The sequence below is a fragment of the Schistocerca cancellata genome, chromosome 8 (assembly GCF_023864275.1).
Source record: "Schistocerca cancellata isolate TAMUIC-IGC-003103 chromosome 8, iqSchCanc2.1, whole genome shotgun sequence".
NCBI classification, from domain to species: Eukaryota; Metazoa; Arthropoda; class Insecta; order Orthoptera; family Acrididae; genus Schistocerca; species Schistocerca cancellata.
Genome location: NC_064633.1, coordinates 24,445,538 through 24,567,433, shown reverse-complemented (window position 1 = coordinate 24,567,433; position 121,896 = coordinate 24,445,538). Strand labels below are relative to the sequence as shown.

Here is a 121,896-nt window from a genome sequence, read left to right as displayed (position 1 = left end):
CGTTGCAAAGACGACTTGAAGATTTTCAGGGACTCTTACAAGAATTAGAAATTGACACGGACAGTCGCGGGATGCGCAAACAGGAAAACAATCATTACAGGTCACATCCGTCACAATTCCGTGACGACAGAAAGAATAACTGGACACGACAAGGCTATTCTTACAACGCAAATCGTGACCAAAACAGACACCACCCATATGACAACCATTGACAGAGTAATAATAATTACAGGGAAAGATCACCTCTCCACGGTAATGACTATGACAGAGACAATCAGAAAAACGCAATATGGGAACCAAAATAATTTTTATCAAGGGAGACAGAACAATTTCATACGCAACTGCCCAGTGTGCAGTTACGACTCAGGGAAAAGTTCTCCACCACGTGACTGACAAGAAAGAAATTACAGAAACTAGAGACATGACGACAGACGATATAATCTTAACAACAGACCAGAATTTAATCAGAATTGGCGGGATTCAAACAGGGCAGGGCCCTATCGACAAGATGAATTTGTAGAAGTTAGGTCTCCAAATCCCAGTAACGACGCGCGACAACAAAGATAACAGACAATGACTCGCAACGCAGGCGGCCACGTGTGCAGGCTGGCTCAGAGAAAAATAACATAGAAGCTAACCTTGAGAAAAATTGCAGTATTCTTTACCGATGTATACCACATGATAATTGCATTGAAGCTGAAGCTCGGCGTACTAGGAAGAGTAAAGGATTGCACCACATTTCACATGTAAAATCGTTTATTGGGAGATAATCTGCCTTTTAACTTAATCTTTGCTATAAAATTTTACACTTCACTTTACTAGTACGTATTGTCACACTTAGAAACTGTTAACATACAACAATGTTTTAAAGTTAACTATCCAGTCAAGAACATAGGGAACTTTTTTAGACAGTAATTACGAATGCATTTTTGTAGTGAACAGACGACATGGTGTTACTGAGTGTAGATTCTTCCTTGTTCATTGCACGATTACGTAACGACTATAAGGTTTACATACTTAGAAAATATACTGGTACTGCTAATGAGATTTTAATGCAACATTTTGGTTTACTTGAAAATACATTCTGGATTTGAAGTACTTTCTGAGAGACACCAGTGGTTAGTTTATTTGACAGCTACACGATTATATCATGATGCTACTAATGAGTGACACAATTTATATTATTGTTTTTGCGCTGTATCTGTTTTATATCTGCACAGTTTTTCTGAATTCTTCTGGAAAGTAAAACATGTTTTAGTAGTAACTTTTGTCGTATATGTACAATGAGACAGACTTTTATGTAGCACAACAATAAATTACAGTATAGTACTTTCTTGATCAAGGTAATGTACGTAATAACTACAATATCTATACGCATAACATTCCACTATTGTTTATTTTATTATGAGGTAAGTACATTGACTGCTACAGAACTTTGCTTACGGACAACGATAATTACGACACTTGGCACATTTTTACCGTTAAGTAATGACAGAAATGATCTTATAGCTAGACACACAGTTTAGTGCTACAGGACACGCATTTGAGTGATTAATTTTTGTACTTAGAACATTTATTTTTAAAGATTTTTGAATTACAAAGATACAAAGAAGGTTTTTGGTTGATACATTTCAGTCCATTGCTGTAATCTGTAATACCTGAGGGTATAATTACGTTTATCCTCAGGGAGTACACGCCTTCTTTGTGTACTAAGCCTATGGCAAGCGCTAGGAGCCCTAGCTTATCTGGTATTTGCTTATACAACTTTACAAATCGGTACCATATTTCTCTAACACAGAATTACACAGCTATCTGATCATTTAACTGAGAGAGAGACAAATATTTTTTTTACTACACCAGTGACACATATTTACGCAATTATACAGTTGGATATCTTCACAGTTATGAAATAGTATTTTGTCTGTACTTTGTGAACTGTTCTTATTTTTTCGGAACCATTGTGATACTATGAGAGCTTCGAATGTTGTATCTGGTAAGGAATCATGATTTTTAAAGTACGTTTGAGGTACATGACTTTATTGAAAGTTTTGAAATTATTGAAAAAAGCTACGATGATGATGTTATTACGACGACGATGTGTATTATGCTGTTGAGGTATGTTTATGTTCAATAAGCTGATGCTATATAAGGAATTTGATTATGCTACATATTTATTATGATGAAATATTGAAGAAGTGTCGACAAATATGTATACATGTAATAAGGTAAGGAATAATTAATAGAAGTTAGGGACTCTGGTTTGTGAAAAAGGATGTTGGAAACCAAGAATCGTACCTTAAGAGTTATGACATGTGTGTCCATGTGTGAATGTATCACAACACTGCTATTCATGAGATTTCGTTTCTACGCATTTTTACTGTAATTTTTCGACTTGTGAATTTTTTTAATATGAGACTGTCGCTGTAGCGGAAATATTTCGGTAAGAAAGCTAAGTGACCTTGATGTAATGCGCCGTAAGCTTCCAGCTATGCTACAGTCGCCTGGGAAAAAAGCCATGCCTTTCAGAGGTTGGTTGGTTTGGGGAAGGAGACCAGACAGCTAGGTCATCGGTCTCATCGCATTAGGGAAGGAAGTCGGCTGTGCCCTTTCAAAGAAACCATCCCGGCATTTGCCTGGAGCGATATAGGGAAATCACGGAAAACCTAAATCAGGATGGCCGGACGGAGGTGCCTTTCAGAGGCACAACAAAAAGAGGAGAGGCCATTAACCTCGCTTTTGACATGTCTTTGTAGAAAGCATCGTAAATACAATACGCTCATACTTGAAGACATATGATTACACTTTGGAGCTCGTAATTTCTGATATTTACTGAAATGCCTAATGAAATGATGAGAAACATTTTACATCTATTGTCTTGCTAGCTGAGAGATTTTTTACTACCTTATGAAATGCCATATGGCTAGTGAATGACGTTTCATGCCTTGCTTTATGTATATATTTCCTCATTTTGTTTAATATTTAGTTTCTAGCTGCACTACAGCATTGATTAAAATGAAATTTAATATACGTACTAATAGAAAAGTTTTCTGTCTACAGATCCAGAAAAGAATGATTTTATGATCTACTTTCTTAAAAAAGGGAGCACAAATAAACTATGCCTATCAGTAGTTAGTGCCTTCAGTAGTTAGAATCTTTTACTTATCTGGCAGTATTGGCCCACAATGTATTGCAGTAGTTTGAATAACGAAGATTTCTGTGAGGTAAGTGATTCATGAAAGGTATATGTTATTGTTAGTCAGGGCTATTCTTTCGTAGTTTGTAGGGATTATTAGAAGTCAGGTTGCGTTGCGCTAAAAAAAAAAAAAAAAAAAAAAAAAAAAAAGTGTTGTGTGTCAGCTTGATGTTGATCAGAATAAGTAAAGAGAGAAATATCTGAGTATGTTCAGTTTTGCTTAGCTGTTTGAAAATCTAATAACGTAAGAGGTTTACCAGCACTGTCATTCTTAATTTTTATAAGGGGATGTTTCATGCTTTGTGCTCAAACTGTTATTTTTTCCCCTTCTCTACTGCAGAGCTCCTCGGCAATAATGGCAGTATCTGCTTTGGTCAACACGTTTAAGTCATCTGAAAATCCTACTGTTTTTGTGCTTGATGTGTAATCCAAATTGAACAAAGAATTATACTGCATATTCCAAAAACCTGGGCCACAGCAAGATTCTTGCTGGCACGCTTTTGGCACTGTTTCTAGTTTGTTGCTGTTAAAGGCCAACACCGCTGTTCTATCACTGAAATATTTTTTGCTAGATTATATAAGTTGCTAGGACATTCAACTTCTAATAGTGCTTTAAGGATGCTGGGCTACCAAGCTGAGTCAAAAGCTCCCTGAATATCAAGACTGACCATTGTTATATACCGTCCTTGCGGAATGCTTCTCCTCTATGAAGTTCTTAACAGCCAACAATTCATCGACTGTCCCTTTTTGTGGTGTAAATCCATACTGATTGTTATTTAGGAGATTCTTGGAGAAGGCATGCTGCCTAATTCTGTTAACTGATAGGTTTTCCAGTTTTTCCCCCTACATACAAAAAACTGTAACGACAAAATTTAGACACTTCCATGCTGGTTTTTCTTTTTTTTTAACCGGTTTGAGAACTGATACTATTTTAAATCTCTTCAATACCTCAGAAAGTAACTGTTCTTTAGGCGACTATTATATAAAGCTGGGAAAAAGGCTGTATAATTGACGAAGGATCTTGCTAGTAACATCATTTTCATCAGGAGTCGCGTTTTCAGGCAAATTCCTTATTATTTCCTCTATTTTTGTCTGTGTGAAAGTTACATCAATCTACTACTGCTCTGTTGAGTTGTACCGTTTGAGATCTTAGTAGTTTATGGTATTCCATGTCTTGGGTTTGATCGTCCTCAGGAACAAAATATTCGAACAAACAGGTGTCAGTTTCGGTTAAGTCCGTTGTTGTTGTGTTATCACTTTTCCTTAGCGTTGTTATGGGTGTGTTATTTCTAATTTTTCTTGGTGAGATTCAATAGACTGCGTTCCGAGGGTTATTTTTTGAGGTCAGTCTGCAATATTGCTTCCAGTTTTTCTTTTTTTTCTGTATAGCTGTGCTTCATTCCTTCTTCTGTTTAAAATATGTTGCCTTCGTAGCTCCCCAGCTGTTTGCTGTTCTTTGATAAATTCGCCTTAACGTGTGCATTGCAGTTAATTCAGATGTCCACCAGGGGATAAATTTTCTCTCATTTCTGTGCTTATTGAATCCTGCCTAGTCGCTAAATGTGGGCTGCCTGGGCAATCACCTTTCTCGGATAGCTAGACAACAATTCAATCAAACCGTATTATAATGAGTTTTATTACAAAAAAGTAATTGACACTACTTAACTTTGACTAGTACACAGAAGTGTAGCAAGCAAAAGGCGACTGACAAAATAAGCAAGATTCCTCAGTATAACATGTCCAAGATTGAGCTACATAGAATTTACGAGCAAAGTAATGAGCTTTGACACTTCGATCTAGCCTTCAAGCTGCTATAGTACTGGCCCTTCGCATGTCGGCACGATGCTTATCTTCTCTTCGCATAGAGGCCACTGCTGTCGGGTTTTAGTCCTGGAGAGGGGTAGGTCAGCGAGCAATTGGCTGACGTCTTCTCCACAGCCCTCTCTGCTCTCTCATTCCTGGCCGGAATTCCGGAGCTTGACTTTACGCCGTATCAGTACTTCAGCTGGGTTTATATCTTGAATGCTTTACTGCATGAAGTGTCTAAAATTTCTTCAGATTCTGTGATAAGAGTTCCATTATTTGTTTCCGCTAGAACTTTTGCTGCCAAGTCTTGGTCTGATTCTTCTAAGCTGTGTTAAGTCTGTGTTTGGTAAATATTTTTCCATTCTTCCAACAAGTATCTATCAAAGTCTCACAGGTTTTCATCTGTAAGAACAATTTTTTTTTCATCTTGAATTATGCTTCCATCATATGCCTTTTGGCACGCTGAACGGGGCAGCTCTTTTCTTCGCCACACGTCCATTGGCTTCGCATCGGCAGTAGATAACAGGTGGCCATAGTTCAATCAATATTGCTCTTTTCTTTACTATTTTCAGAAGCTGGTCCATGATTCCCCTCGTTCAGTAGGTACAGATTAGTGAAAGCCAGGAATTTTCATACCTCTCTTACTCTGGAGTTTGTTACTGTATCATGCATGCCACATGCTACACCTTGCATTGCTGTCATAGCAATTACTAAAACAACTCCTTTATTATAGGCTATCATGTCGAGGGGCATGAAAGGGAAGCAGCGGTTGGGAAGGGAGTGAGACAGGGTTGCAGCCTCTCCCCGATGTTATTCAATCTGTATATTGAGCAAGCAGTAAAGGAAACAAAAGAGAAATTCGGAGTAGGTATTAAAGTCCGTGGAGAAGAAATAAAAACGTTGAGGTTCGCCGATGACATTGTAATTCTGTCAGAGACAGCAAAGGACTTGGAAGAGCAGTTGAACGGAATGGACAGTGACTTGAAAGGAGGATATCAGACGAACATCAACAAAAGCAAAACGAGGATAATGGAATGTAGTCGAAGTAAATCGGGTAATGCTGAGGGAATTAGATTAGGAAATAAGACACTTAAAGCAGTAAAGGAGTTTTGCTATTTGGGGAGCAAAATAACTGATGATGGTCGAAGTACAGAGGATATAAAATGTATACTGGCAATGGCAAGGAAAGCGTTTCTGAAGAAAAGAAATTTGTTAACATCGAGTATAGATTTAAGTGTCAGGAAGTCGTTTCTGAAAGTATTTGTATGGAGTGTAGCCATGTATGGAAGCGAAACATGGACGATAAATAGTGTGGACAAGAAGAGAATAGAAGCTTTCGAAATGTGGTGCTACAGAAGAACGCTGAAGATTAGATGGGTAGATCACATAACTAATGAGGAGGTATTGAATAGGATTGGGGAGAAGAGAAGTTTGTGGCACAACTTGACAAGAAGAAGGGACCGGTTGGTAGGACATGTTCTGAGGCATCAAGGGATCGCAAATTTAGTATTGGAGGGCAGCGTGGAGGGTAAAAATCATAGGGGGAGACCAAGAGATGAATACACTAAGCAGATTCAGAAGGATGTAGGTTGCAGTAGGTACTGGAAGATGATGAAGCTTGCACAGGATAGAGTAGCATGGAGAGCTGCATCAAACCAGTCTCAGGACTGAAGACTACAACAACAACAGTCCGTGCAGTAGGTACAGATTAGTGAAAGCCAGGAATTTTCACACCTCTCTTACTCTGGAGTTTGTTACTGTATCATGCATGCCACATGCTACACCTTGCATTGCTGTCATAGCAATTACTAAAACAACTCCTTTATTATAGGCTATCATGTCGAGGGGCATGAAAGGGAAGCAGCGGTTGGGAAGGGAGTGAGACAGGGTTGCAGCCTCTCCCCGATGTTATTCAATCTGTATATTCAGTAAGCAGTAAAGGAAACAAAAGAAAAATTCGGAGTAGGTATTAAAGTCCATGAAAGAAGAAATAAAAACATTGAGGTTCGCCGATGACATTGTAATTCTGTCAGAGACAGCAAAGGACTTGGAAGAGCAGTTGAACGGAATGGACAGTGACTTGAAAGGAGGATATCAGAAGAACATCAACAAAAGCAAAACGAGGATAATGGAATGACGTCGAAGTAAGTTGGGTGATGCTGAGGGAATTAGATTAGGAAATGAGACACTTAAAGTAGTAAAGGAGTTTTGCTATTTGGGGAGCAAAATAACTGATGATGGTCGAAGTAGAGAGGATATAAAATGTAGACTGGCAATGGCAAGGAAAGCGTTTCTGAACAAGAGAAATTTGTTAACATAGAGTATAGATTTAAGTGTCAGGAAGTCGTTTCTGAAAGTATTTGTATGGGGTGTAGTCATGTATGGAAGTGAAACATGGATGATGAATAGTTTGGACCAGAAGACAATAGAAGCTTTCGAAATGTGGTGTTACAGAAGAATGCTGAAGATTAGATGGGTAGATCATATAACTAATGAGGAGGTATTGAATAGAATTGGAGAGAAGAGGAGTTTGTGGCACAACTTGACAAGAAGAAGGGACCGGTTGGTAGGACATGTTCTGAGACATCAAGGGATCACAAATTTAGCATTGGAGGGCAGCGTGGAGGGTAAAAATCGTAGAGGGAGACCAAGAGATGAATACACTAAGCAGATTCAGAGGGATGTAGGTTGCAGTAAGTACTGGGAGATGAAGAAGCTTGCACAGGATAGATTAGCATGGAGAGCTGCATCAATCCGTCTCAGGACTGAAGACAACAACAACAACAACATCACGTCGTCAATTTTTCTCAGGTCATCTTTGATGGGTTTTGGGATATCCACGTACATGCTTGATACGAGAAAATGGAAATTCCTACAAATACTGCACCTTCGTCGGACAGGTGGCTGATCATTACCGAATCAGTGTCTTTGTTGGTTATCAGTATTGAGGCCCTTTTCCTTGTGTCCCCTGCGGTAAACATCTTGTAAGCTCTAGTGATACCACCTTCGTTTTGTTGATATCAATGTGGTTCCTGTATCAGTCTGTTAACGCACAATAAGTTGCATTAAGGTCACTGTTGCAGCTCAGGAGCGCTGAAGATTTATTTGTGTGCACTTGATTTGTTTTTGAAGAGACTTAGGTGTCTGGCTTGTACTTCATTTTCCATTAGTGATAATTAGTGTTCTATTTATGTCGGGTGTATCCACACCATTGCATTGTTCTTGCTCGAATTGTTCTTGGTCGAACATTGATCGTCGTTTCTTTTTTAATCCCACTTAACTGTCGTTGTAGGTGACGCCGTTCGTCATCTGCTTTGGTTTTTGTAAGTTGTTTATCAATTAATTGTTGCAAAGCTACAGAATCTTTAGTGAACTGTTTTGCAACCGAAAGTATTATTTGCTGATTTCTTGTCGTTTTCAAAAAGGCTTTGAATTCTTTTGAAGACATGAGGTAATCTTTATGGATGTCTTCCGCCAGTGGCGCACATCTCATAGAGGAGTATGGTACTGACGAACCACATTCGGTTTCCATATCGATCATGTCATCGCTTGGTTGTGTAGCACCCGATGCTGGTAATATGTCAGTAGTACTGCTGTTCCTCGTGCTGTGTGAGCTTTAACGTTACGCCTCCGGTCTTGCTAAATTCACATGGCTCCTTAGTTTCCATAGAAAGGACTGACATTTCATTTGACAGATTTTTAATCTGGCGTTTATTAGAAGAAATATTGTCGGTAGCGGCTGCTGTCTAAGAGCACAAGACCACGTGAAGGCCCTAACTTTTGACACCTTGCGGATTTATTGGTCGTTTTTCATCGAATGCTGTTAAACGGGCAAATACATACGGATTTGATTATCAAAGTGCACGCCCTTGCCATTCAATTACTACAGTAGTTTACCTCAGTGCCGCTAGGTGGTAGCACACTGCAGCAGACTTTTATCTACGTTCGCCAAAATCCCGCTAGGTGGTAGCACACTCCACAGATATACGAATTCATGCACTATATACTAAAATTAGATCGGAAATCAGTATGTTTTGTACTTTGTGGGATTATGAATGAGACGTGGTACGTAAAGTTTTAGATTTTATCACGGAGCAATCCATGTAAGGCGCTGAGAACCATAAAGCACATCATCGTCTATCGTGAGACTAGCATTTATTCGTGCTTCTGACATCTATTGATCTGTTCCGTAGGCCCACAGGGTCCATATGTTTGAACATTCACGAATAGGTGTCTCACTGGTTTCTCTGAGATTCACTTAAATAGGGAGGAGGGAGGGGGTCAAAGACTTCTTTTGACACTTATGACTGTCAGTGCCTCACACACATTCTAACCAAGTTACCTTGCTGGTAGATAGTACTTACATGAGAGCATCCCTGAACTCATGAGCCGGGTGAAATATGTCTGACACGCCCTTACATACGTTCCCGTTTAGACATTTTGTTAACTATTATAGCATCACTAGTTAATGGAAATACATTAGGAAAGACAACTCGCGTACTCGCACTTCTAAAACGCCTTACTGGCGTCATTATCTCTTTAACACACAAATTAGTAATTACCCTCTTCCACGACTAATCGATCTACATTTTCAACAATTCTTGTAAAAATACAAATGTTGCTTCCAGATATGAGAGAGAAGTGGGTAATATTGATGCAAGAAGTTACGTCGCTTAGAGTTTTTTCATAATCATATATTGGGGATATTGTCGATGATAACAGCTCTTTCTGGTGAGATTACAGTATGGGTAGAAACAGAACACTGTTGTTTTGCTGGAGCAGACGATGTTTGTTGAGACGAATCAGCCCTGGAAGCTTCAATAAGGCGCCCATTTCCGCGCACTTTCTTGGCTTCAGTGTTGACAACTCACTATATCGACACGTTGTATTCATTTAAGGAGCGCGCCTTGCGGACGAAGCTGCACTATATAACTCGATTACACGGGAGCTGTATACTCTGAACAAAACGAATTAGACAGTAGTGACTCTTGTTAATTAGACTATAACAAAATCAAGTACAACAACTGTAACAGTTGCTATAAACCACAGTTTGAAAGACTTTTGCAATAGCAGACAGACACACGTGTCTACGTTCATTGCTAGACAAATATACTCTCATATATAATTGCTTCTGGAGATTTCATTCCACACTACACTACGTCCTAGTATGAGCTGGCTAAGTTAAATATGAAGTTCTTGAATCAGTACTGGTCTGATTGTCACTTGAGATATTTCATATTTTAACACCAAATGGAGGAATGGACATTGTTGTTGAACAAAGAAAGAAATGTTGTACCGTTTTTTATAAGATTTATATCTACCGTGTTTTTGTTCGTTTGGTCGGTTTTCCCTTCCTCCCTGTAATACATAACATAAATATTTTATTGCTCGAGCCTCATTCATTGTAATCAACATGCAAGCTGAAATGGCTGAAGAACTCCATCACCCAGCACACAAGATTTGTCCAAGCACTGAAGTTATCATGAAAGAAATTGATGACGTTCAGGAGGCTAATTTAAGTGACCAGATACCATATTCCAAATAGAATTCTGGCTATAAATATTTATTGACTGTAATTGATGTGTACGCCAGATAAATATGGGACGCTGCTTTGAAGACTAAAACTGGTACTGAGGTTGCAGATGTACAAAAAGATAAAAGATATTGAATCACATACGAACCAGCAATCATATGTACAACAGTCATTTGAACAAGATAATGCCGAAAGATGAAATTTATCATTAGTCGTTACTGAAAGCTCCAGTTTTGGAGGGATTCAATAGAATTCTTAGAGGTATGATGTTTAAATATTTCACTGCACAGGAGTCTTTCAAATGGACTGATATGCTGCAAGAAATAGTAAGTCTGTGCAGTGACAGATAACATAGAACAATTAATATGAGACCTCTAGTGAAAAGTAACAGCATTTTACCTACTGTGTGTAATATTACTAAGATGAAAAGTCCATGAAAAGCTAAATTCATAATCGACAGTTTCTTTAGAATTAGCAATCATAAAACAATATTAACGGTTCAGAAAAAAAACCGAAGCACATCTCTGCTGGAAGTTGACTTGTCGAGACCTGTAGCAGCTGGCTTCTACAGCAAAGATCTACAGAAGACCAAATATTGTTCCACATATCAAACCGGAAATATGATATGAAGAAAAGGAAATACATTTTCCACAAAATGGCTTATTTCTGATATGGCACACAATTCCTGGGTTACTTTATAACACAGGCCTGTGTAAGGACTTTTATGCACGCAGACAATCTCACGCAGACGTTACACAGTACGTGATTATATCCTGCGTTTCTGTTAAGTCAGCAAGGTCACAGACAGTTTGAGACTTGACGAAATTGTGTGTGTTCCGCTGACAAAGCATTCAGCTGCTCTTCTTTCCTCCACTTGCCATAGCTTTCAACAGGCACATGCGGACATTGCCAGGGTACATATAGATTGTTTCATTTATGCAACTGAGGTCATTTAAAAAGGTGGATAACATGGTGGGGATACATTCTGCTCGGCTGGTAAAGTAGTGGGCTGTGGAGAGAGGTGGTGGGGAGGGGGGAGGGGAAGGGAGGGAGAGGGAGGGGGAAGGGATGCGATTACGCAACCCATTTAAGGTCAAGGTTACAGTCAGGAGGCATTGCTTCTGCCCTCTAATGTAGGCAACCCATAGGAGACGAGGTACTGGCAGAAGCAAAGCTGTGAGGATGGTGCGTGAGTCGTGCTTGCATCGCTCAGATGGTAGAGCACTTGCCCGCATAAGACAAAGATCTCGAGTTCGTGTCTCGGTCCAGCACACAGTTTTAATCTGCCAGAGGCAGAGTGCACACTCCAATACAGAGTGAAAATCTCATTCCCATTGAAGTCTTACTTAGTCTCCCTGTGTAAAAAACTAGGTGTCAGTAGCTTTGTTATTCTGATCCTGGAATGGGTCATGAGTTCATCACAATAACAAGATTTATGATTGGTTTAAGGGTGTAGGAATATGGCAGTGGTGAGTGAGCCCACTGTCACAAATTTATTTAACATAAAGAATTTACATGAGACACACGCTGGTAAGCTGAGCATATTTCAATTTTGCAACGAAGCACTTGTGAACTCTGAAAGAAAATAAAAGAAAGAAAGGAAGTCCTCCGCACCAAGAAGGAGTCATCCGAATGGGACGGAAATCGGTAGATGTGATGTAGATGTGCAGATAAACAAATAATTATTCGTCTTGCCATTGATGGATAGATTTGTTGGATGTCCTACTGAGGGATACACTGCCAAAACCTGTCCAATTTGCACATTAGATCGTCAAAATCTCGAGCTGGTTGGAGAGCCCTGTCCGTAATGTACCAAGCGTTCTCAACTGGGGAGAGATCTGGCGACCTTTCTGGCCAAGGTACGTTGATATTAAGTACAAACATGGTTTGTCTATTGCTCATTGTGACCTGTAATATTCGATTCTCATGAAGTGTACGTAGGTGACGAGGCATTGTTAAATCAGTTGAATATTGTGCACCCTTACTGCTACATTTGTCATTGTACTGAAGAAAAGGCCGAAAGTATGGAGATGCCGAACAAGGGCGAAGGTGAGTCGATCGTGGATATATCGTCCTCGTCGCAAGATCAGAATGCGCCCTCGTCTGGGTACGAGATGTAAGGGGCTACTGCGTTTCCCACTTCCATTCAGTGGATCAAAAAAACTGATAAATACATTAAAGTGACATTTAATTATGCCGTTAAGGACAAGTTTGAAACTTACGCCAGAAACTTTACTACCTTCTCTTATTATAAGTTTAATGATGAAATGCAGTTTTTCAGTAATATGTATGACAAAGAAATAATCAATAAGGTTAATGTGTATGTGTATAGGACTAATGTACATACTAGAAGATTTACTAACGACAATCAAGTTGCGAAGAAATTCTTTGAAGGACAAGGGCCAATAAAAATAAACTTGAGTAAATTTAGTAATAAGCTACTTATCTTTCCGCTATAGGAACTTCTTTGGACAGGTGTAACTTGGAAGTTGATATAATGATAGAAACCAATATGTATTACAATATACTCGAAATCAAAACAGTCCATTGAGTCCAAGAATATCACTAATTGGGCAGAGCTAGAGAATTTATGTGATACAAACAAGATATTGTTAGAAGGCACAAATCGTTTTTATTGTGGAGCTGAAATTGCCGGATCTAAACCGAAGAAGAGTGATAACGATATAGTCAGAAGCGAAATATGAAGATTTTAGATTGGTTGGTTGGTTCGGGTGAGTGACCCGCGAGGTCATCGGTGCCATCGGATTAAGGAAGGATGGGGAAGGAAGTCCGCCGAGCTCTTTCACAAGAACCATCCGGGCATTTACCTGAAGCGTAAGGGAAATCACGGGAAACCTAAATCAGGATGGCCAGGTAAGGGTTTGAGCTGTCGTCCTCCCTGACGTGAGTTCATTGTGCTAAACAGTGCCGGCCGGAGTGGCCGAGCGGTTAAAGGCGCTACAGTCTGGAACCGCACGACCGCTACGGTCACAGGTTCGAATCTTGCCTCGGGCATGGATGTGTGTGATGTCCTTAGGTTAGTTAGGTTTAAGTAGTTATAAGTTCTAGGGGACTTTTGACCACAGCAGTTGAGTTCCATAGTGCTTAGAGCCATTTGAACCATTTTTGCTAAACACTGTACCACCTCGCGCGGTGAAGATTTTACGTGAACTACAAAAATATGCATGACTCTTTTAAGAGGAAAGCAGAAGTTACATCGCCGCGCGGAATGACCGCAGTGTTTGAGGCGCCATGTCACGGATTGCGCGGCTCCTACCGCCGGAGGTTCGAGTCCTCCCTCGTGCATGGGTGTGTGTGTTGTTCTTAGCATAAGTTAGTTTAAGTAATGTGTAAGTCTAGGGACCGACGACCTCAGCAGTTTGGTACCTTAGGAATTCAGAAACATTTGAACATTTTGAAAGGTACATCCTAAATAAAGATTTTTTTAATGCAGCATATTTCTCCGTGGCTGTTGATTTATTCCAACTGTAACATTAAACGTGCTGAATTAGTATGCTATTTCTCGTTAAGACGAAATTTGAGCCAGATTAGGTGGAGACTTACTCGAAAGGTTTACAAAAAAATGGTTCAAATGGCTCTGAGCACTACGGGACTTAACAGCTCTGGTCATCAGTCCCCTAGAACTTAGAGCTACTTAAACCTAACTAACCTAAGGACATCACACACATCCATGCCCGAGGCAGGATTCGAACCTGCGACCGTAGCAGTCAAGCGTTTCCGGACTGAGCGCCTAGAACCGCTCGGCCACCACGGCAGGCGAAAGATTTACATTTCAAATATATTTTACTGCCTAGGACAATACTTGATGCTGAATTCAGTGGATGTTCGTAACCAGACATTCGACATCACCTCACAAACGATTCGCTTTCGGCCGGCCGCTGTGGCCGAGCGGTTCAAATGGTTCAAATGGCTCTGAGCACTATGGGACTTAACACCTGAGGTCATGAGTCCCCTAGAACTTATAATTACACACACTGTTATACACGCTGTAAACTGAGTTATTGTCCATCTGTGCTCCGAATGGTAGTATTTTGACATGAATCTATATTGAACGATGCATTCAATTTGTGTCTAATGATATTCTCGCGGTTTTGCGACAGCAGTCTAAACCAAATGGGCTATTGTGGCTGGCGTCGATATTAGTCAGATTTTCAAAATAAAATAGTAGAATTAACACATCGGAATTTTTCAGTTTATTGTCTGGATGATTACCACCTCACTGAGAAAACCCGAAACTGACAATTGGGAGACAGGTCTAATACAACACTGGCAGTTGCGTGAAGCGAGATTACGTCTCGTTAATGTGTTCCAGGGATCGTAGGACGTTATTGGTCTCACTTGGTGGTTTTTCCTCGAAAAGAAATATTGTCTGCTATGCCGCTCTTTTTCATGTTGCTATCTCACGTTGTCTGCAATTCTGAAACTGTCAGCAGGGACCACTTTAAAGCAGTCCTGCATATATTCTGTTACGGCACTTTCGTTGTATATCTCGCTACGTGAACTTGTAAAGAATTCCACCACAGTTACGTCAACGATTCAGATAAGAGAGTTGTTGGAAATTACTGTTTAAAGACGGACCGAGGAGGCACACAGCGGTAAAAGCGGAATGGCTCTCTGGTTGGGAACTGCGACACTCGTGGTGCTTCTGCAAGTCCACAGCAGCAGGCTGCAGCAAGACTACGAATACGACAGCTACGACAAGACGGTGAGAAACCTTCAGCAATATTTATAGGGGGCAGCACGCGATTTTCTTGACAATTTTTGCACACCCCTACGGTTGGGACGCCATCAATTTCTTTCTCTATCCACATTTTCTTCTACACTTCGCATATTAGCAAGGCGCATTGCAGGGGTACTTTGCGTACTACCACAGAGTTTTTGGCCCATTCTGTTCGATGGACGGAGAGGAGAATCATTATTGCTTACTGGCCTCTGTGTGAACAGTTGGTCGGCTACATCTGTCAACCACAGTACAGAATACGGAGGACGGTACTTCGGAACACTGTTAGTCACTAAGCTCCAATCTCTCTCATTTTGCCCTTACGGTACTCATGCGAAATGAACAATGGAGGCAGTTGAATCGTCATGTAATCTGTCGCAGGTGTTATCTCTCCCAGTTTCCTCACTGTTGCTCCGCTGAAAATTTTTCTTTTCCCCTTCAAGAATTTACAATTAAACTCTGTCGCATTCTCGTACTGGTCGAGTCCACTGGAAGCATATCCAACAGCGCCTCTCCGTATTGCTGTGATCACATCTCCTGATCTATGGATTTATGTGTAATCTGGTTATCTGCATATTTCGGGGGCCGTAATGGTGATCTTTCGCTATGATGCGGAGTGATTAGACTTTGAAATCATAGTAACCCTTTCTGAGTGGAAAATTTGACAAAGCATTCACATATTTGTCTTAAACTAATCTGTCTTCTTTCTTTACGTTGAGTATATTTAACAGTGCTCAGTCAGTCTCTCTCTCTCTCTCTCTCTCTCTCTCTCTCTCTCTCTCTCACACACACACACACACACATACACACACACACACACAATATTATTACACACTCAGAGATTCTTCCTTACACTAGATCGAATTGTCAACGAATTATGATTTCAGTTTGTGTTTGAAGTTAATTTTGTTGTCTATTAAATTTTTTACGTCACTGTCCAAGTGCTCGATGACTTCGGTGATTGAACATCTTATTCGTTTCAGAGCCACGCTAAGACTGTATCGTTTCTATTTTCGGTATTGTTTTTATGAGTGCAACTATTGTTTTTGAATAGTGATTGGGTGTGAAAAACTACATATGTGAGTAAAAATACTCTGAGTCTGTTATAATAAAATAAAAGAGATCAGAGCTCGCATGGAAAGATTAAAGTGTTCGTTTTTCTCGCGCTTGTGGAACAGTAGAGAAATAGTGTGGAAGAGATTCGATAAACCCTCTGCCAGGCACAAAAGTGTCAACTACAAAGTAGCCATCTAGAAGTAGTAATGAAGATGTATTGTCAGTATTTCCATTTGTTTAATGTGCCATCTGCAAGAGATTCTGAAGCAGACTCCACACACTAACAGCCGGCCGCGGTGGTCTAGCGGTTCTGGCGCTGCAGTCCGGAACCGCGGGACTGCTACGGTCGCAGGTTCGAATCCTGCCTCGGGCATGGGTGTCTGTGATGTTCTTAGGTTAGTTAGGTTTAAGTAGTTCTAAGTTCTAGGGGACTTATGACCTAAGATGTTGAGTCCTATGGTGCTCAGAGCCATCCACACACTAACACACTTGCGAGTCTCAAACACTTTCTTCCACAGTGACGAGTTGTCCCACAATATGGTGTCATAAGGCATTAGTGAACAAAAATATGAAAAGTAGTCAACTTTTTGGCATTTTCGTCTCCAAAATCTGATACCAGTGAAGCAAAAGTTGCAGAGCTTACCCGTTTAAGAACATCTGTAAGGTGTGACTTCAGTTCAGACTGCAAGTTTCTAATTTTCTGCTTCATTTATTTTTTATTAATTTACTCCAATACATTGTTTCTAATGGTCGGGGTAGGCATATTTTTCCATTTAAAGTTCATTACGTGAGACAACTTACATGTATTAACTACCATGTCTATGGAGCCTAACTGTGCTGTTTGCTGCCTCCATTAAAGATTGCGTCCTATTCTGCTAAAAGCATCAAGAATGATAGTCGGACTATCGGACAAAAACAGTATCAAGTAGTTCGGAAACTCGCACACCCGTAAAGGACTCAAAACGAAGACAAATATCTCAAATCATTCAGTTTAATATCCTCTATTACCTCTGTAATTTGATTTTGACCGTCAAGGCTTGTGTAGGACATCCTGGATAGGAGTTTATGGGGTGGGGAGAGGGTTGGGGGCAGGCAGCCGAGGAGTAGAAGTCATATTAAATTTGTGAAAGGGGTAGGAATGGAAGCTAAGCACAATTTCTTACAAAATGAAGCTCGACGCTATTGCAAATCTGTGTTCATTGATCAACAATCATACTAATGCTAACAAAAACTACCTACTACCTACACTGTATGATCAAAATTATCTGGACACCCCCACAAATATACATTTTTCATATTAGGTCCATTGTCCTGCCACCTACCGCCTGGTGCTCCATATCAGCGACCTCAGTAGTCATTAGACATCGTGAGAGAGCAGAATGGAGCGCTCCCCATAACTCACCTACTTCGAACGTGGTCAGGTGGTTGGGTGTCACTTATGTTATACGTCTGTACGCGAGGTTTCCACACTCCTAAACATCCCTAGGTCCGCTGTTTCCGCTGTGATAGTGAAGTGGAAACGTGAAAGGATACGTACAGCACAAAAGCGTACAGGCCGACCTCGTCTGTTTACTGACGGAGACCGCCGGCGGTTGAAGAGGGTCGTAATGTGTAACAGGCAGACATATATCCAGAACATCACACAGGAATTCCAAGCTGCATAAAGATCCACTGCAAGCACTATGTCAGTCAGGCGGGAGGCGAGAAAACTTTGATTTCATAATCGAGCCGTTAATGCCAAACGACGCCTCGTTTGGTGTAAGGAGCGAAACAATGGACGATTGAACAGTGGAAAAACTTTGTGTGGAGTGACGAATCACGGTACACAATGTGGCACCTTCTTGCTTCCCACTGTTGAAGAGCAATTCGGGGATGGCGATTGCATCTTCCAACACGATCGAGCACCTGTTCATAATGCACGGCCTGTGGCGGAGTGGTTACACGACAATAACGTCCCTGTAATGGACTGGCCTGAGTCCTGACCTGGATCGTACAGAACTCCTTTGGGATGCTTTGGAACGCCCACTTCGTGCCAGGCCTCACCGACCGACATCGATACCTCTCCTCAGTGCAGCAATCCGTGAAGAATGTGCTGCCATTTCTAAGAAACCTTCCAGCACCTGATTGAACGTATGCCCACGAGACTTGAAGCTCTCAACAACGCTAAGGTTGGCCAACACCATATTGAATTCCAGTATTACCGATGGAGGGCGCCACGAGCTTGTAAGTCGTTTTTAGCCAGGTGTCCGGACATTTTTGATCACATAGTGTATAGTGTTCTTAACAGACACTGTACAAGTGGTATGGGATTAGAACGTATTATTTTCTGTCAGAAACGAAATATTCGGCTACGTGCAAATGCTTTACTCACAATCTAATTGTTTTTGACATCAGCTGGAAACAAGAGGAAAGAAAAGCATTCAGAACTGATCGTACAATGATGCTGGAAGAATTTAGAACGTAGATTCACTTCAACTTTTCAAATAGCTAGGCGAAATGCGACGAATGACGAAGCAGTTTTGAGACTTCATCGATGACGACTTTGGCTGCACTTTACACAGGTTCAGATACATTACATATTCTGACTTTCTTCTCACTGGTACTTAATTCACATATCGGTCTACTTGGCGGTGCACGATGTGAATTACTTTTTCGGATATCATAATATTTTTTCCTGCATAAAATATACTCGATAGTAATTTTTGTATTTTTTCCTCCGATTTATGCTGTCTTTAACTGGCCTTAACGAGTTCATGCACGAGAGAAACAATACATTGTTGAAACAGCTGCCTAAAAATTTTTACAAGTAGATTATCATTCTCAGGATTAATTTCATGTCTGGTCATCTTCAACTATGATTAGTTTTCGTTGGGGATTCTGTTTCCTTTCGAATGTTCCTTCTAAACCATTTTTGGTTGAAAGTTCCCTGTCGTTGGATTAGACTGTCTTACTTTTTTCTACATCTACCCTCTTCAGCATATTGCACCTAACCTTTCAAATCTACAACGGGCAGTGGCTACATATAACATTGTTCCTAAGTTCAATCATAAACAAGAGATGAGAGCATATTTCCTGAACAGAATGTCGAAAATGTTATAGAACTGATCAGCATTATTCAAATATAAGATGTTTGGTATTCAGCTGTGTCCAAAACGTGTAATTAGAAAGCATCTGGAATCTAAGGGACACAATTAATCAAGAAAATTGAAGGTAATAAAACCGGAAGATGTTAGCACATACAGCGACAGCAGAAACTTTTAAATTAAAAAGAAACATGGGAGTGTACAGATAAAATTATAGATGAATTTAGAAAGAGATAGCTAATACTCTATAGGCGCGTCCCAACCACCAGATCGAAAAAAAAACCTTAATCATGTTAGTACCGCAGCTGACAAATTTTAATGATTAATGAAAGTTACGCAAGGTGTATAATTCCACATTTATTGTGCTATGACCTGTTGTTTCGTTATTGGAACCTCTTCCAGTTGCCGAGTTGTGCTGAAGTCATGATGTAAGCGGCGAGATTGTCGTGCGTAATGTTAAAGACCGGTACAAGTCACAATGACCACAAAGATTCTGTCCAGACTGCCTGGGCAGTTTACTGTACTTATACGCAGCATGCTGTGCCTGCTCGCCATACTTCCACTAGGCGGTCGGCAGAAGTTTAGAGGACATTGTTTCTGGATTTGGACTAACATCACATACGACAAGCAGACCATTTACAACAATATTTCCGCGTAATTTGGCAACCTGAAGATGTTCTAAGAAAAAAACCGGTCATAGCACAATAAATCTGTAATTATACATCTGAAATGGTTTTCATTAATCATTATGACAAGAAAAAATTGTACAACTTCTCAAAAATTAAAAGGCATACCCAGTTGGCTTAGGCAAGCCCATGCGACATGCTAGAAATTGGTATAAGTAATCAAGAAATTAAAAACACAATAAAATACAAATATATAAATAAAATTGAGAACTGAGTTGTTTCCAAGACAAAACAGTTCCAAAATGACAGTGAACAGGATGTGCAGCAGCAGAGAGGAAAGAAAAATGGATGGGTATTGGAGTGAATGTGAAGCTAACTTAGCATCTTAAACGTGATACCTAAGTATCGTGTAATGAAAGCAGTGAGAGAAAACGATAAATTCCTTCCAATATAACGGAGCAATGAATGGGTTGCTGAAGTGCGTCCCACGATTCAAGGAACATAGGAACGGCGACGCGTTCTGTTTGGCCAGACGCGATTCCTCTGTTTGGTACGAAGAGGAATTTTCCTTCCTGATTGAGTCGTTCATTCGGAAATCAAGGATTTTGCCGAACTGGCTGTTCTCACCTACCTATTCGGACAGCAGATTGAACACTCCAACATCTCACAGGGACCTGAAATATGCTGCTAGTTCGTAGGCCGTAGTAATTGAACACAACAGATTACATGTCGAAATAACAAGCTGTCGCTACATCCCAAGAGGCGTTTGATACCGTGCCCTGAGAAACACCAACGTTTTTAGCCACAGTCTCCTACTTGTCATAAAAATTCCAATATTTTGTTCAGTACAAAGAGCTCCACTTCTAGTTTCTGTCTTTCCTCCCAGGAAGTAATCGATAAGCCATTATACACGTTCATTCGTAAATCTGAGCAGCTTTCATCAATTTCTTCTTTGTGAAGGAAACAACATCACCAAGTCTTCAATAAGTAACATCTGTGGTGAAACCACAGTTGAGGCGATTTAAGAGACTGCGACTCACATTCTGTGAGTCGCCGTTTCCTTTTAGTGACACCAAAGACGAGTCGCATTTCTGCCGGTGGAGGAGACGGGTCACCTTTGAAGTCGAGGCGCACGTAACGCTTGGCTCGGGACACAGAGGTTTATTGTTACTCAACCGAGCTAAGCATTATAAAATGCGAGTTTCAAGCCGCCGCTCACTTTTATTGACACTACACACAGCGTTTTACTACTCCTACCTGCAACGAATGCTCCGTAATAGTTAGTCCCACTTTTAACTCTGATCTACTGTGGAATCTTCGAACAAAAGAAACATTGTCCTGCAGTTGGAAGAAAGCACAGGAATACCCATTTACGACGAGGGTAGCAATATTGATCCATAAAACTATACAGTACATATCCTGGACATCCATTTGTTGCAGAAATTAAGAACATAATATGAACTTAAAGTTAATGAGGGTTGTCGAACACAATGAACAAAATTTGGGCGTAACATTGCAGAGCGATATGAAGTGGGACAAGCATGTAATGGCAGTTGTGGGGAAGGCGCATAGTCGTCTTCGGTTCATTGGTAGAATTTTGGGAAGATGTGGTTCATCTGTAAAGGAGACTGCTTATAAAACACTAATACTACCTATTCTTGAGTACTGCTCTACCGTTTGGGATCCCTATCAGGTCGGATTGAGGGAGGACATAGAAGCAATTCAGAGGCGGGCTGCTAGATTTGTTACTGGTAGGTTTGATCATCACGCGAGTGTTACGAAAATACTTCAGGAGGCTGACTGCAGTACAATTTTACTGCCGCCAACTTATATTTCGCGGAAGGACCACAAAGATAAGAGAGATTAGGGCTAATACAGAGGCATATAAGCAGCAGTTTTTCCCTCGTTCTGTATGGGAGTGGAATAGGGAGAGAAGCTGCTAGTTGTGGTACGAGGTACCCTCCACCACGCACCGTATGGTGGATTGCGGAGTATGTATGTAGACGTAGATGTAGACCTTCTCTATATCGATTAGCATGAATTGGCACACTTATCATGTGAAACCCGACTCGCAGTTTTGTAACTTGGCTTGCTGAAAACCACAATCAGGGCAGTCAGGTAGGTACAATGGAACTCGCTGAGATGCGCCGACACTTTGAAACCATACATCTAGAATGCATAGACATCAATCAAGAATTTTTTTCTATGCAAGAAATAACAGTTATTAAGATAAACGGTAAATCATCGAGTAGAACAGAAGTGATATCTGGCGTTGCGCAAGGTAGTGTAATCGGCCCTCTGCTGTTCCTGATTTGTATAAATGATCTAGGTGATAATCTGAGCAGCTCCCTTAGATTGTCTACAGATGATGCTGTAATTTACCGTCTAGTAAAATCATCAGACGATCAATTCCAATTACAAAATGATCTAGAGAGAATTTCTGTATGGTGCGAAAAGTGACAATTGGCACTAAACAAAGAAAAGTGCGAGGTCATCCACAAGGGTACTAAAAGAAATCCGATAAATTTTGGGTATACGATAAATCGCACAAATCTAAGGGCTGTCAGTTCGACTAAATACCTAGGAATTACAATTACGAGCAACTTGAATTGGAAAGACCTCATATATAATATTGTGGGGAAGGCGAAACAAAGACTGCGCTTTGTTGGCAGAACACTTAGAACATGCGGCAAACCCACTAAAGACACAGCCTATGTTACACTTGTCCTTCCTCTGCTGGAATATTGCTGCGCGGTGTGGAATCCTTACCAGGTAGGATTGACGGAGGACATCGAAAAAGTGGAAACAAGGGCAGCCCGTTTCGTGTTATCGCGCAATAGGGGTGACAGTGTTACTGATATGATGCGCGAGTTGGGGTGGCAGTCACTGAAACAAAAGCGGTTTTCTTTGCGGCGAGGTCTATTTACGAAATTTCAATCACCAACTTTCTCTTCCGAATGCGAAAATATTTTGTTGACACCCACCTACGTAAGGAGAAATGATCATCGTAGTAAAATAAGAGAAATCAGACTTCGAACGGAAAGATTTAGGTGTTCCTTTTTCCCACTCGAGAGTGGAATGGTAGAGAAGTACTATGAAAATGGTTCGATGAACCCTCTGTCAGGCACTTAAGTGTGAATTGCAGAATAATCATGTAGATGTAGATGTAGAAGCCGAATAACTATAAAGTATGCGACTCAAACTGCTAATGAAAGAGCTGTGGAGGCATCGTATTTTACCAGCTATTGCCATTGCACAAGCAGGCGAAGCGCCGACTGTCGCTTTCGAACGACACTGTCACGCGTCTAATTAGCCATCGCACAGGATGTATCAAACAAGAACTGTTTGATCGCCTTCAAGACAGCAATTTCGTCTCGCAAATCTATCAATCGACTGATGCTGCTGGGCTGAGTATGTAACACCCCACCCGTCACTTATCTGGTTTTGGCGTGTGTTCGCCCCAGCTAATTGACTAACAGACCAACAGAGAGTGCAAAACTGCCGCAATATCGGATAACGTAAAGAAAGTAATAAGGCCCTGTGACTCCTGATTGAACTGCGGTGGCAGTGTTGACATTAATTGATTTACAATTGATCACTTTTAATTAAAAAGGGGTGCACATTTATGTTATATTCAGCTATTGAACACCAGATGCAAATGTTGAACATAAAATTAATTAAGAAAATGACTTGGGATTTGAAGTACTTGATTGAAAACAGATGCAGTCGATTAGCACAAATTTATTTTAACTCCCGACCTTCAATCATCACATTACAAGACTCTCCTATCAGGCAGTGGTAATAAATTGTGTTTGCGTGGAGTAAAGCGCGATAACTCAAAAGTAATTCCTATCGACTGACCCAGGTGTAATGCGAAGTGTGTTGCCAACGTGATCCAACAAATTAATCAGTGGCAGGAGCGGGCGCAATATCACCGAATACAGTGTGGCGGAGCGGTGTCGTTGTGTGGACGTCGGCCAACCTCGTGGTGTTGCAAGGCTGCGCTCGTCTATTCACTCCTTGCACTTGCTCAGTACACAGTGGAACCAGAATTTCCTGTCTCCAAGCTCAATCGTTCCATTTGCTAAGTCCTGAACTGCAGAGATGCTCACTCTTTCTCAGGTAAGCTGAGTAAAGAACGCCACATCCGCACTCTAGGCAAGCTGGGAACGGAAGACCACTACGGAGACTTCTCCCAGTCCACTCTTTGCCTCGGTTTCCCCTACAGCAAAATCACTTACGCCAATTGCAGCGCATGTCGCGTTAATTATGCGTCGCTTCCCAGCGTCAACCAATGCCTGCTCTGGGAAGTGAACAAATTCCCGCAAAATTTCCCTTCTTCTCAACTTCTGCTATTTAGCTCCTCCCAGGCCATCCATCAAGGTTAGCATCTGCACAAAACACCAATTTTTCCGGGATTCTGACTCCCAGGAGAGTACTTCAGATTCCTTGGTCCTATGTTCCCATCAGAGGCCGGCGTATTTCATTCTGTCGCTCTTCACCTGATTTACTTCAGACTCTGCAGACCGTGAATTCAGCGTGAAGTTGCTATACTCATGAACATGCGTATTTTGGCCTCTGTTGACCGCTCCACTGTAGCTTTGCGCAGCTTTCTCGCATGTTTCACTGAAAACGGAATGACGGACATTTATCAACAGGCGTGCAAGTTCTCCGTCTGCTTCCCAGTACACCAGCATGGGGTCAACCACCCCCTCTCACTGTCACTCATCTTAAGGCAGCTGGAGGCTATGCCCCGTTACTGCTTTCTCAAGAGTTTGAGCCGCCCTAAGCTGCCTATTGTCGCTTCCCTTCGCCGCTCCCCAGCCGCGCGCCGTGGTCAACTCTGAATACTTCCCTGAGATGAACTAGCCTCTAGTAAATCGACGCGTTTCCACAAAGTTTTCATGTCGTGTGAATTACTTTAAAACCATCACCCAACATTAATTATTCCATACTATACCCTCTACAAGATGCATTGTGCCTTGTTAGTCATTTTTGTTCAGCCCTACTGTTCGCTCAACGTGAGTTAGGTGATCTTTAACGACTTCATGTAAGGGGCATAGTTCTTGCCATCTTACAAGTACCTGTACAATATCCATACAGGCATTCACTCGAAGAAGACTTGTTTATGTGTGCATCACTGCCAACTTCACCGACGTGACAAAAGTCATGGAATACTTCCTACAATCGTGTCGGATATACTTATGCCTGGATAGTGCAGCAGCTCAACGTGGCATGGACTCAACAAGTATTTGAACGTCCCATGCAAAAATTCGGAGCCATTCTGGCTCTGTAGCCGTCAAGAACTGCTATAGTGTTGCCGGTATATGATATTGTGCATGAACTGATCTCTCGATTATATCCCACAAACGCTTGATGGGATTCATTTCCGCGATCTGTGTGGCCAAGTCCTTCGCTTGATCTGTCCAGAAAGTGATTCAAACCAATCGCAAACAACTGTGGCCCAGTGACTTGGCACGTTGTTATCCATTAAAAAATTCCACTGTTCTTTCGGAACGTGAAGTCCATGAATGGCTACAGATGGTCTCCAGTCGGCCGAAAATAACCGAGGACCCAGTCCATTCCACGTAACGATAACTCACACCATTATGGAGCCGCCACCAGTTTGCACAGTGCAGTGTTGGGGTCCATGGCCTCGTAGGATCTACGACACACTCGAACCCCACCATGAGTTCTTACCAACTGCAATCGGAACTCATATGACCAGTCCACAGCTGTCCAGCCATCTAGAGTCCAGCCGATTTGGTCACGAGACAAGATGAGGTGCTGCAAGCGATGTCGTGCAGTTAGCTAAGGCGCTCGAGCCGGTCACCTGCTGCCGTAATCCTTTAACGCCAGATTTCGCCGGACTGTCCTAACGGATACTTTCGTCGTGCGTCCCATGTCGATTTCTGCGGTTATTTCACGCTGTGTTGCTTGTCTGTTAACGATGACAACACAGCACAAACGCCGCTGCTATCAGACGATAAGTCAAGACCGTTGGCTACTGCGTTATCCGTGGTGAGAGGTAATGCATGAAATCTGGTATTCTTGCCACACCCTTGACTCCCTTGTCTCCGAATATTGAATTCCCTAACGATTTCCGAAATGGAAGGCCCATGCGTCTAGCTCCAACTACCATTCCGCGTTCAAAGTCCATTAATTCCCGTTGCGCGTCCATAATCACGTCGGGAACCTTTTCACATGAATCACCTGAGTACAAATGAAGCTCCATCATTACACACTGCCCTTTTATATCTAGTGTACGCGAAACTACTGCCATGAGTATGTAAACTCCCCCTCACTTATCGACCTTAATGACAGCGAAAAATTAAACCGCGTGTACCTAATGGAAATTTGGGAAAAAGCAATCGTCACCGAAGTTAATTTGTCGGTAAAGAGGGAGGAAAGGGTTACATCTAAATGACAGGAAAAATGCTAATGAAACAGGTGGAAATTAATTTTGAAAAGGGGTAAAGTTAATAAAGAAAGTAAATGTGCGGCCGTTACGTTAACAATTGACTAGCGTTAATTAGATATTTGAGATTTGGGGGAAATTACGGTCGCCAGTCCTAAGGACAATTACTATAGTAACTGAAAAAGAAAGGTTATTACACATATAATTAGCACTAGAAGTGTGGCAACTGAAGGTTGACACGTGTAGTGTGAAAACTGAAAGTTTGTCAGAAGTAATAAATTTCGCTACACTCTGACTTAATTTAGCAAAAGAATTAATAAAACAGGAAAATCGAAAGTTAATTTAGTGACTGAAGTTAATAGTGAGCTTTCTTTCTGAAGCACATCGAAATTCAGTAAAACACGGTTAGTGTTGGACTACGTCAACAATCATTTGAAAAGCTACTTGAATCTACGCAATTTAGAAATAAGAGATTTAACTTTGAACTTGAATTAAATGATTCTGAACAATTAACAATAGTAAAATTTAGTACGTACCAAGCTGAGCTGCAGTCACAGGTAAGCTAAAATATGGTAACAAAACTCGCACTCTTTATTTGTGCTTGCGTATTCTACACTCCTGGAAATTGAAATAAGAACACCGTGAATTCATTGTCCCAGGAAGGGGAAACTTTATTGACACATTCCTGGGGTCAGATACATCACATGATCACACTGACAGAACCACAGGAACATAGACACAGGCAACAGAGCATGCACAATGTCGGCACTAGTACAGTGTATATCCACCTTTCGCAGCAATGCAGGCTGCTATTCTCCCATGGAGACGATCGTAGAGATGCTGGATGTAGTCCTGTTGAACGGCTTACCATGCCATTTCCACCTGGCGCCTCAGTTGGACCAGCGTTCGTGCTGGACGTGCAGACCGCGTGAGACGACGCTTCATCCAGTCCCAAACATGCTCAATGGGGGACAGATCCGGAGATCTTGCTGGCCAGGGTAGTTGACTTACACCTTCTAGAGCACGTTAGGTGGCACGGGATACATGCGGACGTGCATTGTCCTGTTGGAACAGCAAGTTCCCTTGCCGGTCTAGGAATGGTAGAACGATGGGTTCGATGACGGTTTGGATGTACCGTGCACTATCCAGTGTCCCCTCGACGATCACCAGTGGTGTACGGCCAGTGTAGGAGATCGCTCCCCACACCATGATGCCGGGTGTTGGCCCTGTGTGCCTCGGTCGTATGCAGTCCTGATTGTGGCGCTCACCTGCACGGCGCCAAACACGCAAACGACCATCATTGGCACCAAGGCAGAAGCGACTCTCATCGCTGAAGACGACACGTCTCCATTCGTCCCTCCATTCACGCCTGTCGCGACACCACTGGAGGCGGGCTGCACGATGTTGGGGCGTGAGCGGAAGACGGCCTAACGGTGTGCGGGACCGTAGCCCAGCTTCATGGAGACGGTTGCGAATGGTCCTCGCCGATACCCCAGGAGCAACAGTGTCCCTAATTTGCTGGGAAGTGGCGGTGCGGTCCCCTACGGCACTGCGTAGGATCCTACGGTCTTGGCGTGCATCCGTGCGTCGCTGCGGTCCGGTCCCAGGTCGACGGGCACGTGCACCTTCCGCCGACCACTGGCGACAACATCGATGTACTGTGGAGACCTCACGCCCCACGTGTCGAGCAATTCGGCGGTACGTCCACCCGGCCTCCCGCATGCCCACTATACGCCCTCGCTCAAAGTCCGTCAACTGCACATACGGGTCACGTCCACGCTGTCGCGGCATGCTATCAGTGTTAAAGACTGCGATGGAGCTCCGTATGCCACGGCAAACTGGCTGACACTGACGGCGGCGGTGCACAAATGCTGCGCAGCTAGCGCCATTCGACGGCCAACACCGCGGTTCCTGGTGTGTCCGCTGTGCCGTGCGTGTGATCATTGCTTGTACAGCCCTCTCGCAGTGTCCGGAGCAAGTATGGTGGGTCTGATACATCGGTGTCAATGTATTCTTTTTTCCATTTCCAGGAGTGTAATATTGTAGCCAACTATGAATGTCTTAACTGAACTTTGAAATTAAAGCAGTGAAAACGAATTAGCTATATTACTTTAATGCTGGCGTTTGAATTTCAACGACACTCGGGTGCATTTCGGAAAAGGAAGGGACCCTGCTTTGTAATGCAATTGGGACAATGAGCAACAAAGGTTCACGCTAAGTTGCTGTAATTATAGTTACGAAAATGGTACAGTTTGAAAAGCTGAGGTCTGCCATACAGTTCTAAAACTTTACGTGCTCCCAGTCTTCCTTGTTGGTTGATTGAAGGTTTGACGCCGTCGATCGAGGAGGTGGCGACAGTCACTCATTGTCGGCCGTCGCTGTTGCAGAAGCTGGATGTTGGCGCGCCTTCTTCTCGACACGGTCACCAGGCGAAACGGGCTCTTGATGTGCGCCAGCTAATGCTTCCCGTCCGCGACACCATGTCAGAAACTATCATCGCGAGTCGAGTGCAATTACATGCTGCCAAACCCCGAAAGCGCGGCAACTCGCGGGAGCTTCACACAACGCACCTGCTCCACTCGCTACTCCAGCCAGACTCCCTCTCTCTGCCCGCACTCCACGCGACAGAGTTAACACTACCAAAGATCCTACACACTTTGATTCTTCACACGACCTATCGATGTAATCGTTCGATAGCAGTTTTCCCTAAGCAAGACCCAGCGTAAAAATACAAATAATATTTACGAAACAAACCAATTATACATCGACATAAATGCATAAATATATATATATACAAATAGTAAAACAATTAGAATATACGAAGACACAGAAATGTTATATATTCAGGCAACAAAAATAAGGAAAACAAATTTATAGTACAATAAATGGAAATAGGAGGATATGCATTTCCGGCGTTACAAGTATATGTGTATATCGCTATCCTATGACCTTTGTCACCTCAGTGTAACACTACCGGAAAAGAAATTTTAACACAAGTAACCATCTTTTTCAATAAACCGTCTCAATTGGAACGATTGTATTGATGTTCGTACAGATGGGGCCAAAGCAATAACCGGTAAAACTGCATCACCTATAAAGCGCCAGACTGTAGTTGCAGCGATGGTATTCTATACAAACAAGCAGACAATGAAGAAGATACCGCCGAACCTGAAACAGATAGTTCATGAAGCAGTCAAAATAATCAGTTACGTTAAATCGATAAATCAGTACATCTTTTGAGACGCATTTTCCTGAAGATCAGAATGCAAAACTAAAAATGAACTCATTGGTTCAAAATACTTTTGTAAAGAATATGAGAAATCAGAAAACATGCTAAACGAAAATATGAATCCTTTTCAGAAATGAGATCGCATTCAAATATGGGAGGACGACGGTTCAGTCCCGCGTCCGGCCACCCTGATTTAGGTTTTCCATGATTTCCCTAAGTCGCTCCAGGCAAATGCCGGGATGGTTCCTTTGAAAGGGCACGGCCGACTTCCTTCCCCGTCCTTCCCTAGTCCGATGAGACCGATGACCTCGCTGTCTGGTCTGTTCCCCAAACAACCCAACCCCCACCCCTCAATTATGGGATTATTCTTCTGAACAATGCCACTTCATGATTTTATGGTGAAGGGCCCGTGATGAACATCCACAATTTTCCACACAGCCTGACCGTTCTCCCCTTCCCAACAACGTATTTGTGTGAAACGGGATTCTCAGCATATGCAGCTACAAAGACAAAAGACCGCAGTCGACTGGTTGCTGAACCTGGAATGCGTCTTTAAGTGACTTCTGTCACGCCTCGCGTCAGTCTGTGGTTGGAAAATAAAAAACAATTTTAAGAAAACTTCATACCTGGCATCAAATGGAAACAATTTTCTTAGTTCAAGGTGAAATCGATACAGTGTTATTTTGTGTATTGTATTTTTGTGTGTTGCTTTGTATATTTTTGTAGAAGTCAGCCGTGTATAAAACACCTATTTTTGTACTATGTTCATTAAATTATTATTGTTAAAGAACGAACGTAAAACCAGTTTTTGTTTATTTTAGGACTCCGTAAAATATTTAATACGTCAAAAGAATTCCGTCGCCAAAACAGTTTGCGAACCGCTATTCTAGAGCATTTAATCAAGAATAAATTTCCACTCTGCGGCTATCTCTTGGAACTGGCAGCACTGCAGTTCCTGTCCGTGCAACGAACTGCGCGAACCACCATCGTACATGAACGCACTACATCACTCCAGGAGAAAAGTAGCTTTAGAATTCTTTCCAGAATGAATTTTCACTCTGCAGTGGAGTGCTTGCCCGCCAAGGCAAAGGTCCCACGTTCGACTTCCGGTCTCGCGCACAGTTTTAATCTGCCAAGAAGTTTAAGAGCGTTTACGTTTCTTGTGCCGCAATTTGGTCACGAGTGCTGGACTAACTACAGCATCATCTCTATCCTTATAATCGGAAGATACTTGTTCTTCTATGCTGCAGTTCTCACTCCTTAGTAGATTGACATTTAAAATGTCTGCAGTTCGTTCTCTAAAACCCTGCATCTCTCAGTCGTAAGTGCTGTTTTGCCTGTCATGTCTGCTGCTCCGTTTGCAGCGACGCTGCAGTAACCTTATAGCCAAAACGTTATACGTTAGTTTCTGAATCCTAGTTGTGAGCTTTAACAGCAGGTTAGTGATGTCATATACCACAGTATGGTTATTTCATCCACTGTAGTGGTACTTCAGTACTTCAAGCGCGTTATCTGGAGTCATAGAGGAAAACAGTCTGGTCATCTAGCTTATTCTCGGCGCATAGAAGCGCTAAACTGTCATAATCTTAGGCCCTCAGGAGGCATGAATTTCTTTCACCTGTGGTAGCTGTTATCGCAGATAGAGCAGCTAAATCCGTCTTTGTTTTTCGAAGCATCTGTGCAGACGAACCTTACATTTCTGTGTTTGCAAAGAGAGTCTTCGCAGAGGTAATCGTTTGGCTGTTCATTGCCGAAGCCTAGGTCTAACACAATTAGTAATTGTCATGTCCTTCTACAGAAAAATTCCTTTGTACAAAAGACTAGTTTTCATATGATCTGCCGGCCGGAGTAGCCGTGCGGTTCTAGGGGCTACAGTCTGGAACCAAAGAGACCGCTACGGTCGCAGGTTCGAATCCTGCCTCGGGCATGTATGTGTGTGACGTCCTTAGGTTAGTTAGGTTTAAGTAGTTCTAAGTTCTAGGGGACTGATGACCTCAGACGTAGAGTCCCATAGTGCTCAGAGCCATTTTTTTCATATGTTCTACAACATGATCAGGAAGGTTTTTTTTGATTCAGCATCTCCACATGTAGAAGCCCCTCACCTTACGAATGATTTCATATACTCAATATTGTACAAGCCGTGATCGTTTTAGTAAACACTTAGCACTTAAGTATTTGCTACGAAGGCACAGAGGTAGCTCGTTCGCTTCAAGTAAGGGGTCCTTAACTGGAGCATATTTCACTGGTCCCGGACTCACATTTATGTAGTTTTCTTAGACATGTGTCCGGACCTCACCAAAAGCAGTGGCATGTCTAGTCTGTATTCGTCCTTACTGATGCACATTGTAACTTTAGTCCAAATGCACATCTCTTTCACACTATTACCCATGACTGAAAAATGTATGACACTATAATGTTTCTGCATTTTTTGGGTCACTGAAAAATTTGTTTTTCTCTGTGGAGATCGTTACACTTGTTTAATTGGTTATCTTTTCGCGGCTAGATTTTTCAGATACTGCAGCAAAGCCGTTTGATAGTAACAACCAGTTTACTTCACAACATTATTTCCTTGTTTCCAGCTTCGCTTTGACACTTGTGTCATTTTAAGTTTCCGTTTCAGTTTCTTTACACTTTCAGTTATTTAATAAAAACTAATTTTTACAAGTTTTGGAATAATTGTCCGAAAACGAATTCAAAGAGAAGATCTCATACCTTAATCAACCTATGCTCCGTTGCGGCATCTACAACGCCATCTAGTACAAAGTTTTGAAGACTCCTATCATTTATGCGAATTTTTCTGTACTGTTCTCTTGTGGGACGCCTAGTCCTCGCGGATGCTTCAAACGACTCACCCTTTAGGTAGGAGGCAGTGTGACGCCTAAACGCCCTAAAGTGTGGAGTCAGCTATTGCTGCCCAAGTTGTGCCTTCGGCTCGTGGGTAGTCGCACATAACTACACTACTAGCCATTAAAAGTGCTACACCAAGAAGAAATGCAGATGATAAACGGGTATTCATTGGAAAAATATATTATACTAGAACTGACATGTGATTTCATTATCACGCAATTTGTGTGCATAGATCCTGAGAAATCAGTATCCAGAACAACAACCTCTGGCCGTAATAACGGCCTTGATACCCCTTGGCATTGAGTCAAACAGAGCTTGGATAGCGTGTACAGGTACAGCTGCCCATGCAGCTTCAACACGATACCACAGTTAATCAAGAGTAGTGACTGCAGTATTGTGACGAGCCAGTTGCTTGGCCACCATTGACCAGACGTTTTCAATTGGTGAGAGATCTGGGGAATGTGCTGGCCAGGGCAGCAGTCGAACATTTTCTGTATCCAGAAAGGCCCGTACAGGACCTGCAACATTCGGTCGTGCATTATGCTACTGAAATGCAGGGTTTCGCAGGGATCGAATGGATGGTAGAGCCACGGGCCGTAACACATCTGAAATGTAGCGTCCGCTGTTCAAAGTGCCGTCAATGCGAACAAGAGGTGACCGAGACGTGTAACCAATGGCACCCCATACCATCACGCCGGGTGATACGCCATTGTGGCGATGACGAATACACACATCCAATGTGCGATGACCACAATGTCGCCAAACACGGATGCGACCATCATGATGCTGTAAACAGAACCTGGATTCATCCGAGAAAATGACGTTTTGCCATTCGTGCACCCAGGTTCGTCGTTGTGTACACCATCGCAGGCGCTCATGTCTGTGATGCAGCGTCATTGGTAACCGCAGCCACGGTCTCCGAGCTGATAGTCCATGCTGCTGCAAACGTCGTCGAACTGTTCGTGCAGATGGTTGTTGTCTGGCAAACGTCCCCATCTGCTGACTCAGGGATCGAGACGTGGCTGCACGATCCGTTACAGCCATGCGGATAAGATGCCTGTCATCTCGACTGCTAGCGATACGAGGCCGTTGGGATCCAGCACGGCATTCCGTATTACCCTCCTGAAGCCACGGATTCCATATCCTGCAAAAAGTGATTGGATCGCGAGCAACGCGAGCACCAATCTCACGATACGATGAACCGCAATCGCGATAGGCTACAATCCGACCTTTATCAAAGTCGGAAACGTGATGGCACGCATTTCTCCTCCTTACACGAGGCATCACAACAACGTTTCACCAGGCAACGCCGGTCAACTGCTGTTTTTGTATGAGAAATCGGTTGGAAACTTTCCTCGTGTCACCACGTTGTAGGTATTGGCACCGGCGCCAACCTTGTGTGAATGCTCTGAAAAGCTAACCATTTGCATATCGCAGCATCTTCTTCCTGTCGGTTGAATTTCGCGTTTGTATCACGTCATCTTTGTGGTGTAGCAATTTTAATGGCCAGTTGTGTTATAGGAAAACGCTCGACAGATGAAGGCAATATGATTCCAGAGACATACTGGTGCGAGTAGCACTCATGCGACACTGCTCACGAAATTACTTACCGTAATACAGAAACTGGTCCTCCGTTTCAGGTGGCTGCGATCGAGAAGTGTGGCTTCGCAGGCGAGCGGCACGAGGTGACGAGCAGGGACGGCTACTCCACCATTGTGTTCCGCATGCGGCAGGGCGGCGACGGCTCCGGAGGCCAGCCGGTGCTCCTGCAGCACGGCTTCCTGTCCAGCAGCGACTCGTGGTTCCAGCTGGAGGCCAACTCCTTGCGTAAGGCTGCCAGCGAAGTCCTGCCTAAACAACTATAGTACCAGTTACACAGCTGTTTTTTCTAAATTATGATCACACAATTTTGGTCTTTTAGTGGCAACTGAGCATAGACAATAATTTGAAACCGGAACTAGTGTCCAGTTCAGTTTTACACGGTTAAGACTGAACAGACCATTCAAATCTCACGCGTAAATTTGGTTAATCGCAGTAACAGTGTCCTTCGATTATAGTGACTAGTATACCTGTGTTGTGTACATAGTTCCGCGTAGTCAGCACGTACACAACTTTCCCACTAGAGTGCGCCCCGCTAAGCACAACAGCGCAGGCGCAGCGCTCGTCCTCCTCCGCTCTACAAGATGGCGCTGCCATAGAGACGGACCAAATTCTGCTTCCGCCGACCCGCGTATCAATATGTAACGCAGCCAATGAGATTGCTGCTAACGTAGAACCTTTTCTCCTCACGGATCACACTCGCGCAGTGATACCTGAACGCGTGAGGTATTATAACGAGTGTACAGACTTCCGATTAGTCAGTTGGCATTAGTCTGCATTTCTCTGTACCAGTGTATAGTCAAGTTTCAGTCTGCGCCTAATAAGATTATCATATTCCTGTACATAGCCATGAAGGGAAATGTATAGACACTTTGTCAAGTATCAGAGATATGTGAGAATAAGATTAACGTACCAAGACCAAAGGAACTTCAGATTGTCAGTTGTAAACAGCATCCAGAATCAAGTTATGTAATGTCTATGCTTTTTATTATTTCAATAAATGTGTGTGAAAATTAATCAAGTTCTGTTTAAAGTTGGTCACTGTCAATCTGCTACTCTAAGCGTGCAAGTGGCATTTCTATCATCTGACCTAACGGCAGAAGATAAACACACCACTATAAGACCACGAGACATATTGCTGACACTCGCCTGTTTCGTTAGAGCGACAAGTAAATAATCTGATCGTTTGTGTACCGAAGGTCTTACAGTACGCACACCACAAAGTGTATCCTAGCAAACAGTGTAACGACAATGCTCCATCCAAAGGGTTTTAATAGTGTAACAGACCACTGGTCGGCAATCGAGGAAAAGCCTTACAGTATGAAATATCGTAGTTGTACACCTCTTTCCTCTTAAAAGTGGAACCCAAGACCAAAGATTCCATTTTACTATATGTAGACTAGAAAGTGTTCTACTTGAACCTACTAATAGGCATGCGTCAGGGTTGATTGCCACAGTGACTGATCGTGGAGGTGTGGGTGGACCAAAAGCTGAATGGCATTGCAGTAATTTGTTTCCTTATCCATGAGATAACACAATAAGGTGTTAACCACCGTGTCGCGTCGCTTGGTGGTTGATCTGGCTACAAGGAAAGCAGTAGTGGAGAACATTTCACTGGTTCAGATATTGTACTGTGTTGCATAATAGATGGAAACATTAAACAGACCAGAAATCTAAAAGCAAAAAAGAGGACTCAAAGTAACCGATGAGGACAGGGAACCAGTGAAAAGATTATGGGCATTAAGAACAGGGGGTATATCTCTAAACAAGATGAAAAATGGAAAAATATGGTAGCCAGTGAAATTTGGTTTTTGACATATTTTCATCAGAGTATAATTTAATAAATAGGAAGAGAACGAAATTAATAAGATTTTAATGTCAGAATGTCATTAAAATATTAAAAATGATACCAATGACTCTGGTAAGATCATCGGGTAACTACAAGCACAAACCAATATGTGTAAAAGAAACAATTCCTGCAGAAAACATACGAAGAGGTCCAATAGTGGACAGACAACGTGAGCCGAAAGTCAGAACTAGGCGTACATGATCTCTAATGATGATTACTCGGCTTCTAATTTAGTTATCAGTGCATGTGGCAGCTAGTAATATCAAAAATCGCAGTGTTCTCCATACTTCTCTGTTGCTTCTAAGTCCTTTTAGCTATCAGCTCTTCACAATACGCAGTCGAGATGCATGTGCTCGTAAAGTATAGGGGTCAATGAATTGAAAACGTGACAAATGAAGAAAAAGTAAGTAATAGGTTCATTACTTGTATAAAGTAATCGTCATACTCGTTAATACATTTATCCCATTCTGAGACAAGACACGCAATGTCTTCGCGGAAGCTGCGCGGAGTAACTGTGTGGCTAGGGCGTCTTCTCACGGTTCGCGCGGCTGCTCCTGTCGGACGTTCGAGTCCTCCCTCGGGCATGGGTGTGTGTTGTGTCCTTAGGGTAAGTTAGTTTAAGTCAGATTAAGTAGTGCGTAAGCCTAGGGACCGATGACCTCAGCAGTTGGTCCCACAGTCCTTACCACAAATTTCCAATTTTCTTCGTGGAAAAATGTTTGCAGTCGCTTCACGAACCCATAATTCTACCCTAGCAAACCTACAACCACGAACGTGTCTCCAGAAATATGGAAATCGCATGGGTAGGGATCGGGACTGAAGGGCTTCCCAGCGAAACTTATGCTGCGTGGTTGAAACAACATTGGCAGTATGTGGGTGGTGTTATCCTGCTACCGAATGGTGCCGACCGTGTCCACGTAGTCACTTTGAAAAACTGAACCGCGTCATCAAGCCCAGACGCCCACGAGTGTTAACGGACGCCATAATTCTGTTGCAGTATAATGGCCACCCACATGTTACCAAGGCTGTTTCGAGTATGCCGCAAAAGTTTCACTGGGAAGTTCTTACACATCCTACATAGCGGTCTGAACGCTCCCCATGTGGGACTCCCATATTTTTGGGTCCCTGAAGAAAGACATTCGCCGGCCGCGGTGGCCGAGCGTTTCTAGGCGCTTCAGTCCGGTCGCAGATTCGAATCCTACCTCGGGCATAGATGTGTGTGATGTCCTTAGGTTAGTTAGGTTTAAGTAGTTCTAAGTTATAGGGTACTGATGATCACAGATGTTAAGTCCCATAGTGCTCAGAGCCATTTGAACAAAGACATTCGTGGTTATTTTCTTCTGATGAGGGGGTGTACGCCTGGGTACAATTACGGTCCCTTACGCAACCGCCATGAAGGCATTGACCGTCTTGTCTCACAATGGTATAAATACACTGAAGAGCCAAAGAAACTGCTACACCAGCCTAATATCGGGTAGGGCCCCAACGAGCGCGCAGACGTGCCGCAACACGACGCGACATGGACTCGACTAGTGTCTAAAGTAGTGGTGGAAGGAATTGGCACCAAGAATCCTGCACGGCTCTCGATAGATCTCTTCTCAACAGCACGTTGCAAGGCATCCAAGATATGCATAATAATTTTCGTGTTTGGGGAGTTTGGTGGCCACCAGAAGTGTTTAAAATCAGGAGAGTGTTCCTGGAGCCACTCTGTAGCAGTTCAGGTCGTTTGGGGCCTCGCATTGTCCTGCTGGAATTGCCGAATTCCGTCGGAAAGCACAACGGATATGAATGGATGAAGGTGATCAGACAGGATGCTTACGTACGTGTCACCTATGAGAATCGTATCTAGATGTATCAGGATCCCATATCACTTCAAATCCACACGCCCCACACCATTACAGAGCTTGAACAGTTCCCTGCAGACATGCACTGTCCATGGATTCATGACGTTGTCTCCATCCACTCGATACAACTTAAAACGAGACTCGTCCGACCAGAGAACATGTTTCCAATCGTCAACAGCAGAATATCGGTGTTGACGGGCCCAGGCGAGGGGTAAAGCTTTCGTGTCTCGCAGTCGTCAAGGGTACACGAGTTGGTCTTCGGCTCCGAAAGCCCATATCGATGATGCTTCGTTGAATGGTTCGCACGCTGCCACTTGTTGATCAGTTGTTGTTGGTCCAGGATCTTTCTCCGGCCGCACCGACGTCGGAGATTGGATGTTGTACCGGTTTCCTGACATTCACGGCACACCCGTGAAATGGTCGTACTGGAAAATCCCCAGTCCATCGCTACCTCGGGGATGCTGTGGCCTGTGGTGTCACCGCCAGACACCACACTTGCTAGGTGGTAGCCTTTAAATCGGTCACGGTCCGTTAGTATACGTCGGACCCGCGTGTCGCCACTATCAGTGATTGCAGACCGAGCGCCGCCACACGGCAGGTCTAGAGAGACTTCCTAGCACTCGCCCCAGTTGTACAACCGACTTTGCTAGCGATGGTTCACTGACAAAATACGCTCCCATTTGCCGAGACGATAGTTAGCATAGCCTTCAGCTACGTCATTTGCTACGACCTAGCAAGGCGCCATGTTCAGTTACTATTGATATTATGAATAATGTACCGTCAAGAGCGACGTGCACCATTTATGGATTAAAGTATTCCACCAGCTACGTCCGTTTTTCTAAATTCTAATTTCCTTGACGTGTTCCAGACCTCACGCCAGCCTGCGTGAGCTAAAACGCGTGCCTTTCGGCTTCCTCTCATAACACGGTGTTGGCTCTCCTGCCAACCCACAACATGACCGATCGCTCGTGCGCCAACTGTAACACCACGTTCAAACTTGCTTAAATCTTGATAACTTGCCATTGTAGCAGTAGTAACCGATCTGACAACGGCGCCAGATACTTTTTGTCTTATATAGGCGTTGCCGAATGCAGCGCCGAATTCTGCCTGCTTACCTACACCAGTTTCTTTGGCGCTTCAGTGTACGTTAACAGTTGTGGCGATTACTTGTCAAATAAAAAACTGGTTACTTGCTATTTCCCTCATTTTTATTGTGTCCCTTATGCATATAACAGCAGTTATAACAGCAGTGTTCTCCCCTTCCTCCAGCTGTTCGCATCTGGGACGTAGGAAGGCTATAGTGGTTAATTTTAAAAGGCAAGACCAGTCAATCATCCAGACTGTAGCCTCTGCAACTACTGACAAATCTGCTACTCCTCGTCAGGATCCGCACGCTGGTCACTACCCTTCAGAGAATCTCCGTTCTGGTTGCACCTACGATTCGGCTATCTGTGTAACTGTGAGAATAGCTGAGATGTACGAATTTGTGAGTCTGTGAAAATTAAATGTCTTTCAGACTTAATTAACGGAAAATTCCAGTATTTTCTTCGCATGAACGTGGAATTCGCATGTCCAGTTCTGACCTGTACAGTATAATGTAGCCGTAACAGCAACAACGCTGACGTGTTACCAGCCTAGCTATAACGCGAAATCAGCGCTTTCCTTAGCATCAGGTAGAGTCAAGGCTACGCTGCGAAGGTAATCGTAGGAGGACGTCATTGCAGAGTTCTAAGAATACAAGATTAACTCACACTATCTTCTCACCAGGCTGTGATCGTAGTTTCAATGTCAGCAGGCAATTTTATCGTGTAAAGAGGTCGACTGTGCTAGTTCTATTGTGCTAATATTTCCTATTTTCGCGAGCCGCGCGGGGTAGCCGCGCCATCTACGGCGCCTTGCCGCGGTTCGCGCGACTCTCCCCCTCGGAGGTTCGAATCTTCCTTCCGGCAAGGGTGTGTGTGTCGTCCTTAGCTTAAGTTTGTTTCAGTTAGATTAAGTAGTGTGTAATCCCAGGAACCGATGACCTCAGCAGTTTGGTCCCACAGGAACTCAACACAAATTTTTTCTAGTTTCGCCTGTCCGAAAGTTCACTTCAAACGTGTACGAGGATCACTGCAAAAGAAATGCGCACTATTTTTTGTAAAATTACAGTTTTCATTCTGCATGTGTGAAAGTTTTACAGTGTGTAGATACATCCTTCCCGCTTGTTTTCAAACTTGGTTCAACCTATTCCCGTGAGTGGTGCCGTCACCGCATCTGTTCAAGATGGCTGCTACGCTAGACGTTCGTCAGAAGCAACGTGCTGTCATAGAAGTCCTGTGCTGTGAAAACGAGACAGTGGGAAACATCCACAAGGGGTTGTAAAAGGTGTATGGAGATGCTGCTGTCGATCGCAGTACAGTTAGTCGGTGGGCGAGCAGGTTACGTGATGAAAGCGGGCACGGCAATATTGAGGATTGTCCTCGCAGCGGCATGCCTCGTACTGCACACACTCCAGACAATGTGCAGATAGTTAACGAATTGGTGGCTGCTGAAAGACGCATCACAGTGAACGAATTGTCACGCTGCTTTAGTATAGGGGAAGGAAGTGTTTTCAGAATACTGAAAGTGTTGGCATAAAAAAAAGTTTGCGCCAGGTGGGTTCCCAGGATGTTGACAGTGGCTCACAAAGAAAGAAGGAAAATGGTATGCAGAGAACTTTTGAAACAGTACAAGAATGGTGGAGATGAATTTCTTGGAAGAATTGTGACAGGTGATGAATCATGGCTCCATCATTTTTCACCAGAAACGAAGAGGCAATCAGTGGAGTGGAATCATGCAAAATCACCCAAGAAAAAAAAAATTCAAAACCACACCTTCTGCTGGAAACGTTATGGGTACGGTGTTTTTCGATTCCGAAGGACTCTTGCATGTGGACATCATGCCAAGTGGAACCACCATTTATTCCGATGAATATGTGACGACACTGAAGAAACTTCAAACTCCACTGAATCGTGTTCGACCACATCGGCAAAACCAGGATGTTTTGCTGTTGCACGACAGTGCACGGCCATATGTCAGTCAAAAAACCATGGAAGCGATCACAAAACTCGGATGGACAACAGTGAAACACCCGCCTTACAGTCCTGACCTGGCTCCGTGTCACTATCAACTCTTTTGGAAACTGAAAGACTCTCTTCGTGGAACAAGGTTTGAAGATGATGACTCCCTTGTGCACGCTGCCAAACAGAGGCTCCAACAGGTTGGTCCAGAATTTTACCGTGCGGGTATACAGGCACTGGTTCCAAGATGGCGTAAGGCAGTTGAGACGGATGTAAATTATGTGGAGAAATGAAAATATTGTTCCTAAAGGATGTAGCTGCACACTGTAAAACTTTCAAACATGTAGAATAAAATATGGATTTAAAAAAATAGTGTGCATTTCTTTGGAGTAACCCTGTAACATTGCAATTCTGTCAGAGACAGCAAAAGACTTGGAAGAGCAGTTGAATGGAATGGATAGCGTCTTGAAAGGAGGATACAAGATGAACATCAACAAAAGCAAAACGAGGATAATGGAATGCAGTCGAATTAAGTCGGGTGATGCTGAGGGTATTAGATTAGGAAATGAGAAACTTAAAGTAGTAAAGGAGTTTTGCTATTTGGGGAGTAAAATAACTGATGATGGTTGAGGTAGAGAGGATATAAAATGTAGACTGGCAATGGCAAGGAAAGCGTTTCTGAAGAAGAGAAATTTGTTAACATCGAGTATAGATTTAAGTGTCAGGAAGTCGTTTCTGAAAGTATTTGGGTGGAGTGTAGCCATTTATGGAAGTGAAACGTGAACTATAAATAGTTTAGATAAGAAGAGAATAGAAGCTTTCGAAATGTGGTGCTACAGAAGAATGCTAAAGATTAGATAGGTAGATCACACAACTAATGAGGAGGTACTGAATAGAATTGGGGAGAAGAGGAGTTTGTGGCGCAACTTGACTAGAAGAAGGGATCGGTTGGTAGGACATATTCCGAGGCATCAAGGCATCACCAATTTAGTATTGGACGGCAGTGCGCAGGCTAAAAATCGTTGAGGGAAACCAAGAGATGAATACACCAAGCAGATTCAGAAGGATGTAGGTTGCAGTAGGTACTGGGAGATGAAGAAGCTTGCACAGAATAGAGTAGCATGGAGAGCTGCATCAAACCAGTCTCAGGACTGAAGGCCACAACAACAACAACAACAACAACAACAACAACAACTTTCGTACATTTATCGTCATTCCGAGGAAACGATTTGTTTTAAAATTTACATTATAGCTTCATATTTTTGAGATATAACTAATTGACTATTACAGTGTGTACCGTACAGTAGTCATCTACGGATGGGCCCAAGCATCATCACCACCTGATTGATGAGCTGGACCATCTGGGTATCTCAGTACAGCAGTGGTTTTGTGTATAATGACTTCGACCAGTCCTCGATCGATTTCCGGGGGTATATGGTACCAGATGTCACGAAATTCCTGTAAATCAAGGGGCGAGGTTTGCGGACGGATGACTGGAGTCCGATATCGTCGCGGATGAAATCAATCGGGTTCAGATTGGGGGAATTTGGTGGCCACGGTATATACGTAACTTCACAATCGCTCTCCTCAAATAATTGTGCCATGACTGTGGCACTGCCACGCGGATAGTTACCCTGGTGGAAAATGCCATTGCTGTCGGGAAAGGCATCGAGGGCGGTCTGCACGTTTCGAGCAGCCTCTTACCTGAATCACAGTTGACCGCCACCGTCGACAGGGTGCGCAAGAAACGTGACTCATCCGACTAGGTGACACGTTTTCTTTGGTACACGGCCCAATCTCGATGTTCCCTTTCCCATAAAGTCGTAACTGCAGGTGTCGTCTGGTCAATATGGGGACAGGTAGGAGTCTTCTATTGCACAGTGTAACGGTGTGCTCCGATATACTTGTGCCTGTTCCATGATTGTATTCTGTCGTAAGATCTGTCACACATCACCACGTATTCACTTTAGACATCGGGCAACCTTCCGACCTCCACGGTTTGTTAGAATGTTCAAATTGTGTGAATTCCTAAGGGACCAAACTGTTGAGGTCATCGGTCCCTAGACTTACACACTACTTAAACTAACTTAATGGTAAGAACAACACACACACACCCAAGCCCGAGGGAAGACTCGAACCTCCTGCGGGAGGGGCCGCGAAATCCGTGACATGGCGCCTCTAACCACGCGGCCACTCCGCGGGGCTCCACGATTTGTGACGAAGCGTCGACGAGCGACAGCTTGTCAGCTGCACGTGGTTACACTTTGTTTCAGCCACTTGCCACAGACGCCAACTGCAGTAGCATGTTGACAGACCACCAGTCTCCCCTTTTCCAGGATGCTCGTTCCCAGTGTTGGGCCATAATGTGAGGGCTATTTTTTTTATCGACCTCAGATCGTTCACGAAATGGAAACTACAGCGAAAGTCAACAATGTTTATTTGCAACATTTAGCTACACCTTCTGAACTGGACAATCGGGGCAAAATGGGAAGGACTGTCCTCACAAATCAACTGGTAATTATTTCATGTAAATAACAATTTACTGATAAGTTACAATGTAACTTAAAATCAAAGAAAAATTGTTCTTGTGGTCTTCAGTGCAGAGACTGGTTTGATGCAGCTCTCCATGCTACTCTATCCTGTGCAAGCTTCTTCATCTCCCAGTACCTACTGCAACCTACATCCTTATGAATCTGCTTAGTGTATTCATTTCTTGGTCTCCCTCTACGATTTGTATCCTCCACGCTGCCCTCCAATACTAAATTGGTGATCCCTTGATGCCTCAGAACATGTCCTACCAACCGATGCCTTCTTCTAGTCAAGTTGTGCCACAAACTTCTCTTCTCCCCAATTCTATTCAACACCTCCTCATTAGTTATGTGATCTACCCATCTAATCTTCAGCATTCTTCTGTAGCACCACATTTCGAAAGCTTCTATTCTCCTCTTGTCCAAACTATTTATCGTCCATATTAATATTTGAATTTAGTAAAGTAATTCATTTAAAATCGAGAAATGGATCATACCCTTTTAGAAAGTTATTTGGTGGATTAATATTCCACATTTCCTGAGGAAACACTTCATTTCTACCATTTTTCGAATATAGATTTTGGAGTTTAGCATGATCAAATAATGATGAATCAACTAATTGATTATTTTTACAGTTTATCTGAAATACAACAAAATTCTGTAGAGTTACAGTAATTTGTAATATCTAGTTCAAAACCGTTTTTACCAGATAATCCAGCAACTTCTTCTGTTTGAAGTTCATAAAAAGAAATAGGAATTTCAGATTTTTTAGAATAATTTCACATTGTTGAAGTTCGTAATTTGGTTCAAATTTGACAACAGAACAGGAATTTCCACAGATTCTTCAACAATTTTACCTTCTTTTGGAAGTGTATCTTTTACTTCAACACTGGCATCATTTGTTTTAGAGCAATGTAGAATTGCATCTCCAGAGGATGAACTACATGTAAAAATTACAGTTATATCTCCTTGAAACATAATTTCTTAGTAATCTTCAAGGAATCCACCAAGCATTAACAATAGATAAAGTAGTTCACTTCTTTTACTATTTATTTTTCCTGTATTAAGCATATGGCCTTCTAAACTTATCTTTTCAGCAACAGATGAAGTTAGATGTAGTAAAACTGTTGATGAAATAAAACGATATTCAATTCTAGATAATATATTATTTCCTTTTCATATTGTTACAAAATCAAACAATTTTGTTACAAAATTATCAATTAATTGTTAATTGTTTATTGGATTTTCCATCATAAGTTAGGTAATCTGTACCATCATTTCTAGTAATACTAAAATTCATGTACAATTGTGCAAGATTTGGTTGAAACCAACCATCACCAATAATTATTTCAATTTCTGTATCTTTGTTAGCAACATTTAAATTATTTTTAGTGTTTTCATTAACAGGGAATGAACAAAGTTGATAACTTTCAATTTTATTCATGATGAAGACAATGATTGTTTTAACTGTTGCTGATTTATTAAGAAAAAATTTAGTAAGACATTTCTAAAACAACTGTTACAGTAGCAATATTAAAGTCAATTAAATTATCATTTTCATCTGTTATAGCAGTCTTGAATTGTATCAAAAATAAGAATATTTATATGATAATTTGGTTCATGAATTATTCGTCCACCAAACTCTGCATTATGTTTGAATGAAGCAATATTAGTTTCCTGGTGAAAATGATCATTACGCTTTACATACATTCCATCAGCAAGATTGAAATTTATAATGATTCATTCAAAAGGAATTTTATTAGGAACATCTTTGGCAACAGCTTTTTCTTTAGCTTGAACAACTTGTTTACTAAAACCAAGTAAACTTCCAATATCCATCTGCTATATCAATATACAATTTTACATCACTTTCAATAACAATTCTGTTTACAATTTGATCTGTTTTAATGTGAATATTGTGTTTTCTCAAATGTATAAATTTTTAAAATTTTTTTAAACTATATTGACCTACAGGAACTTCTATTGTTTCTACATCACAATAAAGTTTATAATTTGTTGTTAATAAATTTGGTGTTAGGAAAAATAAAAAAGCAACTAGTGAAACATTAGTATAACTATCTCACATTGGAACAGTTAATCGTTTTCTCAAAACAGATGATTATCACTGAGTTGAAGTAGGTGACTCATTTACTACTGAAAAAAATTATTAATAAATGAACAGAACAGATTGGGAACCAAAATTAGGAATTCCAGACAATAAGTTAAGAAACAAACATGGTAAACTTCAACCAAATTCTATTAGATGTGAAATAATTGGTCCAAGTGGTTGTGGAAAAACAACTTTAATTATTGATAATTATATTTTAGCTTCAAGATGGCTGAATTGGAACAAAATTAATCATTTGTATGTTTATTCAAAACGTTTAGATCAATAAAAATATTAAGAATTAATAAAAAGATGTAAAAAAATTGAAGATAGAGTTAATAAAATAATAGTTAGGTTTATTGAAAATAACGAAGAAATTATTCCATGACATGAATGTAAGGAAAATTCAGATGTTGTATTTGATGACTTCATTCTAGAAAATCAAGATAGTTAGAGATTATTGGTATGTTTAATTATGTTGGTTATTTACCTGTTGAGTTCAATGGAGATAACTTAATAATTGTTGAAGAAACATATGAAGGAACAGATGAATTAATGATCCTTTTAACTGAAAAACAAATTACTGTAGTTGACATAAATGAAAAGTTCAATGGTGTGGATTTATCAAATTATGCAGATATATCATATAATTCAGGAGCATTGTATTCTGATAACAATCCAAGTAAAATAAGATCAAGTAGACATAATAAATATAAATATTTGATAAAACCAATTGTTCATGATTATTTTCCAAACTTCAGAAGACCAACTACGCATGATTCAGTTTCTTGAGAACTAAGTTCACCTGATCACAGATCTGAGACTGCTTCAGCTGTCGCTGAGAAAAAGCGAAAAGATTTAGCTAAAAATATACAGAAAAAGCAATTGAATGTGGTTGGATGAATGATGTTAGACTATAAATTCATAGATTAGCAGTAATTAATGATGAAGAACTAACTGTAAATAATCATAAAGAAAAAGTTAGTATTGCACAAATGTTAAAAAATAAATTTAGTGATTTCATAATCGGTAATCCAAAAGAAATTCCATATTTAATTAGATTCTTGAATAATCTTCCTCATACATTTTGTAAAAGTAATAAACTTGAAAAAGGTTTAGTAAACACTTTAATTAACAAATTACCATTTGAAATGCATCTTCCAGGTTATCGATTTTGTGGTCCCGGAACGAAATTAGAAGAAAGATTAGCTAGAGGAGATCAAGGAATTAATGCATGTAGCTTGTAAACAACATGATATTGCTTACAGTGATAACAAATATGTAGAAAAAAGATATGTAGCAACTTCAATTAGCTGCAAAAGAAACAATGTACGCTAGTGATGCTTCATTTGGAGAAAAAGTTGCAGCTACAGCTGTTAGAGGAATAATTAGGTATGGGCGCAGCCAAGCCTGCTTCAGATGAAGCTGGAATTGATGTTGATGCTGATGAAAATGGTTGGGGATTATGAAAATCTTTATAAATTTTAAAACTATATAAAAAATCTTTATAAATTTTTAATCTATATAAAAATCTTTATAAAAAATTTAACTATATAAATAAATAACTTTACAATTGATTATACATTGATACCTAGTGGCAAAACTAAACCAAAATCAATTAAATTAAAGTTAAATAATGAACAATTAAATGCGATTGAACCATTCTTGACTGAACCACAAAAACGCAAGAAAGAGAAATCTAGTGGAAATTTACTAGCGACAGCTAAAGCAGTCTCCAGACTGCATCCTGTTACATTAGCTATTCCTGTTATGAAATAAATTATTTGATATCTAACAAAGAAGAGAGATGGTAAAGAACATGAAGGTGGATTTCTTCCATTAGTATTAGCTGCATTACCATATTTAGCAACAACTGGTTCACTAACTGGAGGATATGCAGCAATTGCAAATGCAGTATTACACAAAAAGAAAAATGATAAAGAATTAGAAGCACAAAAAAAACATAATCAAGCAATTGTGATATCCTAATACATTCTACATCTACATCTACATCTACATCCATACTCCGCAAGCCACCTGACGATGTGTGGCGGCGGGTACCTTCAGTACCTCCATAGGTTCTCCCTTCTATTCCAGTCTCGTATTGTTCGTGGAAAGAAGGATTGTCGGTATGCCTCTGTGTGGGCTCTAATCTCTCTGATTTTATCCTCATGGTCTCTTCGTGAGATATACGTGGGAGGGAGCAATATACTGCTTGACTCTTCGGTGAAGGTATGTTCTCGAAACTTTGACAAAAGCCCGTACCGAGCTACTGAGCGTCTTTCCTGCAGAGTCTTCCACTGGAGTTTATCTATCATCTCCGTAACGCTTTCGCGATTACTAAATGATCCTGTAACGAAGCGCGCTGCTCTCCGTTGGATCTTCTCTATGTCTTGTATCAACCCTATCTGGTACGGATCCCACACTGCTGAGCAGTATTCAAGCAGTGGGCGAACAAGCGTACTGTAACCTACTTCCTTTGTTTTCGGATTGCATTTCCTTAGGATTCTTCCAATGAATCTCAGTCTGGCATCTGCTTTACCGACAATCAACATTATATGATCATTCCATTTTAAATCACTCCTAATGCGTATTACATTAAGTAATCTTGATATAGAAAAACTTACTAAACAGTTAAAAATCAAACACTTTCGTGGTGTATACATGATTGATGGTTTAGCAGGACGCAGTCCTAAGATTGTTTCAGATGGACGCAGTCCTAAGGCTGCATCAGCTGGTGCTGGCACAAATAAGCCATTAAAAATGAATATGGACTAGTTAATTTAGATACATCTGTTAATGTTGGTAATCATTGCATTCGCTACTATAAAAATAATGAAAAAAATTTGTTTTTTATTTGGGAAAAGATGAACTATAATACAATACAGGAAGAATACAACATTTTGATGAAGTAATATGTGGTCATTCATGTTTATTTGTTTAAAAATTGTTATATGAGATTTAAAACTTTAATGATATTTTAGATTTAATAAATGGACATTTTTGGAAATAAGGTACATCAAACTAAACAAACTGAATGCAGTTCTGAGCTTGCTTCAGCTGGCTTTGAAGTACTTAGTGCACCTATATTCAATCTAGAAAAATTTGAAAATATGATGAAACAACTTCAATCAACATCAATAGAACCAAAGATAACTAATGCAATTATACAATTTCAAAAATAATTTAATGCTATTTTTAAAGTAGGTAGAGGATATAAGGTATTTGAAATTTGTTGTCAAGTTACAGATAGTTATATTTACAATATTGAAACTGAAGATTTCTATGAAGATATGAAATTGATGATTGATTACTTTGATACAAGCGATTACCCATCAGATAATATTTATGGTATACCACGAGTAAACAAGAAAGTTGTTGTTAAAATGACAGATGAATGTAATGAAAAAGTAATTGAAGAATTTTGTGGTTTAAGATGAAAAATGTATGCTTATAAAGTGTGTGCCAATATAGAAAAAATTCTAAAGGAGGATAAGAAATGTGTTGTTAAAAACAAAATAAGTTCAGAAGATAACAAAGATTTTTGTTTAACAATATAGAACAATACAGAAGAATTAATTTAATTAAAAGTGAGAAACATGAAATCTATAAAATTGAAATAAACATAAAATCTCTACGTCCACTTGACAATAAAAGGATTGTCTTGGAAAATAAAATAGATTCATTACCATATGGTCATCGTAAGTTATTAAAAATATAATAAATTGTTTTGTATATAAAATTAATAAAATTATTTCTATATGAAATTAATAAAAAATTTTCTTTATAGATGGAAACTGCTTCAATCAAGAAGCTCAACAATGTAAGTGTCTCTAAAGAAATTAATAAAGTAGGTGAGCTAGAGATAAATGTTTTATATAATATTACGAACTGTGAATATTTAAATACTAGATATGTAGAGCAACTTTGTCTAGAGCTCCATGATGATTTTAAGATTACTTTACCAAACAGATTTTCTAAATTAATTGATAATTGGGATTTTTAAATAATCCAAAAAGGACAAATGAAAATGAAATATAAAGGAATGAAGAAACTTACTGATAGAAATAGTGAATTTCATGATATAAAGCTCACAATGTAAAATCTTTAAAATAATTTACTTTTGTTAACTAATACATTTTAATTATTTACTTATGTTCACAATTTGAAACTTTTAATACAACCTACTTTTGTTAACTAATACATTATAATTACTTACTTTCACTCTGAATGTTAAATTTTATAATTAAACTTTGTTAACTAATTCATTTTAATTATTTACTTACAGTCACAATGTAAATGAAATAATAAAGTTTGAAATCAGTTGGTTATTGAGTATAATGACATAATTAGTTAAAATCAGTTGAGTTATTGTAAAATTAGGTATTTAGTTAAAGCTCTAAAATCGGTTGAGTAATTAAATATACTGAATTTTAAAAAGTCTGTTGAGTTACTTATAAAATACCTAATTTAGTTAGTTATTGAGGTAATGAGTCAGAACGTACAAAACATATTTACTGTGGTCTTCAGTGTAGAGACTGGTTTGGTGCAGCTCTCCCTGCTACACTATCCTGAACCTACATCCTTCTGAATCTGCTTTGTGTATTCCCTCTACGATTTTTACTCTCCACGCTTCCCTCCAACGCTAAATTGGCGATGCCCTGATGCCTCATAACGTATCTTACCAACCGATCCCTTCTTCTAGTCAAATTGTGTCACAAATTCCTCTTCTTCCCAATTGTATTCAGTGCCTTCTCATTAGTTACGTGATCTACCCATCTAATCTTCTGCATGTTTTATGTGACCCGCACGAAACAGGAGAAACCTCTCAACAGCCACTACACACTTGGTGGGAAACAGTATTGTTTTAGGCATCTTTACATGCTCACTATACGCCCAGAACTGAAAAGTGCGAAATAACTTGATACACGGGCATACGGGAAACTCTACACAACACGTTTGCACAGAACTTAATCGGATCTTCACTGTGATTTTAACTTGGCTACTGATCGGAGGTAGGAAAAAAAATCTCGTAATCTGTCTTTTGTCCACACAGCTTACATCGGACTTCTCCCTTAGCAGACGGCATTGTTGTTAGAGCTCGTCTGTACTCCACTTATATACTTTCTTTAGCATGTCACATACCTGCAACGCCAACACGTACTTAGTCACGCTGTAGACAGCATTCACAATGATTTATTTCATCTGTGTGTGTTCCGAAGTTCACTGTTGCGCGAACAAGGCTACTGCTTTTGCTTGCATTATTTCCAAGCGGTGAATACACATTAATTACATGTATTTTTAAGTTGTATAATCAAAGACGAAACATTGTTTGTTTGTGTGGCTGCCTCACTGAGTACTGAATGTGTCTTGGAAGAACAGGAGGCGCCTCTCATGAGCCTCACAGCTGTCTGAGCAGAGTGTGTGTGTGTGTGTTGCACAGCTTGCCTGCTGGCCGCCGACGGTTACGACGTGTGGCTGTCCAACGCACGAGGCAACACCTACTCCAGGGCCCACAGGACTCTCAGCTCGGAAACCATACGGTTCTGGATGTTCAGGTGATGTCTGTCGAAATACTTCTTGACAATATGTGCGAGATTGCCTATGAAGTTCCTTTAAGTGAAAAAGCATTCTGTTCAGCAATACAATGAAGTACATGTCATTACATATACTTTTAGGATTATTAATCAATAAAACTGCCCAATTCCTTATTCTTATGCACTAGCTGTTACGCACGGGTGTGCTCGCACATCAGTAGTTTTGTCATGATGAGTAAGTAAGTTGTTTCATGTGTAATAATGTAAGCAGCCCTCGCCTGTGATGCTGTTACAGTAAGCGTACTGAGTGATGTGCACATCCCCACCCCTCCTCCACACCCAAACCACTCCACTGCCCAAATGCACGACGCAGCCTGGCTGTGCAGAGCTGCTGCTGAGCGGTTCGTATGCGGGGGCGTGGGCACGAATTCTCTTCTTTGCATCATGTTACTGGATTAACTATACGTCATACAACATGGACAATACGCAACAAATTTAATAATTTTTTAACATAGTTTATGTTCACTGATGCAAAAAACCTCTAATATTGCACACTCCTGGAAATGGAAAAAAGAACACATTGACACCGGTGTGTCAGACCCACCATACTTGCTCCGGACACTGCGAGAGGGCTGTACAAGCAATGATCACACGCACGGCACAGCGGACACACCAGGAACCGCGGTGTTGGCCGTCGAACGGCGCTAGCTGCGCAGCATTTGTGCACCGCCGCCGTCAGTGTCAGCCAGTTTGCCGTGGCATACGGAGCTCCATCGCAGTCTTTAACACTGGTAGCATGCCGCGACAGCGTGGACGTGAACCGTATGTGCAGTTGACGGACTTTGAGCGAGGGCGTATAGTGGGCATGCGGGAGGCCGGGTGGACGTACCGCCGAATTGCTCAACACGTGGGGCGTGAGGTCTCCACAGTACATCGATGTTGTCGCCAGTGGTCGGCGGAAGGTGCACGTGCCCGTCGACCTGGGACCGGACCGCAGCGACGCACGGATGCACGCCAAGACCGTAGGATCCTACGCAGTGCCGTAGGGGACCGCACCGCCACTTCCCAGCAAATTAGGGACACTGTTGCTCCTGGGGTATCGGCGAGGACCATTCGCAACCGTCTCCATGAAGCTGGGCTACGGTCCCGCACACCGTTAGGCCGTCTTCCGCTCACGCCCCAACATCGTGCAGCCCGCCTCCAGTGGTGTCGCGACAGGCGTGAATGGAGAGACGAATGGAGACGTGTCGTCTTCAGCGATGAGAGTCGCTTCTGCCCTGGTGCCAATGATGGTCGTATGCGTGTCTGGCGCCGTGCAGGTGAGCGCCACAATCAGGACTGCATACGACCGAGGCACACAGGGCCAACACCCGGCATCATGGTGTGGGGAGCGATCTCCTACACTGGCCGTACACCACTGGTGATCGTCGAGGGGACACTGAATAGTGCACGGTACATCCAAACCGTCATCGAACCCATCGTTCTACCATTCCTAGACCGGCAAGGGAACTTGCTGTTCCGACAGGACAATGCACGTCCGCATGTATCCCGTGCCACCCAACGTGCTCTAGAAGGTGTAAGTCAACTACCCTGGCCAGCAAGATCTCCGGATCTGTCCCCCATTGAGCATGTTTGGGACTGGATGAAGCGTCGTCTCACGCGGTCTGCACGTCCAGCACGAACGCTGGTCCAGCTGAGGCGCCAGGTGGAAATGGCATGGCAAGCCGTTCCACAGGACTACATCCAGCATCTCTACGATCGTCTCCATGGGAGAATAGCAGCCTGCATTGCTGCGAAAGGTGGATATACACTGTACTAGTGCCGACATTGTGCATGCTCTGTTGCCTGTGTCTATGTGCCTGTGGTTCTGTCAGTGTGATCATGTGATGTATCTGACCCCAGGAATGTGTCAATAAAGTTTCCCCTTCCTGGGACAATGAATTCACGGTGTTCTTATTTCAATTTCCAGGAGTGTATAAACTCATAAGAAATAGTCGCAGGATGTGAGATCAGGAGATCTCGGTGGACAGAAGGGTACAGTCAGATCCTCAAGTGCCCTGCAACCAATCCAGCACTGAGCAAGGGAGTCATTCAAAAAGCCTCGTACATCACGGTGCCAATGGGGCGGAGCTCCATCCTGTTGGAAAAGCAAGTCCTGGCAATCTCGCACAACTTGAGGGAACAGCCATTGGACCATCATGTCCAGGTATCCAGGTACATGATTCCTGTTACAGTTCTTTCCAGAAAGAAAAATTGTCCATAAACCTTTGTACGACATACGGCACAGAACATATTGATCTTCGGTGAGATTTTTACTTGTTGCAATGGTGAATGTGGATTTTCCAAACCCCATACGTGAACGTTGTGGCTGTTGACTTTTCTAGTAAGGTGGAACGTCGCTTCATCGCTAAAAATTAATCGCTGTAGAATTGCTTCATCCTCCATATTTGCTAGCATTAAGAAGAAAATGCGAGACGCTTCTCTTTGTCATTGCGGTTGAGAGCCGGCACAAGTTGTAATCGGAAGGGCTTGTACAGCAAACGCCATCTCAGAACTTTCCATGGAGTTGGTTCTATTGGTAGACTTACTGGAACTGTGTACAAAACTTTCTTGAATCCGTCGGCTATCATCCTGTGACACACGCGGTCGCCCTGTGCTTTTTTCTTTGCACACATTCTCCTTCTGTTTAAACTGCTTAAACCAACGGCTAATATCGTGCGAGTTAGTGGTTGAATACCGAATTTGGTACGAAATGCCCGCTGCACTGCAATTTGGGACTCACTTTTCGCGAACTCGAGAACGCAGAAAACCTTTTGCCCCACAGACGCCATCTCAGTCACAACTGACAATAAAACGGAATGACGGCCCTATTGCAGCGGGAACTCTACCGGCTGCTTCTGAAACCATTACAGTCCGTCATCCGCCGCCGGCCAAAAACTGAAACTTCCTCTCTTCATTGGTATAAAGCTTGTTCGTTTTGAATTTGTACTTGAATGCGTATGAATTTTTGAAAATGGGTCCATCATTTAGAATTACCCTGTTCGTTGTCCGACTCTTTCCAGAAATTTGTTCTCTCGAAATTTCAAAAGTAAAATTCTGCGTAACGCACGACGCCTTTTTTTGTAACGTGTGTCACTGGAATTTGCTGAGCATCTCTGCAAGGTTCACGAGCAGACTGAACGATTCCGTGATGAAACGCCCCGCTCTTCGTTGGATCTTCTTTTTCTCCGCTTATCAGTTCTACCCGCTAAGGTTCCCATATTGACGAACAATATTCAAGAATCGGCCGAACAAGCGCCTTATAAGCCACTTCTTTCGTGGATGTATTACATTCCTACTAATCCCAGTCTGGCATCTGATTTTTCAACTGTTTGTTTCAAGTGGCCATTCAAATTAAGTTCGCTCTGGATATTTACTTCTAGATATTTTACGGAAGGTACTGTTTCCAGCAATTTGTCATCAGTAGTGTAGTTATAGAGTAGCGGATTTTTTCCAATGCATGTTCAATGTGTTACATCTATTTACGATCATGGTCAAATGCCAGAGCCTGCACCGTTCATTAGCCCTCTGCAGGTCGTTCTGAAAATCAGTACTGTCTTTTGGCGTTGCTACTTTCTTATAGACAAACGCATCAGCTACGCATAGTCTCAAAGAGCTTTCGACTCTTTCTGCTATATCATTTATGTACACTGTAAACAATAACGGTCCTGTCACACCTCCCTGGGGTACTCCGGAAACGGCTGTGCTGGACGGTGTCAAATAAATGCCTTCCTGAAGTCAAAGGACGCCGGCATCAACGTAGGCGCCGTCGTCTACTGCGCTAAAGATCTCACGGAGGAACACAGCTAGCTGAGTTTCGCAAGATCTCTGCTTCTGGAACCGATGTAGATTTTTATAGACGAGATTTTCGTTTTCCAAAAACCTCACAATTCTTGAGCGTAAAACGTGTCCCATAATTGTGCAACAGATTCACGTCAACGATATCTGCCTATAATTATGTACTCCTGTCTTAAGACCCTGCTTACAAAGGAGGAACCCTTCATTGCCCCAGCGATCTGCGATAAACTACCGTTACAAGAGGAGCAAGTTGTTTTGTATAATCTTTGTAAAATCCTGTAGGTATCTCATCTAGTCCTGATAGCATTCCACTACTATGCGATTGTAGTTGCTTTTCTACTCTGCGATCGGTTACGTCGCTTGCAGGACACGGATCGGAGTTCTTGAAAACTAATTAAAATGGAACAGCACTTACTGACAGCTGGTTTTAAAACCAATGTCATTTACAAGACGTGCAAATTATCTCCCTCCATGCCGGTTAGGACCAGTTTACGACCACTGTCCTTACGCCGCTTTACGTGGCTGCGAGAGGCACGCCATTCCTCTGAGACACTTTGGACAGTCCTCCCAACAAATCAGACAATTTAATTTGCAGTGTGCTTATCTGCACCTCTAAACTCGATGCGTCTTTTCTTCTGTTCTGTCATGTCTTCCCGCTGAAACATCTTACTGTGTTGATTCTGCACATTCGAATAACAATCCTCACAGCCCAGCGCCATCATTTACGACAGTGGTAGAAGATTACCGACCATATGGTTATTGTTTTACACCATGTATGCCACTCAGAAGCTACCACTGTGCGCTTTTAATGGGGCGACTAATACACTAAGAAGGAAAAAAGAAATCGCACACTACAAAGGGACTGTCCGAATAGCACGGAACTCAGTATATTTGATATACCTACACTATTGGCCATTAAAATTGCTAAACCAAGAAGAAATACAGATGATAAACGGGTATTCATTGGACAACTATATTATACTAGAACTGACATATGATGACATTTTCACGCAATTTGGGTGCACAGATCCTGAGAAATCAGTACCAAGAACAACAAGCTCTGGCCGTAATAACGGCTTCGATACGCCTGGGCATTGAGTCAAACAGAGCTTGGGTGGCGTGTACAGGTACAGCTGCCGATACAGCTTCAACACGATAGCACAGTTCATCAAGAGTAATGACTGGCGTATTGTGACGAGCCAGTTGCTCGGCCATCATTGACCAGACGTCTTGAATTGGTGAGAGATCTGGAGAATGTGCTGTCCAAGGCCGCAGTCCAACATTTTCTGTATCTTGAAAGGCCCGTACAGGAACTGCAACATGCGGTCGTGCATTATCCTGCTGAAATGTAGGGTTTCGCAGGGATCGAATGAAGGGTAGAGGCACGGGTCGTAACACATCTGAAATGTAACGTCTACTGTTCCAAGTGCCGGCAATGCGAACAAGAGGTGACCGAGGTGTGTAACCAATGGCACCCCATACCATCACACCGTGTGATACGCCAGTATGGCGATGACGAATACACGCTTACAATGTGCGTTCACCGCGATGTCGCCAAACACGGATGCGATCATCATGATGCTGGAAACAGAACTTGGATTCATCCGAAAAAATGACGTTTTGCCATTCCTGCACCCAGGTTCGTCGTTGATGGTTCAAATGGCTCTGAGCACTATGGGACTTAACTTCTGAGGTCATCAGTCCCCTGGAACTTAGAACTACTTAAACCTAACTAACCTAAGGGCATCACACACATCCATGCCCGAGGCAGGATTCTAACCTGCGACCGCAGCGGTCGCGCGGTTCCAGACTGTAGCGCCTAGAACCGTTCGTCCACTCCGGGAGGCATTCGTCGTTGAATACACCATCGCAGGCGCTCCTGTCTGTGATGCAGCGTCAAGGGTAACCGCAGCCACGGTCTCCGAGTTGATAGTCCATGCCGCTGCATACGTCGTCGAACTGTTCGTGCAGATGGTTGTTGTCTTGCAAACGTCCCCATCTGTTGACTCAGGGATCACGACGTGGCTGCACGATCTGTTGCAGTCATGCGGATATGATGCCTGTCATCTCGACTGCAAGTGATACGAGGCCGTTGGGATCCAGCACTGCGTTGCATGTTACCCTCCTAAACCCACCGATTCCATATTCTGCTAAGAGTCATTGGATCTCGACCAACGCGAGCAGCAATATCGCTATACGATAGACTGCAATCGTGATAGGCTACAATCCGACCTTTATCAAAGTCGGAAACGTGATGGTACGCGTTTCTCCTCCTTACACGAGGCATCACAACAACGTTTCACCAGGCAACGCCGGTCAACTGCTGTTTGTGTATGAGAAATCGGTTGGAAAATTTCCTCATGTCAGCACGTTGTGGGTGTCGCCACCGGCGTCTACCTTGTGTGAATGCTCTGAAAAGTTAATCACTTGCATATCACAGCATCTTCTTCCTGTCGGCTAAATTTCGCGTCTGTTGCACGTCATCTTCGTGGTGTAGCAATTTTAATGGCCAGTAGTGTATATAGACTTGCAAATGATAGCAATTTCAGAAAAACTGATAGATTTAATCGAGAGAGAGAACTTCAGAAACTGAGAAAGTCGTTTACGTATTGGGCCACCTCAGGTCCTTATGCAGCAGTAATTCGGCTTGGTGTTGATAGATAGAGTTGTTAAATGTTCTCCAGAGGGATATCGTGCCACATTCTGACCTATTGGCGCGCTCCATCGTCGAGATCTCAAAGTGGCTGCAGGGCCTCGCCCATAATGCTCTAAACGGTCTCAATTTGGTAGAGGTCCGGCGACCTTGTGAGGCGCAGCGCCTGTACATGGTCCCTCATGAGAGGGGAGATCTGTGAACAGGCGTGCAGTGTGAGTCACGCGCTGGACAGAGGGCGTCAGATGGCTCGAGTGTACGTAGTGCCTGTGTGATGTGATAGATTTCACTAGCTGGGGGACACTGTTGGAGATGCGGTCAAAATACTGTTAATTTTATTTCCGACTTTACTAGTTTAATTTCCTAATTTTTTACTAATTATTGCTATTATTATGACAGTGAAAGAAATACTGTTTTATGTAAAGTTTTTATAGTATATATTGGAGCAACAGATCACCTGAGTAATCTTCAAGAATCACCTGTATCTTAAAGTCATTTGTACGGGGAATTTAGTGTAAACTACTTCGTCAGTTTATGCTACTGAGGAAATAAGATTATGATTTCAGAAAAATAGTTTTGTTAAGAGCGAATTAATTTTATATTTGTGGGTTTTCAAAATTTAATAATGGTAATATACTTTTTATTCCAAAGACGAGTTTTGCTTGGACTGAGCGGGCTTGATGCTGTTTTCCGATTGGCTGCGATGTTTCTCCGCCACTCAGATATTAGCATATCGCGCGATTTTGGCAGCTAGAAACTTCTTTTGTGTATAGAGAGAGAGAGAGAGAGAGAGAGAGAGAGAGAGAGAGAGAGAGAGCTCAGTCGGGGCTTGGATCAGGCGTATTGATATGTGCTCCGTTGAAAATTGTTAATATTGTGATATTTCGGTACTAAAATGTTTCAGAAGTGGCATATTCTGTGGAATAAAATTCGAGTTAATGTACGGGATGAAATTCAGAACTTTTAGTGTCGTTTAAATGATTAATTACAGCGTGGCGTGTTGTTCGCTCGCGAACTTGAACAATTTGTTCCGTGAGACTGACACTGGCAACATCTTTATTTATTTATTTTTATTTTGCGTATAGCAATACAGCGACAATATTTTATATAAGTACAAAAATATGTAAACGAAATGTATAAACAAAACAATGTGTAAATAGTACATGTGTAAAAAACAAGCATTAGCACAAAAGGATAAAGTACAAACACTCAAGACAAAATAACTACACGTTAAAAGCTTGGCAAGCCTCTAACTCATTCATATATTTAAAGCTCAATATCTAGATTCCACAGCCAGTCCAAAGCAGAGGGTTTCACATATATAACCTCAGAGGCAAGTCGGGCGTATCTCCTTAAGGGGCATTCCTCAATAATATGGCGGACGTTCTGTTCTGGTTCTCCACAGTCACAGGCTGATGAGTCGCATAGACCCCACTTTTACTTATATGCATTGTATTGTGTTGGTAGAAGAGCCAACACCGTGTTGCTAGAGGAGGCCGAAATGCACGCCTTTAAGCTCACGCAGGCTGGCGTGAGGTCTGGAAAATGACAATGTAACTAATATAGCCAATAAGGTACGTTGCTGCTGGAATACTTAACTTTAATCCATAATTGGTGTACATCGCTCTTGACTGTACAGGTTTTACGATCTCAATATTAACTGGTAATGGTGCCTTGCTAGGTCGTAGCAAATGACGTAGCTGAAGGCTATGCTAACTATCGTCTCGGCAATTGAGAGCGTAGTTGTCAGTGTAGCATCGCTAGCAAAGTGTTCTGTACAACTCGGGCGAGTGCTAGGACGTCTCACTAGACCTGCCGTGTGGCGGCGCTCGGTCTGCAATCACTGACCGTGGCGACACGCGGGTCCGACGTATACTAGCGGACCGCGGCCGATTTAAAGGCTACCACCTAGCAAGTGTGGTGTCTGGCGGTGACACCACACATTGCATCTTGCATGGCCCGTTCTGATACGGTTTAATTTAGTCCAGGTACATCTCTTCAGGTCAAAGCCCGGTAATTCCAGCGTAGGATCTTGGATACCTTGTTTATTAAATCGAGGGTCATTCCAAAAGTGCCGCCATTGCCCCTTGATGTCAGGTTGATGTTCTTGTGTGTTAACCCATATAGGCTTCCGTGACTTCAAGCGGGTCGATGATATGTCGTTCAAAACATCATGGATTGGTAGATTCTGTGGGTAATCTGAGTCATGAATTTTTGACCACTCTCTTGCTGCTGCTTCTCGCCTTCTCAATTGTGGAGGTGGGATATTGCTTAGAGTATGCAGCCAAGGGATTTGGGGTGGATTTAATAGTACCCATTACTATCCTCATACACTCATTCAACTGGACGTCGATTTTCTTAGTATGAGTGCTCGAATGCCAGACAGCAGAGCAAGATTCGGCAACAGGATATACCAGCGCTATTGCGGCAGTACGTAAGGTGGATCCTTGAGCTCCCCATCTCGAGCCAGCCAATTTCCTCACGACTCTTTAGCTTTTGGCTTACGATTTCTAGATGTTTTTTGTAAGTCAGGGAGCGGTCTAGTGTTATGCCAAGGTATTTGGGGTTGAAGTTGTGTTTGACTCTTTGTTCACAGAAGTTCACATTCAGTTCCTGGTGGGCCATTTAATTGTTCAAGTGGAAAGCACACACCTCAGTCTTGGTTGGATTAGGGCAGAGCCGCCATTTTTTGTAATAGTAATTCAAGGACTCCAGGTCTTCTGTGAGTACGTTCGCTCCTTTCCCAAGTGTTTCAGTTTGTACAACTAGTGCCAAATCATCGGCGTAGCAAAATTTCCTGCTGACTATATTTGGCAAGTCGCTAGTATACAAATTAAAAAGGGTTGGAGCCAACACAGATCCTTGAAGAAGGCCATTTTTTATTTTATACGATCTGCTGGTGTTGTGGCCGATGCTCATTTTGAAAGACCTGTTCGTCAGCATGTTGTTCATTAAGGTAGCCAGTTTTAAACTAGGTATTTGTACATCTGAGCGAGCAATTCTAAACGAAACAATCCGTTTGAAAACTTTCGGTGAAGGGTTACTATAAACTGGCTACAGTTATGAATGAGGTGTGCATGTGAACTTTTCAGATTATGTACAGCTTAGATTATGGCTTGGTAGTGACTGGTCCATATTCCGCAAAAATTTCACGATTAGTCTGTGTGAACTTTAGACGTTTTGCCCACAAGAATCGGAATGTCCTGCGTACATCTAAGGAATACGTTCCAGTTCCCGCGCTATTTCATTCCCACACTACGATGCACCTGTTATCCGTAGCGCAGCAAAACTGCAGGAAAAGCAGATCATGTGCTCTTTTCTGACAATCTGCCACTATTTGCACTGAGGTGACGAAAGTCATGGGAGACCTGTCAGTGGCCGGCCGAAGTGGCCGTGCGGTTAAAGGCGCTGCAGTCTGGAACCTCAAGACCGCTACTGTCGCAGGTTCGAATCCTGCCTTGGGCATGGATGTTTGTGATGTCCTTAGGTTAGTTAGGTTTAACTAGTTCTAAGTTCTAGGGGACTAATGACCTCAGCAGTTGAGTCCCATAGTGCTCAGAGCCAGACCTGTCAGTGTCGCGTCGGACCTCCTTCTGCCGGAGTAGTGCTGCAACGCGACATTGAATGGATTCAAGAAGTCGTTGGAAGTCCACTGTAGAATTATTCATCCATGCTGCCTCTGTGGCTGCCCATAATTGCGAAAGTATAGCCGGTGCAGGATTGTGTGCACGAAATGACCTCTCGGTTATGTCCCATAAATGTTCGACGGGACTCACGTCGGGCGATCTGGGCATTCGCTCGAACTGTCTAGAATGTTCTTCACACGAATGGCGAACAACTGTGACCTGGTGACATTGCGCAGTGTCATCCATAAAAATTCCACACTTGTTTTGCGAACATGAGGTCCATGAATGACTACAAACGGTCTCGAACATAACCATTTCCAGTCAATGATCGGTTCATTTGGACTAGATGACCCAGTCCATTCCATGTAAAGACAGGCCACACCATTTTGAAGCCACTACCAGCTCGCACAGTGCCTTGTTGACAATTTGGGTCCACACTCTAACCCCACCATCAGTTCTTACCAACTGAAATTGGGACTCATCTGACGAGGATATCGTTTTCGAGTCGCCTGGAGTCCAATAGATATGGTCATTAGCCTAGGAGAGACGCTGCTGAAGATGTCGTGGTGTTAACAATGGCACTCGCTTCAGTTATATCTGCTGCCAAAGCCCATTAACTACATACACTCCCGGAAATGGAAAAAAGAACACATTGACACCGGTGTGTCAGACCCACCATACTTGCTCCGGACACTGCGAGAGGGCTGTACAAGCAATGATCACACGCACGGCACAGCGGACACACCAGGAACCGCGGTGTTGGCCGTCGAATGGCGCTAGCTGCGCAGCATTTGTGCACCGCCGCCGTCAGTGTCAGCCAGTTTGCCGTGGCATACGGAGCTCCATCGCAGTCTTTAACACTGGTAGCATGCCGCGACAGCGTGGACGTGAACCGTATGTGCAGTTGACGGACTTTGAGCGAGGGCGTATAGTGGGCATGCGGGAGGCCGGGTGGACGTACCGCCGAATTGCTCAACACGTGGGGCGTGAGGTCTCCACAGTACATCGATGTTGTCGCCAGTGGTCGGCGGAAGGTGCACGTGCCCGTCGACCTGGGACCGGATCGCAGCGACGCACGGATGCACGCCAAGACCGTAGGATCCTACGCAGTGCCGTAGGGGACCGCACCGCCACTTCCCAGCAAATTAGGGACACTGTTGCTCCTGGGGTATCGGCGAGGACCATTCGCAACCGTCTCCATGAAGCTTGGCTACGGTCCCGCACACCGTTAGGCCGTCTTCCGCTCACGCCCCAACATCGTGCAGCCCGCCTCCAGTGGTGTCGCGACAGGCGTGAATGGAGGGACGAATGGAGACGTGTCGTCTTCAGCGATGAGAGTCGCTTCTGCCTTGGTGCCAATGATGGTCGTATGCGTGTTTGGCGCCGTGCAGGTGAGCGCCACAGTCAGGACTGCATACGACCGAGGCACACAGGGCCAACACCCGGCATCATGGTGTGGGGAGCGATCTCCTACACTGGCCGTACACCACTGGTGATCGTCGAGGGGACACTGAATAGTGCACGGTACATCGAAACCGTCATCGAACCCCTCGTTCTACCATTCCTAGACCGGTAAGGGAACTTACTGTTCCAACAGGACAATGCACGTCCGCATGTATCCCGTGCCACCCAACGTGCTCTAGAAGGTGTAAGTCAACTACCCTGGCCAGCAAGATCTCCGGATCTGTCCCCCATTGAGCATGTTTGGGACTGGATGAAGCGTCGTCTCACGCGGTCTGCACGTCCAGCACGAACGCTGGTCCAACTGAGGCTCCAGGTGGAAATGGCATGGCAAGCCGTTCCACAGGACTACATCCAGCATCTCTACGATCGTCTCCATGGGAGAATAGCAGCCTGCATTGCTGCGAAAGGTGGATATACACTGTACTAGTGCCGACATTGTGCATGCTCTGTTGCCTGTGTCTATGTGCCTGTGGTTCTGTCAGTGTGATCATGTGATGTATCTGACCCCAGGAATGTGTCAATAAAGTTTCCCCTTCCTGGGACAATGAATTCACGGTGTTCTTATTTCAATTTCCAGGAGTGTATTTCGCCGCACTGCCTAATGGATAAGTTCGTCGTGCGTCGCACATAGATTTCAACGGTTATTTCAGGCAATATTGCTTGTCTGTTAGCAAACGCCGCTGCTCACGCTCGTTAAGTGAAGGCAGTTGGTCACTGCATTGTCCGTGGTGAGAGGCAATGCCTGAAACTTGGTATTGGCGGCACAATCTTGACGCTGTGGGTCTCAGAACATTGAATTCCCTGATGATTTCCGAAACTGCTTGTCCGATGTGTCTAGCTCCAACTACCATTCCGCGTTCAAAGTCTGTTAATTCCCGTCGTGCGGCCATAACCACGTCGGAAACCTTTTGACATGAATCACCTGATTACTAACGAGTGGTCCGCTAGTGCACTGCCGATTTATACCTTGTGTACGCGATACTACCGCCATCTCTAAGTGAGTGCATATCGCTACATAACTACTTTTGTGACCTTAGTGTATATTGTGTCCGCCCCGATAGCTGAGTGTTCAGGGTGACAGATTGCCGTCCTACTGGCCCGGGTTCTATTCCCGGCTGGGTCGGGGATTTTCTCCGCTCAGGGACTGGGTGTAGTGTTATCTAAATCATCATTTCATCCCCATCCGGGGCGCAGGACGCCCAATGTGGCGTCGAATGTAATAAGACCTGCACCAAGGCGGCCGGACCTGCCCCGCAAGGGGCCTTCCGGCCAATGACGCCAAACGCTCATTTCCTTTTCCAGTGTATATTGTGTAATGGGGTTGGCGTAACTACTTCTTTAAGGGGGGGGGGGGGGGGGGTACGACGTCAAACGGACCGACTTGGAGCAAGAGAGGCACCACAAGAAATTTTTATTTCCAGTTCGATACTTTTACAAACTAATTCATAAAACTCTGTTAGCATGACCAGGAAGGATTCAGAATTCACACTCATAGCAGTGGAAGTTCAAAAACGTAATACAATAATTTTTCTGCCACATGCGAAGTTTCAACATTGTTTCAGTTACTATTGGTTGCATTTGTTCCTCTAGGTACACTTTTCTTCATAAGTCAGAGAGATTCTTCGATGAATTTTGCACGGCATACAATGCATACTTACAGGAGCATGAAACTCTAGAGTTTATTTAATATATAAAAAATAATAAGCTGTTCTATTTTAAACTTCATATTCAGAAAAACCTCAAATTTTATAGTTAATTATCTAATTTTTACCACAGTTTTCAATAAAATTGGAAAAGCTTGCAGTTACATACATCTGTAAGTATGGTTTGTATGATGTGTAAAATTCATCGAAGTGTCTCTCTTGCTTCTGAAGAACAATGTACCTATAGCAACAAATTCAGCCAATAGCAAGAGAAAAAATGAGGGAATTTCACATCCACAAAAAGTTTATTTTGTTATGTGTTTGAACTTCCACTGCTATGAACGTGAATCTTGAATCGATCCTGGTAATGCTGACGAAGTTTTATGAATTTATTTGTAAAATTATATACTGTGGAAATTAAAATGTAGTGTGGTGTCTGTCCTGCTCCATGTCGGCCCTTTTGACGTCCTACCCCCTCCCCCCCCCCAACTAACTTCACTAGTATTTTAACAATCTCGTATTTTTTTTTAATAATGAGAGGATCTGGCTTTCTCAGACGATTTCTATTTCGATCTTTTTGGGTTCAACAGTCAGTTTTCAACATTAACGCCCTTACAGTTTCGATAACTAGGTACATATTGCTGTTCGCAGAATTTCCCTTAATGCATCCTGTTTGTGTGTAAAGACGATGTCGGAAAATCATCCAGCTTCATGTTTATCTTTTGGCCGATCTGTAAAATGACAATGCGTCTCATTTGCGCAGCTTTCACGAGATGGCCGTTTACGACACTGCAGCGACAATCGACTACATCCTGTCACTCAGCCAGACGGACCAGGTGTCCTACGTGGGACACTCCATGGGCGGAACCTTGATCTTCGTGCTGCTGTCTATGCGACCAGAGTACAACAGGAAAGTCGACGTGGCGGTGTCGTTCGCACCTGTCTGCTTCATGGGCCACACAACCAGTCACCTACTAAATTTACTGGCGTACACTGCTCCGTACTTCGAGGTGAGTGCTTGTTACCTACATTTAAAACCCACTTGTGATAACATACACAATCTGATCAAGCGTCTCCGGTCACCTGGGGTGTGTCGACCATTCGCATTTCTGACGAACTTGAAATCTGGTTGAGAGGCTTCCAACGAGGTGTCTGAATGTCAGTGGAAGAATCGCAGACCATTCTTCCTCGAGAACCAAAACCAGAGAATGTAATGATGCTGGATGCTGAGATCTGGAATGAAGTCGACATTAACACTCATCCCAGAGGTGTTACACTGCGTTTAGGTAGGGATGCTGGACAGGTCAGTCCACTCCAGGGATGTTACTGGCCACAGACAGTAGCCTCACCGATGCAGCCTTATGACGCGTTGCACTGCAGTGCTGATACCGAAGGTCATTGTCCCCTAGCTGTTCTGAACGCAGTAGAACATGTTGCTTTCTTTTAAAGGGGGTCCACAACCTAACCACGAAAATCACCCCCATACCGTAACACCGTCTCTTCAGCACATCAATGTCAGAAACTTTTCCATCGCATTGCTACAGCGTATAGTGTCATTCATCCCTCCAATTCACACGTCTCCAGCCATCCACTGTCCAGCGGCGTCGCCACCTTAACTGTGGCTTAGCACTTACTACAGATACGTGCGGCTGCTCGACCACTGTACCACACATCCCTCAAACACCTCCATTTTCCTGCATTTATTAATGTCTGTTTATCTTATTGATATTGCTTAAGTTCCTTATGTATTCTGTATTTACATTGATAACTGTCTCTTCTTTTAATTGCTTGTGTATCGCTCTCCATGTTTCATACCTCCTAAAGCAGCCTTGTCTAGTACTAATTTTATTTCATTTTGTTTAGTAATAGAAACTGTTATGTAGGCACGCTATTTCTATTTTGCGCTAAAGGTTTTCCTGTCTTCTCCATTGTTGTTTATGTGCTGTTCAGTTTTTACTTTCTCATTGCAAAGATGTTACTTACTGTATGTTTCTACTTCAGTCTAGATGTGTTACTTCTCTTCCAATGTTGTCTGCTAACATTTAACTTCTTTGGCGATAATACTCAGTAAATGTCTGAAGATGGCATTGTAAGCCGAAAACCGGTTAACAATAAAAGTAATTTTGTAGAACAAAAGCAAACTGGTGCTTTTCATTTATTATAATGTTGTTCTACCAAGAACCGTCGGAAGATTCTGTTAATTTGTATGTTTACCTTGAGATTCGGAGTCCAACTGGCCTAGTTCACGGCATCACCAACAGAAGACGCAGTTGGCCCTCCCCCACTCCCCTCTCCCCACACCATCTGGAAATCAGTGGCTAAAAGGACTCATTTGGTGTTGGGCAGTGCGCAGTATTGTTTATTTAAACAATTTGAGTTGCCATTGATCGATCACTAGACAGTTGCTCTATAATAACTGCTAGATGTGGAGTGAATATTTTCGCTATTAATCTAGCACTGGAGAAGTACTCCAGCCAAACTATCCAGCAGTCCTGTATCGGAAGGATGGATTGTGGTGGTAAGAGGATAGCAACCTATCACTGAGGTACGGGGGAGTAGCCTCCTGCAAATCTACAAGTGAACACCTGATGGGATGATATTTTCCCCACTAGTTTCGCACTAGACAGTTCCTCCAGTCAGTCTAGCCGATAGCCCTATATGGTAAATAATGAGAGGACAGAAAGCTGTCACTGAAGTACATAGGAACAGCTGTTGCTGGGAAGAACATAAGGATGGGTAATAAAAGTATTAGAACAACGACCCACTGTCCGACTGTCCCTATGTACAAGGACTTTTGTAGCAACGCCATTTGAGAATGAAATACGCTTATACCTATTTACGAGTCACTAGTTGCATCCTAGCCAACAGAAACAAGGGAAATTTATCATATGATATTTTTTACGATTGCAGTGTTTTACATTAACACAGTGTCTCAAGATGAAAAAGAACTGAGCAGCACCTCCAGACACCTCCAGTTAGATTCAGCCACAACTATCTAATGTATTGTGTATGTGAAGAGTCAGCGAGTGTGGGAGCTGCTTCCCTTCAAGGGCCGAGTTACGCCTCTACGTCAGGTCAACACGAGCACTTCTCCCATCCCTGATGTGGACTCCTCAGTTTAAAAAAAAAAATCCTAAAAGGCAACGTTGTTTTGTAATTACGCTTCGAATTTCTCACGTGAAATGTAGATTCCTCCCGTCTACACTAGTTATTTTCGAGAATTGAAGAAATCGGACCACATACACGTTTCTCACGTCACTAGAGTATCGTTACTTGTTGTGAAAATCGTGTATAACACTATGGCATAGGCTATATTTCCTGTAAGTATTCTTTCATCAGGTAGAAAAATATCTTTCGCTAGCTGTTGCATGCTGCATCACAGTACTATACATTTAAATTCATTTTTGGATCATGAGGGTGTGGTAAGAGCACACAGACATCCTATGTCACAGGATACCTCCGCTTTCGAACTCTCTCTTAAAGTAACCAACTATCTCGTCAAATATGAAGTCTCTCGAGATACCAACAGGGAGACGTTTTAAATTTCATTATCATACTACGTATGGCTTTCTAAATTAGATAATATAGCTGATTTTATTACTGTGATCTTCTGGCCCCGTGTAGGTTCCGTTAAAAGATATCACCACAACGAGAAAACGCCTGATTGACGCTCCAACTCTCGAATCCTATCCGTGGTACTCCCACCCTCGCATCCACTCGCTCCGCGGCACGTATTTGATATCAAATTGATAGGCTACTTAATTAACTGATAATGAGAGCTCATTTGCAAGGTGAGTAATTGTTTATCCTGCAGCCGGATTACACTCACCAAGTAAATGTTACAGGCGCTTCCGTGATGTGTCTAGAGGCTTCCCACAAGGTAGGTAAACAGTTCCTCTGAGTCCAAAACTGATGGTAACTGTCGTCAAATAGCTGAAGGCATCAAGCGCTAATTACGTTCTGTCTCTCGGTTGTCTTGTCATGCTGGTGGTAGTAAGTCACTTCGAATTCTGGTATAATGCTCCCGAAGTAATCCTGCTCAGACCTTACGGTCTATGGGGGCAGGAGGACGTTTCACTTCCTTCTCCAACCCCGGATTGCACGTAGACAGCTTGCAAAGGTGCGCGAACCTGTGCCCACGTGTCATTGCTGTCCCACTCGCCGTGCTGGACAGTTGTTAATGACTCCAGACTTGTAAAAGTTGTCCTATCCTTCCCAGAAGGACTGGGCGCTTAAATTTCGCTCGGGTAAATATCAGGTTGTTGAACAATAAGCTTCCCCTCATCCCTCCTGCAAACAAATATTCTAAGATATGTTTTCGAAATATCGCGGAAAGGCTGACGTAGTGAGTAATAATAAAATACCAGTATACAGACTGCCACACCCCAAACGTGTATGAGTGTGCAGACCTCGGTTTCCCTCAAAATACAGCCCTGAAGAAGCGTTCCATGCCCACATTAGTGGGCGGATGATTCGAGAACTCGGTTGGGAATTCCTGTAGGGAAGAGGATGTTCTTTTCGAGGAACACTACTGAGAGCTGGCATTTGGAGTTGACTGCAGAAGGATTCTACTGTCGCCAACGTACATTTCGCATAAGGACGAAGATAAGATACAGGAAATTTGCGCTCATAGGGATACATATCTTCTTCTTCTGCGGCTCTACAACTCGTTCCATTTATCCTGGCCCCTTGCTATCTTTTTCCACTTCCTATAGCCCATTTTCCTAAGGCGTTCGATGATTCTATTCTCCCATCTAGTTTTCCATCGAAAACGTCGTCTCTGTCCATCTGGTTTTGTTTGAAAAATGCTTTTTGTTATTTCTCTATCATTCACCCTGACATCTGTCTATCCCACTTAAGCCTAGATGACTTCACAATTCTTATAACAAGTTTGTAGATGGCGTACAGCTCATGGTTGTAACTCCTCCTCCATTCTCTCGTTTCGCAATCTGGGCTGATGATTCTCCTGTGTATCCTTCTCTGGGATCCATCCAGCGACTCAACATCCTTTGCTGCCAGAGCCCAGGTTTCAGAGACATGTGTAAGCACTGGTCTGATCAGTGTTTTATAAACGGTTAGTTTTGCGATTCTAGTCAAGAAGACAGAAGCTTTGTTAAGGCGAAATAAGCTTTACTGGCTGAAATTAGTCTCTGCTTTATTTCATATGAGATAATTTAGGCTAGTTACAATCGAGCCTAGGTACTTCAAATGATCGATTTTTTCAAAGGTATAACTACCCATCGTTATTTTGGCTGGTATGTTCTACCTATGCGCTTTCCCATGTTAGCTAGGTATTTTGTTTTCTGCTCATTGATATTTAGTCCTATATTCCCGTCGGCCTGTTCAAGTGTAATGAATATCTCTTCCATTTCCGTCAGATTTCTTGCTACTATGTCGATGTCTACCGCATAGCCCAGCATCTGCACAGATTTATAAAAAATCGTTATCCTATTCAAGATATTTGCTTCGCTAATAATTTTTTCTAAGGTGGAGTTGACTAGGATGCATGCCAGTGCATGACATTGCCGTACTCCATTTTTAATTTCCGAAGTATTAGACAACATTCCTCCAGCTTTTATGAAACTTTGCGTTTCTCTCGTCATCATCCTTAATACTCTTATCAGTTTTTCTGGAATACCCAATTCACCTACAGCTTGATGCTGTCTATACTATCGTGCGTTACTTTAAAATGAATAAAAGGATGATACATTCCGATCCTGCATTCCTCTGGATTTTTTCGTAATTTCTCTTATGGTAATATCTGATCGATAGTTGAGTAACTGGGGATAAATTCACATTGGTACAGTCCCGTTTCCCTCAGTATTATTGAAAGGAGTCAGCTGTACAGTATGCCGGAGAGGATTTTATAGCCTAGCTTAAGCAGTGTGATTCCTCTATAGTCACCGCATTCCATCTGGTCTCCTTTCTTAATATAGGACATATAATTCTCTCTTTCCATGCTTCAGGCATCTCTTCTTCTTGCCACATTAGATTAACCAGTTTCAGGATTTTTTTTTCCCCTCAATTCATATCAACCTTCCTTGTAAAGCTCAGCTGGAATGCCGTCTCTTCTTGCCGCCTTGTTGTTCTTCAATTTCCTCATTGCGGTTCACACTTCTTCTAAGTTAGATAGGTCCCCACTATTATATGGGCCGTATTTCTGTCGGATTTCTTGGTACAACTGGGCTCACGTTAAGGAGTTTATCAAAGCAGCGACGCTACTTATCACATATCTCTTTTTCGATGCTTATAATTTCGCCGTTCTCATCTTTTATTAAACTTGCTTTGCCCCTGAAAGGTTTCTGTGCCTTATTCACCTACCTACAAAATTTCCTTGCATCGTTTGCACTTCTCAGAAGCTCTGTTTCTTCAATATTTGCCTTCATCCACTACCTGTTTTTTCTTTGGTGGGTCCTTTTTCCAATTCTCCATTTTTATTTATATTCTTCCCTTATCCTCCTGGTAAAATGTGGTTGTAAAGTCTTCCTGTATGCTTCATTTTTCTCATTTGTTACTGTTCCACATTCGGTATTGAACCATGAGATCCTTGTTTGCAGTATGAATCTCGCTTGCTAGTGTTTGCACTGTCTTTTTTACTTTTCCCACAGACCTTCAATGTTGTTACGTTCTCTAGCGTTATCAAGGATCTGAATTATTCCCTCCTGGTATTGTTCACTTCCTTGATTCTAAAGCTGTGATGTTATATTTCTGTGTCTTGGGCCAGATATTCTTGCCCTCACTTGTGTCCAAACTAGGAAGTGATGTGTGTATATTTGGACTTCTTAAACTCCTTACGTCCAGTAAGTCTGACTTGTGCCCTTCATCGATTACCATATGGTCGATATAATTTACTGTATTTCCGTCTGGAGGGATACATCTAAGTAGTTTTTTTCCTCTCGCTGTAACAGCGAGTGGAATGGGGAAGGGAATCACTAGCAGTGCTACATACACCATGCACCATACAAGGTTTGTGAAGTAAGCATATAGATGTATATATAGTCTACCTATCAAGATATCAGTCCATGTACTTACAGCCACACAAAACTCACATAAGAGTGTTGTCGTAACTTAATGTCCTTTATCATATTCCTATGATTACCGCAGTGTAATGGTGTCTGAATCATCATTGACAACACAGTGTCTCTCTACTCATTATTTCTGTAACACACAACTAAATAAAACTAGAACTATAAACACTTTTCTAACGTCACTTGATCTCTCTCTCTTCCGATATATTGGGAACAAATACTGTCTGCGTGTTGACATCAACCAAATGTGGTGATCCCATTCAATATACATGTATTGGTCCACAGGAACAGGCGACCAGCGATCAAAGTCGCTTCCACTGACATATGTAAGTTTTATTGCCTGTACTAGAAGAAGACCACATCGACTATCAAATGTACAAAATCCAATGACCAATACACTGGCTTTTAACATCTATTGCGTTATGTTTTTGGTAGGAATGCTGTCTGCGATTTGGAAAAATGTCTCTCCATTCAACCACACAATTGCGTTGGATCCCATTGAGATGACTTAATGATTACAACCGCTGATGGATCATATTCATGCTACTCTCATATCACGAAACGAGTCAACTTTTACGAATTTATCTACTCAGAGCCCCATACAGCAAAACTCCAGCGTGGTTTTAGACAGTCTCTCTGCATCTTGTAACCGTTTCTCAGTTTCTGCTCAACCCTCCCTGCAGCTTTGTCCCTGTGATCCTTCCAATTTAAGTCGCAACTGAGCAGAAGTCAGAGAGCGCTATATCTGCACCTCTTACATCCTGTGGAGAAGCAGGGTGAGCTAAACTAATGCGACTGGACCGTGTTTTAACCACTCGGTGGAAATGGGAACATTTTGTCATAGCTCCGCCAACCATGTACAGTGTGTAAGGTGATCGCCAAACGAAGCTTTCTCTTGCAACACGAGGTAGTAGAAAAGACAGTATGAGCAGTTAAAGTGCAGTTTCTTGTTGGGAAAACTAGGAAGACTCTACACCATATGGGAACTGGAAGAAGAATGAGAATTTTGCTATTGCATTGCAGTGCATCTCCAAAATATATACAGATACTACGGTCAGAAGGAGATCTGTGTCCCTCAGAATGCATTCATGTCTGTCATCCAAATATTCTATCCTCATAAATTTTTACCATATGAAATTTAAAAAAACTCTGCTAATATCATCTGGTAGAGAACTCGATAATATATTACCATGTCCCTCTCTCCTGATATATATGTGTGCCATCTGTGTGCTGACATCGAGAATATGTGGCGATCCTATTAAACAAACAGAAATTGCTCCATATACAGGTATTGGAACAGATGGCCAATGATTGAAGTCTATTCACAGAGCAGTGTAAAGTTTCATCACCTGTACTGTAGGAGTACCATATCCCACAGATTGTGAATCACAAGAGATGGTCACTGTGTTATTCCTTCATAAGCAGTTTGATACTTTGTTTTTTTTTTTCTGCTGTAACACATCCAAGAAATGTATAATTACAGCTTTGTACACCACCATACATTTTGTTTTTCCACCACGACTTGGAGGTCTGTGGTAGGTACTAAAATGACTTTAACACGTTTCGATCCATTGGCTCTCACAGAAAGCTGGACATCACATTGTGTAAAATATGCTGCTACCACAACAGACAGGTTGGTTGAAACAAAAGACAGAGGCAGTGTTTCTTATTGACAAAAATATGGAACACTTAGCACATATGAAAACTGTCAGAGTTTGTGGCATTGTGGGGTTTTCCCAAACAGCTGCCCAAAGTGAATGACCTCTACTTTTAATCTTATTTTCGACAGTGCTGGCCAACACAGGAAGGTGTTTCTCCCAACAAGAATCTCTCTCCATCTCAAACAGGTGGTATCAGTCAGTTATTATGCGGTAATCTACAACATACCAGTGGACAGATGGGAAGGAAAAGACACTGTCTGTGTACTGTAATACGTACCACAGGTGATAGTGCGATCATCTTTCGCAATTTTACTAGTTTTTACATAATTTCAATGCCGACCTATGACATGGCAGTATGCTTCCCAGTTTCTGTGTCATCGCTAAATGACTCCTCCAATAATTTGCGTGTACCATATACTAGACTGTGAATGTAGATAAATGAGTGTGCAATACATCCATTGATGGATTATTCACGAACATATACCCCAAACTATACCAGTCAGCGTCCAACACCGATTCTGTTATCTACATATTTCCAGCACTTTACTCACAGTGCGTGATTTAAGATTATGATTCCTCATATTTTCTATGCGGATGGGAGTCACAGATAATTCTCGCATTCTCAGGATAATGCTGGAGCCTGAAAGATCTTTGCACATTGTCTTTGACCAACCCTCCCTATAACTCTGTCCTCGATTTAATTTGCTACGCTACATTCCTCATCTTATGAAAGAACAGAGTGAGCAGAGGGTGTAACTGCTGTTCAACGAAGACTGTTTCGCACCAATCTTACTCATGGCACCCACCCAAATGCGCAAGTTCTCTCCAGATGCGCGCATGTTGAGGAGGTTAGTACCTCAAGAGTTGTCGTAATAGATGCTTAAGAAGAAACGGAGTTTGAAGCATTTTATGTAAATCAACTGTGATATGAATTCTAAAGTATGTTCTAGTGTCTGGGATCTGTAGCAAGAAGATACTGGCAAGAGAGAAATGATTGTAGAACACAAATGCTTGCATTCCTAAGACTACACGGTTCCAGACTTGAACATGCTACTATGTGGTTTCCGACCTATTAGTCATGTGGAATGCAATGCCATTAAAACTCTAATGCAAGACATATACGTCCAACATCTGACATATATTGACTCTGTAAGTTTTCTATCCCATTCACTATGGGGACAAACTTTAGGATGATAAAACTGCTTCCTTCTGCACCAAAGAAAAACATAGATTATTTGTGATACATGCACAATACAGCTTTCTGGATACGTATAGCGCCCACTGCTCACATCCAACCATGGTTCAAAAACTATATAATGTTCGCATCAATTCTATAAAATGTTCATCAGCTAAGGAAACAGACAAACGCACAGCAGCGGTGTTTGTCATGTAGAATTACACCCCATGCTGCTCTAACTCTGGGAAGAGAACACAGTCACTTCCAGAAACAACATCTGTCAAGAAAATGTATACACAGGTATTGCAATGAAACTTCCTGGCAGATTAAAACTGTGTGCCCGACCGAGACTCGAACTCGGGACCTTTGTCTTTCGCGGGCTCTACCATCTTTTTTTTTTCTTTTTTTTTGTCGTTGTGTTTGGTCCTTGCGGACGTCGCAAGATATCCTGTTCAAGTTCGGTGGTTGATCCTTACACTCAGTTTTTTATTACAGAGGCCAACCGGCTCTCTGACCGAACACGCTGAGCTACCGTGCCGGCTTGTCATCTGAGCCACCGAAGCACGACTCACGCTTTACTTCTGCCAGTACCTCGTCTCCTACCTTCCAAACTTAACAGAAGCTCTCCTGCGAACCTTGCAGAACTGGCACTCCTGAAAGGAAGTGCCAGTTTTAATCTTCCAGGAAGTTTCATATCAGCGCACACTCCGCTGCAGAGTGAAAATCTCATTCAGGTATTGCAATACCTCACAAACACCTGCCACTAACTTAGAATCACTTTAGTTATGAAATTGGCTACTCGATTTATGTCCAAGATGCAGCAGGGGAATGGAGTACATCGCACAAAACTTCGTTTGTCTAAAGAAGGATACTTAACAATGTTTTTCATTGATGGACATGTTTCTTCACACATGCATTGGAAATCCTTTGCTCACTCTGGTATGGAGAGGTTTGCTATTAACGATCACAGGTAGATAGTGCTCATGTCACACACAGAATACGCAGTTGTATATGACTGGAGCACAGGTGACCACATAACTGATACATCCGAGAGAACAACGAAAAAAATCGTTAAATGTGCGATAAATGACGTGCAGCAACGTCTCTCTCTACACTGCATCATCAGTCTACCATTAAATCATATCTCATTACAATCCCTTCTCAACCAATCCCTCAATCGACTTTCTATCATCCTTTAATGCAGATGCAAGTCAATTTAGAGGCAGAATGCTATATTATACATATATCACAAAGACTCTGACAGGCGAAATACCCTCAGACTTCAAGAAGAATATAATAATTCCAATCCCAAAGAAAGCAGGTGTTGACAGATGTGAAAATTACCAAACTATCAGTTTAATAAGTCACAGCTGCAAAATACTAACGCGAATTCTTTACAGACGAATGGAAAAACTGGTAGAAGCCGACCTCGGGGAAGATCAGTTTGGATTCCGTAGAAATGTTGGAACACGTGAGGCAATACTGACCTTACGACTTATCTTAGAAGAAAGATTAAGAAAAGGCAAACCTACGTTTCTAGCATTTGTAGACTTAGAGAAAGCTTTTGACAATGTTAACTGGAATACTCTCTTTCAAATTCTGAAGGTGGCAGGGGTAAAATACAGGGAGCGAAAGGCTATTTACAGTTTGTACAGAAACCAGATGGCAGTTATAAGAGTCGAGGGGCACGAAAGGGAAGCAGTGGTTGGGAAAGGAGTAAGACAGGGTTGCAGCCTCTCCCCGATGTTATTCAATCTGTATATTGGGCGAGCAGTAAAGGAAACAAAAGAAAAATTCGGAGTAGGTATTAAAATTCATGGAGAAGAAGTAAAAACTTTGAGGTTCGCCGATGACATTGTAATTCTGTCAGAGACAGCAAAAGACTTGGAAGAGCAGTTGAACGGAATGGACAGTGTCTTGAAAGGAGGATATAAGATGAACATCAACAAAAGCAAAACGAGGATAATGGAATGTAGTCAAATTAAGTCGGGTGATGCTGAGGGAATTAGATTAGGAAATGAGACACTTAAAGTAGTAAAGGAGTTTTGCTATTTAGGGAGTAAAATAACCGATGATGGTCGAAGTAGAGAGGATATAAAATGTAGACTGGCAATGGCAAGGAAAGCGTTTCTCAAGAAGAGGAATTTGTTAACATCGAGAATAGATTTAAGCGTCAGGAAGTCGTTTCTGAAAGTATTTGTATGGAGTGTAGCCATGTATGGAAGTGAAACATGGACGATAACTAGTTTGGACAAGAAGAGAATAGAAGCTTTCGAAATGTGGTGCTACAGAAGAATGCTGAAGATAAGGTGGGTAGATCACGTAACTAATGAGGAGGTATTGAATAGGATTGGGGAGAAGAGAAGTTTGTGGCACAACTTGACTAGAAGAAGGGATCGGTTGGTAGGACATGATTTGAGGCATCAAGGGATCACAAATTTAGCATTGGAGGGCAGTGTGGAGGCTAAAAATCGTAGAGGGAGACCAAGAGATGAATACACTAAGCAGATTCAGAAGGATGTAGGTTGCAGTAGATACTGGGAGATGAAGAAGCTTGCACAGAATTGAGTAGCATGGAGAGCTGCATCAAACCAGTCTCAGGACTGAAGACCACAACAACAACAACAACAAAGACTCTAAGTTTCTCTTTAGTGCTGAAAGCAGAGTCTTATCATCCTCAACTGGTAAATTTTCTGTTAACATCTTATGGGACCAACCGCTTAGGTCATCGGTCCCTAAGCTTATACACTGCTTAATCCAACTTTAACTAACTTACGCTATGCACAAAACACACACACTCATACCCGAAGGAGACTCGAACCTCCGACGGAAGGGGCTATGTGTCCTGTGACAAGGTGCCTCAGACCGCATGGCTACCCCCTGTGGCTGTGTCACCCTGAAGTTTGTCATTGTAGTAAGTGTGATACAAAATTTGCAGGGTGGATGTATATCAGATGTTGGACATATATGTCCTGCATTAGACTATTGAGCGTTGCATTCCACATGACTAACAGATTGTAAACAACATGGCTTTAACATTATAGCATATACAAGTGCAGAACCGTATAGCCTTAGGAGTGCTCTTGTTCATGTTCTGCAATCATTTCTCTCTTTCCAGTAGCTTCTTGCTACTGACCCTAGACGCTGGAGCGTATTTTAGAATTCATAGCGCGCTTGGTTTATACCAAATACTTCAAACTCCGTCCATCTGGAGCTCCATCATGCATAAATTAGCCGTTTCTACTTAATCATCAAAACTCTCATGTCTACTATAGACCGATAAAGGGTGCTAACCTCCTCAACATGCACGCAACTAGAGAGATCTTGTGCACTTGAATGAGTACCATGAGTAAGATTGGTGTGAAACAGTCTTCGTTGAAGAGCAGTTACAGCCTCGACTCACTCTCTTCCTTCACAAAATTCGTATAGTACCTTTCTTCTCCTGGTCAGCTGCAAATTAAATTGAGGACAGAGTTATTGGGAGGATTGGTCAAAGGAAATGTGCCGAGATCTTTCAGTCTCCAACATTATCCTGAGAATGCGAGAATACTCTATGACTCCCATCTGCATACGCACGGATGGGGTATTGTAATCGTAGATTACGTTTTGTGAGCGAAGTGCTGGAAATATGTAGATGACTTAGCTGCATCGATATTGAACACTGACTGGTAAACTTTGGGGTATATGTTCGAGAATAATCCATCAATGGATGTATTACACAGTCATCTATCTACATTCACAATCTAGTATATGGTACATTCAAACTATTGGAGGGGTGGTTTGGCGATGATACAGAAACTGGGAAGCATGCTGCAATGTCACTGGTCGGCATTAAAATTATGAAAAAACTGGTAAAATTGTTAAAGATGATAGCACTATCACCTGTGGTGCCTATTACAGTACATAGACAGTGTCTTTTCCTTCCAATCTGTCCACTGGTATGCTACAGATTGCCACATAATAATTGACTGATACCACCTCTTTGAGATGGAGAGACTCTTGTTGGGGAGAAACACCTTCCAGTGTCAGCCAGCACAAAAAACACTGAGATACCTGCTACCCCATCACTGTGGAAGATAAAATTAGAAGTAGAGGTCATTAACTTTAGGCAGCTGTTTGAGAAAAATCCACAATGCCACGAATAGTTTTCATATGTGCTATGTAGTCCACATTTTTGTTAATAAGAAACACCGCCTCTGTCTTTTATTTCAACCAACCTGTGTGTTGTGGTAGCAGCATATTTTACACAATGTGATGTCCAGCTTTCTGTGAGAGAAAATGGATTGAAACGTGTTAAAGTCATTTTAGCACCCACCACAAACCTCCAAGTCTTGGTGGAAAAACAAAATGTATGGTGGTGTACAAAGCTGCAATCATACATTTCTTGAATGTGTTACAGCAGAGAAAAAATGTATCAAACTGTTTATAAAGAAACAACACAGTGATCCTCTCTTGCGATTCACAGTCTATGAGGTATGGTCTTACTGCAGTACAGGCGAAGAAACTTTACACTGATCTGAGATGTGACTTCAATCACTGGCTGTCTGTTCTAATACCTGTGCATGGAGTGATACTCGTGGATTTAATAGAATTGCCACACAATCTCGATGTCAGCACACAGATGGTATTTGTCATCGATATATCAGAAGAGAGGGACATGGTAATATCTTATCGAGTTCTCTACTAGATGACATTAGCAGAGTTTTTTAGTTCATATTCTTTTTGGATAGTACAAATTAACGAGGATAGACAGAATGTTTGGTTGACAGACATGAGTGGATCTTGAAGGACATGGTTCTCGTTCAGACTGTAGTACCTGCATATAGTTTGGAGACACACTGCAATGGAGTAGCGCAATCTTCATCCTTCTTCCAGTTCCCCTATGATGTGGAGTCTTCTTGATTTTTCCAACAAGAACTTTTCTACAGCCTCGTGTTGCAAAGGAGCTTCGTTGGCGCTGGGCTTGCACACTGTACATGGCTGACGGAGCTGTGTCAACTAGTTCTCATTTCCATCGACTGAGCAAAACACAGTCCTGTCACTTTAGTTCAGCTCACCCTGTTTCTCCACGGGACGCAGAAGATGGTGGATATAGCGCTCTCTGACTTCTGCTCAGTTCTGACTAAAATTGGATGGATCACATGGACATAGCTGCAGGAGGGTGGGGCAGAGACTGAGAAACAAATACAAGATGCAGAGAGACTGTCTAAAACCACACTGGAGGTTTGCTGTACGGCACCCTCGTATGGAGATATGAGGGTCGCACAAATATGATTCACCAGTGGTTGTAATAATTAAATGTTATCTCATCGGGATCCAGTGTAAGTGTGTGGTTGAATGGAGAGACTTACCAGAAAGCGAAATGTAATAGATATGAAAACCCAGTGTATTTCTCATAGGATTTTTTGCATTTGACAGTCGATATGGTCTTCCTCCAGTACAGGCAACAAAACTTTACACAAGTCCGTAGGAGCGACTTCGATCACTGGTCGCTTGTTCCAATGAACCAATACATGTATGTTTAATGGGCTCGCCACATATGTTTGATGCCAACACGCAGACAATATTTGTTTCCCGATGTATCGGAAGAAAGAGATGCAGTAAAATGTTATTGAGTTCTACACCAGGTGACGTTAGCTAAGTTATTATAGTTCGTAGTTTTATTCAGTTGTGTCTTAAAAAAATAATAAATAGAGAGACTGTCAATGAAGACTCAAACACCATCACACTGTTGTATTTGTAGAATGATAATCGTAGGAATACGATAAAGGAGATTAGGTCATGTAGAGGAGGGATATTTACTGTCAGGTATTCGATATCTATGAATTGTAGGTGTTATGCTTCTGAATTACTTTGTGCAGTCCAATGTGCTCTGTATGCTTATGAATTTCCACCTGTATGTTATTGTGCTATTTTTCTCGTTGTGACGACTCTCTACTTGTCCACCTTCCAACCAGTGGAACAATGCTGTACAAACGCGACGGGATTTCGAGAGAATTAAAGGGGGTCTGTCACTTGGCTGGGTGACATCTCTTACCCATCGAAATCAGGTGGACTCAAATGCTCTATATCGAAGACTGCAAGATTAGTGAGAATACGACAGGCAAGCGATAGTGTAACGAGTGAGGTAGTTGAAAGGTGAGCTCTGTAGTGTTTCTTATAAGTATTGTGGGCAAACGTATTACAGTCTCTCACGCACATCTGCAAAATGACTGCAATGAAAAATTAGGAATTGATATGAAGGTTTCTATAAAGAGACAATCAGCAGCGTGATTTTCGTCTTTTGTTTTCTCGATAAATGAGAGTCAGCGTTCTCCTGTGGGTTTTGTGTGCTTATAAATGTATGGACTGCCATCTTAATAGGTAGACTAAATTTACATGTATATGCTTATTTCACGGTGTGTGACGGTACCCTATAGCACTACTAGTCATTCCGTTTCCCATTTCACTAAAAATACGGTGAGGGGAAAGGACTATCTGTATCTATCCCTATGAGCGCAAATTTCGTGTATCTGATCTTCGTCCTTACGCAAAATGCACGTTGGCGGTCAGCTTCAAGTGTCAGTTTTCAATAGTGTTCCTCGAAAAGAACGTCCTCTTCCCTCCAAGGATTCCCATACGAGTTCTCTAATCATCCGCCATTTAATTTGGTGAGGGACAATAGGAACGCTTGTATGGTCCTGTATTCGGAGGGGAACCGCTGTCTGCAGACTCATACACGTTTGGGATGTGGCAGTTTGTGTACTGGCATTTTATTACTACTCTCTATGTCAGCCTTTCTGGGAGGTTTCGAAAACACATCTTAGAATATTTCGGTTTGCAGGAGTTTGGAGGGGAAGCATATTGTTCAACATCCTTGTAGTTAACCCAGCGACATTTAAGCGTCCAGTCCTTTTGTGAAGGAGGACAATTTTGGCAAGTCTGGAGTCATTAACAATTGTCGGACATGGCGAGTAGTAGAGCTCTGACGAGCGGGTGGAGGTTCGCGCCCGTGTGACAGCTGTTCACATGCAATCCGGGGTTGGAGAAGAGCGTGAAACATCGTATTGCCCATTTAGACCAACAGGTCTGAGCAGGATTACTTCGGGAGCATTATACCAGGATTCTAAGTGATTTACATCCACTACCATAACAAGACTACCGAGAGGCAGATTGTAAATAGCGTTGGATGTTTTCAGCTATTTTACGACAGTTACACCCCGTTTTGGAATCAGAGGAACTGTTTACCTACTCCTTGGGAAGCGTCTGTAACAGTTACCTGGCGAGTGTATAATCCGTTTGCAGGAAAAAAATTACTCACCTTGCAAATGTGTTCTCGTGATGAAATCAATTAATTAGCCTGTCAGTTTGATACCAATGACGTGCCGCTGGCAGGTGGATGCAAGAGCGAGAGTACCGCAGATTTCGAGAGTTGGAGCGTTAATCAGGCGTTTTCTCGCCGTGGTGGTATCTTTTACGGAACCTACACAGGGCGAGAGGATCATGGGTAAAAAGAACATCATCTATACTATCAAATTTATAAAGTGATACATAGTATGAACCTGATATTTTCAATTTGTCTCTGCTGTTACCTTGCGAGATTTTGTATGTGACGAGACATGTGGTTACTTTAAGAGCTGGTTCGAAAGCGAGGCGGCATCTTGCGACACAGGTTGTCTGTGTGCTCTTATCGCACCACCAGGGGCCAAAAATGATTTTAACAGTCTAGTACTGTGATGCAGGATGTAACAGATAAGAAAAGATACTTTTCTACCTGATGAGAGAATTCTTGGAGAAATGGCATGATGTTATACACTATTGTCACAAGTAACGATACTTTAGTGATGTGAGAAACATGTGTATATCCAATTTCTTCTATGTTCGAAAAGAAATCATATAAACTGGAATGATCTACATTTCGCATGAGAAATTCGAGTGTATTGACAAAACAACATAGCCGTTTCGGATGTTTTTGAACTGAGGAGTCCACATAATGGATGGGGCTGTAGTTAGCCCGAGTCGGGCTGCAGTGTACCGCAGTTGGTGGGGGAAGTGCTCGTGTTGGTCTGACGTAGAGGAGTAACTTGGCTTATGATGGGAGGCAGCTTCCACACTAGCCGTCTCTTCACATATACAATACATTAGATAGTTGGGCTGGACTAGACTGGAGGTGTCTGGAGGTGCTGGTCAGTTTTCTTTTTCATCTTGAGGCATTGTGTTCAGGTAAGATGATGAACACTACAATTGTAAAAAAAGTCAAATGATAAATTTCTCATATTTCTGCTACCTAGGATGCAACTTCAAATGAAAAAATGAAATGAGGGTATGGCATCGTTGGCCAGGAGACCCATCTGGGGACGTTCGGCCGCCAAGTGCAAATCTAATTTCAGTTGACGCCACATTGGGCGAGTTGACGCCAGTGATGAGGATGAAATGATGATGAGGACAACACAACACCCAGTCCCCGAGCAGAGAAAATCTCCAACTTGGCCGGGAATCGAACCTGGGCCCACTTGCATGGGAGGTGAACACATTACCACCCAGCCAAGCAGGCAGACTTCATTCTGAAATAATGTTGCTACAGGAGTCCGGTGTATAGGGGCAGTAGGGCAGTGGGTCGTTGTTCTAATTATCACTCATTCTAATGTTGCTCCTAGCAGCAGCTATTCCTATGTACTTTAGTGACAGCTTGCTGTTGTATCATTATTTCCCATATAGAGTTACTGCTAGCCTTTCTAGAGCGACTCTCTAGTGCTAGATTAATAGCGAAAATATCCTCTCCACTTCCTTCAGGAATTCACTAGTAGATTTGCAGGAGGCTACTCCTCTGTAGTTCAGTGACAGCTCGCTGACCTTTTACCTTCACCACCCATCGTTCCCATATAGGACTATTGGATAGACTGGCTGGAGTAAGTCTCCAGTGCTATACTAATAGCGGAAATATGCAATCCACATCTAGCAGTTGTTGATCAAACTCGTTGGAGCAACTGTCTAGTGATCGATCAATGGCAACTCAAATTGTATACAAAATAATAGATAGTTACGTTCATCCTATCCAGCAGCCCAACTCCACATGAGTCCTTTTCCCCACCGATTTCCAGTTGAGTTGGTCTCCTAACCTGAAGGAGAATATTCAAAATTTCATATTCCCGGCAATAAATTTGAATTTCCCGCCATTTTCCCTGGGCCACCATCTTGGATTACGGCACAGGAGGGGGTGTGGAGGGGATGGGAATTGTGGGAGGGACAGGAGCGCTCTCTGGTGATGGTGTTATGAACTAGGTCAGTTCGTGTCCAGACCTCAAGGTGAGTACACAAAAATTGATATTCGTTCCAATAAATTTGAATTTCACGCCACTTGTCCAGGAGTAGCGCTTGTGGTGGGTGGAGTTAGGTTAGTGGAAGTAGCCCGATTGAGCTTTTTTCCCATCAAAATTTGAACTTTACACTGCGACATCAGTTCAGTGATGCCATGTCTATGATCGCAAACTTAGATCCACCAGATTGAATAAATTTGGCAACAATGTAGAGTGTGGTGATGCTAGCTTTGTCCTACTGCGAGGCACATAGCGATGCAGAACACCTTTCTTGTATACAGTCTGCCACTGGAATTGGATGAGCATGCACATGATGCTTACGGATTACGCGAGCCATGATGAAAAAACATTGCCTTTATTTGGATCGTATGCTCTATCAGCCGTACCAGTAATGGTCCCGGATGGGACACCAATACTTGATTATCATCACACGAAGGTTTTGTAGGCGACTTTTTTGATGCGTAAACTACACTTACTAAGGACTGATCAAGTAAATCAGTCTGTCATTTGCCTTTCGAAGATTAGTTTTATACGACCAATCCATATCAAATGACTCACTGAGCATACTGCCAGTTATTTAATGGATGTGGCTGCTTTCAATGACTGCTTGGCAATCATGTACTTCTGAAATAATGGATCTTTCCGTCTGCTTATACCGAATAAGGTACATCAGTTTATCCTGATAGAGAACTGAAACATCTAGCATGGAGTTTTGATCCTGTGGATGTCTTCCCGCATTTCGTTACATTTTTCTAACGATGTGACTTCCCTGTTCGCAACACCACCATCCACGAACAGCATTGTGGAACTTTCGACGTTATCCACCGGATCATTTATGTATATTGTGAACAATAATAGTCCTGTAACAGCCCCTTGAAGTAATACTTTTGCGTCAGAAGATTGTCTTCCGTTAAGTGCTACTTGGAATTGAATGAGCATGCATATGATGCTTACGGATTACACGAATCCATGATGAAAAACCATTGCCTTTATTTGGATCGTATGCTCTACCAGCCGTACCACAAATGGTCCCGAGTGTTCCACCAGCAACTACATGAAATAATAATAATAATAATAATAATAATAATAACGATAATAGTAATACCAAGAACTGAGGTTGTATACTGGGTGTGTCTCCTATGGGTCGACACGCGCATTTTCTCTGATGTTTCTGCAGACATTTGTAATTTCGTTTTTGCAATGAGTCGCTAGAGTCGGCCTAAACTAACGCTGCTTATCACATCGCACACACGACGCCTAGCGTCGACGAAAAGCATCGGTTTGGTTCCTATTACACACAAAATGATTTTTAAATCCCACTTTCATGTGTCCATTCAGTACGGCGATCCTACATTAGGGTAGTGCGTTGTTCGGTTTATCGAAATGTATTAACAGGAAAAGTAAAAGACGAAGAATAACGAGTACCCAGCAGCGACTGAACGCGCTTCTGCATTGTGGTAGCAGACAGCGTGGACCTGCGTAATGCTCTCGTTGCTGGAGTATTGGTTATTCTTCGTGTTTTGGTGTGCCTGTTAACACACGTCGATAAAACGAATATTGCACTATACTAATCTGGGACTAATTTGGGACCCCTCTGTCGAATGGGTATGTAAATTCCCACTTTAAAAATAATTTTGTTTGTTAGGAAAAGGAAATGCTGGACGCCGCATGAAAGACATGACGAGCAGTATTTTGCTACATGTTGCAAAAATGAAATTGCAAATGTCTGCCGAAACACCAGGGAAAATGCACCTGTCGAGTCTTAAGAGAGAGAGACCCTGTGTAGTCACTTTTAGAGTGCTGTTCAAGTGTCCATCACGGTGGTAGGGTGACCAACTCTCCCGTATTTCCCCGGATCTCCCGTATTTAGAGACATGTTTTCATAATGTCCCGGCTCGTGTATTTTCAGGCTCAGACTTTGAAATCAAATAATGTTAATTTTGAAAACTTGGTTAAGCTGGTTTTTTTTTTGTTATGAGTATACCAGGAAGTAATGCTCACACTGAGAGAGTATTTTCTCTTATGAATAATCAGTGGACTGATGTAAGGAACAGAAGTAGCACAAACATAATCAAATCTGAACTACAAGTTTTCATGAATTTTCCTTATTCGTGTAGTGAATTCTTTGAATTTGCTAAAAATGATGTAAAACTACTGACTGAGGCAAAATATATTTCAAGATATGTATAAGTAATTGTGATGTGTAAATAAATAGTCTACTTTTACAAATACTGCTTTGATTTTTGGTGAAATTGTGCCGTGCTATTAATCTCCCTTATTTTTTGTCAAGGAGATAAGAATCTCCCTTACTTTCGTTTAGAAAAGTTGGTCACCCACTAAGCACCTGTGCTTCAGCTTTTCTTAACGTCATCCTTTTTTCTTTTCGCAGAAGCCACTGAACTGGCTGACCAACGGCGAGATCCCTCCGTATCCAGATCCACAGGGATCGAGTACTGACAGTTTCAACTTCCAGATAGGGGCGGCCTTGGGCGAAGTTTTCGATTTTGAAAGGGTGAGTCCGCTACTAAAGATATTACTATGGCATGTGCGATGATCGTTTCACAAACTACGACACACTATCATCAGAACATTCTGTGTAAGCTATTTTTGCTGGTTGTTAGAATCAACTACATGTATTACGGTATATTAATAATTTTTACTTATGGACCGTCTGACAGCAACTGAATAAAACACAATTTTAGTGCCATACGCGTTTCGCCTTTATTTTCTGCAAGGCATCATCAGTGGCAGGTGGCGTGGACAATTTCCGACATATTACGCTCCTGTTGCATTTTTGGTGTTGTTCTTCTTCTTATGAACGCCAATTTGCGGTTTTTTTCCCCATTCCACAACACTATGCACTGAACGCTTGAACAAGCGTTCAGTGCATAGTGTTGTGGAATGGGGAAAAAACCGCAAATTGGCGTTCATAAGAAGAAGACGCTTGAACAAGCGTTCAGTGCATAGTGTTGTGGAATGGGGAAAAAACCGCAAATTGGCGTTCATAAGAAGAAGAACAACACCAAAAATGCAACAGGAGCGTAATATGTCGGAAATTGTCCACGCAACCTGCCACTGATGATGCCTTGCAGAAAATAAAGGCGAAACGCGTATGGCACTAAAATTGTGTTTTATTCAGTTGCTGTCAGACGGTCCATAAGTAAAAATTGTTAATATACCGTAATATTACACGCAACTGAGGAAGACAGGACTATAAAAGTTGAAGATGTCAACTACATGTGTCTAAAGGTGATGTCACACAACTACCTATATTTACAATGCATGAGAAAACCTTTTAGCTAACAGAAACCTGGTGCAGTTTCCAGAGGTGTACAGGATAAGTTAGAGGGGGAAACAACGTACTTTAAGGATTATATGCTTTAAGGACTATATTCAAAAACGTCACCACCAATTTCAGTGGATTCTGCGCCCCGTATAGGCAGCTGACCAAAAGAGAAGGCCAGTGATGAGACTCGTCCTGAGGTATCACGGAATCGTCAATTTTGTAATGGAGGGAAGTGGGGGGGGGGGGGGTGTAAAGGGAGACCAGTGAAAGGCCCGCTAAACCCGCTGGGCAGAACAGGTAATTACCATCGTGGATAGGGCCAAATAGGTTGGGGTCAGTTTCATCTTCTAATTGTAATTTAATAACACTTTTACAACCAAAGCGGCACATAGCCGGACCTTTACCAAATGCAGCACTTTCACGGATGGAGGCCTCCAAACAAGAAATCTTAAAAAATCAATAAGATAAAAATCCAATTAAGATAGCAATAAACAATAAACTAAAACATCACCGCCAAGTAGATAGAGCAAACATATGCAAGGTGCAACAGAAATGGCTGAAGGCCACAATTAAGTTTCAAAATTTTAGAATATCTTACGATAGACTTTCAAAAGCACAAGGCCACAATGTTTAAAAACAATAAATTTTAAACGTTAACAAGATAAAAAAATTCAGTTAAAATGTCAGATAAAATAAATAAAGAAAACATATCACAGCTAAGTTGGAAGCCTCAAGGCAAAGCAGATACAACAAACATATTCAAGGTGCAATACCAATGGCTGAAGGCCACAATTAAGTTTCAAAATTTTAAAATATATTACCATAATCTTTTAAAGGCAGAAGGCCGCAATGTTTAAGCTCTAAAGATAAATTTAAGAATTAATTTTGTAAAATTTTTAAGAAAAAGGAAAATAGCCATAAGCCTTAAATTTTAAGCAGCTGAAAACATATAATTAAACACCGGTGGCACTCAGAAGCCTCCAAGGAGGTCGGTCTGCCCTCATCCACTTAGGCGAGACAGGTGATGAGCCCAACTACACTTGATCCGTCGGAACCTAACCAGGGGACAGCCACGGACCGACCGACACAACGACTTGCTTCCCATCAATCAGTACGTGAGAACTCAAACAGAAAAGGTTACAAACGTGATAATCCACAATGGAGTACGTATTAGCTGTCAAAATTACACATTATGTTGGACAGCAAAAATAGGTGAGGAAAGGAAGCTTGAAATTACGTTAGTGGCCTGGGCAGGTAACTGGATCACTAACGGCAAAAAATTCCACTGGTGTACTCAAATTATAGTCAGCCAAAGTAGTTAATTGCACCGCATGGCGGGTAAATTTCAGCAGTAGAAACACTCGGTGTTGCTCACAGGAAAACCTCCCCAACAACAAACCACCGAAACGAACCACCACAACAGCAATGGATGTGGCCTGGGCAGTTGAAACCACTACTCAACTTTGACGTCCTGGGTCAGTGAACCATGAAGCTCATAGTGATTGGACAGCTCCACACATGCTCCGACACTGCACAGGAACTGCCAGCGGACCCAGCCGACTGCACCGCATGGAGATAACTTCCCTCGTCCGCAACAACAGACCAACTCACTTCAGAATGCCGACAACATCTAAAATCGTCGCCAGTGGAAATAACACCAACTACACACACAACCTGACAAACACTTGCACAAAGGCCCGAACAATACACAACAGTAACTAAGCACGCACGAAGACAAATCGGGAGTCGTTGCACACACACACACACACACACACACACACAGCCGACTCATGAACGATCGGCGAGCCAAATCGTGTCGTCCAGTAGGACGACCGACCGACGATCCACCAAGACCGCGGCCCGGCTCAAGTGATGCGTGGTGGCAATGGTCGGGCGAGCCATGTCGACGCAGACCTCACAGCTGCTCCAACCCGACTGCACCAGTGCCGCACAGCAACTCCCCGACTGGCAGGTCCGGGCTGCGCTCCAGACGCGTTCCAACCGACTGGCAGACCCAAACTCGCGACCCGAACTCCCGACACGAACTCCCTAATAACAGCCAACGACCGGGAAGTAATACCAGTCGAGCAAAGTGACTACGAAAGGGGATATATCGATACGCACTGCTAACGCTGCTCACGGCCAGGCAAAGCAGCAACTCATTGACAGTAGTAAGCCAGCCAAAGTGGCCGCGCGGTTCTGGCGCTGCAGTCTGGAACCGCGAGTCCGCTATGGTCGCAGGTTCGAATCCTGCCTCGGGCTTGGATGTTTGTGATGTCCTTAGGTTAGTTAGGTTTAAGTAGTTCTAAGTTCTAGGGGACTAATGACCTCAGCAGTTGAGTCCCATAATGCTCGGAGCCATTTGAACCATTTGACAGTAGTAATCCAAATTAACGTAGTCAGGTGGAAGTACGTTAAAAACAGGGTGTAAAATACATGATGGCGGGAACACGAGCCACGCACAGCTCAACCATCTGTGACTACGGTAACTAAATTTAAATGTAAGCATGTCCCAGTAGCTATGCAGAAATGAAGAGGCTTGCATAAAACAGAACAGCATAGAGAGCTGCAACAAGTCAGTGGTAGGTCTGAAGTCTGAAGTCCAACAACAAAGATAGTTCTAGATCTACTGAAAGGAACTGACATCAATATTCTTCTGTAACCCACAATTGAATATCAAATGCCAAGGAGCAATTCTATTCGTCATTTACACTCTGTTCTCTGTATACTTCAGTGTGTAACCAGTCAATGAATCGACAACTCGCGAGAAACGGTACTGAACCTTGAAAGTGTGGTACCAACACCTACTCTTACGATCCGCTCCCACCATAGTCCTCCACTGATCCTCAACCGGTACGGTACGACACGTAGTGCTGCAGATCCTCACCGCCAGCGCGCCAACAAGAAGTACAGAACTCCAGACTTGCAGTATCTTACTGTGCGCCAGTTGCTTGTATCGTTACGCAATATACACTGATCAGCCAGAACATTGTGATCCCCGACCTACTATCCATATAAACTCGTCCAGGCGTTTGTAGCTTCACCTGGCGAGGAATGATTGTTACTCAGACACATGCACGGCGCATGTACTATCAGTGAGTGTGCTGTCCGTGTGCATAAAGGGAAAGGCGCGCAATCTACACTACTGGCGATTAAAATTGCTACACCGCGAAGATGACGTGCTACAGACGCGAAATTTAACCCACAGGAAGAAGATGCTGTGATACGCAAATGATTAGCTTTTCAGAGCATTCACACAAGGTTGGCGCCAGTGTAGACACCTACAACGTCCTGGCATGAGGAAAGTTTCCAACCGATTTCTCGTACACAAACAGCAGTTGACCGGCGTTGCCTGGTGAAACGTTGTTGTGATGCCTCGTGTAAGGAGGAAAAATTCGTACCATCACGTTTCCCAATTTGATAAAGGTCGGATTGTAGCCTATCGCGATTGCGGTTTATCTTATCGCGACATTGCTGTTCGAATTGGTCGAGATCCGATGACTGTTAGAAAAAAATGGAATCGGTGGGTTCAGGAGGGTAATACGGAACGCCGTGCTGATCCCAACGGCCTCATATCACTAGCAGTCAAGATGACAGGAACCTTATCCGCATGGCTGTAACGGATCGTGCAGCCACGTCTCGATCCCTGAGTCAACAGATGGGGACGTTTGCAAGACAGCAACCACCTGCACGAACAGTTCGACGACGTTTGAAGCAGCACGGACTATCAGCTCGGAGACCATGGCTGTGGTTACCCTTGACGCTGCATCACAGACAGGAGCGCCTGCGATGGTGTACTCAACGATGAACTTGGGTGCACGAATGGCAAAACGTCATTTTCTCGGATGAATCCAGGTTCTGTTTACAGCATCATGTTGGTCGCATCCGTGTTTGGCGACATCGCGGTGTACGCACATTGGAAGCGTGTATTCGTCATCGCCATACTGGCGTATCACCCGGCGTGATGGTATGGGGTGCCATTTGTTACACGTCTCGGTCACCTCTTGTTCGCATTGACGGCACTTTGAACAGTGGACGTCACATTTCACATGTGTTACGACCCGTGGCTCTACCCTTCATCCGATCCCTGCGAAACCCTACATTTCAGCAGGATAATGCACGACCGCATGTTGCAGGTCCTGTACGGGCCTTTCTGGATACAGAAAATGTTCGACTGCTGCCCTGGCTAGCACATTCTCCAGATCTCTCACCACTTGAAAACGTCTGGTCAATGGTGGCCGAGCAACTGGCTCGTCACAATACGCCAGTCACTACTCTTGATGAACTGTGGTATCGTGTTGAAGCTGCATGGGCAACTGTACCTGTACACGACATCCAAACTCTGTTTGACTCAATGCCCAGGCGTATCAAGGCCGTTATTACGGCGAGAGCTGGTTGTTTTGGGTAGTGATTTCTCAGGATCTATGCACCCAAAATATATTATACTAGAACTAACGTGATTAAATTTTCACGCATTTGTCCAACGAATAACCGTTTATCCTCTGCATTTCTTCTTGGTGTAGCAATTTTAATGGCCAGTAGTGTATGTGAGCTTGACTGAAGGCACATTCTGATAGACTGGAGGCTCGGCACAAGAATTTAGGATGGTGCGTGACTTGTCGTGTGTTCGAGGAGTGCAGTGGTGAGTGTCTTCAAAATGTGGTGAAACCACGTCCAGACGAAGTGGGGTTGGGCTGCCACCCATGTAGGACGTCGTAGTCTGGGTAGACTGGTAAAACTGGACAGGTGGTGAACCGTGGCGCATCTAACATGAGACTTTAATACTGGGCGGAGCAAAAGTGTGTCTGAACATACAGTGTAGAAAACACTCCTAAGAATTGGTCTCTGCAGCCAACGACCCATGCATGTGCCAATGTTAACACCACATCGGCAGCTGTGACTGAAATGGGCACGTAACCATCGTCATTGGAAATTGGCGCAGTAGCAGAGCGTTACAAGGTCTGATGAATCCCGGTACGTTCTTCATCTCGCCAATGGGAGGGCGCGAATCCGTAGTCCTCAAGGGGAACAGCCCCTTGACATCTCCACTGCTGGACGGAAACAAGCTAGTGGCGGCCGCATTATGCTCTGGAGAACATCCATGTGGGTATCCATGGGTCAAATGGAGTTCGTGCAAAGCATCATGACGGCCAAGACGTATCGTACACTGGTTGTACAACACGTACACTCTTTCGTGGCTATTATGTTCCCCATCAGCATCGGTATTTTTCAACAAGCTAATGCACCATGTCACAAGGCTAGGAGTATGTTGGAGTGGTTCGAGGAACACAGTGGCGAGTTCCAATTGATGTGCTGCCCCCTCAACCTCCCAGATCTGCACCCGATCGAGCACATCGGACATGTGATTGAAAGTGGCATCAGAGCTCATTACCCTCCCTCCACCTCTCCCCGAAATTTGACTCCCCCCAGCGACGTACAAGGCCTCATTGCTTCCATGCGTAGCCGCTGTTATCCGTGCCGAAGGTGGACTTGTCGGTTATTAGGTAGATAGTCACAATGTTCTGTCTGATCAGGTTATATTGATGAGACATAACACTATACCCACTGGCCACCGTGACGTTAAACGCCACCTAATAGCTGAAACGAAAGTAGTAATGATGCGTCGGTTTGCAATAAAAGGTAGCAAAGAACATCATCATGTTAAACATAAAATACCACAAATATAAAACATACACCACGTTGTGCTGATGTCCTAGCGCACTCGTTTACTTAACACCACAATGGCGACTGAGCAAGCACGGTATTTCCGCAGGTGAGTGCGTGTACAATTATTTTCACTACGGTACTTGACAATCGATATGTACTCGCATAAATCTCGAACTACATCTGCCACAAAACAAATTCTTTCTTCATTCCAACCTCATTAAAATTACTTTTAACAGAAATAGGTAACATTTTTAAAATTACAAGTTTGCGATGAATTATATTTTGAAAATTAACAGCATCGTTTTTTAAACACGTATATTTACGATAAAAGTACAGTTCATATTATTTAACTACACACAGTATATGCATCGATAGCAGCTGACAGAAATATATTACGATGTACATTTACGATAAAAATATTTATTTGTCTACCACAGTATATGAATCGATGGCAATTCAGAGAAATAGATAACCATGGTAACTGTATACAAAACAACATAGACCACAGTCACTGGATCGCATTGTATACAAGATGCTGTGGAGCTCGTAGTATAAGTTCGATACGGTGCCTGATGTCTACTCAAGATTGTTAGGTTTATATAAAATAAATAATCACAGCACTCCATAAAACGACGCAACGTCAGTATGTGACTTTCTAGTTTGTAAAGATCATGAACTTCTATTAATGTTGCAGAGTGTATATAGCGTTTAAATGAGGTAATATTTGTATTAGCCAGCCTGACTTGGAATGTCTGTTTATTAAACTTTCAGATCTGATGACGACAGCATAGATCTCTCGAAACTGGTAAAAAGATTTGCAACCAATCTTGCCCTACCTAGTTTTTCAGAACAATATAACTTTTAGTTACTTTTAATTTTGATTTTATCGCAGTTTCACACTATTTTATAGCTTCTCTTGTACTACTTTTATTTCACTGAGCCATAATCCCTTTTTCTTCTCAAGATTTTTAATCTACTTTCTTCTCTATTATCGCTGCATCATGTATTTTTATAATAGGTTTCGCTTCTTGTTTTTCTGTTCCAAAGCCCTATTACCTATTTTTTCTGTTTTAACATCAACATTTCTTGTTCAATCTTAAAGTCAACAATCTTCTTAAATCATCCCATGTAGGCTTTCACGGCAGGCGTCTTCATCAGTAAACACTTCCGGGCTAAGTTGCCGTGGTCACAGGGAGAAGAAGTTCTACAGATCGACCACGGCAACTTAGCCCGGAAGTGTTTACTGATGAATCTTCTTAAATTTATAAATTGTGCTAAGTTTTTGTCTAACTTACAAGGTACAGTGGCCTATAGGTCTTCATACACAGTACCAGGATTTGCTACACTGTCGGTTTCGAGCTATTACTGCTGTAATGCTTAAATCGTACAGCAGATGTAGACTGCTGTATAGTTCCGAAGATAAAATTAAATAAGCACAGCTTGTACTTTGGCAGTCGATTGTCGGGGGGGGGGGGGGGGTTACGCTTTAGATCATTAATAGAATGCTCAAAATTTGGATTGGCTTATCATCGCCTTGTTTATTCGTTGTTTCAGGAACTCACAGCTGTTCACTCCGTGCGAGCTGGATTCGATTTACTATCACTGGTCTGTCAATATTCAGTTTGAAATGGTTAGAACCAACTCATGAAATATAAACCCAACTAAACCTGTGCTATCGAAAATAACAAATGCTTTTAGCTTGAAGATATTATTTTATCACAGTTCTTTCGTGTGCATGACGGTACTCAGCACTAATATCACATCCGTCGTAGTCTGTAGCGTCCAGCTGCATTAGTATTGTTGCTCGTTTGAGCTTCGCTTCACTCGCAAAGATAATCTCTGTATTGTTATTTCGGAGCTATCGCTTGACTGCACTTTCACAATTGAATTCACGTTTCTTCAATCCAGAACTGAAATACAGTCAATTTAGCCTTTGAAAAGAACCCTACATAACATTTCTCCCCACCTGAAACACAGTAACGTAAATTCAGTAAATCAATAACACTTGTGTTCGGTATGAGTACTTGCGAGATGTATTTTAAATGGAACTTCAGCTTAAACAACTTCACTTGACCTTAAAAAACTTTCAACTAAAGTCAGTGATCAATAAAAATGTTCTTCAGTTTGGAATTAAATCTTCAAAATACATTTGCTCACTTTTTGAATCTTTATTACACAGCTTTTACACACACTGATAATATCGCCACATCTCAAACATGAATGAAATCAATCGATTGCTAGCAACTAAACGTGGGCCAAACTGACCATGAGCGGAAACATAGTTTATTATTACGATTCAAAGTACAGCTTCTTTCTTTTATCTACGAGCAAGCTGCTTCAGGATGTCTTATCTGGTAAACGGCAGTCGATTCAACGCCAATGTAAGCAAGCGACGACAGAAAGGTGGTGTCTTCTGGCACTGCCACTATCCATGCTCGTAACATGAAACATAAGAAAACAACACACATTTTTACAGAGTGATACATTCATACGAAATATACAAAATCTTCGCTTTTTATTATCACTACTAAACTTACAGCTACTACTGTCCATGTACCGTGTGCTGGAGCAGCACTCCCTTCCTTTAGGAGGTGGTGGCTGGAGAGTTGGACGCTACGGCGTACAAACCACTGTATCATAACAAAGTTCATAACTTATCGAAGAATTATCCACTCAGTTGTGACACCTCATTACTGCTATTTGTAACGCAATACTATTAATTTACATAAAAAAACTTCTGAAGTGTACAAAACGTAATCTCGTAACAGCACGGATTCAAAAATATGCCTTCGAAAAATAACGGTCGCCACGTGTAACACGACGACGCTCTCTTATCTGAAATATCACGAGAAACGGGCATAGGCTTCCTACGGTAACTGCAATCTGCTTTTAATTAGTGGCTAGCGGCTTAGCAGGAGCCGTCGTTGCAAATCCTCTGTACAGTACATTAATGTTGAAAGAGACGTTATACTATGTTCAAAGTACCACAGTTACTAAAATTCTGTTGCTCTCACCTCCGCAACAATACTAGCAGATATTAACTGAGTGAATATCAAAGCAATTAGTACCATTTTGAACAGACATGACGACTGAGACCAATGTTTCTAAAACCGAGGTAAGCCTGTTCCACCTCTCTAATCGCCTTTCATCAGCAGAGATCAGTCCACAGTTCGGCCTTCTTAGCACAGTCAGATACAACGAAAGCCCAAAATACCTTGGAGTCACTCTGGACAGAACTTTAACATACAAAAACACCTTTCCAACTTGGCCAAGAAGATACAAACACGAGTGAACCTTGTGAGAAAGCTGGCAGGCAGTACATGGGGAGCAACCAGATCAGTCCTCCGAGGAGTATCCCTTGCACTGGTATACTCTGCAGCAGAATACTGTGCAGTAGTTTGGCTCCGAAGCGCCCACGTAGTGAAAGTAGACGTCCAGCTGAACTCAGTTATGAGAGTAATTAGTTCTACACCTACTTGCTGGCTACCAGTGCTTTCAAACATCTGTCCACCAGACCTCCGTCGAATTCTGCTCTTTACAATCTCTGTCAGCAAGTTTCTGAAAACAACTCGATCCCTCTTCATGACGATTTGCTGTCACTGCCCAGGAAACGCCTCAAATCTAGAACACCAGCATATGAAATGGGAGTCCAAATGCTATCCACAGGATTCGACCAGGACGCAGAGTGGAAACGTGAGTGGCAAGCTACAAGAATCCGAAACCACGAACCTGTACCCCGTGATACATCATGTGATATCAAATATCATGACTCGATCATGTCGTATTTACTACTGCTGGCGAACCTTATGGATTTTGGGCACAGGATCAGGGACTTCAGCCTAGAAACTGCAAGGCGCAAGTGTGCCAACACCTTGCAGCTAAGAGAACTCACGGAGCTGGAGAAGTACGGTTAACACGTAAAAAAGCGGGATTATGTCAAGATGCTCTGATTTAAAAGACACTGAAGCTGCCAGGTAAGTTGAGAAGCTAGTTCCCTTCTTTTACATCTCAAACTCTGTCGAGGATATATTCGCCTTTTTGTACTTTGATAGGAGCATTTTTCGTTCTGGTATGAGTATATATGCCTATTAGCCCAGCAGAAGAGTAAGAGAATGAAAGGACTGTTCGATGATTTAAGAGGAATCTTTTATATCGTTAAAAAGGGACCAAAATTACTTGTGACGATAGCCTGCAATTCAACATTAGGAAAAAGAGGAGTAGGAAAAATTTTAGAAGAGCACGAGTCGCGACACTGAAAGAAATGGAAGCCGCCGTATGGCGTTATTCACACAGTAAGATTCAATAATCGCTGAAATTAGATTTAATAACCATGAAAGAAGGTTATTTATATGGAAGACATCTGGAGACACCTGGCGTTTCAAATGTTGATTACAAAAATGTAAGGTAAATATTTTGAAAAATATCTGAAATTCCTAAGGAGTAGCTGTAGGCTCTAACCACAATGTGTTGGCTACGAACTGTGGAATTTCAGACAGGTAGGTAATTGAGGCTATGGCACCTGAATAAACTAAAACAATTAGAAGTCGTGCAGAGTTCCTAACAGAGCTGCAGGTAACTACTACATGAAATAGTCGAAAGAACTGTAATAGAAACGAACCATTAGCTTTATGAAATGAAATACTGGAGGCATTAGTGATAGACAGAAAGTGGACAATAAAAAATAGGGTTGTCTAGACGGCTAGTATATAGTTGGTCCCAACAGTTGTGGAAATGCCCTTGGCTATGCGAAAGATAGATACGCCGTATAAGTAAATTAAAAAAGAGAAAAGAGAGAATGAGTTCTATGAATATCGAGAGCTGAGAGTGTGAGATGACAAATGGAAGGAATATACAGGAGGATTACATGGAGGATAGAAACGTGAAGACACTGTTATGAAAAAATTAGAGGAAGTAAAAGAAGACGAGATGAGGATGCGGTAGTGAGAGAAGAATTTGACAGAGCGCTAATTCTAAATCGATACAAGGTCCTTGGAACATGTACCATGTTTATTAATATTCTTATATGATTATTAATATTCTTGGGAAACCGACCAAAATAAAACTATTGCACCTAGTATGGCAGATATGTTACACAGACGGAACGTCCTCAAACGTTAAGGAGACTGTGATAATCCGAATACCAAGGAAGGTCAGTTCTGGCAGTTTGAAGCGTTATTGAACCATAAATTTAGTGTCATGAATGCGAAATACTAACACAGATTGTCTACAGAAGAATAGAACGACTGGCTAAGTTCACTAGACGAGCTGATAGCGTCACAAAGCGGCCAACTTACGGCACAACAAGTCTTCCAGTATATCCAGAACTAAAGAAATAAAAAAGAGTATAACAAAGCGAACAAAAACATTTACACTAACTGTGCCATGGTTCTACTAACAGGTCGTGCATTCTACTTTTGCTTGAGGTATAAAACCACTCATCCACCTGAATCGGAAAACCATCAGACACTTGTCAAGTAAGTAAATAGTAGCAAAAAGATTAAAAAGGAGTAACACAGAGTAATACTGTAAACTTGTGATAGAAAATAACGACTCAAAAGAGAATATAGGATTAAGAACATACCAACAAAGTTTTTGAACAAGCTTTACAAACGAGTAAATAAAAGAAAATTGTACAGTATGCACCTATGCAACATGCATTTTGTAAGTTTGTTTCAGAGTCCAAATAAGAAATATTCGTTTCGAATTTGTCAATACGAAGGCATTTTACACAGCATAAATGTGTTACGAACACAAGCCAGAAAGCCGACATTGCAGAAAGGAGAACAAACCTGGAAGAGATTGCCACACCTCCCACGAGAAACTGGAATCGTAAACTCAGCAACGCGACCTCAGCGATGAGAAGAGAGATTAAAAGTTTCACATGAACGTCCATCGGCTTGCTGATATGGCGAAAAGCAACACACTGAAATCGTGAAAGCCGTTCTTACGAAACAGAGTGGTGATGAAGACCGCTGATCAGATCAGAAAAGTATGCCACATTCGGCCATCGCCGGGTCGACATAACGTCACTACCTCACTACCCAGCAGTAATAAATACTCCCGCTTCTGAACCTTTGTCTGAATCTTTGCGTTGCTGTACACCGGCTGCAAGGTTGAACCTGTGATGCACTGCTACAGTTCGTCAATTTCTGCCTCCGAGACTGCTACCTGTATGGCCTGCCATACTCGGTCGCTAGGTCGCTGTGAGCTGTCGTCCTCATTAGAAGATTTGGAGACTTCTGCCAATGGCTTACTGAACTGCAGTGGCTATTTGTCACAATATTTGGGAGGCCCGCTAATCGCAGCTGCACCCAACTGTTACCTGTAAGCAGTCATCGATATTTCTGGCCTCCCTTGATGCAAGGGCTACGCTGAAGACCATCTCCACACCAAGCAGAGCTGCTAAGAGATTATCCGAGCACACCGCCTTCGGTGTCAACGAGAGTGCTCTGGTAATTCGCAATCTCCGTGCTGGGCGTCAACGCCTGTCGTACGGGCTCCGCCATTCGCCCTCGAGGCCTCCCACCCACCCGACACAATGATTGCGTGAACCAGACGCTGAGGGCAATTTCTCCTAGAATCTCAGCATCTACGAGTTCAGAGAGGCCACGTGGTGCACTGCCGCCGGCCTGGGAGCCGACACAGGGAATAATACAACGCTGTAAACTTTAACGGATGAATTCTTGTTCTGCTAATGTTGTATCATTAGTTCCCTGGGCGCTGATGGGACTGCAATGCCACACCCCACGCTCCGTCCCCCCACAACAGTAGACGTCTCACCCCAGGCCTCTACAATACCAACACGATATGTCCATTGAAGAATGGAACGACTGACAGGAGCTGATCTGGAGTTCGGTTAAGGACAGATGCACGAACAGGTGCTGTAATTCTAAGTCTACGGCTTAACACAGATTGAAAAAACGTTGCCCCACGTTCATAGCATCGGCGAGTTTAGGAAAAGCTCTTGACAATATTGACTGCAATACACGGTATGACATTCTGGAGTTCCCAGGCACAAAATGTCGTTATTAGTACAGAAACAACATAGCCAATTGCAGATTTTACAGCTATGAGAAAGGAAAAACGTGATAGGATGCCAGAATGTGAGAAGGGAGTGAGACAGCATTGTAGCCTATGTTAACTAGTTCGTACATCGTCAAACAGTAAACTAAAACAAGGAATAATTTGTAAATAGTAGATTTCAGCTATCAGTCACCCTTTTTTATTTTTTTTTTTTTACTGGCGGATCTAGATTTCAGCTAGACTCTAGCCATTCTCAATGTACTATCATTTTTTATCAATGCATGTAATGTTTGTTGGTCGGGCTTCATCCACAGTTCATTGAGTACTCAGTTCATTGAGTACTCAGTTCATTGAGTATTCAATGAACTGTGGATGAAGCCCGACCAACAGGCATTACATGCATTGATCAAAAAATGATAGTTAATTGAGAATGGTTAGTTTCTAGCTGAAATCTAGATCTGCCAAGAAAATTTAAAAATGACGACTGATAGCTGAAATCTATTATTTACAAGTTAATATAACAGTCGCTTCGTGCAACAGCCTTCTGAATGGGAGGTAAACCGATGAAGGAAAAATTTTTCAAGTGAATTAATGAAATAGCAGGATGTATTTTCAGGAGGTCCTGCCCTACAGCTCTTACATACACTATGTGATCAGAAGTATACGGAGAGTTGGCTGAAAATGACTTACAAATTCGTGGCGCCCTGTATCGGTAATACTGGAATTGAGTATGGTGTTGGCCCACCCTTAGCCTTGATGATAGCTTCCACTCTCACAGACATACGTTCAATCAGGTGCTGGAAGGTTCCTTGGGAATGGCAGACCATTCTTCACTGAGTGCTGCACAGAGGAGAGGTAGTGATAACGGTCGGTGAGGCCTGGCACGAAGTCGGCGTTCCAAAGGTGTTCTATAGAATTTAGGTCAGGACCCTGTAAAGGCCAGTCCATTACCGGGAAGTTATTGTCGCGTAACCACTCCGCCACAGGCCGTGCATTATGAAAGGTGCTCGATCGTGTTCAAAGATGCAATCGCCATCGCCAAATTGCTCTTCAACAGTGGGAAGCAAGAAGGTTTCCACTTCACTATCACATCAGAAACAGTGGACATACGGCTGTTTAGGAGTGTGGAAATCTCGCGTACAGACGTATGACGCAAGTGACTCCCAATCACCTGACCACATTCGATGTCCTTGAGTTCCGCGGAGCGCCCCATTCTGTTCTCTCACGATGTCTAATGACTACCAAGGTCGCTGATATATAGTACCTGACAGTAGGTGGCAGCACAATGCACCTAATATGAAAAACGTATGTTTTTGAGGATGTCCGGATACTTTTGATCTCATAGTGTATATATGAAAAATGTCGTATTATTGCCTTGAGCCACTTGTAAAATACTTTATTTACACAACCTGTTTCAGTCGTATGACTGCCATCAGGTTCATAAAAGTATTCGTAGCATCCTGACAGGCGAAATATAAAATCATCATCATCATCAGGAGACACTTTGTCCCGAGTTTCTAGTCCTGCCAGTGTGAAAACTGTCACATTACCAACTGGAATTGGTAGTGAAATACTTTGTTTATACCAGCATTTTTTTGTCGTCTGGCCATCGTGAGGTTCATGACAGTATTCAGAGCAGCATGTTAGGCTAAATATAAAATTATTATCGTCGGGTGATAGAACCATGAATTATACACTCTTATCATATCGTAATACAAATTACAACATCGAACTATATAAAGGTGCGGCCGGTAGTTAAAACTGTAATTGGCGTTAACGCTGTGAGAAGATCCATACTACATGCAGCCAACTGGGTGTGGATCTGTTAAAGCATTACAGTTTTAACATGAGTGTGTATACCACCTAGCACAGTTTTTATAGTACAACGATGTAATTTATATTACGATATGATAACAGTATATCATTCACGGTTTTATCTCCCGACGAGAATAATTTTATATTTAGCATAACATGATGCTGTGAATACTTTTAATAACCCCATGATGATCAGACGACTGAAACTGGTTATGTAAATAAAATATTTTACCAGCAGTTCTAGACGGTAATGTGACATTTTTGAAACTAGCAGGACTAGAGATCATGGGGCAGAGTATACTAGAAGCATCAGTATTCACAACATGATTCTTCTGGCTATGTAGGCGCTGTTGAACGCCCATACCCGGTTCGGATGCTCTTTTCTCTGAGACGTAAAGAATAAGAAAGCAGTGCAACGGCAGTGTCACGATCTATGTTACAGATGCTGCAGCGTGAAATGATGATGGACAGTGAACCATCCGAATTTCTCACCGACGGGAGTTCTCTGAGGACCGCATTACATCTGGCCCAGCTGATAACTCGTGGTGAGTAATGCTCCTTCGAAATGTTACTGCAATGAAAGACACCTTGGTGATAATCACTCCGTAAAATTTATTGCAGAACTAGCTGTGTGGGGCATCTAATTCTAATTAACTATCTCTGTAGCAGTTGTCTGTTTCTAATCTTTCTCATTGTACACAATCACTTTGCTGTTAATGCGTACTGGAATTGCGGTATTGATTATAATCGAGACAGGTAGGTCATTGTTCTCACCTACGTTTCCAAAGGGTATCCCAGAGAGAAGAAACACTAATGGGCAAGATGATCTACATAGTGGTATGGGTATGGGGTATGCATCTACATCTACATCTACATCTACATCCATACTCCGCAAGCCACCTGACGGTGTGTGGCGGAGGGTACCTTGAGTACCTCTATCGGTTCTCCCTTCTATTCCAGTCTGGGTATTGTTCGTGGAAAGAAGGATTGTCGGTATGCCTCTGTGTAGGCTCTAATCTCTCTGATTTTATCCTCATGGTCTCTTCGGGAGATATTCGTAGGAGGGAGCAATATACTGCTTGACTCTTCGGTGAAGGTATGTTCTCGAAACTTTAACAAAAGCCAGTACCGAGCTACTGAGCGTCTCTCCTGCAGAGTCTTCCACTGGAGTTTATCTATCATCTCCGTAACGCTTTCGCGATTACTAAATGATCCTGTAACGAAGCGCGCTGCTCTCCGTTGGATCTTCTCTATATCTTCTATCAACCCTATCTGGTACGGATCCCACACTGCTGAGCAGTATTCAAGCAGTGGGCGAACAAGCGTACTGTAACCTACTTCCTTTGTTTTCGGATTGCATTTCCTTAGGATTCTTCCAATGAATCTCAGTCTGGCATCTGCTTTACCGGCGATCAACATTATATGCTTTTCCATTTTAAATCACTGCTAATGCGTACTCCCAGATAATTTATGGTATTAACTGCTTCCAGTTGCTGACCTGCTATTTTGTAGCTAAATGATAAAGGATCTATCTTTCTGTGTATTCGCAGCACATTACACTTGTCTACATTGAGATTCAATTGCCATTCCCTGCACCATGCGTCAATTCGCTGCAGATCCTCCTGCATTTCAGTACAATCTTCCATTGTTACAACCTCTCGATACACCACAGCATCATCTGCAAAAAGCCTCAGTGAACTTATGATGTCATCCACCAGGTCATTTATGTATATTGTGAATAGCAACGGTCCCATGACACTCCCCTGCGGCACACCCGAAATCACTCTTACTTCGGAAGACTTCTCTCCATTGAGAATGACATGCTGCGTCCTGTTATCTAGGAACTCCTCAATCCAATCACACAATTGGTCTGATAGTCCATACGCTCTTACTTTGTTCATTAAGCATGTTAAGATGGCGGTAGTTTCAATTCCACAAGGCATAAAAGGACAGTACATTGGCGGAGCTGACATTTGTATTCAGGCAATTCATGTCAAAAGGCTCCTGTCGTCGTCATGGTCGCACGACGGAAATCACCAGACTTTGAACGCAGTGCTTGAAACTAGACGCAGGGGACATTTCCATTTCGGAAAACGTTAGAGAATTCAATATTGCGAGATCCACAGTGTCAAGAGCGCGTCGAGAATTCCAGGCATTACCTCTCTCCACAGACAACACGGTGACGGACGGACGGCCTTCATTTAACGACCGACAGCAGCGAAGTTTGCACGGAGTTGTCAGTGCTAACAGACAATCAGCACTGCTTGAAATAACTGCAGAAATTAATGCTGAATGTACAAAGTGCGTACTCGTTACGACAGTGCGGCGAAATTTGGCGCTAGTGGGCTATGGGAGTAGACAATCGAGTGAGTGCCTTTGCCAACAACACGAAATCGCCTTCGGCGTCTCTCTTGGGCTCGTGACCATATCGGTTGCACACAAGGCGACTGAAAACCCCTAGTCTGGTCAGAAGAGTCCCGATTTCAGTTGGTATGAGCCGATGGTAGAGTTCGAGTGTACCGCAGACCCCAGGAAACAATGCACCCAAGTTCTCGACAAGGCACTGTTAAAGCCGGTTGTAGCTTCATAATTATGTGGGCTGTGTTCACACGGAATGGACTGGGTCCTCCGTTCCATTTGAATCGATCACTTGCTGGAAATGGTTATATTCGGCTACTTGGAGACCATTTTCAGTCATTCATGGACTACATGTTCCTAAACAACGATGCAATTTTTGTGGATGACAATGCGCCGTGTACTTGGCCACAATTGTTCGCGATTGGTCTGAAGAACGCTTTGGACAATTCGAATGAATGATGTGGCTACAGAGATCGCGCGACATGAACCCATCGAACATTTATGGAACATAATCGCGAAGTCAATTCGTACACAAAATCCTCTACCGGCAACCCTTTCACGACTATGGACAACTATAGGACTTGTTGAGTTTATGCTGTGTAGTAGCTTCACTATGACGATGTGCGGAATCAGTATTTAATTTAGGGGCGACTAGACACTTCGACAAGAACAAGAAACAACAGGCTTACTGTTGTCTGGAATAGAAGGGAGAACCGATAGAGGTATTTCAAAAATGGTTCAAATGGCTCTGAGCACTATGGGACTTAACATCTGTGGTCATCAGTCCCCTAGAACTTAGAACTAATTAAACCTAACTAACCTAAGGACATCACACACATCCATGCCCGAGGCAGGATTCGAACCTGCGACCGTAGCAGTCGCGCGTTTCCGGACTGAGCGCCTAGAACCGCTAGACCACCGCGGCCGGCGATAGAGGTACTCAAGGTACCCTCCGCCACACACCGTCAGGTGGCTTGCGGAGTATGGATGTATGTGTAGATGTAGATAGATGCCTCAACTTAACAAACAGCCTCTAGTCCCCTAATGTTACATCAATGCCCGTTCCCAACTGGCCATGGTTGATTGGCTAATGGAGATGGGTGCCTTCAATAACTGCTTACCAACATTACTGATTTACGTAATTTATTAATAATAGTTCACTGAAAAACAAGTCTTAAAACACTTCATAGAAAGGCTGGATAAATAACTGTTCCTTTCATTAATCGGGTAATAAATTCTCAACTAAAAACAGTAGTAAACAACATCACTTCCAAATAAAAACTTGCAAATCGTAATAGTGGAAAGGTACCTTACAAACTTCAAAATTCACTTTCATTTAACACGATGGTATAAAAACATATCCAAACTCACAGTTAGCATATTTGTCTAATTCCAGTATTTATAACCCGCTGAACTACAGCACAGAACTGAAAATTTCAAATCTGTCCAATAAGTAATCCTCATAACAGAAAATTATGTTCACAAATAAGAAACATAATAACTTAACGCACATCCGGCACTGGCTACACTTTTACACAATCGTAAATTCTGTTGAAAAGTGACAGTTACTGCTCAGTCTCCACACAGTTAAGTAAACTAACGCCGCAGAAGTCACTGAAAGTTAATACACGTACCGTTTTCCACTGCTTTTTTCTCCAATATCATGACATCCTTATTGTGGACGAACATTCTACAGCACAGCGTGTTCAGATTGGGCCCACGCTGCCTTGCCGTGGCAAAACACACACAAATGACATCGGCCACAGCTCGCCGTAACGTGCGTCCATACAATTGCAGAGCCCACCGCTTATCGTTCCACAGCAGCGTTGAATTCCCAAGCGTCTCGGTTTCACCATCAGTTCATTACCACAGAACGCCAAAATTGTTAATGCACCATTCGGACCATCCGGACCCCAACACTCCGCCGTTCAGCCCTTCTCGCTCGGTACTCTGCGACCCTCGTCGCCTCGTCGCCAGAGGGCCACCCCCCGCCAACTCGGCGCCCCAGTGTCTCTGGCGAGGCCAATATCGACCTTAACACTCGTGGCTGGAACACAATCGTGCCGAAAATCGGCACACCGGGCAAAAGGAGGTCTGCCACGATATTATGAGGTATCCCATGAGTTTCGAACCCCCAGTGCAGACGTAAGCATGCTGGAGAAAAGTTAGCCACCCTAAGAGACGTCACGTTTGAGGGCATCAGTCCCCTAGAACTTAGAACTACGAGGTGCATTCAAGTTCTAAGGCCTCCGATTTTTTTTCTCCGGACTGGAAAGAGATAGAAACATGCGCATTGTTTTAAAATGCGGCCGCGTTCATTGTCAATACGTCCCAGAGATGGCAGCACCGCACGGCAGATGGAATTTTACCGCCAACGGCGAGAATGAAAACTGTTTTAAATACTTGAACAGCGTGCAATCATTCGTTTTCTGAATTTGCGTGGTGTGAAACCAATTGAAATTCATCAACAGTTGAGAGACATGTGGTGATGGAGTTATGGATGTGTCGAAAGTGCGTTTGTGGGTGCGTCAGTTTAATGAAGGCAGAACATCGTGTGACAACAAACAGAAACAACCTCGGGCTCGCACAAACCGGTCTGACGACATGATCGAGAAAGTGGAGAGAATTGTTTTGGGGGATCGCCGAATGACTGTTGAACAGATCGCCTCCAGAGTTGGCATTTCTGTGGGTTCTGTGCACACAATCCTGCATGACGACCTGAAAATGCGAAAAGTGTCATCCAGGTGGGTGCCACGAATGCTGACGGCCGACCACATGGCTGCCCGTGTGGCATGTTGCCAAGCAATGTTGACGCGCAACGACAGCATGAATGGAAATTTCTTTTCGTCGGTTGTGACAATGGATAAGACGTGGATGCCATTTTTCAATCCAGAAACAAAGCGCCAGTCAGCTCAATGGAAGCACACAGATTCACCGCCACCAAAAAAATTAAAAAATGATGGTGTCCATGTTCTGCGACAGCGAGGGCGTAATCCTTACCCATTGCGTTCCAAAGAGCACTACGGTAACAGGTGCATCCTACGAAAATGTTTTGAAGAACAAATTCCTTCCTGCACTGCAACAAAAACGTCCGGGAAGGGCTACGCGTGTGCTGTTTCACCAAGACAACGCACCCGCACATCGAGCTAACGTTACGCAAAGTTTCTTCGTGATAACAACTTTGAAGTGATTCCTCATGCTCCCTACTCACCTGACCTGGCTTCTAGTGACTTTTGGCTTTTTCCAACAATGAAAGATACTCTCCGTGGCCGCACATTCACCAGCCGTGCTGCTATTGCCTCAGCGATTTTCCAGTGGTCAAAACAGACTCCTAAAGAAGCCTTCGCCGCAGCCATGGAATCATGGCGTTGGCGTTGTGAAAAATGTGTACGTCTGCAGGGCGATTACGTCGAGAAGTAACGTCAGTTTCATCGATTTCGGGTGAGTAGTTAATTAGAAAAAAAATCGAAGGCCTTAGAACATGAATGCACCTCGTACTTAAACCTAACTAACCTAAGAACATCACATACCCATGCCGAGGCACGATTAGAACCTGCGACCGTAGCGGTCGCGCGGTGCCATACTGTAGCGCCTAGAACCGCTCGGCCACTCCGGCCGGCTCCCTTGAATTCACATAGCGGAATCCGTTAAGTTTTGTTGATTAAAGAAGCCTTACGTATTTACTTTTTCATTGCGTGTCTCTTGCAACCGACTACACACCAACTAAAACAATGTATAAATCATCAGATCACAAGAATCCGGATACCATTATGTAATGCGGAATTGATCAGCAGAGCCAAGGGATGCAGACCCGCCTGTATAAAAGATGGCCAGAACATTTGTGTTGTTAGCAGGACAGCAGCAACAACAAAATGGCTCGGTCAGCAGAGCTTAGTGGCGTCGAACGTGGACTAGTGTTTAGATGGCACCTCAGTAACTAGTCCATCAAGGACAATTCAGCTGTTCTACAACTGCCCGAGATTTCGTGTATCGACTGACGGAAAGGGACCGCCGGGCATTGCAGAGAGTGGTTGTAAAAAGTCTCATAAAATCAGTGCAAGGGATAACTCGCGAATTCCAGATTTTTATCAGCAGTCCGTCCGCCCCGGTAGCTGAGTGGTCAGCGTGACAGACTGTCAATCCTAAGGGCCCGGGTTCGATTCCCGGCTGGGTCGGAAATTTTCTCCGCTCAGGGACTGGGTGTTGTGTTGTCCTAATCATCATCATTTCATCCCCATCGACGCGCAGGTCGCCGAAGTGGCGTCAAATTGAAAGACCTGCACCAGGCGAACGGTCTACCCGATGGGAGGCCCTAGCCACACGACATTTCCATTTCCATCAGCTGTCCATCCAGAAGAAACACAGTGCATTGGGAGTTAAAAGTAATTTGGTGCAGTGGACGAGCAGCTCTTCGTAACCCACACATGTATGTAGTCAGTTGCCGGCCGGAGTGGCCGAGCGGTTCTAGGCGCTACAGTCTGGAACCGCTCGTCCGCTACGGTCGCAGGTTCGAATTTTGCCTCGGGCATGGATGTGTGTGATGTCCTTAGGTTAGTTAGGTTTGAGTAGTTCTAAGTTCTAGGGGACTGATGACCTCAGAAGTTAAGTCCCATAGTGCTCAGAGCCATTTTTTCTGTAGTCAGTTCTAAGCGACGCTTGAGGTGATGCAAACAGCGCAGGCACTGGACAGTGGGTGACTGTAAACGAGTGTCTGGGAGTGATCAATCGCGCTGTATCCTACGGCAATCCGGCGGAAGGGTTTGGATTTGGCTAATGCATGGAGAAGGTAACCTGTCACGATGTATACTCCCAACAATGAAGTACCGAGTATAGGGATGTTTCTCGTGGTTACGGTGTGTTTTCCTTCCTGCGCTTAAGAAAATGCTAAATGGGAAAGGATATAAACACGTGTGAAGCTTGTCTACTGGGTACAGTTGAGGAACGGTTCAGAGACGATGATTGTATCAACATCACAAATCATCCTATCAGACGTCAGAATCTGTGAGGTAATGGTTTATGGCCAGTAACATTAATGAAATGAAATAGCCTGCCCAGAGTGCCGACGCGACCCCAGTGCAACAACACCTTTGGAATGAGTGAGTACGTCGACTTCGCTCCAGATCCCAGATCGAGATATAGTGAACCTCAGCTCGCTCTGAACATCAATTAGACCCAGAGGGCAGCGGTTATCGGCGCCCGAGTCCTTCCATTTTCTGCAACTTTTTTTGTTGATAGGCAAGGAGGAAGTACAAACATGTTCCGGGAAAATCAGGAATACAGAAATACAAGTCGCTGAGAAATGAAATAAATAGGAAGTGCAGGGAAGATAAGACGAAATGGCTGCAGGAAAAATGTGTAGACATCGAAATAGATATGATTCTCGGAAGGACAGACTCAGCATACAGGAAAGTCAAAACAACCTTTGGTGACATTAAAAACAACGGTGGTAACATTAAGAGTGCAACGGGAATTCCACTGTTAAATGCAGAGGAGAGAGCAAATAGGTGGAAAGAATACATTGAAAGCCTCTATGAGGGTGAAGATTTGTCTGATGTGATAGAAGAAGAAACAGGAGTCGATTTAGAAGAGATAGTGGATCCAGTATTAGAATCGGAATTTAAAAGAGCTTTGGAGGACTTACGGTCAAATAAGGCAGAAGGGATAGATAACATTCCATCAGAATTTCTAAAATCACTGGAGGAAGTGGCAACAAAACGACTATTCACGTTGATGTGTAGAATACATGAGTCTGGCGATATACCATCTGATCTGCTGAACGGAATGAACAGTCTAATGAGTACACAGTATGGTTTGAGAGGAAATGAGAAGTAGTAGAAATGAGAACAGCGAGAAACTTAACATCAGGATTGATGGTCACGAAGTCAATGAAGGAATTCTGCTACCTAGGCAGTAAAATAACCAATGACGGTCGGAGCAAGGAGGACATCAGAAGCAGACTCGCTATGGCAAAAAAGGCATTTCGAGCCAAGAGAACTCTACTAATATCAAATACCGGCCTTAATTTGAGGAAGAAATTTCTGAGGATGTACGTCTGGAGTACAGCATTGTATGGTAGTGAAGCATGGACTGTGGGAAAACCGGAACCGAAGAGAATCGAAGCATTTGAGATGTGGTGCTGTAGACGAATGCTGAAAATTAGGTGGACTGATAAGGTAAGGAATGAGGAGGTTCTACGCAGAATCGGAGAGGAAATGAATATGTGGAAAACACTGATAAGGAGAAGGGACAGGATGATAGGACATGTGCTTAGACATGAGGGAATGACTTCCATGGTACTAGAGGGAGCTGTAGGGGTCAAAAACTGTAGAGGAAGACAGAGATTGGAATACGTCAAGCAAATAATTGAGGACGTAGGTTGCAAGTGCTACTCTGAGATGAAGAGGTTAGCACAGGAAAGGAATTCGTGGCGGGCCGCATGAAACCAGTCAGTAGTCTGATGACCAAAAATAAAAAAAATAAAAAAAAAAGAAGGCAAGCTACGTGTCGTCGACCTTCTGTAAACATTTTCAGTTCTACTTATTTAAGTGCCGTATAATACATTGACGGAAGAAGATCGCAACTCCAAGGAGGAGTTGTACGACATAAACGGTGGCGTGTTTCATTTGAAAGATGATGTATATTCAAATTCAGCGTCAGTCGCATAAGAGTGGCCCTATGAGGATGCAGATCAGGTTTGCTTTAAATACAAGCTGTAACGGTCGTGAGCGTTAGTTACCTTTTATATTGTACGTGGTGAGTTGCTTTTAATCAACAATCCCTTTAAGTCGACAAAGACGCCATTATCAATTTCAACGAGGTCGTGTAATAGGACTACTAGAAGATATTCCTTCTGTGATACTGCAGAAAGACTTGGCAGGGATGTAGCCACTGCACACGACTGCTGGCAGCGCTGATCGCCAGAATGTACCGTCACAAGAGGCCCGGGCTCTGGACAGCCACGTGGCGCTACCCAGAGAGGAAACTGTCGTGTTCGCCGTAGGGCTCAGGCGCATCATACTGCAAGTGCAGCAGCACCTTCAGCAGCAGTTGGCATCAAAGTGACACAACTAACTCTTACAAATACGATACCTCAGCGACAGCTCCGAACCGAACGCCCTGTAGCGTGAATTCCACTAACCTCAAACCACCGCCATTTGCGGCCTTTGTGCTGTCAAGGGAGAGCTCATTGGAGGGCAAGGTGCAGAGCTGTTGCATTTTCTTTGGCTCGGTGCCAGTGACGATGGTGTGTTGCTTACAAGGGAACCTCCCCATCGCACCCCTCTCAGATTTAGTTATAAGTTGGCACAGTGGATAGGCCTTGAAAAACTGAACACAGATCAATCGAGAAAACAGGAAGAATTTGTGTGGAACTATGAAAAAAATAAGCAAAATATACAAACTGAGTAGTCCATGCGCACGATAGGCAACATCAAGGATAGTGTTAGCGTAGGAGCGCCTTGGTCTCGTGGTTAGCATGAGCAGCTGCAGAGCGAGACGTCCTTGGTCCAAGTCTTCCCTCGAGTGAAAAGTTTAATTTATTTTCGCAAAGTTATGATCTGTGCGTTCGTTCAATGACGTCTGTGTTCACTGTAATAAGTTTAGTGTCTGTGTTTTGCGACCGCACCGCAAAACCGTGCGATTAGTAGACGAAAGGACGTGCCTCTCCAATGGGAACCGAAAACATTTGATCGCAAGGTCATAGGTCAACCGATTCCTCCACAGGAAAACACGTCTGATATATTCTATACGACACTGGTGACGGCATGTGCGTCATACGACAGGAATATGTTGTCGACCCACCTAATTTGTGGCCGCAGCTCGTGGTCGTGCGGTAGCGTTCTCGCTTCCCACTCCCGGGTTCGATTCCCGGCGGGGTCAGGGATTTTCTCTGCCTCGTGATGCCTGGGTGTTGTGTGATGTCCTTAGGTTAGTTAGGTTTAAGTAGTTCTAAGTTCTAGGGGACTGACGACCATAGCTGTTAAGTCCCATAGTGCTCAGAGCCATTTGAACCATTTTTTAACCTAATTTGTACACTTCGCGAATGGGTAAAAAGATTTTTCTACCTTGCCCAATTTAGGTTTTCTTGTGGATGTGATAATCACTCCCAAAAAAGTGATCGGACAGATAATAATTGTCTGAAAATAAAAAATTAAAATTTTCACTCGAGGGAAAACTTGAACCAAGCACCTGTCGTTTCGCAGCTGCTCGCGCTAACCACAAGACCGGGTCGCTCCTAAGCGCCCGCATTCCTTGATGTTGTCTATGTTCGCATGGACTACTCGGTTTGTATATTCTGCTTATTTTTTTCATAGTTCCACACAAATTCTTCCTGTTTTCTCGATTGATCTGTGTTCAGTTTTTCAAGGCCTATCCACTGTGCCAACTTATAACTAAATCTGAGGGGGGTGCGATGGGGAGGTTCCCTTGTTAGATCAGTTGAGGATGAGCGTGCTAGACACTCAGAAACTTCACCTTCATTATGGCCTGGGGTGCGAATTCGTATGAGAGCACGAGTACTCTCGTTATTATTCCACGCACCCTCACTGCAAATTTATACCCCTACCTAGTGATTCAGTCTATTGTGCTGCCATTCACAAACAGCATTCGCCTGTATACTCAGACGGTGGTACTCCCAGCAGATAAAGGTAATGCTTCTGTTTTATTGTCTCGGGACGAATACCAAGATAAAATGCACAATTTATTGAGTGATAGCATGCACCGGAAGATCAGCAGGGATCCCACTAATCGAGTGGCGAAGAAAACTGTTTCGCTTCCTGAATGATTCTCCCTTTCCACGAGAAGTTGTTCGGAGATTGAAACCAAGTGGTCCGGTGCCTCCTAGACTTTATGGACTACCAAAGGTCCACAAGAAAGATGTTCCTCTACGCCCCATAGTGAGTAACATAGGCTCTCCGACCTACGACGTTGCCAAACATCTGGAATCACTGTTGAGGCGTCTTGTGGGAAAATGTACTCACCACATAAGAAACTCGGCTGACTTCATTAGTAAACTGAAATCATTGAAAATGAACCCGTCTGATATATTAGTTAGTTTTGATGTGGTGGCTTTATTTGCAAAGGTTCCTCTTCCAGAGTCTCTACAACTTATTTAAAGAAGTTTTGACAAAGAGATTTCAGCTTTATTTAGACATGTTCTGACCTCCACATATTTCTTATTTAACAACGAATTTTTTGAACAGACGGACGGAGTCGCCATGGGTAGTCCCTTATCCCCTCTGGTGGCCAATTTATTTATGGAGGACTTCGAGGAGAAGGCGCTTGAGTCTGCTGTTTTAAAACCCACGGTATTCTGGAAGTACGTTGATGACACCTTTGTAGTTTGTCCCCATGGTGAAGACAACTTGCAAGACTTCTTAAGACATCTGAACTCCCTCCACTATCAAATAAAGTTCACAATGGAAATTGAAAAAGGAGGGATGCCTTCCATTCTTGGAAGTTTTGGTGCGGGACAGAGAGGATGGCACTTTGGGACATGAAGTGTATAGGAAGCCGACGCACACCGATCTGTATTTACGTGCAAATAGCTGCCACCATCCTGCCCAGACAATGAGTGTTCTCCGAACTTTGACTCACAGAGCGCATATTATTTCTGACGAAAGCAGTCTGCAAGATGAACTTTCCCACTTACAAAGAGTGTTTGAAGACAATGGGTACTCTCCACAACAAATACAGAAGGCACTGAAAATGAAACCGAAAGAGGCCACAAAGAAAGCAGAAGTACATGAAGAAACCTTTAAATCGATGGCCTTCCTGCCATGTGTGGGTAGCCTCTCATCAAAAATAGGACGCATTCTCGGCAGACACAAAGTAAAAGTGATTTTTCGTCCTCCACCCAAAACAATGCACTCGTGGGCTCCGTCAAATATGATTTGCTGCTCCGAAAATCTGGAGTTTACAAAATTCGATGTGAATGAGGCCTTTCTTACATCGGACAAACAATTCGTACTGTCCAAGAAAGATGTACAGAACACCGGAGGTATACACAACTTTTACAACGTAACAAGTCGGCAGTGGCAGAGCACTGCATTGATAATGGTCACAGTATGTTGTATGACAACGTCGAAATTTTGGCAACTACATCATCCTTTTGGGACTCGATAGTGAAGGAGGCAATTGAAATTAGCTTGACGACGAATTTAATTAATAGAGATAGTGGTTTCAATCTTGATAAATCATGGAATCCGACACTTGCTGTAATAAACCCGCAAAGACGTCGTCACAGTGCAGCTCACAATGATATATCAATATGCCAACACAGATCAACTGCGGAGTCATAGATATAACTCGTGCATTATGCACGTCTCTGCCGCCAATCAACGTCTCTGGCGAATTTGCATCTGTGGCCGCATGCGCAGTCGCGCCGTACAACAGTATAAAGGGACGAAGCGAGCATTGGAGCGGCAGTCTTGCGGCTCACTCTGAAGATGGCTGAACGTTATACAGCCGAAATATTAGAAGAAGGAGACTTCTTGCGGCTGCACTCCCGAAACTTAAAGGAACAGCATTCCAGGGGGTGTTTTCCAACAGGATAAGGCTCAACCACATACCGTTGTTGTAGCCCAACATGCTCTACAGAGTGTCGACACGTTGCCGTGGCCTGCTCGACCACCAACTTTGTCTCCAGTCGAGCAGATATGGGAAATCACCGGATGATAGCTCCAGCGTCATCCACAGCCAGCATTAACCGTCCTCTATTCAACAGTTACGAGAAAGTGCAACAGGCATGGAGCTCCGTCCTCAGAATGAAATCCGACACCTGTACAGCACAAAGCATGTACATTGGCACCAGCTTGCCTTCAACATTCAGTTATTAATGTACCAGCATTTCAAATTTTCAGTGGCTTATCTCGTGCTTCCATTACCTTGTGATCCGGCAATGTTAATCAACTTAAATACACTTCTGGCCATTAAAATTGCTACACCAAGAAGAAATGCAGATGATATACGGGTATTCATTGGACAAATATATTATACTAGAAGTAATATGTAATTACATTTTCACGCAATTTGGGTGCATAGATCCTGAGAAAACAGTATCCAGAACAACTACCTCTGGCCGTAATAACGGCCTTGATACGCCTGGGCATTGAGTCAAACAAAGCTCGGATGGGGTGTACAGTACAGATGCCCATGCAGCTTCAACACGATACCACAGTTCATCAGGAGTCGTGACTGGCGTATTGTGACGAGCCAGTTGCTCGGCCAACATTGACCAGACGTTTTCAGTTGGTGAGAGATTTGGAGAATGTGCTGGCCAGGGCAGCAGTCGAATATTTTCTGTATCCAGAAAGGCCCGTACAGGACCTGCAACATGCGGTCGTGCATTATCCTGCTGAAATGTAGGGTTTCACAGGGATCGAATGAGGGGTAGAGCAACGGGTCGTAACACATCTGAAATGTAACGTCCACTGTTCAAAGTGCCGTCAATGCGAACAAGAGGTGACCGAGACGTGTAATCAATGGCACCCCATACCATCAAGCTGGATGATACGCCAGTATGGCGATGACGAATACACGCTTCCAATGTGCGTACACCGCGATGTCGCCAAACACGGATGCGACCAACATGATGCTGTAAACAGAACCTGGATTCATCCGAGAAAATGACGTTTTGCCATTCGTGCACCCAAGTTCGTCGTTGAGTACACCATCGCAGGCGCTCCTGTCTGTGATGCAGCGTCAAGGGTACCCGGAGCCATGGTCTCCGAGCTGATAGTCCATGCTGCTGCAAACGTCGCCGAACTGTTCGTGCAGATGGTTGTTGTCTTTCAAACGTCCCCATTTGTTGACTCAGGGATCGAGACGTGTGTGCACGATCCATTACAGCCATGCGGATTAGATGCCTTTCATCTCGACTGCTAGTGATACGAGGCCGTTGGGATCCATCACGACGTTCCGTATTACCCTCCTGAACCCACCGATTCCATATTATGCTAATACTCATTGGATCTCGACCAACGCGAGCAGCAGTGTCGCGAAACGATAAACAGCAATCGCGATAGGCTACAACCCGACCTTTATCATAGTCGGAAACGTGATAGTACGCATTTCTCCTCCTTACACGAGGCATCACAACAACGTTTCACCAGGCAACGCCGGTCAACTGCTGTTTGTGTATGAGAAATCGGGTGGAAACTTTCTTCATGTCAGCGCGTTGTAGGTGTCGCCACCGGCGCTAACCTTGTGTGAATACTCTGAAAAGCTAATCATTTGCATATCACAGCATCTTCTTCACGTCGGTTAAATTTCGCGTCTGTAGCTCGTTATCATCGTGGTGTAGCAATTTTAATGGCCAGTAGTGTATGTTACCTAGACAAATGAATTCCCGTAATTTCATTACTCTTTATTAACTACTTTTTGTGATTTTTCCATCAGTGTATATTTAACCATCAGTGTATATTAAAGCTATTTCGAATATATTGATTCTTTAGTTGCGGAATTTTATGAAAAGTAAAATTCTATTAATTTTTAAACTAGTTATACAACCGTACTTCGTCGGTCGTGCACCGTCTTGTACCTTGAAACAGAGAAAGGTCTCTAATCATGTAACATGTGAGTTTTGAAAGTATCTGTGTTTCTTTAATTTCTTAGCGAGTTTAGCCTTCTTGCAAATGTAGATTTGTGTTACTCTCGAGAAGCATCATTTTCAAAATGCAGTTGAATGGTATCTGATTTCTGGTAATTCTTATGTTAATTTGGTTTCATTTTCTGATTATTGGTCTGTAGTAAAGTAATAATGTAAGAGACAGACAAGATTTTTCTCCGTATTTTTTTTTTTTTTAATTTCAGTAGAATCTTTGTATATAACAATGTTGTTCCTTGTAACGTGTGTTCAAAACTGGGAAACCTTCAGTTTTCCAGAGTAATTATTCTAACTTCAGAAAAAGACTGCAGCTCAGAAAAAGTGATGCCATCATTCAAACATACAAGTAGAATAAGAAAATAGATTAAACTTTCATTGGAGGGCTGGCTAGGGACCACTGTTTGAAAGGTGTTCGAAGTTGCAAAACTCTCCCCTGTTGGAAGCATCCTCCACCACACACTGTAGGGTGGCTTCCGGAGTGTAGATGTAGATTAGATTTTGTTGTGGCGTAGCAAGACAGCCACGCCACTCGGAAGTAGCCGAAAGGCACGCGTTAAGCTCACGCAGATGGGCGTGAGGTCTGAAACAGGATACGTAATGAATGCTATAAAGAAAAGTACGTAGCTTCTGGAATACTTAACTTTAATCCATCATTTGTATACAGCATTCTTGATGATACAAGTGAGACTCTCTCCAGAAACGGTTAATGGCGCCTTGCTAGGTCGTAGCCATGGACTTAGCTGAAGGCTATTCTAACTATCTCTCGGCAAATGAGAGAAAGGCTTCTTACGTGTAGTCGCTAGCAAAGTCGTCGTACAACTGGGGCGAGTGCTAGTCCGTCTCTCTAGACCCGCCGTGTGGTGGCGCTCGGTCTGCAATTACTAACAGTGGCGACACGCGGGTCCGACACGTACTAATGGACCGCGGCCGAATTAAAGCTACCACCTAGCAAGTGTGGTGTCTGGCGGTGACACCACAGATTTCTCACTGAGATATCCCTCAGTTTTTGAATGGTTTTCATATTTAAAGTGCATACCTCACAAGTCATCAAGTCACACACACTGCAAGCTTTCCATTTCTCACTGGCCGTGCTCTGAAAAGCCAGTTTCGTTTACCATTTTTTTTTAGTTGTATCGCTAGTGTAATGTTTATTGCGTCAGTTACCTTCTACAACAAACTGCCCGATAACATAGCCATTCTCCCTGCTTATGTTCGCAGGAAACTTTTCGAGGTACGACTTCGGGAAGAGAAACCCACACGAATACAAACAACAGACACCACCTGACTACAATCTGCGAAGGATCACAGCACCGCAGATTATCATGTACGGCGACGCAGACTATTTGGTAGTGGAAAAGGTAACTGACTAATATTATTAATTCCTTCCTTCTGGTATTATTTCGCAAAGTTGCTACGATAGCTTCTTTTCATGTGCCACTTTTGAAAGTCGAAAAGCGCAAATAATTATTTTAACAGCTCTAAACACCGCGAATTGCCAGTGAAATATTTGGTTCTAAAGACGAGATAAGGACAGGAAGGACGTTAGAAAAGGGAACTGGCACTTTCTCCTTCCTTCTCAGACAACCCGCTGTTCTTCGAGCAAGAAGATTACGTATGACTATAAAAACGTGATTATGATAACAAGAAAGCTGCTGAACATTTGATAAAAGTGAATGACTTGGAATTATTATCAAACATGCCTATGCTGCCAGTGAAGATATTATTAACGCTGGCAACTGCAATTAAGCCATTTACTGTCTCCACTCTATACTGCTGCTCACTAGAATTTCAACTCCAGGAAGTATGGCAAATAAGGAAGTTTTCCAAGTACAACGAAGATCGACTAATATTTGATAAAGTTTGTAAGTTATTTAGGGCTGCGCAGGGAGCGAAACTGAGTGCAAAGTAAAATGAAGAACAAACTGCCTTCAGTCACAAGTTGCGTTTATTTACTGCACTATGCATTTCGAGCCCTGGAGGCTCATCTTCAGGTGCTTTTTAGTGATTTACATCAGGTTTTTTAGTTGTTTTATCTTCTGGTAAACCTTCCGGGATGTAAGGTCGTGGTCCATGAAACTCTTTACCAGAAGATATGTCATCCGGTCGAGAAAGCCTTCATACTATTTTTAGTTGTTTGCCTGTTGATATTACATTTTTGTGTTACAACATGATATATTGTAGATAAAAGTTTAACAGCGTTAATAATATGAAACTAACTTACAGTTTCACATTGTATGATGTCAACTTCTGTCGTGCAGTTGGTATACACAATACACATCTTTAATTTTGCAGTACATACTGGGACATGTACATAGTCACACACTTTTTCGCACATTGTAGTAGCAGAACGTAAACATGCCAAAGATTCTCGTTCATACATATGTTCTACTTCTAAATATAATCGAATTTTCTTGTTTCACAGAAGATAATATGGTACAGTATTACTATTACACAGGTATTATTAAAATAATTATATGGTACCATGTTGTAGGTTGTCCGCTGTTTGTACTATTATAGATTTGATTCCTCAGGAAAACATTGTGGCTCTTAATCTCTGTTTGTTCATTTAACAAGTTTTCGAAATATTTTTCTTTGTGTAGCATTATTTGTAACTGTTCTAGTAGATTAAGTTTTTTACTGTTGGGTTCTGTATGAAGTACAGTTAGGCTGTGGTGGATGTCGTCAAGTCTGTGTTTATTAATATACATGTGGTTACCTATTGTAGATATTTCAAAATGGTTTAGTCGAAAGGCGTCCGTGTGTTCTTTATACCGTGTGTGGAAGGTTCTTCCAGTTTTTCCTATGTAAAATGCAGGGCAACCGTTACATTGTAATTTATATATTCCACTGTGTTGTGTTATTGGCTTGTTTGTGTTCACTGTGTGCGGTAAGTGGTATCCAAGTTTGCTGTTTGTGGAGAGAGATATTTTAATATTGTTTTTTTTAATAAGTTAGCTATTTTTTGTCCTCTTAGACTCTTTGCAGATGATGCTGTCATTTACTGTCTAGTAAAGTCATCATAAGGTCAAAATTAGTTGAAAAATAATTTAGGCAAGATATCTGTATGGTGCGAAAAGTGGCAGCCGACACTAAATAATGGAAAGTGTGTGAGCCCATTCACATGAGTACTAAAACCAACCTGTTAAATTTCAGTTAGACGATAAACCGCACAAAGCTGAAGACTGTCGATTCAATTAAATAACCAGGAAATACTATTACGTACTACTTAAATCGGAACGATGACATATATAATCTTGTGGTGGAAGGTAAACCAGAGATTCCGTTTGATTGGCATAACACTTAGAGGAAGCAACGGATCTACTAAAGACACTGCTTGCACTACGCTTGTCCGTTCTCTGCTGGAGCAAAATTGTGTAGTGCGGTATCCTTACAGAATTGGATTGGCAGAGGACATCGTAGAACTTAAAAAGACAGCTCATTTTGTATTATCGCGAAAGAGTGGAGGAGTGTCACGGATGCGATACCGCGAGTTGGTGTGTCAGGCATTAATACGATTTGTTTAAGCGGCGAGATCTTTTCATGAAATTTCAATCTTCGACGTCCTCCTCCGAATGCGTAAATAGGTTGTTGACATCCACCTACATAGGGAGAAACGATCATAAAATAAGTTCATACGGAAATATTTAAATGTTCGATTTTCCCGCGCATTGTTAGGAACTGGAGTGGTAGAAAAATTGTGTGAAAGTGATTCGATGAACCCTCAGCCACACGTTTAAGTGTGAATTGCAGAGTAATTATGTAGACGTAGATTCAGTAGATTCGTCTTTCTCTTTTTTCCAAATCTTATTTGCGTCCAGATAAAAGTAGTTTTTCCAACCTATAGAGGTCTTTTGGTTTTATAAATGTATGTTAATAGCTTATTTTAACATGGAAATTAATACAGTTCGTACACCACCATCGCAGTGTAGACACTTTTATTGTTCCACGACGACCGGTTTCAACAGTCTTGTGCTGCCATCCTCTCATCTGAGGAGAAAACATAAAGATAATAAGAAGGGGTATAGGGAGACTATAATTAATTTCACGGATTATATATAGTACAAAATTTCACGTATCTTATGGAACTTGTGATAAAATTGCCAGTTGCCATGTTACATTATATGAAATCAAAGCATAAAAAGGACCCTGAATTGGACAGTATCAAGCAGGATTTAGGAATAGCAGATCCCTTCTAAAGCAAATTATAAACGTTAAACAAATAAGTAGATATATGAAAAATGAAACAGAAAGATGTCGCCAAAATCTGTTGATTTTGAAAAGGCCCATGATTCGACCAATAGATACTACCTCTTCAAAACAATGAAGGAATTTGCAGCAGATGGGAAAACTCCACAAATAACTACATAGATTCTTACAAACACAGGATCTAAAGTTAAATTTCTTGGAACAAACCCTAGTACAGACTCGTATCAGGTGTATGACAAGGAGACTGTTTGTCACCACTGTTGTTCAATTTTGTACTAGTAAAATCTTCAAGAGAATGGAAACCAGAGCAAAAAAAACAAAGAAATTAATAAGTACATGAAGTTGGATTGATCTAAGAAACAACAAACTGTTTAGTCTCCGCAGACGGTCTCGTATTAACAGATTGAACCTCATAAACTGCAGAGAAAAGACTGGAACTTCTGAAGGTCAGAGTTCAAAACGCAAACCTACAAATATCTTTTGAAAATACAGTATAGAAGACCAATGAAACGAACTCACCTGGCCGAAAATATAATCATAAAAAGTGAAAAAGAAGCAGTTAAAAACAGAATTGAAAAATATATTAAACAAAAAGAGGCTACATAAAATTCAAAAACATGTACAAAAATGTTTTTCGAAAGATGTTAACTATGTAAGATACAGATGCCGTGATGTGGGCGATCGGTATCACTGGAAGTGAAGAACACATTTCGTACGCCGCGATCGCAGTGTAGACATTTTTATTGTTCCAAGCATGGATTACAGACTTATGTGCTGCATTAAGTATACATGTATACGAACTATTATGGCACATTCATACCTTTCCATATGCGTCAACATATCTTCATAAAATGCACAGAGTTGATAAAATGCCCGCGTCCATGCCATGCATGTAGGCTGCGAACATCACTCCGTCGTCGAGAACCAAGTCTTTCGCTACAGCACTTTGTATAGAACAATTTTGTACTTCTTGCCACCTTAATTCAGGGTAAAATCTCGAGCTTTCGACGATTAAATCCATCGTCTTCGTCAGGAGCAACTAACTCTCCGAAGCTTGCTGCACAGCACTACGCTACCAGCACAATGTTAACGTAGAGGCGGCAGACTCGCTACGAGGATCCTATCTTTCCTCGGGATGGCGTGTGTAGAACAGGCTGAATATCATATGCTGTGGATGCAAGCAATGGACTGCGGTTAATCAGGTATAACGGCGGATTTTTCAAAGTGCCCTGAAGAACAATTAGGGATGACACCTGACCATACATATAAAATTACCATTGGATTATGCTCCATGTAAAATCTGTAGTAATTACATACCGTGTGCTTATTGACAGTTAGAAAACAACAGTAATAGTAAAAAATTAAGAAATAACCTATATCTTTAAGTAAGCAACGTGGCGTGGAAAGAAACCCGCACTAGTGCGAGCGTGAATACTAAACTAGCCAGACCTGGTGGGCACCTGCGAAGTATCATCCATGGAGAGGGGGAGGGGGAGTGCCGAAAAACCACGGGTC

General features: G+C 42.6%; 1 protein-coding gene across 1 annotated transcript; it reads left to right on the top strand.

The window, feature by feature from the left end:
* Positions 1-15,159: 15,159 nt before the first annotated feature.
* LOC126094998 (lipase 1-like) lies at positions 15,160-101,766 on the top strand. The gene is made up of 6 exons (XM_049909654.1): positions 15,160-15,258; positions 34,173-34,359; positions 50,944-51,058; positions 65,024-65,270; positions 85,812-85,934; positions 101,656-101,766. The coding sequence occupies exons 1-6, from the start codon at positions 15,160-15,162 to the stop codon at positions 101,764-101,766; spliced, it is 882 nt and encodes a 293-aa protein (XP_049765611.1).
* Positions 101,767-121,896: the final 20,130 nt, after the last annotated feature.

Bases quoted from the DNA above. Each gene is read 5' to 3' on its own strand.
- LOC126094998 (XM_049909654.1), top strand. From the start codon at position 15,160: ATGGCTCTCTGGTTGGGAACTGCGACACTCGTGGTGCTTCTGCAAGTC. The intron at 15,259-34,172 runs GTGAGAAACCTT...CCTCCGTTTCAG, and splicing joins ACGACAGCTACGACAAGACG to GTGGCTGCGATCGAGAAGTG. The intron at 65,271-85,811 runs GTGAGTGCTTGT...TTCTTTTCGCAG, and splicing joins ACACTGCTCCGTACTTCGAG to AAGCCACTGAACTGGCTGAC.